The sequence below is a fragment of the Strongylocentrotus purpuratus genome, unplaced genomic scaffold, assembly GCF_000002235.5.
Source record: "Strongylocentrotus purpuratus isolate Spur 01 unplaced genomic scaffold, Spur_5.0 spur5_scaffold_10, whole genome shotgun sequence".
NCBI lineage: Eukaryota > Metazoa > Echinodermata > Echinoidea > Camarodonta > Strongylocentrotidae > Strongylocentrotus > Strongylocentrotus purpuratus.
In genome coordinates this window covers 21,497,331-21,641,509 of record NW_022145595.1, presented here as the reverse complement: position 1 = coordinate 21,641,509, position 144,179 = coordinate 21,497,331, and the positions used below count along the sequence as shown (strand labels likewise).

Sequence of the window (144,179 nt, the reverse complement as noted above, 5' to 3'; positions counted from 1 at the left end):
CTCCACCGAGGTATCATCGCCTGGGTTGTCCCTCCCCCTTGTCCTCTCGCTCCCCCTCTGCCTGCTGCTCCTGTCTTTGATGTATATTCCCTGACTTGGAACGGCGAAAAGCACATAACACACAAGTACTGACAACAGGTATTTTAAAATTGCAGAAGGAGCCGCCATTCTGAGCGTCTAAATCCTAAATTCCTTCCTTCTAAAATCGTTGGTAGTTGCAGAAATTCGTAAAAGCCCCCAAGTTCAAAGGAGACCGCCGCCGGTACTTGGAACTACAAATACCCAGTTGCTCCGGCGAAGCAATGCAGTCGCCTTCTTGTCGACAAGTTGAGCCGAGGTATGGTCCCGTTAAACAATTCTCTTCAAAGCAAAAGCGTTTCTAGTCCGATTGAGTGATGTAGACCAATTTTTCATGGATGACTCTATTAAATGCAGTAAGTCCTCCGAGAACGAAGTAGCAAGGTTGCAGGCTTCTAAACTTTCACCAACCTTTGAACTGGAGAGAGTAAAATTTCAGCGCACCTCTTCGAAAGGTAATTTTACTGCTTCTGAAAAATTTGTTGATAAATCGAACTGCGGAGAGTTGCTAGAGCGCGCGCATGAGTAACTCGTAGTTCATTGAGTAGTATATCGTACGGTGTGTGGGGGAGGAGTGAGTGTCGTCTGCAATACTATCGCTCAATATTTCTATTGTAATCAGTGGCGCACGCACGAAACATTTTCCACCACTCACGGCCCGTTTTAGAACAATCCGGAAGTTCAGCCTTGAATAGGCCCGTTCCGATTCGTCGCTTATTCAAAGTGTTCTCCATTCGACTGTTCAGTGCCAAACTTCTGTTTTGTTTAAAATGGACGGATGGGAACGGATCGATTTAAGAGTCCCTAACCACAACCAATAGCACCAAATATAATCTTGTCACTTTTGACATCTTAACTTTACTGTATATTCGAAGAATGCTTCTCTTTCCTGTCGAGGTATCATTTTTTTCTTTTATCTCCGGTTTTCAAGCTTTATCAACCGTCCACTTTTTTAAAACTTCACGATGACATAGTTACAACTACTTTTAAGCATCAAATCTTTCTAAAAAGCCTTTAATCATGTTAAGTATACAAAAGTCGAAACATTATTACTTTACCTAATTAAGTCTTATATTTTATTTAGCATCTCAAATACAAAAATAAATCGTGATGGTTTCTGTTTAACATGACACCATAACTGAATATACAGGATGCCCCTAAGCGACTAGTGCCCCCCCCCCCCCCACCAAAAAGGGACTGGCATACTTCCAATAATGTGAGTCAAAATTCACAGTAACCAATAGATGGGGAATGTTTTTAGAAAGAAAATTCATACAAAATTTGTCAAAATAGATTTGATTTTTTGTTTCTAGAACTGTAGAAGTAAATTAATAATATGATAACATGCATGACTAATATTATCTTATATAATACGTTCGCTATCTGATTTTCAAAATAGTTTTGCCAAAACCCTTCAATACTATTGTTTTATAGAAATATAATATTGATGTTTATATTCATGTTTGTTTTATAATAAAACATTGTCATTTGATGCATGACATATCTATGTTTGTGTTTGTTTGTGTTTTTTGTTTTGTATGATAGATGTATAATCTATTTATGTATCCGTATACCATGTGAATGCCAAGGATTTCCCTTTTTAAATAGACAATAAATATTAACCTTATTAAATACAAATGGATAAAGGAATCATATAAACCTATCATCGACATGATTTTAGAGATGAAATTGGTAAACATATAAACCTGTATAAAAGAGATGAAATTAATTAACATATAAATCTGTATTAAACTAGCTGATGGTACGTTTAATTCCGGGAATATACGCAGACGGACCTGGACGCTTGAATGATAGCTGCAAAGGACGCCGACAAGCCGATTTTCTTTAGAGGGCTTAATTTTTTCTCACCATTGTGAATAGACTAGAAATAGGATAAAAGACAAGGGTTAGGATTTAGGATCAGTCTTTGTCAAAGGATCTTCATTTTGTTTGTCTGAGGCACAGTTATGTCTCAGAATTTGCTACTGTGTTTGTCTCTTTGAGACTTTGAGTATACCCGTCTTCAAAGGTGCACGCTTCAAAGATAGCGACTTATTGCTAATGCACCTATAGTTCTCATTTGTGTGTAATGTTTATGAACACGTTACAGAGTGTCTATTAAACATTCTATATCTTGTTTTTGAAGAATAAAAATCTTCTTGAGGTATTATTAACCCGAAATAAAAATAGAGTTAAAGGTTTAAGATGTACATGTTACACGGGATGAAAAGGGTGTGGCCTACGCATGGAGATATATAGCTAACTTAAAATTGCCTTTTTTTTTTAGTCCCAACTATACCGATGTTCTCAAATATTTGTTCATGATTTTACTTTGAATAGTGTTCTGCGAATTATTTTAAATGCTTCATTTGTCGCAGTAAAATTTATATTTTTATTTCATCTATTATATTTTTCTACGATGAAGATAATTTGTAAATCAAATAAATTCCTTGACGATACAAAAAAAGGGGGAACTAAAAATAAATAATGTTTGTGTTGAGGATGCATAAGCTATTCTAGGGTTACACAACTGAAGAAGTCCCCTGAATAATAGTGTATTTAATCAAATTACTTCTTTCCCAAAATTAGACCCTGTTTCAGGCATGACGTTTCATTTGTATTTGATACAAATACAAATTTGAAACGTTAGAAATATGACCCACTACAGCATTAATATCATAATTTGATATAAATAATTGAACATGCTGAATGTATACGTTTCAATTCTGGGTCAAGATTATAGTGTGAGAAGATTACGATACCCTATTACAATATATATTTCTGTGTGTTAATTAGTGTTAGTCTTTTCTCTTTGCTGACCTTTGTTGACCTTTACGCTGTGAATCTGTACACGATTGATTTTTTGTTTAAGCATGAATTATTCGTATCTGTTTTTTATCTTTTGGTAATGCCATTTTATGTCGAATAAACACCATGAAAGACAAGAATAAGATTTAGATTGAAATATAAAGGAGTATATATTAATGACATGATAAGAACACATTTAATACGAAAGAGATAATAATCTTATCATGATGCTAGGAACTTTGACCCATTTGAATCGTCCACCATTCATCAACGTTATTCAATGGAATTTCCTCAAGGTATGCAGTGCTGAAATAAATCTGTCATTTTGGGGGAAGAAATAAAAGAAAATAGATGACGCACGTGCTAAGGGCAATATGAGACGCCAATGATAATAATAGCCACCGATCCGCGTTTATCTATGTGAGATTTATGATGTCAAAGGTCAAAGGCCAAATGAGGTCATCTTCGAGGTCGACACAAGGTCAAGATCATTAAAGTGTGAGGTCAATAACCGGCATGCATGTGTATTTGTCACATGACAAAGTGATGTTTATACGTCTTTGAGTTCTTCATGTTCACGTCGAATCTAATTGAAATAAGGACGACATTTGTTTTTATATTTGACAGCATAGTTACGTGAAAGAAGGAATGAAGATAGTGTTTCGTTCAAATGAAGACCATTCATTAACAACTCCTGATTAGTTTGTCGAATCATTTATGCGCTGCTTCATTTTATAAGTACAAGAAAATCAAATCATCCTCTAAAATCCTTTCAAAGAGACGGTCATTAAGCATTAAGACCAATGATGAATAGGATCATAAACATACGTTTATGATAGGATGAATCAAATTCTGCTTTGCAAAAATCGTTATCGAAGAATTGTTTCTTTGCTTTTTCAGAGGGAGGTTTAACAAAATCACCTTCAGCAAAACATTTTGTAATATGTGTAGCAAGTTATTTACTGAAACTAAATTTGAGACAGTGCTCCATAGTACGTGCACTGTCTGATTCCCATAAAATTGAATAATTTTTTTTTACCTCTTTTCATGAAATGATTGTGACAATGTGATTCTTCATGAAAAAGGTTTTAATATATCTCTTCAGAACTTTATTGACCAATCTTTATGACAGTTTAGATCGATAAAGTTCTGAGAAGAATTCAACTTTTTCATATTCTAACAATCACTTCGAAAAATCCATGTGCACTGATAGTGTATATCATGTGCACCGAGTTGGCCTTCTACATTCATTTCCATTCGAAAAACATATCAGAAAGTCGGAAGGTTATTCTAAAAGACGACATACGGGAAGTCTTCAGATTGGTGTTTAACAACAAGGGATTCTAACCTTGTCAAAACGGAATTGATCAAAGAATAGTCCCTGATTGTGTTTCCAAATGTCTCCTTCCGCCAATATAGTGTCATACTATTCCGTAACGAATTGTTGTTCTTTCAAGCCCGGCTCCCCTTTTCAGTCCTTTGTTTACTTCGGAAAATAAGAGAAAACTGCCGACCATTTTGCCATCTTTTTTGTGAATGAAGAGCGGCAACGTGCGTGTTATGTGAGTACACAAACTCCTTTTCTTCTCTCAGCCTTTGATGGGGCCGGGAAGAACGTTTTTAGTTTGAAGGGGCTGTATAGGTAGATGAGTTGAAGGGTTTATCAAAAGGGCGGCGGGGCGGAGATACACGGTGCTGTACCCATCTTCTATTGTTCGACACCTCCCGAAATTGAGAGAACGGATTTTAGGAACAATTGGATTGACAATAGGAGATATAAAGCACCGGAATTTAATGAAGTGCGAACTAAAATACATAGTCGCACCTCTCCACCTCCCCCCAAAAAGCTAATCGTTTCGAGTGGAGGACGTGAAAATTATGGAATAGAGTTTACAGAAGCAACTTTTAGGATCGAACGAGAGAAGCGTGAAGTCAAAAGGGAGATGTCCAAAATGAGGAAGACATGGACAGACAAATAGACAGACAGACAGAGAAGATAGAGAGAGAGAGAGAGAGAGAGAGAAAGAGAGAGAGAGAGAGAGAGAGAGTCGGAGAGAGGGAGAGAAAGAAGAGGGGACATAGACGTAAAGGCGAAAGAAGAAAGATCAGGAACCACAAAATTGGACGAATACCATTTCTAAGTTTCTATCATTGAGTATTGTATTTGACTTAGATATGCTTTTAAGTTTAACTTTTATATAATAATTATGTCGAAAAATCAGTCTAACATATTTTGAGGAGCTATATCATAATATTTCTTTATAATTGATTTTCGAGTTTTGATTTGAAGCGAGGTTTTTTGTCAACGAAATTTAAATTTTTTCAAAACGTTAATTTTATTCCTAAAATTAGAAAAAACGGAATAATATCACTCCCATAAAAAGAATGTATAATATGCACAAAAAGGATAAATTGATTCAAAATTACAATAGAAGATAAGGAATTGGACGTTCTATTATAACAATTTTACAGATGAATGGTAGAAGAATGATTCACTTTTGAATGCTACAGTACTAGGTCATTTTTTCCCCATGATTTCCTTTAAAAAAAAATTGTATAAGCTTTTTTTTTTTTTTTTTGCCGTTCTTTGAAGTGATTTTTAGCGTCTTTTGACGATTCTTTCTCCATTCTTTCATTCAGTGAATTGTTGACCTAAGCTAGCTCACTTGCTTTTCTTAACCATTCTACGATGCATGTTAACCTCCGGCCAACCTCCCCGAAAACGTCCACCATAAAAGCAGGACCGACAAGAGGACATGTTTTTATACCCTTTACTTCCTTTAGCGATTGATTCTTTTCCATATTTTCCCTCTTTCTTTCTTTACTTTTTTTTTCTTTTCTACCCCCTCCCCCTTTTTAATCTCTCTCTCTCTCTCTCTCTCTCTCTCTTTCTCTCTCTCTCTCTCTCTCTCTCTCTCTCTATCGCAGTCTCTCATTCTCTCTATCGCAGTCTCTCATTCTAGCTCTCTCTCTCTCTCTCTCTCTCTCTCTCTCTGTCTGTCTGTCTCTCTCTGTCTCTCTCTCTCTCTCTCTCTCTCTTTCCCTCAATTAATTTTAGCCTTCTTTCTAACACTTTTCTTCAGCATTCTTATCTCCCCTCTGCTTTTCCCTCTCTCTCCTCTCTTCTCCCCCCCCCCCCCCACTCCTCTCTCACCCCCCCCCCACCCTTCTCTCTCTCTCTCTCTCTCTCTCTCTCTTTATCTCTTCCCTTTTCTACCTCTCTCTCTCTAACCTCTCTCTCTTTCTCTCTTTATTATTCTTTTGCCATCTCCTCTCGACGTCGATTCTTTTCAAACGATCAGAGCACAAGTGTTGATTTAAGTCGGCAAAATCTCGAAACTCCTTACATTCAAAGGCAACTGCAGAAGTGGAATTTCCCCGGACTGTCGTATTTGACAAATGCATTATTGCATCTCATTTGGTTTGAAGTTGTAAAAGCTTCGCACAAAGCACACCCTCTTTAAAATTTAAGAGACAAGTCAGAAAAGGCTCAAATATCACGCACGAATAAGAATCATTTATATGCTCATCATTCATATGATTTTCGACTGACATCTTATTCATGTCGATAACAGTTGCAAAAATGTATAAGGATTGTAAATATTCATTTGTCTAATCTTTATCTATTCAATTCATTCTTGCAGCAAACAAACTCTAAGTGGAGTACCGTAACTCCGGAAAATATCTTACAGTAGGGTATTCGACAGAGGGGCAAGGGGGTAATTTTCAATCAAGGAAAGTTCATTCACATAATAAGTCATATATATATATGTATATATATATAGTCATGACAGTCGTAGTTATGGGTCAGTTAATGTGTGCACACGGAAAATTAGACATAAGACAGGCTTTCAAAAATCTGTCAACATTTAGATGTTTGGAATGGTTTATAGAGCCAATTCATTACTTTGTGACGATTTACATTCACCTAAAATGTAATTAAATTGTAATAGTTGGGAGAATTAAGGAATCGATCAGATCAGTTTTCCCTCGTTAATAATGGTCTGTTTTCACTCAAACTTTCATATCATTTTGAATTGTACATCTAGCATTGAAGTCACTACCTTAGCATCATTTTCTCTCATCTGAACAATGTTACCAAGTTCCTTTAATGTATGCATTTTCAATCACTATTTTACAATTTATTTATATATAGAGAGATTTGTTTGTTTAATGTAGTTGTGTATACAAAATAATCAAAAATTATGGATTCCATTTGAGTTTAAATTTGAATTTGTATAATAATGCACCAATGCAGGTCATTGACACATTCACGGAGACTTGCTTTCCAATCCTTTTAGTGCATAGCTTTAACAGGTTTGATTGATCTGTTTATTATAATAAGTAGATGTTATTTCAACGAATTCACATATCAACCAACCCCCCCCCCCCCAACAAAAAAGGGCGCTGTAATGTATATGTTAATCTCTCTTCAGTGTGCAGTGTCATAGGAAAACAACTGCAATTATGGACCTGTATACAGTTATCTTTCAAATTGAATGTTTGCATTGATTTATGTATATGAAAATGAAAAAAACGATAATATATAATTATCATCCTAAATCCATGGGATTTTGATTAATATTACAAACATTCAAAACCTTTCCTCCCTTTTCCGCTCTGTATTTCTCTTTCTCGCCAATTCTACATACTCCCCCCCCCCCCCCTTTTGCATTCGTCATGATAAGGTCTGTAACCTATGGTTTAAGGGGTAATAATATACCGTTTCCGAATTCTCGAATTTCCAGTTGATTTGGCAACACTGCCCCTTCCTGTCCCAACCACGCTGAGAAAATCCATCATTATGCCTAGTCGGTTTAAGCCATTGTGTCCAAATTGTCCAACAACGGTTTAAGGGCAAAAAGCGCAGCTTTTGACACTACCAAGCAAACACCTGGTAACTCGAGACTAACAGGCCCACGAAAAGAAAATGGTGGGCCCTATCCTAATAGAGTGATCCATGTACATGGTGTCTCAAAAGAAGAGACAGAATTTACACTATAATGCTACTCATAAAATTTGATATGACAAAAGGAAGAATGGGTATACATGCCAGCCCAAATTTCCACCCACCCGCACACAAAAGTATTCCGATATGTATACTGATAGATAGCTTGAAAGATAGAGAGAGAGAGATAGGTGTATAATAGAAATATATTTGTATGATAGGTATCTATATTCTATTATAGGTAGGTAGGTAGGTATAGAGTTAGACAGAATGATATATATATATATATATAGGTAAATGGATAGATTGATAGATAGATGGGCAGACAGACAGACAGGCAGGCAGATAGACAGGCAGATAGAATATATAGATATATAAGTTGGTAGACAGATATATGGATACATACATACATGCTGATATAGAAAATTATTTAGCCGACAATGAAAGTCTTTTTACAATAACGAATGCGATAAACGACTTAAAATATCGTATTTCTAAAATGGAAAACTAGTGATGATATCATTCTCAAACGGGTGCACTTTGAATATTATATTTCACGTGATTTTAAATAACTATCATGCGCTAAATATACAGACATCGGATACATACTTCACTCTAAAAAGAGCTGGGTAAAATTTTACCCCCGTTGCAAAATGGAACATCAATGTTTGTTGAATACAATTTAAAACACGTGCAACGTTTTGCCCCATGCATCTCTTTTTTAAAGTCCAACACTTTCAGATTAAAACGCCTTTAATGACGAAAGCATCTTGATATTTTCATAATATAAATTTTATTTCGTTTTTCATGGAACACCTTATACTACACCTGGACCGCACTCTCTCTACACCCGTGCTCTAAGCACCGTCGGCATTAAGCGGGGCAGTTTTGAAGTCGACAATGGTCCCAAATCCTAAATGTACATACGATTTTCGTTCACCAATTATGTCCCAGTTTACCCGAGGTCTTAACAAACACTTTTATCTACTTTCCCCTCTTGAACGTACTTAACGTTCCAGCCCATGTATAGCTCCGGTATACATGGTATACAGCTCCATAGCATAGCTCTCGAGTTAAACATTAAAGGTACAATTCTATAGTAAGGGTAGTGTATTTGAAGATAAATATAGTACATTTCTGTCAGTGCATATATGAGTATTTATGTAATAATCAATATGGACGATGGTACAAATAGATAATATACAAAGATATATCACAAAATAGCAGATATGGTCCGGACAATAGATTTGCCAACTTGACCAAAGCAGGGCACATAATCATAAACATTCAACAAATAGTTGTATAGATACGATACATAGTTCAAATTAGAATGATATACCTGGATTGTATATTGGCACCATCAACTTTTTAAAAAAATATATAAGGGGGTATATTAAAGCTATATATATTGGATACTGTCTTTTATAATCCGAATGAACCAATTGAATCAGTATTTATTGAATTACCGCACTGAAAATATTCAGTATTTTGTTCATTGTTCCCATCTTTATGATAGCAATTCGGCTATACACTGCGGTAACACTTTATATCTGCATTTCATTCATTTCTATCATTATTATAACAACCGAGTCCATGTACGTTTCTTAATTTAAACTAAATTGAAATTGTACTATCTGTGCACCATTTGCGTTTGAAATTACATCTCCCACTATCGATCCAAATATTCTAGGACCATTCGACGACCCCCCCCCCCCCCCCCCTCCTTTACCCCGGCCCGACAACTACTGGTTACCTGCTTTAGAAGAGTACATTATAAACATGGGGGTAGTCACTTAAGAGAGCCGACAGTTATTTGCTTCATGGTTTGTTTTACATGACCTCTAAGAAAGCATGTGTATGCCAGAGCCAAAACAGCCAAGCATCGACTTGGTTTTGAACCCGGGACCTTCCAGTTGCGAGACCACTGCCCTGACCCTGAGCCGTCACTCATCCTTACGGGTATATAAGGTGTCATAAGGGAGTCCAAAGGGTGTCATAATAGTGTCATAAGGGAGTTACAAGGGTGCCATAAAGGTGTATAAGGTTTGATAAGGGTGTGTCAGTGTGTTATAAGGGAGTCACAAGGGTGTATATTAGTGTGTCATAAGGGATTCATAACGGTGTTATAGGGAGTCATAATGGTGTCATAATGGGTATTATAAGGGTTTCATAAGGATGTCATATGGGTGCAGAATTCTGGTGAGGTATATTGTTCTGTCATATTTGGCTAGGAACAAATTTTAATTTTCCTCGGAGGTAAATGTTTTTTTGTTGGTATTTTTACCCATGATACAGGGAACTTTAATTTACATAATTAAACTCACGATTACAACCACACAAATAAAATGAGAGTATTAGCTCACCATATTAGTTTTATGAAAGTATACTAGTTGCTTTTGTCGCAATTATATTTATCGTGTTGGGCAATGTACTGTCGGGCAACGCACTCGTTGTTTGTGGTCGCAAGATAATATTATTTTCTCCTATTTGGCTACAGTACAGGAAGATAAGGTCTGCACACAGGCAAGCGGTAATTAATGGATTTCGGTTTAAACATTTAGCTTGTAGGCATTTCTTCTGTTTCAACTGCCGCATTTCCCCCTAGAAACAATGTCTTTTTAATCATACTGAAATGGAATGTAATTATCTGGTACGGAAAGAGACTACAAATTAATGTTTTTTAAACACCAGGTAAATTGTGGCACTTCAGTTAATTAGTCTAATGATTGGGGTAATACACAATACGACACGACAAATCAAAAAAATAAAACACCACAAACCTTAGACATTTTAGAATAGGGAGATGTTTGATGAGAGAGAGAGAGAGAGAAAGAGATAAAGAAAGAGACAAAGAGAGATAGAGAGACGGAGAGAGAGATATATATACCCTAATACTACTACTACTAATAATAATAATATGGACATTTATATAGCGCAGCTATATACTATACTCTATTATGAAGCTAAGCTGCCATTATAAGGCGCTTAAGCATTCAATGTCTCGCCAAAGGACATTAGTGCCGAAGCGGGAGTCGAACCGCGAACCTTGTGATCCACATTCCGGTGACGTATCCACAAGATCACGACTCCTCTATAGATAGAGGGAGTTCAAAAGTTATGGACGGGAAGATGGTTAGCCAGAAAGAGAGGGGGGGGGGTTAGAGAATATAGGGAGAGAGAAAATAAAAAGAGGGAAAGAAACTGAAAGAAATTGAGGTCACATGACAGTCTCTTAACTTGAAGTATAACCATCGTGGTTTTATAATTTCAAAGTTATCTTGCACGTGCGTGTGAGTCAGAACAAAATTAACATTGCCGTTACTCTTACAATGCTTCTTTTCGTGCAATGTCGGGAAACAATGATCCTATCACTCTTAATTATTTCAAAGAAAGTCTTTCCACAAGAAGAAGACATACCGTCATGTAGCCCGAAGGTACGATTAGCCAACGAATTTATGAACTACGTTTAGGAAATGAGGGATTTATAATTCACTACTATAAAAAAAAATTATCAGGAGCAGGGAACATATTTTAATATGAGACGAGGAAGGTGTGATAAAGCTTCAGCTGATCACGTTGAACAGCACGTCAACAAAAACAAAACTTTTTTGTTTAGATCACGAAGCTATTTGTCCCTGTTCAAGATAACAATATATTTGTATGTATGCAAATAATGGGAATGATAACAATATCGCTTTATTCTTCTGCAAGTAACTTAAAAGCGCGTGGTGATACCATGGACATGGTTCAATTTTGCAAGCGTGTGAAGGGAAGCGGGGTACTGGAATATTTGGAGTAATATTCCTTATTTTGCCCTCTTATAGGTAGACAATTACCTTCTGTCAAATCCTCCCCATCTTCTAACAGTTCATTTTCATTGTGGCCCTCGTATCAATCAAAAAGACGAGGCCTTGATTTGCATTAGTCTAATACTTCAATGAATCAGACTTATTTATCGATTTACCAGTTCCTATTCTTTGAAAATGATCTTTGATATCCATTAAGCCGGTATTATTGATTATATCATTATCATCAAGTGATTCGAATTGAATTGAATTGATATCTTTATTTATACACGGTTAAATAAGACGACACAACTTCATAAAAGAAGAAGACTCCAAATCAACTCACACTGATATTTCGTCTAACTTAAATAGGGTACGCATTCGCATATACATCCGATGTCACAAGAAAGAGAAGGCATACTTTTATTTGGTCTGCTCCAAGATGACAGGCCTTTTGGTCTGAACAAACCTTGTAATACGTCGAGGACAAGGGAAGTAATTAATTGCGAGAACCTTGTTTATCTCACTCTATGATGTACATCCTTATTTCCACATTTAAAGGTACCTTTTAACTTAATTAAAGAAAAATGTGCATTTGGTTAAACAGAATTGTATCAAACTTGAGCTATAATGTTAGAGTTATAATCAAAATGGTAGGACTTGATAACGTATGTTTTTACCGTAGTTCAACCGAAGAGATACATGGCTAAGTACGTATAAGATAATCATTTTCCTTTTGGCCAAGTAGTGTTGATTCCTATTTTCTCGTTCAGATTTTTTTTAAATGAGGAGGAAGGGGTGTCCCATTTTATTTCATTATTTCTTATTAATTAGTGATATACATCGAAGTCTTTGGAGAAAAAAGACTTACAGAAAAAACAAGCAAACAAATATACAAATCCTGTTTAATGAACTGTAGTGATTCAATGTCAAAGCAATTATAGCCACCTACATAATAATTACCATGAAACTCAAAACTATATTTTCATCCTATTTTTGAAATAAATCATGATGCCCGTTCCGTTCCTAACCCGCTGTCAGACACAGACATAAATCATATCTCAGAACCTTATCCCATTGAGGGGATACGATTTTTAGCCGCGGAAAAGGATCAAATATCACTCGCAGGGTATCGAGTTTCGTTCGTTACGAGGTCATTGTTTAATACTCAAGTCAAGAAAGTCACAACCCCCTAACGTGGATGTACCCGTTAATGCATTAAGGCAATTACATTTATTTCCAGTCTCCACTTGACACGTTTATCACAACTACAGGATTAGATAAACATCAACATGATTAAGTAGCAATCAAAGTTATGATCACTTTTTACGTCAGCAGGGGGAATCGTGAGCGATAAAAGCCCGCCATCGGCGATTAATGTTACAAAACTTTGGGGGAAATATCGGAACATGGCAAAAAAGTCATTATGTACTCTTGTTTCATGACTAATACATTATGCTAGGAGCTGCAAGGGTGCTAGCCCCCATGGAATATGGCGAGTAATGTTACCAAACTTTCGGGAACATATCGGAACTCGTATCTTTATACATGATACAAAAATCATATACTCTTTCATGACTACTATGTCCTCTGAGAGCGGTAAATGATGCTATAGTTCCATGGGAAAATGGTAACTGTTTCCGACCTTCTGGCCCTCAGCCGTATAAGCAGGCTGTTGTATAAACACCGGGGGGAAGAACGAGATTTTAAATGTCAATAACCTTGTTCAATTACTGCAGATATCATGACTATAATTGTAGATTTCAACTAAACAAAATTTTAGGCTAGACACGAAAGGTGATGTCACGTGACCCGGATAATTGCATTGTGCAGTAGACCCATCACTTTTATGGCTTTTTGCACGCTTATTGATGAGTTAGTCTGTTGTTGTTGTTGTTATTATGTTTATTATTATTATTATTGTTATTATTATTATCATTATCATCGTCATCATCATCTTCCTTGACTTTGTTGCTTTAGTTTGATTTCGATTTCAAGTTCTTTGTGTTTTTTTAGGGGGAAGGGTTGGTGAATAGGGGTGGGATCCTTGTATTAGGTGAGGTAAGTTCACAAAGAACCCACCCTAAAAACCATGAACATAATAATATAGCTTTTATGTTTTAGTCAGCTTTGAAACTTTTTTTTTTAGTATAGGGCAACCGTATATGAGACAAGAATAAATTGAATTCTCTCTCATACGGCTTCATCAAGAATGGATGAATTAATTCAATTTGTTCAATCAACAGCAACATAGAAATGCAGTGCGCCAAATGCAAAGCCGCGGCGTTAAAAAGCAACGAGCTAAATGTTAAGCGCGTGAGCGCAAAAGTAGCAATCTGCAATGCACATCAAACAATCCTGGACAGTGTAAACATAGATGAACTCTGTGACGAATTCGTGATGAGAGACGAGACAAGGAGAAAGCTTCCGCGCTTCGCGCGGGGGCGGGAAAACTGAATTCAGACAAGGATTAAGAGTCGAGAATGGTACATCGAATCGTCTTCTTTCTTTAATAATCTAAAGAAACGTCAGAGCTTCCGCGCTTCGCACGGAGAAGGGGAACTGAATTCAGACAAGGATTAAAGGTAATACAAAGTTTTGGGAAATGTTAATAATTGGGTGGATAGTGATTCTTTACAATTTTTATATATTTGGATGCCCCTGTGGATGTATTATAAGCACTAGAAAATTTAGCCCCTAAAACACTCCTACTTTCGAGCTTAATTGAATATAAAAATTTACCGGTGCTCCCGGTACATTTTTTATAAATTTCACATAGCACCTACGGCTGTTCAATGGTAGCTAGCTACGACCACGAAAATCTCACAATATGTAGTTGTGATATATAATTTTCAAACGGGAATAGCTAATCGGTCGATTTTAGTCAATAAACATTGTTATATAGCTTAATTAATATCTTGACCTTGAGAGGGAGCTATACAACATAAATTATTTATTATTTACAATTTCATATAGGCGGCTTCTCGGCAAAATTTGTATAATCACGTATTAGTCAAAACATATTCTTTCACATGATTGGTAATAAGAGCTTCTATTTCATTTTTTGAGAGGGGGGCGTTTCCAAAACTGGTCTTTACCTTTAAAACTCTTTAAAACTCCTTGGTAAAACTTGATTTGAACAACAGTACATTGCTACACTCGCAGGTGATTTGTAAAGTGCGGAGGAGACAAATTAAGGTAAGATGGCATTCGAAATGTGGAATTTCATTTCGGCGGGAAACAGATAGGAAACGGTACAAATCAAGAAGTACGGCTGACTCACACAACACGTGAGGCAAGGCGAAGACAATCGCTTGGGGATGTCACAATATATAAATCCTAATTTTTGCTCTGAATCGACATATCTAAGTGGAGATCATCTCTTTCAGAAGTGAAATTCTACTCTAGTGAGATGAAATGTTCTCCTTAATGAACGAAAATCAATTCTTATTGGGTGGAATCCAATAAAATTAACGAGTGAAAATTATTTTAAAAAATAAAGTAAAAATTATTCCTTTTGGAAGTAAAAATCCATTCTTTTAAGCGTGGAAATAATCCCTTTTATAAGTGAAATCCATTCTTTTAGTAGTGGAAATCATCTCTCTTATGGGAGCGGAAATTCACTCTGGGCCGTGTAAATCTAATTTTTTTAAATTCATAAGTCGTATTCGGAATCACTTTATTTTGGAGGAGACATCTAAAAATATAAACTGAAACTACTAGAATTGCATGTTTATAGAAAAAAAATGTTTTAACAAATGGAGGAAATTTGAATTAAACAACAACCCCAAACCCTTTCTCAACTAGTTAGTTTGGCCGGTTTACTAAGACAGCAACCAGGGGACCGACTGCTTCTCCGAGGCACTTGGTAATGAAGAATAATGCCTTACCAAAGGGCACTAGCACATCGAACCCATGACCTCCCGGTTACAAAACCACTGCTCTATCAACGGGCTCCTCTCTAGTCATCTCATTAGCATCAGGGGCGGGGCGCACGCCTCCCCCCCCCCCCCATTTTTTCTTTCCAAAACAAAAAAGAAAGAAATATTCATACAAATGTTCAGTTTATATGTATTTAGAAATGCCTCAGAATGTACAGTGGAGCATCTTTAATAAGGGTTCAAGGGCGACGAGCTCCACGCTCATAATTTGTACATTTCACGCCCCTCCCCCTTTTAGAAAAAATCCTGGATCCACCCCTGAGCATCATGATATATTCTATAAACTTGAATTGGCATAATGTTCAAGTGAACTAAATGTGAGAAATGTATTTTACCGTTTTCTTTTCTTTCTTTTCCATTTTCCTTTGGATAAAATCACAAACAAGCTCAGTGCATGGCGAGGAGGGGTTTTCTTACTCATTAAGCAAACAGTGTCTTTATTCTGAGTCATAAGAAGGAGAAACAAGCAAATATTAACGATTCCACAACGAGCTAACGACCCTCGGCGGATAAATTCATAATGATAACAAGCTGATGAAATGCCTGAATCAGTTTAATAGAGGAGACAATGAGCGAGACAGAGAAATTATGATTGAAATCTGTTATTGCAACGTCCATTTTGTTTAGTTTCCCCTAAAGTGCAGTGACTTATGCGTAATAATTAGGGGACATGTTTAAGTAATACTTACCAATTTCCATTTCTGCATCTGGGCAGAGTTAACAAGAGGAATATGTCATCCTCTCCGAGATAATTTGCTCTGTATATTAGCTATAACTTGTGCGTGATGCGCCTGTTATGCCCATTTATTTACTCCTTTACTTATCTCACTGGACATTATTATTTAATGGACGTGGTTTTCTAAAGAGTAACTCCAAGATACAATACATTTTCATTTCGTTTAAATCAATTGCATTTAAACGGTTTTTAATTGTATTGAACTATCACAAGGCGAAGCCGCGTAGCGGTGCAAGCAATAAAAATTACAAAGTTTAAAATAGACTCACTAAGCCCCCCCCCCCCCTCACTCTCTCTCTCTCTCTCTCTTTCTAACTCTCTCTCTCTCTCTCTCTTTCTCTATAAAGATATATATATCTCTTCAATCTTCCAAGTCAGCAAAGTTCAGTAATCAAGAGATAAACACAGTGATATTGGGTGGAGCCGATGAACCTCCGACCCCTCCCCATAAATTCGTAAGCATGGTATGTTGTTGTCGAATAGAGACCTTTATAATGTTTATTTTACAGGGGAAACAATAATACCACATTATTGAGTGCAAACTACACCATATTAAACAAACAAAATTGAATAGATGTACAAAAAAACTTACTTGGATATGGAATATACAAAACATGATTATACAAGTAATGGAATAGTTCAGGAAAAAGCGAATGGATGACTGTCTATGTATATTTTTCATCAAACTGTACCAGACGGTTTAATGGAAATGCGGACAAATGCATTTGTAAGTTTCCGCCATTACTAATAGTAACAGGGGGCAAGTGCGTTATCAATTATTATTCGTTCAAAGTTACCGTCATCGGACGGCGACAAATAACAGAGGCGGGTTGACAGATCACAAACTGTTTACTTCAAATAGTCCCCAAAACGAAATAGTTCCGGAGTGTAACGGCGATGAGAGATGGCGCAACTGGTTGATTAATCAATCACAGGGGGCAGCGAGTGATGATTGTAACGCTGTTTATGCCGTGTTCAAACCTATATGGTGGGAGGTATATACTATTTAAAGGGGAAGTCCACCCTGATATTAAGTTAGTTTTAATAAAAGCAGAAAAATGAGAGAAACAAACTAGTGAAAATTGTGAAATTTTTAAATTGTGAAACACAAATTTGCAGCATGGAGTGTGACGTATCTTTTGAGATCCTCTCCAATTTGATCTGTACCGAAATTGCATAAACTTTCATTTTCTTAGTTATTGATGACGGAATTCATTTGTTTCATACAAGGGTTGTATAGAAACATATGTGCAATACTTAATTTAGGATGCATGTATGACTGAGCATCTTCTTAGAGGAATATAACAATTTCTGATTTGTTTTAAATCAAGAGCAAATGGGAGCAAACCTTGCAAGATACGTCACAGAGTTGCCAATTTGTGTTTGATTGATCGTAACTTCATGAACTCAAAAATTCATCAAAAATATATAACTTCATCAGATTTAGCTGGCTTTCACTGGCTTGTTCCTCTATTATTTCTACTTTTATTAGAACCAACTTCATACCACGGTGGACTTCCCCTTTGATTAAAGGTGATTCAAGAGTCCGAGGGGATATGAGTTGGGCTAGTGGTACCGTGAGCGCTACTCTCAGCCATTGGCGTATCGGGGGGGGGGCGTTCGGGGGGGCGCAATTTATCTGTGTTTTAACTATCCCCCTCCCCTGGCGAGGGGGTGGATGTTGAGGAAAAGGGGAGTGTTCACCCCCCCCCCCCCGTTGAGCCCCCAAAAATGAATGCTTTATTTCATTTCATTTCCAACAAAATACAAATGTCATAATAATAAATACTAATATACGAATCTTATACAAATCATTATTACATTTGAAATAGAGAAATATTAATACAAAAATAAACAAGTTTAAAAGAGAAAAAGTAGAATATTTGCAAATAAAATTTGATTTATATTTGTAATTGATAACGGTATACTCTTAGTGGCCCGAATTCACAAAGCAAGGTTTGAGCTCAAACCTCCTTTTGTTATTTACAAACCTGGTTTGTAAATAACAAAAGGAGGTTTGGCGGAACAAAAGGAGGTTTGAGCTCAAACCTTGGTCTGAGCTCAAACCTTGCTTTGTGAATTCGGGCCATTGTGTGTCATCATGAATGTGATGAGTTTTCCTAAAGAATATCGTTTTTTGTTTACTGTTCGACCTAATGTGGTGTCCCTTTAAATACAATATGTTGATTGAGTTATGTTTTCTGATTGCATTCATACGGGGCTCTCTTGCAAAGCAGAGGGGATTTTGCCTCTGAAGGGTTTTACTCATTAACAATTATAGCAGCTTTTTGATATATGAATGAGCAACAGTGTCAATTCGCAAACTATACTTTAAAAAGTCAGAATTCAATTGATGGTATTAGAGACAGAATGTGACAATTATTATTATATAATGTACCGTATCTTTAATCCGTATAATTGGATGATTCTATGATTTTCTATTTGAATTTGAAACCATATCTAACCCTTTAAAATGAATAGGGGCATGTTCCACCGAGCACATTTCATCAAACTGCAAATTTCCTATAAATACTCCAGCAATGAGGACCTTCCGACAAATTTAATCTATCGTATCAAGCCATCGATTAGTTAACAGGCAAAACCCCCTGTCAGTGTATATGCGTAACAGTGTCTGCGCTTTGAGACTAAGCTGACAGCATACTGCATAGGCTCTGTCCTTTATCTGCTTCGGACACAGCCAGAGACTGACAGCGCTAGGCTCTGCTCAAGGATTTAGTCACTGTGGAAACGATTATCAAATTAGAGTCTGTACCGGCAGACTAGCCACTGATAAGGTACAATGCAACAGGGCTATTGTAGGTTGTTTCTATTAATATCTCATAATTTGTCTTAATAAAGGACGTACTCGTTTACGCCGCAGACACCCCGCTGATGACATGTTGTGTACATATGCGTGTAATTCTTCAGATTTTAATCCTGTCTGTGTCACGTGTGTCACGAAAATAAAGGTGTACGCTGTCCTCTGACTATAATTATAAACCAAGGTCAGCTGACAAAAAAGTTATAATTATATTGACAAATTCAAATTCAAATTAATTATCATCAACACAAACAACCTTGCAAACGAAATTTCAGAATAACGAACCCTATTTCATTTTCGGAATTATGAATCTTCAGAATGGTGAACCTTCAGGGAAAAGGGGTACCTGTAGCTCCTATGTAACATTTTAATGTCTTCATTCGTTGTTTTTTATTTTCTTCATGTAGTCCTGTAAACATTTTACTCGTAATCCTTTTCTCCTATCACTCTCTATCCTCACCTTCGCCTCCTCATCTTTCACATCCTCTATACAATCATAAGCAATTCCCTTTAAGATTCGTCAACCTTTGTCGACAAGTGAAAGATTCGTGAATTTTTGTTTCTTTCATTGCTAGTTAGAAATCTTTATTGACGCAATGCGGCAAATAAAATTAAAAATCAAAGAACTATTTTTGATAGTATTAGAAAGTTCTTGTCAAACTTAGTGCCAGATTTAGCCCGCCATCCTGGAAATCAAAATGATCTAGCAATAGACCTGCCCGCTTTTCATAACCATCCTCTTTCTTCCCTTCTTTTTTTCTCCGTCTCAATTTCGTCATCACCCATGTTTCACGTCCATTTTCCACATTCATCGCAATGGCTTTAATTATCATCATAGGCATATGGGGAGGGGACTGAGAGGGTAGGGCACCCCCCCCCCCTCCCCGAATTATGAAATCACCAATATTCTGGCAACCACCACCTCTTTTTTCGGCAGCCGCCATCTAATAGATATGAAGGTGCACGGTTTCTCCAATGGTGAATGTAATCGTCTCCGCAATTAGTGTCCACAAAAGTTGCTAGATCGCAGGGTTCGTGGCTAGAAAACGTCAGCCCCCCCCCCCCCTTCTGACAATTTGGCCCTTACACCTACATTATATAAGGGAAGAAAGAAATTTGTATCCAGTCCTATAAATTCTTTAGAAAATCAATGCTAATGATATTGTGGTTTTATCTGTTTATAAAGCGTTTTAATACATCAATAAGCGCTCTGCAGATTACACCGGCCATGGGATTCAGGTTTGTCCACACAAGGTGTATGCACATTCTCCACTTCCTGGTGAGCATTCCAGCCAGGCGCCCTTTAACAGACGCTTTGCTGAGCAAACTACATTAACGTTCGAATCCTATACCGGGTACCCATTACAACTCCCGGTGGAGACTGAGAGAAGCAATTGCTGATTCATGTCGAACCCTCGACCCTTGAAATGAGAGTCAAGAGAACGAACCACTATATCACGACACGAATGCAACCTGTACGTATTATATTAATATAACCAACATCATATTCATTTACACTCTATAGGTAAGTCTTTCCACTACAATTGTTGACGTAGGCCTGGTGAAGGGGAATGCCTGCAATGCTGGCGTGAAAACATTTCGTGCCGCGATTCCAAATTGGTCTGTTCATGAGGCCTCCCGAATCGCACATGCCGATTATTGTTCCAATACGGGTGTCCCATAACAAATTACTAATGTTACGCATAGCACCGCGGGAGATCACCCCCTATTAATGGCCATTGCGACGTCATGAGCTATAAATAGAACCGGACCTTAATTTGAGGTTATTGAGCATGAATGTGGGCTCGTTCCCACGGGCTCGTCTTTAAAATCAGCGCATCGCGTTAGAAAAGTGACGCGCAACCCCTTCTTAGGCAGATGCGCGCAGCACCAACCTCCGGACATACCAAAATCCTCATTTACCCTGCAATGCTTCAGGTGCAGTGCACCACAGTTGCTGGAAGACCAAGGAAAGGGTGAAGCAATGGGAACGGTTCGTCACGGATTCTGCACAGAACCCTGTGCTGCTGCAGTGCTATGTTGCACTCGGATTTCAACAGCTGTTAGCCAGTTAAATGAGGTCAATGCGAAGCATTTGGGCCATACCCTCCATGATCTTGAAAGTGAAGTTGCTCACGGATTCCAAACTGCCCTTCACCTCAAAGGAAATTGTATGATGGGGGGGGGGGGGGGGGGGGGGGTAAGCTACGCATTTTGTTTCCAAAGGCTAAACATGCATGCCAGAGCTAAAGCCAGAGTATTGGGATGTTATATCCTAAGTTTATATGCGCTACACAAGAACGGTTTAATATTCTTACTATGATTAATGTATATCATTTCTTGATTATTACTACTATGAAACTGGCAATTTGAAATTTACCGATGACAAAATAACCATTCTGAAATTTGTTGAAGAATTAAAAAAAAATCGAATTCCTTTCTTAAATGAATCGATCGGCAAACATACTTAATTTTGTACAACTTCATCGCCATGGGAACGGGTATGTATACAGGAAGGAGCCCTTTGACTCACTACAATCTACAACACTCTGGAAGATGCCAACCAGGTGTGTGGAACACCTGAAGATGATGACGTAGATCTATGGAAGAGAAACCAGCTGGGGTAACCTCCTGGAAGCCATTTTGACGAAAGTGTGAAATTGACGAGAGATACGATGAGATATAAAGGGGTGGCGAGTCGAGTGTGTTTTCGTTGTCGAATAATAATGTCCATTACATTTTCAGTTGATTTTCTGACACGTGCTCTCGTTTGCCCCCTCCCCCCCCCCCCCCCCCTCCCCTAGGCTGGTATCCATTAAAATCGTTTTCAGGAGTAAGTCATGCATTACTGTCAAAAGTGCGAACTAAAGTTCGTAACATATTTCTAAGTCATAATGAATTCTGTCATTTTAGTTCCATTGACATCTCGGTCAAGTTTTTGACAGAGAATTTCAGATTGAGCATTTCATAACACACTCCAATGCAGTGAACGCATTTCTCAATGCAATCTGTATAACTTGCAAATCAATGCCACTAGTTTTAACCCTGGCCCGGCGATCTAATAACCAACAAAACAGTTTCTTATTACAAAGTTTACTCTCAAGCGAAGTGAAAATAAATCGTTTACACTATTTGTTACCTTTGAAACAACTTTCACTAGCAGCATACGTCATCATTCTGTATAGCCATAATGCCGACTACCGAAATACAATATTTCTTACTCGCCATTCAGCAAAGAAAACAAGATGCTCGTTTTATTTAGAGAAAATATGCATTTATCCTTTCTTACAAAGTGAGACCTGAGCGATTCGTTGAATAAATCCACGTTCAAAAGAAACTAATCAACTCACCCAGCGGGTCCTTTGATCAAAATATGGCCGACAAAAAAAAACGAACTTAATCCATGGTCTTCCATCACTTGTACGCTCGCGAAAGAAATTGCTTCTTAAATCTGCGTCATATCAAATCGGTGATGAAATTTCACGACGGTCTTATGTTTTTCTTTTTAATTTGCCGCCTTTTTCTCTCTCTCACATCGGGTGTAATTTGAAATGTTGTCTCGTTTGAGTTGGACGTTTGGATTTGGTTGTACACGGTTGGCGCCATGATTTTAAAAGAAAGTGAGAACTCTAGATTTCGTTTGGAATTAAATTTTGATATACATGTATATCAAAAAGGCCGCATACACAATATCAAGTTAATGTCTAATCGTTCCGATGGGCAGGTCTCTATTTCATAAGCTACCGTGGTATAGCCTTCATAGTTACAATGATATGAGTAGGATTATAATAGATATCAAAGCAACGGTTATCTTTAAGCGATGAAAAAGAAATCGATTTAAAGATAACGACTGAGTTGGCAATGCACGCGGTAATGACACTTTAATATCGAAATGATGAATTAACAGAGTGTGGTCCTATTCATCTGTTAAACAGGGGTTAGATATAGAAAATTTCAAAGAAGAAATATACTAGAAATCACTTTACGAATAAACAGTGTTTACAAGACTTTTTTTTTTAAAGAAGACCGTGACGTTGTAAAACTCTTTGTGTAACGATTAGAAGACAAAGCAAAATTGTGAATAACGTACGAAATTACAGAAATTAGACGAGAAAAAAATTAATGAGTTATTATAACTTATGTATGAGGCTTGTCAATTTTTTTTCTTCTAAAATCATAACAAAAGTTTCCATGCATGATGCTTTAATATGATGCTTTAAAATTAAAATCAAAATTAATCAAACGAAAAGTGTTGATGGCTTGTTTAAACCTATACATGAGGCTTTGAATTAAAAACAACAGACAATGTATACGAAAAGTTTGCATGGCTTATAGAGACATCTAATAAGAATAATTGTAAGAGGTCAATTTACATAGCGCAGCTACTATTATGAATACTTAATGCAAAGTATCATATTTTTACCCCGGCGGTAGCCGAACCGCCATAATAAGGCGCTAAGGTTTTTAAGGAATTTCTTCCTCTACCGGGTACCCATTTACTTCACCTTAGTGGAGAGTGGCAAATGTAGAGCAATGTCTTGCCAAAGGACATTAGTGCCGCGGCTGGACTCGAACCGCGAACCTTGTGATCCACCGTCCATTGACCTACCCAATAGACCACTACACGTGACTTAAATCATTAAAAAACGAAAGTGCTTCTAGAATGCAGACAATAGTAAGCACAATAAAACTTACCTGTAGAGTATCAGGCGCGGATCCAGGATTTCTTAGGGGAGGGGGCCCAACTTTTTTTTTTTTTTGCTCCCGAAAATTTGAAAATCGCGCCGGCCGAAAAGTCGCTCAGTGGGGGGGGGGGGGGGGGGGGGGGGGGGGGGGGGGGGGGGGGGGGGGGGGTTACAGAGCACAATTTTTTTTTTTTTTTTTTTTTTTTTGCTCCCGAAAATTTGAAAAACGCGCCGGCCAAAAATTCGCTCAGGGGGGGGGGGGGGGGGGGGGGGTAGTGAGCACATTTTTTTTTTGATCCTCAAAAAATTTTCAATTTGCACCCCCCCCCCCCCCTTGAGCGCCAGGGGGGGGGGGCCCCAACCCCCCAAAAAGGTAAAAATCACGTGATTTTACATAATTTTTTTCTCAAGGGGGGGGGGGCCGGGCCCCCCGGGCCCCCCCTGGATCCGCCACTGTAGAGTATATCATTGTCACTTTAATGTAACGCTTTGTCGCCAGAAAGAAAAAAAATCAGAATTAGCACACACGTGTCTTGGTTTAAATTCTTTATTTTAGAGTACAATGAGCATTCAAAATTCAGTTTCTGTTTCAGTTCCAGTTTAGTTTCTTTTATTTCACATGAAAAAATACAATACATTAACAAAACATAGCATATTTTCAAAATAGATATTTGTGAACAATAAAGACCTCTACACATCATTAGTTTGTATGGCATTTACACTAAATAATTTCGAAATTACATGTGAAAAAAGGAACTTAATAAAAAATCATATAGCTTGTAGAATTTAAGTTCCTCAAAATAATTTTGACACAGTGTCATTCATAATAAGGTAGAAGTTTAATAACTAAAAAGCAAAGTATACAGACAAAAACAATGAAATTATATGGATGATGGATGTAAAAAAAAGAAGAGAAATAGGAAGAGAAGGAAAAGAATGAGGGCCAGAAGAAAAATGAGAAGAGAGAAAGGGAAGTTTTAGAATAGAATGTTAAATTAAAATACAGTTAAATTACTATTCGTAAATACAAGAATAAAAATATTTAGGCCAGTATTCTCATATCACATAGGAATTTTATCCGATGTACATCAAGTATGAAACTAAATTGGAGATAATTGCATGTCGACGAAAAAGATATAATAATGAAGGAAGTAAACTGTCCACTCTCGTTCGTTGCACTCTTGTGAAGACTATTTGTAGACTATTTGCTGAAACGGCGGCGAGATGAAAGAGAAAAATCTGAATATTCAGCTCATACCTCACAGTGCTATATATAATACCTTCTCTTTTGTTCTTCTCCATATAATCATGTCGGTAGAAAGCGTGTCGCTAACACGTCTCCCATTTCTGTTTTGGTCACTGTATTTTTGACTTGCGAAAGAAAATTTAGAACACGATCTCGGGTACGTAGTCTATCTCGAGACGTTCTGTACATTCGACGTCAGTGTATTACAATTCACTTCACTTTAGAATATGATTTATAGTAATAAAATAAAATTTAAAAAACGGTTTAACACACTGCGATTGAATCAATATCTTTCAACCACTACATGCAATAAGGGCAAATATTTAGCACTTTGGCTCGTACATCGTGTACATAGATGGTGGCTGGAGAAAGATAATTTACAGTCATGTACGAGCATTAGTTATTCGACTTGAATTGAATTGATTTGAATTTATTAACAACATAACACAATGTTACAAATATATTAAAATGGGTAACAAAATAACAACAATTAAACAGTTGATGTCGTATGCATATACATGAGTTACAAAGAAAAAGAAAATATCCATAGTTGAACCATATGTACAAATTAAATTAATCATATATCATGTCATATCAACCTGTGAATTAGTCATACGTAGAGGTTTGGTTGGATTCCTTAAATATACATAAACGTGTGGCTGGAATTGAAAATCACAGAGTTCTAATAAATGATTCAAATCAAGGATTTTTTTTAAACTTAAAAACTGAAAATGTTGTTAAATGGAGAACCAAATGTTAGCACGAGTGCTAGTCAGGATTGGTTTTCCGAATTTATAAAAACCGTATGCAAAGTCATATTAAAGTATATGTATTCACACTCAACAATTAAGCAGGAACATTTATTTTGACTTAATATATTATTTGATCCTTATGATTCATCTCTGCTTAAGAGAGTTAGAAGAAATTGTGTCATGAGTGGATTGATGTATGTGAGGCTTATAAGACACTGAGACGATGGGGTTACAATCGCGTCCCCGAATCAAATGAGAAGAAGAACATCAAAAATAACATGAAGGAGAAGAAGGAGAAGAAGAGTAGAAATAGAAGGAAAAGAAGAAGAAGAAAGAGAAGGAGAAGAAGAAGAAGAAGAGGAGAAAAAGATGTTGTACTTCCTGACGGCCCGCCAATTGTTATTAACCCCAGCAATTGCCAGGTTTCCATTTACACCTACCAATTTTAAGACGAGAGTGCCGGGCTGGGATTCGAACCTTCACCCCTTGGATTGAGAGTCAAGTGAATAAACCAGTTTACCAAGACACATCATTATGATGATGTTTGTGGGCTATATACTATGTACATTAGGGACTTTTAGATTTGCGTGGACTGATACGTATGACGTCCATTCAAGGCAGTGCATTAAAAGGACGTCGATCGTAGCAATCCACGTTGTCGTTCGGCAAATCTAAAAGTCCCTATTAAGCTGAGAAGACGAAGAGACGACGGCCAATTACAGATTCAATCCCGAATCAAATACGTGATTCCACCCCCCCCCCCCCGGAAAAAATGTAATAGTAATGGTACGGTGAATTGTTTGGGGCGGGAGACAACCATATATAGTAGGCGTGGCATTCTTCGTAAGTGGGTGTGGTATTTTGATGGCCTAGGTTCCGAGGCACGCTAAATAAACACAGTGTCTTTTTTTTTTTTTTTTTTTTTTAATTCAAGGTGGGTGAGTGGGCGGTTATAACCAATGATCACCACCCCACCCCCACCCCCACCCCCACCCTCCATCGACAGCTCTCTAATACTACTTTGAATTAAATAGTATGGTCAAAAAACGGAATCATGCATAATACAAATTATTTTAAAACATCAATGGCTCGGTGGTTAGTCACCTTTAGCGCGGTTTATCTTGGAGGTTCGAATCCCTCCTGGTTCGAAGTTGCTTGTTCCGTGTGTTTTTCGTTTATTATAATCTATAGACCTCATGCACTGGGAACTATACAGCAAATTCCTATTGTAATTACAAGTATTTATAGTTGACGCCTGAGACCAAGACTAACCTACAATATCATTCGAAAGGCTGTTGATTACTATACACTGCATGAATGTGATTCAGAATTGATTTACCGAAATGAATGAGGACCGAAACCACAGCACGCTGAGGAATTTATGGGTGTAAATATTATTTCTGGCGCGTAATTGACCGTGGAGTTGATTACAAGAAATCGAATGAGGAGAGAAGCCTCTCACATAAGTTCTGTAATGGACCTCAACTTTTTTCTTCTTCTATTTTTGCCATGTTTTGAGACCCACCTCGTCATTATGTTTTCATTCCTAATAATGTTACGTTTTTACATTCGTTCTCTCTCTCTCTGGCCTTCCGCCCTCCCCTCCATCTCTCCTCACTCCCACCGGCCTTCCCTTCCTCCCTCTTTCTCCCTCATCAAACTTGTGTACAACCTGTTTACAATGATTTTTCTCTCCATATCTCCATTCTTTAATGGGGGCTAAGTGTTGGAGTGTCCCCGGTTGAACGTTAGTAATTCATTCGCCTTCACCTTGATCTCAGATGGAATTTACCATTTACGTTTTCTCTCTATCTCTCTCTCTCTCTCTCTCTCTCCCTGGCGGAGCGTATCGACTAATGAAACATTAGGGATGGGGTGGTATGCTCCGATCAGGAAATTTCAAAACAGCATTTCTTTTCTGTTCCCTTTCTCCTCTACTACCTCGAAACATGTCGTTCCTATATACGAGTATTTGGCTACTGGAGACCCCCCCCCCCCCCCCCCCCACTCTGTGTTATTTAGGGTACGCATATGCTCTTCCCCTCTTTTTGAAAGCACACCCTATCTGAGGACTGCCAACATTTCCGAACCCCCCTTTCGAAGGCTTTTTGCGGGCTTTTCCTGCCTTGGAGACCCCCCCTAAATCATGAAAAATGCTCAATGTACCCCCCCCCCTAAATTCGGAATAATTTCTCAGGAGTCCAAAGAAATGAGAGGGAAAAAAAAAAAAAAAAAAACCCCTTTTTAAAGAAATCTCCGGGTGAAAAGTTAATACACCCCTTTTTTTTTTAAACAATTTTCGGGCCGGACTTTGTCGCACGAATAGTACCCCTTTACCGGACATTTTGGTAACGCGCATGGGGTCATTCAGACCCCGGAGTGGGGGGGGGGGGGCGGGCTGGAGACAGCCCAGTGCATGGGCGATATGCAACCAGCGCTGAGATGGGGGAATGGGGTCGGCACGCTCTATTAGAAAATATCTTGAAATAGAAGCCTTCCTTTCTATATGATTCTCGCTCTCTCTCTCTCTCTGCAATATTGCTGTTACTAAAACGTTCTTAAAATTCCTTTGTAAAGGGAATGACTGATTCTTTTGAAATCAAAATAGGCTTTTAAAAGGGGCGGTGTATGTCTGCTTCATAGTTAAATTTGGTTGGATACGCCATGGACAACACTGTCCCTGGATACGCCATGTGCTGTTCTCTGCTTACGATATTATGTATGCCCTACTCTTGGAAAAATTATTTTGATGCATCTGCAAAAACAAGGAGAATCTCGCAATTCTTTATAAAGTATCACTCGCTTGTAAATTCAGTTGTATCAGAGACATGACTGTATACAATGATATAATTCCAATCCCCCTTAAATGAATTCTGACAAATTTGGTAAGCCCTCCCCGGCTGGCTGAATCATTTAACCATGTCGGAAGCTGAAGGATGAAAGTAGGGGTGATTATTGCCAAGAATTGCCTCTGGGTGAAGATTATATTGTACTCTCATTTTTCCCATTTAAATGTAATTGGAACCAGAATAAGACACAATACCTCAATTTGTCGTCTGTCAGAGTTTGAAATGATGATATTTTGGTGGGGAAATTGTTCTCAAATTCGAATCTATCCTCTTGACTGCTCTATCTGTTTTTGGCTCCAAGCATGAGTTTGGCTTACGGTGGTAATGGATGCCAATGGCAGCTGGCTGAATCAGGCTTCCCAGCGGGACGGTGGTGAACTATCCCGCCGAAAGCTCCGGGGAGATGGTCCGTCGATGTGGCTCCACATACGAAGTTGGGATAACAACCATGACAGCCCTGTTGATGCACAATACGGCAATGTGATTCTTCCACTATCCTCCACGCTCCCCCCCCCCCCCTTACCTCCCCCTTCTATGCTCTCTTTGAGCCCCGTTCCATCGTCCTTTATTACGTGGTAAAACAACCCATTGGCATGCTTTGGTAGGCCCGTAGCCACGGAGGGGGGGGGGGGGGGGGGGGGGGGGGGCACGTCCAAAACAAAAAACCAAGATCGGTTGAACTTTTTTAGACCCCTCCCCCAGGACGTCGATCTATTACATGTATGTGCCCCCCCCCCCCCCCCACCAACATCAAACTCTGGCTACGACCCTGTGCTTGGGGTCTAATAAATTTCTAAATGACATGGCGTGGTTGTCAGGTATTGTAGCGTTTAGCTATGATAGGGGCAGGGGTATAGTAATTGGGGGCTGTTACTCTTAATATTGGGATTTGTAGATATTTAGATTCTGTTGGCTCTAAACATTCTGTTGGCAAATCGCGTATAAACATGGTCGGAAGGGCACAATCTCGGTTGTGGTGTAGGTGGTGAAGTATTTTGCCGGAATATCAACTCAGTTCTAAAATTTTGCGAGCGAGCAAAGCGAGCACGCATTGTTACGTGACACTGTTTTGTCAGAATGTTATGAATTTATACGAGATGATATGAAAATTACAAAATGACCACCTGACTGCCCAAAAGTGAGGTGGCTTCTGGGTGCCAGGTTAGGCTCTTATTGTGAATGTAAAACTTCTCGAGGGCTGTGGCCCCTCCTCACCTCCTTTCCAATCATGAGGCACTCACGTTCCTCCCTTTACTGGGGGTCGTATAGGCACGCCAGGAATGCGAGCCAACACAAAGCCCGCGCGCTTCTCGCTGCATTGGTTTTTAATGAGGCGAGACGCGGATTGGCTTTGCGTGACGTCACAACAAAGATGGCCGCCAGGTCGGGATGGGACTTCTCATTTGTGGTGCCGTAAAGACTGGCCAACCTGATGAAAAGATAATCGACTTTCGAAGATTGTCGAGTTTTTCACTTTATTGAGGCTAATCGACTTTAAATGCCAATAATTTATTTCGTGTTTAAAGAAGGATAAAAAGAGAGAGACAAAGTCGTTTCCTTTTATATTTTAAAGAATAGCCCCCCCCCCCCCCCCTCTTTTTTTAACAAGCTTCACAGATTAATAACTCCCAGTACAGGTATTGCTGGAACTATGGATTTGATAATACCAATGACTTAATGAAGAGTTCTAAAAAAAAAATTGGATTGACGAAAACTGATAGTTTGTTTTACATAGGCCTATTCTTTTACGAGGTAAAAATATATCATTAATGTTGATCAATAATATTTTAGGTCAGAATTGCTTTCAATATTTACCTAGCCCTTTCTCCGTCAAAACCAAATGAAGACGCTTTTTTCTATTTGATTTTTTGCCATGCCTACTAATTTATCCCAAAACTCACTAAATGGTTGTGTACGTATACAAATTATAAAGTCATTTTCCCCAAAAAACTTATTGCAAGAATCTGGTTCGAAACTCAACCCTCATTGTTAGTGCTTGGAGAGTGAAACTCCATCACGAGAATGGTGCCAGTGCCTGCACGAATTTTTTCAGGGGGGCACTGGAATCTTCATTTAATCATTTTTTTTTCACCGTGGAGCGCGTTTAATCATTATGCTTACATTGGTTATTTGCGATAGAGCGTAGCGATCGAGCTCAAGTTCTATTTCGACGTTTCAAACTTGAAATGTTGATGCATTGCAAAGCTTTTGCAGTGTTGCCAAGTAGGATTCTGCGAAAGAGCGTATATAGCGACCGAGCTAAAATTCTATTTTGACGTTTTAAAACTGGAAATATGGATGCATTAACAGAGCTTTTGCAGTGTTGCCAAGTAGGATTCTGTGAGAGAGGGTAGCGACCGAGCAAACATTCTATTTTAACGTTTTAAAACTGGAAAATCTGGTGCATTAACAGAGCTTTTGCAGTGTTGCCAAGTAATCATATTGATTTGTTTTGCATAAAGAGAAAACAATAGGTTACCGGAAATTTAAAAACACTTTAGCCCAGGGTACAAATAAGATTATTTGTAGAAACTGTGGATCATCTTATCGAACACATATATACCTTCAATGAAGAAAAAATGATGGAAATTATAGAACTCTAGAATATTGGTCAAAGAAAGGATGTGCACGAAATAAATAGATAGAATGCGATCGTTTTGGGCAATCACCGGAACGCTTATACTGTTTATCTCGGAGAAAAGGGGAAGTGGAATTACGACGAAATAACGCTTCTAATCGACCGCTCAATGTCTGCCAGTTAATCCCCCTCTTTGTCTTATTTTGTTAAACATTCCTCTAGGATGGATAAATCCGTTCTTTTGTTTGAAATAAAAGTCTCTCGATTCGGTGGAGTTGTCAACTAATCATTACTGCCATTGTCGACCCTGATAGGGATCTCTTTAGATTTGAATGGCTCACCGGAAAGACAAGAATAAATGGAAAGTTCGTGTTGTTGCGAGAGAGAGAGAGAGAGAGAGAGAGAGAGGGGGGAGAGGGGGAGAGAGAGAGAGAGAGAGGGGGGGAGAGAGAGAGAGGGAGAGGGAGAGAGAGGGAGAGAGAGGGAGAGGGAGAGAGAGAGGGGGAGAGAGGGAGAGAGAGAGAGAGAGAGGGAGAGAGAGAGAGAGAGAGAGAGAAATAAAAGAAAAAGAGCTAAGGAGACAGAGAAATAGAGAAATAAAAAAAAAAACAGAGCGAAAGAGACAGGGACGGGTTGAGGGTTTTATAAAGGACCTGTGATTATAGATAGCATTATTTTTACATGCAATTACTATAAAATATTAAATTCTACTAAAATTCCTTAAAATATTTTATTCTTATTCGTAGGATCCTACTCACGTGAGTGGTGAAGGAAATAGAGGGAGGGGGAAGAGAGGAGAGATGAGGAAAGTAAAAAGAAGATGATTATATTTTATAATCGTGTTTATACAATTATGTTTTGACTCCCTCTCTCTCTAGCTGCACTCAATGAATTTCAAGTTCAATTTATACCTTCCTAAATCAGTAAAACATAAATAAAATATAAAAAAAATTAAAAAAAAGGAGAGCGTGTCCTCATTTACCCCGAATTCGACGTCCTTGCCCTTCCGTGTTTTCCTTCACCTAGTAAAAAGTGCGACCCCCCCCCCCCCCACTCCGTGACACCCGTGCCCCTCATTCACTGGATCCCTTATGCTTGTATGGAATAAAACAAATTAGAATTTAAGCGGTGTATCTAAGTGAGAGTTATGCTTAATTGAAAACCTAAATTTAAATCTTAAAATTTGAAGAGAAGAAAAACACGTTCGACAAAATCTGTTTCCACCAAAAACGACTTTGTCAAGAAGTTCATTCGTTCAAATCTCCTTTTCCTAGGGACCTCGAACTTTTTTTCCAAGATCCAAGAAATTTAAAGAGTTCTTTGCCCTCGAAATATTTAATTTTATTTTTAGCTCAAATTTGGAGATCAAAATACTATTCAAATTTTACCCGAGGACCCTCGAACCGATTTTTTCATTTATTTTTCTCAACGGGGTCCTTGGCCTGCCCATGGTTCTGCTTATAATAATAATAATAATATTACGCTTTTATATAGCGTCCAATACATCGATACAACAATGTGCCTATAAGCGTTTTATACAGATTATGCCTTTATAGGTATCGCGTGTCTCCAAAATATGTTATAATAATGTTTAATCTTAACACGTGCTCATCCTTCCTCCTATTCCTTGAGTCACTATTATCTTGACTGGTAATAATTACTTTGGCTGTCATGATCAAACATTATGATAAAAAAACAGCGCGTTAAGATTAAAAAAACTTGATCAGGTCTGGTGATTTATCTGGGTGATAATCATTCATTATTCACACAGGGATTCAATTCCCTCTGAACTTTTGCTACAGAGAGAGAGAGAGAGAGAGGGGAGGGGAGAGAGAAAGAGAGAGAGAGAGAGAGAGAGAGAGAGAAGGGGGGATGGGGGGGGGGGGGGTCAACGTTTGTATTATTCCGGGTCGTCGAGTGAAAACTTTAAGTGAGTTCAAAACTCAGAAACTTGCTCTATCCACAAGACTCTGCATAAACTATAATATGACTTCTTTGATTTAACCTCAGAAATAATTTAAATGGGTTCGCTCTTTAGAGTCCTGTAACTTTTAAAACAAGAGAAAAAGTATGAGCAAGCATGCTACCTTATACCCCTGCCCCACCCTCCACGGATAGGTACTATATACTTCCTCATCACATTATGAACCCATGCATTGTTATGAACGATCGCACTATTTTTCTTGCCCCACTACAAACCTTCTGAAAAAATTACTTCATTGACATATTCGATGAAAATATATTTCCGAGTGAAATTTCTCAAAATGACGTTGGAGTTGTTACCAGCGGGAGGGGCGCTGGAGAATGGAATTCCAGCGAAAACTCACCTGCTGTTTCCCCCGAATCTCTCGGGGGCAGACTTTGTGTGATGCCGCCGCCGAGCTGGGCTGTGCTAGCGGGTGACATCAAGGCGATTTTTTCCTCCATCATAATTTTCTTGTTGAAATTAGAGGGTTTTTAACCCAAATAGTCCCCCACCCCCTTCGTTTTTCCGCTCGAGTTTGTTTGTTTTACTCTCAGCCATGGCGACCCCCTAAGAGGGCAATTACTTAGGATATTATACGCTTCGTGGAACGATTTCGATGAAATTAAATGTGGCATAAAATGACAAGGTAAAAGACTGAATTTAGAAACGAAAACCAACATAATATAGATGGGTTAATGGAATCAAAAGAAAAATGATGATTGAGTGATTGACTGATGATTATTTATTGATTAATGGGTTTGACGGATTGATTTAATGATTATTGGATTAATGGGTAGATTAATTTATTGATGGTCGATGGATTGACGGAAGAATCAGAAAGAAAAAAAGACTGGTCGGTTGACGAGTTGTGATAGATTATATTTGATTGATCGATCAATAAATTGACTGATTGACTGCACTTTATTTTTAGGCACACCTGCAAAAAAGTTTTTGTCTGATTAAACTAAGTCATGCTCTTTTTTTTCCTACTTCCTCCATATTGTTCGCGAATTTATATTTCAGTAAGTAACATCTATCTATCTATCTACCTACCTTATCCATCTATATAACTATCTTATATAGGCATATAGGCCTACATTCATCAAAGGGACGGAAGATGCTTTAACTGGATGACCCCCCCCCCCCCCCCCCCCCCCACTTCTCCTGCGTCTGCATGCCCATCATCCCCTTAGTGTTTTCGGTTTCCAGTCACGCGTATACTATAAAGGGGGAGAGGAGTCAGACTGAAAGAAAGAGAGAAAGAAAGAAAAGGGAAAGGAAAAAAGAAAAAGAAGTATAGAGAGAAAGAACTGGAACTTGAACTGTTTTTGTTGTTGAAAACTTAAATCTCATTGTCTCTTCTTGTAATACTGTATAAAATTCACCGATAGATGGCCCTCTTTAAGAATGAATCTAGTGCCATAATAGAAATGCTAATGAAATCCATTGAGCATTATCTGATAGATCTCCAACCATACCTCCGCATTGGTAAAAGCATGGACCTATTACGGATGGACATTCAACGTGATTCTTTCTTTGATCCGATGATAGTTGCCGCCTTCTGATTATGTGCATCTTAATGAGAACATTCAGCTGTTTTAACAATTACGACTGCGTAAGCATTTTCTGCCATTGACAAAGGAGCAGTTTCCCTCTCTTGGGTTTTGTTTGGATGGTGTGCTCTGTAAGAGTGTGTCTTAAATAAAAGCATCCCCAATGGGGAGCAGCAAAGTTGAAAAGCAGGCGATTTTGGTTTATATGAAATGTATTATTACTGATTGGCAAACTGTCGCACACACCTATGACCTTATAAAACAATAATATTGGAAGGCCCATGATCTGTATCAGCCCTGTGCGTTGTAACTCTGGAATATTATGAGGAAATAGGGGGAAATAGGGGGAAACGGGATTTTAAATCACCAACAATTCAACTATAAACTCTATTTAGTATATCAACATATTTTCAAAATAAAATACAGTACACGGAACAACAATTTCCGATTATAAGCCAGAACTGCACATATATTTTCCATGATTTAGGCAAGTAATTATCTTCTGCGCATGTAGATTAACATGTGTAAATTCACTATCTTGATTCTGTCCCGGCTTTTTGGCGGTGACCATGATGAGATCAAAGTGAAGAAACATTTACAGAATGTTATTGAGACGACATTGACGGAGAGAATCACAATGAATTCGTTAAGAAAACGATGAATGTCCATCCGTAATAGGTCCATGGTGAAAGCAAACACGATAATAAAGAGGGAGTGAGAGAGAGAGAGAGAGAGAGAGAGAGAGAGACAAAAGTGTTTTTTTTTTAATAATAATAATAATTATTATAAGGGTGATTGAGCCGGCGTAGTTTTACTTATTAATTTACACTTTTAAACTTAACCAAAATGTTCAAAATAAGAGAAAACTTAGCCCAAGAGGGACTTTATTCTACACTAATTATTAAATGCGGGAGCATCTTATTTAGAGAAATGTCCGTCAGAGGGAAAATAACCATATTTCAATGAGTAGGCATATATTATGCATATACATATATATGAGTAGGCATATAATTCTCTAAATCAGCCCACCAATTAAGTTGGCCACATATTTACCATATTATGCATGAGCATCAGTCACATCTATATAAATTTAATGAGATTTATTGTCAAAGAAGACGACAAAGACAAAAGGAAAAAAAATGGACGAGTGGGACAAAACCCTGAACTTTATATGCTAAAATCATGTGTTTTTTTTTTTAAAAGGTGATTGTCCTAAAGTATTATGTACTTGAGATGTTTAATGGCTTTAAAACGAGAGACTTAACAGTTGCAGAGCAGAGATACAGAGCAGTTTTGTTATTTTGACCTAGATTTCAACGTTATTATTTTCTTCAAAATAACACTGATTCTATGGCATTTAGACCTATAATTTTGTTACACCGTGACCCAACAGGTTTCTTTAAAATACAAGTGTACAAGTATTTTGAATACTTTGTGAAAATTAATTTACTGACATATGTATTATAAATTGCATGCCCATGTATAACGATATAGTTTCATGTAATATGTCTATAGATTATGACTGTTTAGAATTCATGTTCCTGACATACCAAAAATTGAATTGGGTTGAATTGGAACAAATTGTCTAACAGAAAGAAGAAGAAAAAAGCAGATATATATTTTTTCTTTAATTTTCGTCATAAAGGAATATAATTGAAAAGAAATCGGTACCATCAGACCAACTAATTGCATGCATAGTATTTCAAAGCTAAGAAGTTTACTGTTAAATAAAATAAAAACAATTTGGCACTGAACGCTGATGAATAGAAAAGGAAGAAGCTGTCCACAAAAAAAATTGTGACACCAACATGCAAAATCGTGGCCCATAGGCTACAAGACATATTTGTGAACTAGATAAGATTGTTGGATGCAAATAAATTAATCAAAGGTTGAATTCTTTTTCAGTTAGATGACGTGTCCCCGCCTTTACATTCTCCCCGACCGAGTTTAATTCGAATAATTATTATCAGTTGAACTATTACCCCTGAAATGTCCACACCGTTGTTGTGGAGCGCTGAAAAGCGGTACCTGGGAAATGGGGGCACGGGACGCGGATCCTGGTATGTTTTGAATATTTACGTTTCATTTGTACACAGCTCAGGCGGCTACAGCAGCGTACGGACAGGGAGGTGTTTAGAATCAATCGTCCTGTCGTGTTTATCAGAAAGTGAGAGGAAACTTGGTGAAGTCGGTGAGAAATCTCTATATTTTAGGGAGCTCGGCTTTATGAGCTTTTCGTCAATGTGTTTGTTGTCTGGAATAAAAGAATATCTGAAACTGAAGTGAAAGTTCTTTTTTTTTTCTCGACTGTTTGGCTTTCAATTCAGTCCCATGCTTTAATATCTGTGTACCGTATCGGTTCTCTATAGCCCAAACAAACAAAATTTTGCCTGATGATGTTACTGTTATGTTAGTGATATATGATGATGAGTTATTATCGGTTTTACTATTTTTATATTTCAAAGGAAAATATGTTTCTCATGTAAAATGGTAACAGGTCTTGACTTGAGTCTAGAATGAATGAATGAATGACTTTCCTCTTTCCTGACCCAGGCTATCTTTCAAGTTTGAAGTTCAAGTTGAATATCCGGCATCATATTCCTAAATCTAATTCAATACTCGATAGGAAATCTGTTTTTTTACTTTGTAAAATAATTTCTATTTCTAGTCTATAGAAACTTAATAAAATATCTCTTTGATATTCAAAGGCTATGTACTTAATTACTTAATTCCTTTGGCCTTGGCAGCTAAACTGGGATGGTAGGTGAGGCGAGTAACTACAAGGAGTGTCATCAGTGCTGGAATGGTGTGTATGGACAAAGCACTTGTTAGTTCACAGTAAAATGCATATATAATATAAAAGCCTTCAATTCAAGAGAAGGATGTGTCAATCATTCTGTCTTCTGTAAGCTAACTGCAAACAATTAAAAAAATATCAACCTCAATTTGTTTTTACAGCAGTTTCTTGTCAGGAGTATGCAAGACTTTGTATCATGGCGATAGGAATTGGAATAATCGCTTTCATCTTGGTGCTTGTGGCCATCGTGACTGTCCCCTTGCTCAAGTTCATCAGACTGTGGATCATCTTTAACAAGTTTCACGGCCCTCCTGCTATCCCGTTGCTAGGCAACGCTCTTCAGTTCAAGCAGGATCCTAACGGTAAATTGGCTAATCCCAGAATCCTTTGAAGGGGAAGTCCCTCTTGATATTAAATTGGTTTTAATGGAAGCAGAAAATAAGAGGAACAGATCAGCGAAAGTTTGAGCAAATTCTGATTAAAATAAGAAAGTTATGAATTATTTGAAATTGCGATCAAATCAAACACAAATTGGCAACACTGTGACGTATCTTGTAGCACTAACCTCCTCTCCAATTTATTTCTTTAACTTTCATTTTCTTCATTATTGATGATGGAATATATACCGTACATATATACATGTAGAAACATATTTAGGGTGCAAGTATGATTGAAAATTTTCCTGATGGAAAATAAGAATTTCTGATTTAACTTGAGTTTGTAAGCCTTGGACTGTTTTTCATGAATACCTCAGTACTAGTGGACACTTTATTACTATTTTGATATTTATTATCATTATTAGTATTATCATTTTCTTTCTCTCTATGACTCTATCTCTTCTTAATTTGAGTCACAATGAGACAAGTCATGAACTTGCCGAGTCCTGTTCATTATCCAATTGTAACTTTACCTGTGGGCCGTGCATAAGCACTAGTGCACTCACAAACATCAATTATTTGTATATGATGGTGGATTTGAATATAGTTTCAAATATTCATTAAAACATATTTTGTTGATTTTGTTCATCTTAAAGATACTTTCTAAATACACACCTTTCATTAAAAAAGTGTGATTTAATCAGGGCCCTCAACGTTCATAACAAGTTACAATAACTGTTATAAGTCAATGAAATTGTGACATTGGTTTGGCTGAGAGCAAATTTGTCATGGAAATTCAGCTCTTGTTATTGTTAATAATTTTTATGAAACAGGGCGCCGATTAGACAAAGAGAGAGAGAGAGAGAGAGAGAGAGAGAGAGAAAGCGAAAAGGGAAGGGGGAGAGGGATACATTTTGTTGCAATGAGGTTGTGTGGAACTCAGGAGAAGAAAACAAATCTCTTTTTAATATGTGTTCTTTTGTTTTTTATTTTCATTTTATCTTAATCTAGAACTTGTAGAACAAGTCAGTGCTTGGGTGGAGGAGTACCGGACCAAGTCTAAAGGACTCATGCGATTATGGCTCGGTCCTTTCCCCGTTCTTTTTATCTACAACCCACACGAAGTTGAGGTGAGTTAATCTGATTGCAGATTTAATCAACAGAGGACCAGAATATTGTTTAATGCTCAGTGGCTGCTGGGCTCACGATCAATTGGGCAAAAAGAATTTCTGTTTCGGTTTAATAAAATTTGGAGTGGACTATTATTATTATTATTATTATTATATTTGCCTCCTCAGATTGGCAAAATTTCTGTTCTTTTTAAATCCAACATTCTTGAAATCAAATGTGATAAACAAATAGATGTCAATTTTGTATGAATTAAATTTATTTACTCTCTTTTTTTTCTTCAAAGGTTGCTCATATGTACCAAACCTGATTTTACATTTCATTTTGTGTTGCCAATTTACAGATTTAGTGCTTGCTTTGTAGAAATCATGTATGTTCATGAACAACATGATGTAAGGCAATAGAAATTGGTTGCAATTTTTAATTTTGGGTTCTTTTTGCCCATGAACTTTTAGCATTCAACATTAAAAATCATAATACAATGTCACCTTTACATACTAAAAGATAAAATTATATAATGTATTTTAAGGTGAAGAAGGATTGTGAGCTTGATATCTTATTTCTTATTATTAAATATCTTGTATTTTTCTCCAACTTTGCATATTATTTAATGTATTGAATTGCATCAAACTGAAATAATCCACCTCCCCATTAGAAATGTTTATTGTTGAGATTGTCAAATAGATCTTTGATAAAACTTATCTTTCATATATGAAAATAAACAGAAATTAATCCCCTTTTTAAATGCTGTGCAATTTGAATCATACCATGTACAGTATGTATCAGGCACGGATCCAGGATTTCTTAGGGGTGGGGGCCCAAGGGGTGGGGGGGGGGGGGTAGTGAGCACTTTTTTTTTTTTTGGCCTCTCCAAAAAAGGTAAAACTAACGTTAAAAAATGTAAAAGTACACATTTTTTTTTCCCGGGGGGGGGGGGGGGCGAGCCCCCCCCCCCCCATGGATCCGCCACTGGTATGTATGCTTGACTGAGCATAGCCATTTGAAAATAAATGAGTCTCTGAAGGAATATAGCAATATTGAAGCATTTGGCCTTCCAAACGTTGATGAGCAATCCTACATATCCTACGACTGGTCCATGATCTTGAGAGGGTAGGACAGGTATCTTGACCATGCTTGTCAAAACCACTCAGTCCTGAGACTACAGTTGACATCCAGAGCTAAATCATCATTGTTTCTCATTCTTTGTTTTCATGTAGAAAAAAAGATGCACATGTCCATTAATATTTGAATGGCTACTTACCCTATTTTTGAATTTTTCTTAATCAGACTATAACGTTTGACATTTTGAAACTTGATTTTAATAAAAGTTGGTAGAGTATTACTATTAATTTTTTATTTAATTTGATTAATTTTATCATATTTCTTTGATGGTTTATACTTCATATGAAAATTTTGAACAATAAAGAGTGTCCACTTCTTTTTTTCGCTGAGTGTGGATATTGTATGCACATACAATAACATGGTACATGTACTAAGAGGAATGTAGAATGCAAAGTTTAAGTAGGTAGATGCAAATAAAACAATGACAGGTACTCATATTATTTTGTGACCTAGTTATTCTCAGATATCAGTGAAGTGTCCATGTCTTGATAGCAGAGAAGTCCAATGTTTATTGTGCAAAAGGTTAATTGTTGAAACAAAGATAGGAGACACGCTATATCAAACATGTTTAAGACTCATTTTGATTCGATCAGTACATACATGTACTGTGACATAACTCTTTGACTGTCTGTTTCACATTTGAAAGGCAGACCTACATTTTATAATTAGCCTAGAAATGTGATTTTCCAATTTTCTTAAATTATCCTCTAATTTCGGTTAATAGGCCACTTTGTACTGTAGATAGTATCTGCACATGGGCAGATACTTCATAAAAGTCATTTGTACAAAGCTGTAAAAACCCATTGAGATGACTGCTTTATGCCTGTTCATGAAAGTTATGTAATCATTATTGATACACTGTATATGCACCAGAGTTACGTTCTGTGATACAAATGTGGAAATATTGTTGTCAAGAGGTCAAACAAAGGGTATTCATTATCTCTCTCGCTCTCTCTCCCTCTCGCTCTCTTTCTCTTTCTCTCTTCCTCTCTTCCTCTCTCCCTCTTTCTCTCTCCCTCCATCTCTCTCTCTCTCTCCCTCCCTCCCTCCCTTCTTCCCTCCCTCCCTCCCTCCCTCCCTCCCTCCCTTTTTCTCTAGTTTAACTTGGTTTATGTAAATTCATTTTGTTTTGTTTTGTTTTTCACTTGCCAACGTTGTAGCAAATTCTAAGCAGCAGTCGTCACATCAAGAAGGGGTTCGTCTACTCGTTCCTGGAGCCATGGCTTGGCTTGGGCCTTCTTACAAGGTAAAAACAAGAGTCATTATTGATGAACCAGCAGCCCCCCCCCCCCCCCTCTCCCACCCCCAAAGAATTTTGGAGCTAAAGCATATTCTTTAAAAACAAATGTATTTACCGTATTGATTATCAAGATTTCAACTACAAAATATGTATAAAATCACAAATGAGCATAACAAAAAAATTAATTACATGAAATTTGAAATACCAAATATTCAAAAGTATGAAAAAGTGGTTTGAAATTTAACTAACATAATTGCTGTGTTTCTATATTACAATTTTACAAAGCCTGATACTGTAAAAGTAGAAATATTCCGGTACATTAATTTTTGTGGCTTTCGCGCTCAGGGAAAGCGCCAATTATAAAACTCGCGAAAATATAAGCATGACTTCTTAAGTGTGTTTTGAACAGGCTTGATTGCGTGAAATGCGAATTTGATAACCAGCAAATAATTATGTTTTGGGTCGCTCAGCGCGGAAAATTAATCACATAGAAATTACGGCGTTTTCAGTATTCGAGTTAATAATCATACAGAGCTGCCAACCATTCAGTTTTTGCCAGCATTACTCTGTTTTTTCCTACAAATTACGGTATTACGTTTTTTCTTCATAAAATACTTTTTTTTTTTTTTTTTTTACATACTGCCCGTCAAACAACTGCCCTAAAATGGTGATTTGATCACAAATTCAATAAAAGACTAAAGTTAGAACATACTTGAAAAGAAAAATATTCTCAAAAAGAATGAAATGCTGATAATACCAAAATAACCACCAAACAAAATTCCTGCTTGTATGGAAAAAACAGAATGATGAATGAACATTTCTGCATTGGAAGTGTGTCACGCTTGGTCGTAAGTTTCGTTTTTATAAATTCCTTTTTTTTTGCTTGAAATTCCTTTTTTTTTGCCATCATGATTCCTTTTTTTGGTTGCACAAGGTTGCAGCTCTGATCATAATATAAACCTTCACTTCTTGAAGTGAAGATGGAATTTCCCTCCTTTTTTGGCCACATAAGATGTTTTGATTAAAGCGATGTTACCCTCTCTGGAGAGGATGAGGCTGCGATGGTATGAGAACTTTGCGACAGCGAAATAGATTAAGACATGTAAAGAAATGGAAAGCGGAAGACGGTGATGGGCAGAGGAGGAGATGTATTAAAGTTGTGTACCCAGACAGGTTGATTTTAAACAGTACTTCAACCAGGTTAAGATGGAATATTTCATAACTTTTTTAAAACCTATGCTAGCCCATATTATAAATGACATGTATCTATGATAATTAGTGCTATTTGATGCATTTTTTCGTTCAATCCAAAGGCAAATTGATAGCTTTATTTTTTTTAACCAGCCAGGCAAAGAACCCACCCGTCATATATATGAAGAAAGTGAGGGTGAGAGACTAGGACGACAGATGTAGGGAGATATAGAATCATGAGAAATTATATACTTTTGGAGAATAGTAAGCTAAACTAATAAGTAATTTTTGTTTAAATTGTAATTTTCATAATTACATCTCTTTTCGCTTCTGCATATTTACTTAAAGAGAAAAAGAGAGATAGAAAAATTAGGATTATCCACTTTTGGAGAATACTAAGGTAAACTAATTTCCGAGGTTTTTCAAATTGTAATTACATAATTATATAATCATAATTCCATCTCATTTTGCTTCTGCATGTTTACTATCCCCTCAGCACTGGTAAAAAATGGTTTCATCGCCGGAAGATGCTAACCCCAACGTTCCACTTTGCCATCCTGCACAATTTCATTGAGGTTTTCGACGAGCAGAGCAATACCTTGTGCCAAAAGTTTGGCGAGCATGCCCAAAAGCAGGATCTGGTCAACATCTGCCCCTTGTCACTCTATGTGTGCTGGACATCATTAGTGGTAAGTTGCTTTCATACTTGCAGCTTTGAGGGTCAAGAAATCACATTCAAATCGAAAAATTGAATTTTGTGCATTTCATGTTACAGACAGCATTAGTGATTTTCTTTGCGGTTACGGAACATGGTCGTGGCATGGTTGATACTTCAGCCCTTTTTTTTTCTTTCTACTAACCTATCATGAAACATACAGCTCCACTACGAGGAATATTTTGTTCTGGATTGAGAAATTCTGATATGCTTCATATGTGAGATAACCTACTTCCTTGCCCCGCCTCCGGTCTGCCCTCAACCATCTCAACTTGGTTAGAGGAGTCCAGAAGGAGTCCAAAATGCAGAGCAGAGGATATTTCATGTTAATTTGGATCTGGATTAAGTCCAAATTTGACCCACTTTGACAATGAATATGAAAGTAATTGTTGTCATTCCTTCATAGGTTTACCATGATTTACAGCTTTAAATGTGCCCTAGATTTTTTTGTTCTTGCCTTTTTTGTTTTGTTTTTTGGACAAACATAATTATTAGGCTTTCCCAAGTATAGTCTAGGAACAAAGGTTGTGTGTGATGGTATTGTATGAATATGTATGATGCTATTATTAGCCTTATTATCTCAAGTGTATGGTGAACAAACACCCAAAGTGATTGTCATTTGTGTTATGAACTTTATCTTTCCCTCTCTTTTTCCATCTAATCATCCATCCATTCTCTGTCTGTCTGTCTGTCTCTCTTTCACTGTATCTCTCTCTCTCTCTCTCTCTCATTCTTTTTCCCTCCCTCCCTCCCTCCCTCCTTCCCTCCCCCTCTCTCTCTTCTTCTTCCCCCTCCTCCTCTCTACCCTCTCTCCCTCCCTTCTCTCTCTCTCTCTCTCTCTCTCGCTATCTCTTTCTCTCTCTCTCCCCCTCTCTCTCTCTCTCTCTCTCTCTCTCTCTCTCTCTCCCTCCCTCTTTCTCCCCCTCTCTGTTGAATAGAGACTGCTATGGGCAAGCAACTACATGCACAAGATGAGAGCAACAATGACTATGTGAATGCGGTTATGAGGTAAGCAAATCTGAGGTTTTAGTTTACCAGTTATACAACACCACCTCAGTCAGTTTCCTACACTAAAGTCCAAACTTGAACCCTGGATCGGACATCATACTTAAAGGGATAGTTGAGTTCTGTTGCAAAGGGCGCTACACAAAATAATTTTTTTGTTAGATAATGAAAAACTGAGTGTCAAATTTGAAAGAACATACAATTTAAATGACAAAATCATCTTCTTTTGATCAAAATCAGTTCAGAGACGGCTGAAATATCCATAAACATAACCATGGGGCACCACAAATATTTGGTAATTTTGAACCAGCAGTTGAAAAACGAGATTGTGACTTTATACGTTTTATTCCAGCCATTGCCAATATTGGCTTTTTGTTGGCTTTTTCGTGTTCGTCATAATACGCACAACCAGATGGCCCATGTATTGTTATTATTAATTAATTAATTAACGGTCAATATATTTTTTGGGAAAGTGGAACTGAATTGATATGATCGTATTTAATTTAAATTCGAATATTTTGGGATCTAAAATTACCTTCATAGCAATTTTAGGTTCTAAAAGGGCACTAAAAATGTTGTAAATAAGAATAAGATCAATAACCATGCACTTTGAAGGCATTTGCGGTCTTAAACAAGAACTCAACTATTCCGCTTACCCTATCCCTGTCCCTAACCCTAACCTAAAATCAAAGCATTCTTAATTCTTAACCACATACCTTTGGCAAAAAAGAAGCCTGGAGCAGTCGTTGCCGGAATAAAAGTTGGGTCTCCTAGATTTAATACCCAAGTTCAATCTCATTGAAACCACTTCAAAACCAGAGACTTTTTTGCAAATTTTGCGAGTGGTCAAGATTCTCAAAAGTTTCATGCTGCCATTGATACAACACTGAACTTTCGTGCTTCACAAAAGTTTCTTGCAGTGAAACCCGCTGCGGTTTACGATCCAGGAATTTTTCAGGTTACAAAAATTTCTGATTTGACAGTAAAAATCATTGATATGAAAAATTCATTTGGCATGGGACATTAATTTTCTAACTAACTAAATTTGATTATATCGATCAGAAGTTTTCTATTTAATTACGGTCTCCCTAACTCTAAGGTTCATAGTTGTAATTGATATCAAGCTGCAATGGATTTGCATCAATTGCAGTTCTTATAACACCAGTGGTGTAGCGTGAGCTCAGTCATTGAAGGGGGGGGGGGGGGGGGTACCCGACTTTAGTTACTAAATCAGCTTTTATAATTTTGTTATATCGTGTGTCATTTGATTCCCCCCCCCCCCCCCCCCTCCCACTGTAGTGTAGCTATACCACTGTATAAAACAGAGCTCAGAGCTTTTGCATTTTCTGGTTCATATCATAAGCAAAGGGGAGATTGTCATGAAGCTAGATTAAGGATAATATGCACAATAAAAGTGCATTTAGGGAAATATCAATAGTAGCTTAAAAGTAGATATTTTCTTGTTGTCTTTCCCAGAATGAGTGATATTATTCAGCAGAGACAGAAGAAGCCATGGTTTTGGCCAGACCCACTTTTTGACAACACAAAATCAGGCAAGGAGCATGCTCAATGTCTACAAATACTACATAAAATGACAAATACGGTGAGTCAGTGCTTTTCATTCTTACATTCATTCCTTCATTCGCTCACTCATTCATACATTCAATCACTTATTTATTCTCTCAAGTATTCATTCATATTTTAACGTATTCCCTCATTCTTTCATTCATTCATTCTTTCATTCATTCCAAAATACTTACATTCATTTATTCATTCACTCATCGATCCTTTCATCCATTTATCAATCCATCTATCCATGGCATTTATCCATCTATTTAATAATAATAATAATGGTATTCACATATGTATAGCGCTTTTTACTAAGTTTCTAAGCACTTAACATTGTAATTATTATAACCCCGGTCTCGCATAAAACTTGAATGGAAAGACAAAATAATTAGAAGTGGAAGGATTGCTAATTTATATTATACAGAACACTGCAAAAATATAGGAAGCTATGTGTTTGAATTTTGTTACAAAAAGACAGATATATGCTACTTTTAAGGAAATTAAGATTAAGTTAGTGATGTTTGTCGGTTCTCTCTCTCTCTCTCTCTCTCTATGAAAGCTCATTGATGAAAGATCAAAGGAAGAAAATCAGAAAGTGGATAGCAACGACAATGATGGCTCGAAGAGAAGAATCGCCTTCTTAGATCTTCTGTTAAAGATGCAGAGAGATGATCCAAGTTTTACTAAGAGTGATATCCGAGAGGAGGTGGACACATTCATGTTTGAGGTAAGTTGTAGGAGAAAAATGAGGAGGGGCAGAGGAGGAGGGGGAGCAGAAGGAGGAATGAGGGGAAGAAGGAGGAGGAGAGGAGGAGGAGGAGAGGAGGAGGAGGGGGAGATGAAGAATGAGAGTGGGAGGAGGAGGGGGAGCAGAGGGGGAATGAGGGAAGAAGGAGGAGGAGAGGAGGAGGAGGAGAGGAGGAGGAGGGGGAGATGAAAATGAGAGTGGGAGGAGGAGGGGGAGCAGAAGGGGGAATGAGGGGAAGAAGGAGGAGGAGAGGAGGAGGAGGGGGAGGAGAAGGGGAGGGGAGGAGGAGAGGAGGAGGAGGAGAAGAAGAAGGGGAGGAGGAGGGGAGGAGGAGGAGAAGAGGAAGAAGAATGAGGAGAAGGAGAAGAAGAACGAGGATGAAGAGGAGGAGGAGATGGAGATTGAAGAGGAGGGGGTGGAGGAGGGGAGGAGTAGAAGGAAGAGTGGGGGTACAAGGAGGGAATGAGGGGAAGAAGGAGGAGGAGAGGAGGAGGAGAAGAAGAAGGGGAGGAGGAGGGGAGGAGGAGGAGAAGAGGAAGAAGAATGAGGAGAAGGAGAAGAAGAACGAGGATGAAGAGGAGGAGGAGATGGAGATTGAAGAGGAGGGGGTGGAGGAGGGGAGGAGTAGAAGGAAGAGTGGGGGTACAAGGAGGGAATGAGGGGAAGAAGGAGGAGGAGAGGAGGAGGAGGAGGAGAAGAAGAAGGGGAGGAGGAGGGGAGGAGGAGGGGAGGAGGAGGAGAAGAGGAAGAAGAATGAGAAGGAGAAGAAGAACGAGGATGAAGAGGGGATGGAGATTGAAGAGGAGGGGGCGGAGGAGGGGAGGAGTAGAAGGAAGAGTGGGGGGGGGGGTACAAGGAGGGAATGAGGGGAAGAAGGAGAAGGAGAGGGGGAGGGGAAAGAGAAGGAGAGGAATAGGGGGAGGAAGATAGTGATCATGATGGTGTTAATGATCATGATGATAAGGAGGAAGATACCAATGATGATGATAATGGTGGTGCTGCTACTGCTGTTGAAGATTTTATCGGTGGTGGTGATGATAATGTTAGGATGGGGAATCACCTGTCCTCGCCTGTGATAATGACCCAGCCCTTTTATGGTTAATTTAATATCAACAATGGGAAGAGCAAGTGCGTTTACACAACGTAACATTAGTTTCACTTTATAATGTTTATCATTGTTTCATCTTTCATTCCAGGGTCATGACACAACAGCAGCGCTGGCTTCCTGGGCCATGTTTCTTATCGGACATCATACCAGGGTGCAGAAGAAATTGCACCAGGAACTTGATAGCGTCTTTGGTAAGAAAAACATTCATCTTACAACAGAGTCAGTTATCTGATCTGGGGTGTATTTCACAAAGATCCTAAGTTGAACTTATCTGTAAAGCCTCAGTCACAAATGCCATTACGAACTGTTACTAATGATTTTCAGACAATGGAAAAATAGGGAGATTTGTACGAACGATGCGTTCGTACGAACCTTTGTGTCCGTGGCTTAAGTTTGACTTAACAATTATGGAAAGCCGTTTTGCTGTTGAATATATTTTATTTTAAGGCTACAAATGGCTCTCCATAATGTTTAAGTCTAACTTAGAGTTAAGTTCACCTTAGGATCTTTGTGAAACACCCCCCTGATATTCTTTTGCAGTCCAACCCAGGTCACAGAAGCTTCCCTACTTGACATGTGTCTTCAAGGAGATCCTGAGGCTCTTTCCGTCTGCACCTATTGCATTATGCATTCCTGCTGTGTCTTTGTGTGTCACTTCAGTTTCAGTTTTATTTTATTCAATTTTGTTTTACTTCAATTGGCTCAGTTACCTAAATTTGTGTTCACTTTGGTCCCAAATTGTCGAACCCAGATAATAGAAGCTGATCCCTACCTGACATCTGTTCTCGAGGAGACCCTTTGTTTCCATCCATACGTATGGCATTGTTCTTGACGCCTCTTTACAAGCCACCAATGCAGTTTGCTAAGCTATCCCCAAGCCCTATGACCTTTGTCTTCAAGGAGACCCTAAGGCTCTCTTCATCTGTGGCTATCACATTCTGGGGCTTTATGTGCCACTACATTTCGTTAAGTTACCTAAATTTCATTTCACCATCTATCTATTCAATCCAGGTGACGGTGATAGACCAGTAACAGCCGATGATCTTCAGAAGCTCCTCTTCCTTACCTGCATCCTTTAATTGTCTCTTTCCATCAATACCTTTCGCATTGATCCAGACTCCTTATTACAGGCCTGTACATTTTGCTTAGCTATCCCAAAACCCTTGATCTTTGGCCCTAACTTGTTCAACAGTTATAGACCAGTGACAACCAATCATCTTCAAGGAGACACAACACCTCTTTCCATCCTTACCTTTCTCATTATTCCAGACTCCTCATAATCCGTTTGACCCAGGTGACAGTGATAGCCCAGTGACAACCAATCATCTTCAGAAGCTCCCCCACCTGAAATATGTCTTCAAGGAGACACTTCACCTCTTTCGCGATTGATCCATACCTATTGCATCAGACTCCCCATTAATACAAGCCAATACACTATCACAAAACCTTTTCACCTTCGTCCATAATCTTTTTGACCCAGGTGACAGTGATAGACGAGTGACACCTGAGGATCTTCAGAAGCTACCCTACCTGACTTGTGTCCTCGAGGAGACCATGTTTAGTTATCGCAATATGCACTCTAAATGTGTCTATATTTTCCACTACAGTTTGCTAAGCTTTCCCAAAACTCTTTCACCTTTGTCCTTAATCTGTTTAACCAAGGTGACAGTGATCGACCAGTGACGGCCGATGATCTTCAGAAGCTACCCTACCTGACGTGTGTCCTGAAGGAAACCCTGAGGATCTTTCCGTCCGTACCCATCGTAGGACGGGATCTCCAAGAAGACTGTATCATTGGTAAGCAGGATGCCCATGTATGTTTTTCTATTTTGTAGCAAAAGGGAACTTAGAATGTAACTTCATTTTTCCGGCATTCGGTTTCTGCACTCCTGGGGGGTGTTTCACAAAGATCCTATTAGTAGGACTTAACTTTAAGTTGGACTTGAAAATTATGGAAAGCCATTAGCATCTTTGAAATTATTTTGTAAAAGTTATTTTGAAAGGCATTAATTGTTTATTCAAATCATTCATATTTTCTATCATCAAGGAGATTTCATGTTCTGGATGTGGAATTTATAAAAAGTCTAAAATACTTGAATTTCTACTTTGGAATATATTTCATTTTAAGGCCCCAATGGCTGTCCATAATTTTTAAGTCCAACTTAGTGTTAAGTTCTACTTAGAATCTTTGTGAAACACCCCCCAGTTTATTCAATTCCAATAAAAATATACAAAACAGAATAACAGTATGAATCGACCAAGAGTACAAAATGAGGTAAAACGATAAAACAATAAAGCGATACATCAGATAACATCACACGATAGAGCATTATTGGAATTGGGTGGCCATAAAAAAAAAACATGAGGATTTGTTGAGACGACCCTTAATAAAGGTAAGTTTCATTGAACATTCAATATAATATAGAAAATGTAAAAGCTAATAAAGTTGTAGTGACCAAACTCGTTTTTACCTTTTCAAAACTTGGTTTTTCATTTAAGAACACCGTACAGCATATTGGGTGTGTCTAATTTAAAACATACGTGTCAGACCCGAAGCCTTATTACTTTAATGGTCACGTGGGTCTGTGTACTTACGTTAAGGACAAAGTAGTCCCTTGATTATTTATCTATAAATTGTTTGTAGCCGCTGAGGCGTAACTTGAGGTGTCTTTTATACAAACCACGCTACAAAGCTACAACAGACGATGACGTAGTATTATTTCTTACCCGTGTGACATTTAGTCTAGGGGGTTTCCATTTTTTTATTCATTAAAAACGAATAAACTTCATTCAACTTCATCACGACGTCCCATACTCTTCGTTTTTGTTTGGCTATGATTTGAACCGTGGAACACGCGTCCCACAAAGTACTATAAAGGAATAAACAATTACGAATATATGACATATTTTATTTAATAAAATACAAATTACTATTATTCTTATCATTTTGACGACTTCAGAACCTTGCAGTGCACACCAATACTTATATGCTACATGATCAATGTTTTCTGATTGATTCCGCACCAATTCTTTCACAGTGCAATCTCAAATCTGAGATGCATGGCCCTACATGTTATCAGTGTCTGTGATATGGTGTAATATTGAAGCCCTAAAAGAATTGTGCTTCAAAATGATCATGAAGTGCCTCAAGAAAGTAAAATTCTTTGAGTGACCGGTTTTACCATACTCATTTTCCCCGACTGTAGTGTTATAAAAACCATTAGGAAAATGAAAAATGAAATTTTGATTTCCAATCATAACTATCTTGATAATCAGACAGGCGACCGGCTTTTAAAAGTCATGGGGTTCCTGACTGACCCAAAGGTTTATATTTATCATTGCAGCATTAGCTTAATCAAGGATTTTGTTTCAGAATCTGAGACACAGTTACCCAATCCCTTTACCATTAATCTTCTCCTTTATTTGTAGATGGTAAGTTAGCCCCTAGAGGCACGCTTCTCATCATCGCCATAGGATCTCTTCATCGAGATCCCACACAGTTCCCCGAACCGCTCATGTTTGATCCGGATCGGTTTTTGCCGGAGTCTTCTTCAAAGAGACATCCGTTTTCCTATGTGCCTTTCTCCGCAGGACCACGGAATTGTATCGGTAGGTTTCAGTGGATTGATGCTTCATTTTAAAAGGGTTTGCTTGTTAAAGGGATCGTTTAACAATGTTAAATCTGAGATACACGGTCCTACATGTTACCAGTGTCAGCTGTGATATGGTGTAATATTGAAACCCTAAAAAATTGCGCTTCAAAATGATCAAGAAGTGCCTCAAAAAAGTAAAAATCTTTGAGTGACCGGTTTTACCATACTCGTTTTCCCCAATAGACTGTAGTGTTATGAAACCGTTCAGCTAAAAATTTGTAATTCCAATCATTAATATCTTGATAATCAGACAGGCGATCAGCTTGTAAAAGTCATGGAGTTCCTGACTGACCTAAAGGTTTATAATTATCATTGCAGCATGAGCTAAATTAAGGATTATTTCTAAAGGATCTAAGACAAAGTTACCAGATCCCTTTAAGCAAATTGCACTGTACTTTACCATTAGATATGAAGATTCAACCCTTATTCAGATACGAAGGGGTCAACTGCAGCAGTTTTTTGTAATATGATTACCTAAAGTGTAATACACTTCGACTTTCTGTATGTCATACTCAGACCTAAGTGAATATGGGAAAGAAACTTTGGCCGGAAGTTGCTACCGTATTCATTTACACTTTTTTTAATAAAAATAATAATAATAAAGATAGATTTATTTAGCGCATAAAAAAACCAAAGTTTCTCTATGCGCTTTACAAAGTAAAAAACAAGCAAGTACAAGTATATTTAAATAGTTACAAATTAAGAACGAAATATAAAGACCTTCAACTGAATACATGTAGCTAAGAGAATTCATTGCGAGCAAAGTTAATACAAATTATAGCAAATACTTATGACAAATCAATTAGAGTAGCATATTCAATTATAATACATAGATGAAAAGTAATGTCAAAAAGTACAAACGAAACAGGTAAGTTTTAAGAAGGGTTTTGAAAGTCTGTCGCTCTGGTTTACCATATCATATCTGAACAAGCTTTCAGACATATGATTTTTCTTGATTAAGGTACGGTACATCATTTTTTATCAAATAAGAACCCACTGCACTATTTGAATTAGAGTAGGGGAACCCCAGTGTAATGCTCCGTCTGCACATCTCCAATACTGGTAGGAGAGATCCGAGGGTTACAGTGATTCAGTTCGCATAATTTTCCCTTCCCAGGCATAAGTAATGCCAAACACTTTATAATGATAATCATCATCAATAGTGATCTGTCTTTATGACAGGTTCAGTGACCAGAATTCTATATCAAGTGTCTCTCCACGTACCTCGTACATTGCTCCACATTCTGTGATTACATCGTCTAAAAAGCCTTATGAGGTCTTCCTCTCTTCTTCTTTCCATGTATACGACCTTCTATGACTCTGATCATCAAGCCATCATCATGTCGCATTATGTGTCTAAGCCATTTCTTCATAATGATAATAATAATCTAATTTCCATAATGATAATAATAATCAAATTTTCTTTCAGGTCAGCGATTTGCTCTGATGGAAGACAAGGTCTTGTTGGCCAACGTTCTGCGTTGCTTCTCCCTGGAGTCTACCCAGAGTCTCAAAGACACCATGCCTATCGCTGAGTTGATCCTCCGCCCCTCGGAAGGCATCCACATGAAGATCACACGCAGGAAAGGAATATCTAACCTTGATAGCAAACTACTCCAAAGGAAGCAGAACAATCAGAGAAGTAGACTGGTGACAGTATAATAACATCAAACAAAATGAGGAAGATATGATTTGTTAAACTTTGTAATCACTATAAATATAAACACTTCAAATTGGCTGAATTGATAATGTCACTGTGACATAGTGACAGATAACTTTCCTTTGTTTTTACTCACAAAATGTCTAAGATGTCAATTTTCTTAATAATTGACTCAGGAGGGTCTTCATTTTAGAGGACATGTTTTAATATGCTATCCATATTTTGAGTAGTGCTCCAACAGAGATGTTTTGGAGAAAAAGGGGAATTGATGTTTTTTGTACACAAAAACGGGAGAGTTGTCTGTCACTATATCACAATCCACGGACCAAATTGCCAATATGAGATTTTGTAGAGACTTTGCGATGGCATATTTCAAACATGCATAATTCATGTCCGATTTATTGCAAACTGTCGTCAGTCTGTTTCTCTTATTGTGTTGTTCATGGTATTTCCACCGATGGGTCTGACAAGATTTTTAGCCTCAGGGAACATCGTGGCTTGATCCCAAACCACAGATTTTAACTTGTTTGCAGCGAGACAAAATGCAGTCAACCGAGTCGCTCTGCTTTTCCGATTTGAGAAAGAAAAGTCCAGAGCCTGCTTAGACTGCTTGCCCTCATAACTAATTTGGGTTGTTGAGAGTGCAGTCAACAGGCCTGATAAAAACCCGATTTAAATCGGTTTCCCGATTTGTTTATTTTTCCCGATTTTTTCCTGATTTTTTTTTTCTTCCTGATTTGATCCTGATTTTCTCTATTCTTCCATATTGTGACAGATATATGAAAATGATCTTTGTATTTCTACTCTTTCTCTTTCTACTCTCTCTCTTTATATATTCAATACTTGTAAATATTGTGACCATTATAAATATAAAATGTCTTTTACAGTCGTTACTTATTTGTGACATGTTTTTAACGGATTGCTCTGAACGAGCGACTAATAACAAGTAGCATGTGCTCTTGTTGATAAACAATGCTTAATTTATTCCACTATAGATCGATAACTTAATATTCATGTATTATTCATTAGTTTAAGGCACGATCCAAGGTGCGCAGCCAATTAAATGATTGTATATGCGCGTACAGCTTTCTTTTCCATGCGCGACCCAACCAGTATAAATAGTCCGCGCGTGGGTTACTGGGTTACCCAGGTACGTGACTGACAGCTTTTTACAGGCTAGTACGCGACTACAGTTTTATTTGCAGGGTATTACGCGAAAGGTGAATATAAATAGTGACTCATACAATGTTTACTTATGCAAATTTACTAGGATTGTTCTAAAATGATAGAGGGAGAGGGATATTTTATTGTTCTATGGATCAATGCGGTCAGAGTGGTGTATATGAAGAGAGGTTTTGAAATATTTTTTATGGTGATATATTAAGTTGGAAATAGGCATCTATATTTGTTATAGTTTGGATGGGGGGGGGGGGGGAAGCAAGACAGAATGTCCAGTACCGGTAGTGAATGGACGAAACGTCCTTGAACTTGTCTAGGACGGTCGGTGCGTCCTATTTTAGAGGGACGGAACGTCCCATTATCGTTTTAGGGACACAGTGTCTCCCTTAAGTGTATGAATATTGGCATGGGATTATAGTTGAATTATTATAGAGATATCATTATACAAATACATGAAAGATGTTTTTATTATGTGAAATGTCTATTTTTGTGTGATTATCTTCTTCTTTGTGAAGATAATATTGCCATTGTTAAGGAATAAATCTAGAATTGGTCAACCTATTTTGGAAGAGAGAGATTTTGCTCTTTGGTGTCCTAATTGATTAATTTGGACACATAAAATTGAGTGTGATTCAGGTCGTTGGGCAGACTGACAATCTGTCCCAAATGCGGTCATATCTCAAGTCTAGCCATTTCTAGTTTAATTTCTATGGCCAGTTTAACTATGTTTGATAAGAAATATTACATTGTATTGTTGTCTTGATTTTCTCCTAGACTATGAATATTTGGAAAGGAAGGCTTCGGTCCTTTGTGACCTAATTAAGGCCAAAAAGTCACCAGTGCCTCCGTAGTTTAATTTATATCATTTAATATTGTATAACGCTTAAACTTATAACACATGTATTCGCCTATCTAGAGGGCGTGATACTTCGTAGATCTTCTAATGATGTTTTAATTCATATCTTTAATATTGTATAACGCTTAAACTTATAACAAATGTATTCGTCTAGAGGGCGTGATACTCCGTAGATCGTATAATGATGTTTTAATGAACTTGATATTGTATATAGATATTGTATAGAAAGTGTATAAAGGATCGAGAGAGTTGGAGAAACAACTTTGTCGTATATCTATAGTTTATTATCTACATTTATTTAATGCATAAATAACAGTTTATTACAGACATGAGTGTAACTCCCCCCCCCCCCCCCCCCCTTTCTCCTTCTTCGTCCTGTCTTGGAAGGGACAGTGTGTCCTTCAACCTGGAATGGACACAGAACGTTATATGTATAGACAATGCATGGGCTTGTCTTGGAGGACACAGTGTCCTTAGATTTGGACATGGACACAGTGTCTCTCTTCTTCCCCCCCCCCCCCTTCTTACTCATTTGAATTGCACTCATTATTGTATATAGCATGACATGTATATTAATAGAATGACATTGAATAGTGGACAGTTGAATATGTACACTCGTAGTTAATTAATTAAATAGCTGCATTTACGAGCCTATCTAAATCAGGCAATTATTACTTTACTACATAATTAAGAGGTGCGAACTTAAGACAGTAAGGGACGAATTCAATGGAATGCCGGTTATCTTTGAATTTAGAAAGTCAAATCTTATACAAGTATATTCTGGAGTAAGTTATAACTAGGAGATAAATACTCGAGGCTAGTTTATAACGGTGATGATGGATTTATATAGGTACAATGTTTAACCGACAGAGTGTGTTAGCTTGTTACTTAATAAAGGAGTGGAAAGACTTTTGAAATCCTGGTCGGAAGGGTGTATTGGTTTTAATGTTCATTCTTATAGAATGGGGACGATAAAGGGACACATTGGCCAAAAGGTGTCGGGCGCAGGTAGATAGTTGTTTCAAGGGGTAGGAGTACCGAGAATACTAGTAGTCGGTCAGAATAGAGTTACTTGTAATAGGAGTTAGAAAGAAATGCTAACTTTGGTTTGACAGCCATGGTGGTTTGTAAAGTTCGTTAGAAAAGCCTCTATCTAAGTTCAGTAAGTTTATACATGTACATTATTTAAATCGTATGCAGTCTATACTAGTCAATTAAGTGTTGACATCCTGTAAATATAAAGCTAAGAAATACTGTATAAATTATATAAGCAGTAAACATTTATTACAATAATTAATTAATGTATATCTAGGGTCTAGTAGCAATCAGTAAGTTAGTAAGTTCATGGAAGTATTTCTATTCTTGTTGAGAGTTTTACAGTTCTTATATTGTTGAACAGTTGCCTAGAAATGGCTTAGTGAATAATAAATTCATTATTCGACTTTAGATCGATTTCAAGTTACAAATCTTGTTAGTCTGGTTTGCCTAGTAAATTAAGTATGCATTGTTGATGATGATACCGTACAAAATCTATAGTAGATTTAGAACTACTGTAGGATTTATTACTAAACAGGAACACAAAACTTCGTCTGTATATTTCAGACAAACGGACTCAGGTCATCGTGCCTTATATATCGCTCGGAAGTGTGAAAGGGAATAAGATACTATTTTTGTTATTTAGTGAGTGACTGAGTGGAAGACTTGATACACAGAAACGAATGTATGGGACATGATTATGGTCTAAATGGTGTTGTGAGGCTTGTTAGAGAGACAAAAACATGATTAGTTCCTACTTAATGATACTTAATTACGGTATCAGGGGTGAGAATAACACTCACCTATAAAAGGATGGAAGATATTGTGAAGTGGTTTGAGACTCTAGAAGCTAACTTTGAGTGGAAATGGCCAAATCAATACAGGATTTTCCCAGAGTGAGACAGTGCGTCTTGCACGTGACGAGAGACAGATTGGGAAAGGACGAGACAGTGCGTCCCAAAAGGAAGCAATTGCCATACGTCACAATGACTTTAAGCGTATACTAGTAGAAGGACGCATGGTCCGGTTTCTTAGGAATCTGTGTATGTAATGGCCCGGTCCCACTGGCCGATGGACAAAAACGTATGTATAAAGGACACAGCGGACGAGCAAAATTTCGCGGGTGGCTCCATCCGTTTTCATCCGGTCAAGAAATGGACAAAATTTGCGAAAATTTGCGAAAACAGAACGGAAAATAACGGACGTGGGTAGTATGTAGCGGGGATGTTAAACGGATGTTCATCGGAAACCTAGCGGATGAAAGCGGATGGAAGTGGATGACAGCTTTGAATACTTTATATACGAGATGCATACGCTTATATCCTTTCTATTTTCGTGCTACTAACGATGTAAAGACGTTCCATGTACCTTATCTTTACTCCCTCTTTCCGTTTTCAGCTGCAGCGGATGTGAGTTGCGAGGATGCCCAGAGGATGCAGAGAGGATACAGCGGATGTTTAACGGATGATAACGGACATAGAACGTTTGTTGCTCGTATTTGTCGCGGATTTACATCGTACACGGTGGAAGTTCATCCGTTTTAAAAGTTTTGTGCAGCTCAAAACTTTTTGCACGGATGAAATCACAGTGGACGGATGCTCGATGGATATAGCGTATGAAACACGTATGCAATGAGTACGGAACGGATGCATAGCGTTTTCCAACGGATGGCAAGATTTGTTTACGTTTTACATCCTCTTTGCATCCGTAAGTGCAGTGGGACCGGGCCTTAAGTGAGAGTGTATCAGATTACAGAGTGAATGTAAACACACAAACCGTGTTGTTTTGGAGATCCTAGCGCTCCAGATTAAGACACTACGTGGTGGCAGCAACCGTCATGGTAATTCATGGTATAAGGGACTGACATAAAAGTGGTTATTGATGTAGTCTTCTTTCCAGACCTGTTTTACTTGTATTCCCTATATTGATAGAATTCGCTATAATGGTAGCAGGAGAAAGTTTATGTAGCGATGGGGATGATTTTGGGACAATGGTGGAAGCATATTAACCACCCCCCTCGATTCCCCGATTCCCTAGATCCGTCACAATGGTGGCATTTCTATCAACCCCCCCCCCCCCCCCCCCCTTTTCTTCCCTGATTTCACGCCAGAACCGTCACAATGGTGGCAGCGGTGGGATTTCTATCAAACCACCCCCCCCCCCTTCTTCCCGATTTCACGCTAAAACCGTCACAATATTTTGCACTATTTTTACATATTTTGCCCTATTTTTCTCCAATTTTCTTACTCGAAAGGGGGGAATGTTGTTAGATGCCATTTTTTCCCCGCGAATCCTCTTTTCTTTTTTTTTTACTCAAGGGGGGCGTGGTTGAGGGGAAAACAAAAAACCTATTTTTTTTTAATGCTCACTATCACCCCTGAGTCAAGGACATTCATGTATGCTTCTCACTGTTAGATTGGTAAATTCAGTTGTTAAACACATGCTAAAGTAACACTAACCAAATTCTTCACTTAAAGATAAAGTTGAGTTCTGGTCATGCAATTGCATTGTGAAAGAAACTGTGTGGAATCGATCAGAAAAGGTTGATCATCTAGCCAATAAGTATCGGTGTGTACTGCAAGGTTCTGGAATCATCAAAATGATAAGAAATTTTGCCCGATCTTGGTAAAGTTACAAGCACTGTTGTCTGCATGCAGAAATATGTATATTGGGCTACACAAACATGTGGCATAAAAATCTGTCCCAATTTTTATGTTGTTACATGCCATATGTAGAATATGAAAGCATTTGAAGAGCCATGCTTTTCAGGGAACATTTTTTATCTGATGTTCTTCCACACTTGCATAATAACAATGATAATGCTCACAAATTATTTTTCACTTCTTCCCAGAACTAACCTTCTCTTTAAACCCTTGACCCACCACTATACCTAACCCTAACCTGAAGCCATATTGCAACCCTAATCCCTAGACCTTCCTTGAAACAACGCCTGAAGCAAGTGTCGACAGAGTAAATGCTGGGTCCCCATTACATCTTCCTCTCTGTTCTCTGTTCTCTGTTCTTGTATGTGTTATGTGCTTTCTGTTGTAAGAAGATACAAACATGTATTATTATGTGCTATCAGACAAACAAACAAATGCAAGAATGTATGGCGATATATATCATTTACCAATACATGTACAGTCAAACCTGTCTACAGCGACTGCCCAAGGGAAACACAAAAAGTGGCCTTTGTAGACAGGTGGTCTTTGTAGACAGGTTCCTTTAGTACATGATTTAATGAGAAACCATTTTCAAGGGAAACAACAAATGTGGCCTTTGTAGACAGGTGGTCTTTGTAGACAGGTGGTCACTAAAGCAGGTTTGACTGTATTATCAACTTGAGCCTGGTACATTAGCCTATTAATTTATGCCTTGAATTGTGTGTAGATTACGATACTGTACAAATGTGCGATTGTTAAAAACGATATGGAAGAATTACCTGTATATATTCTCCTTTGTACATTTGTAAAACATTTGTTTAATAAAGCTTTGATTGGATATATTTTTTAAGTGGAAATTCTATTCCATCAGTTGGCAATGAAATATATTTTCATGTTTCTTTGATTCAGTTTGATGATGTTAAAGAGAAGAAGAACAAATCTGCTCTCCCATAGCTGCCAATCAATTCTATTTTGGAGGAATGACTCCTATTTTGTTTTGGCCTTAAAAGTTCAAACTAAAGGTGGTACGAATCCTAGATTACTTTACTCTCTCTTTTTATGGAAATTTCTGTGTAAATGCATTCAAAATGCACTGTATTCCCAATTGTGTCTCTAGAGATTCCTATGAATGCTTTTCACTGAAATCTAAATACACATCTTAAAGGAGACGTACTTAAAATACTGTTCCTATCTTTTGCATGCTATTTCATAACTCTTCTTGTAAATATTTGCCTGAAAAGTTGTATAGGGATAACTGAACATCAATAAAATAAAAATAAGGGTTATCATTATACATACACAAGGCCCACCTGAATATCCCCTTCGACAGGAGTGCCTTTTGAAATTCATGTGTTTAGTATTCAAGAAACTGATGTAAAATCAAATGTAATATTTGTTTGTAAGATTTGTAACATTGTCCGATTCTGTGCAATAAATGATTAATATAACATGTAATTCATCTCATCTACGATATTCATTTTATGTTTGGTGCCAATTTCTTGAACTAGGTGTTAGGTGCTGTAAATGCATTTTACTTTTTGACTGATAACAAATCAAACATCACAAATATTATTTAAGGGATAGTCGAGTTCTGTTGCAGAGCTACACAAAATATTTTTTTTGTGAGATAATGAAAAAATGAGTGTCAAATTTGAAAGAACATCCAATTTAAAAGACAAAATCATCTTTGTTTGATCAAAATCGGTTCAGAGACGGCAGAAATATCTATAAATATAACGATTTCTAATACTTGTGTTCCACCACAAATATTAGATAATTTGAAAAAGCCGTTGAAAAAACGAAATAGCGCCTTTTACGTCGTATTTCAGCCTATGTCGATGTTGGCATTTTCGTGTTGGTTATATTACGCACAACCAGCCCGCCCATGTATTGTTATTTTTAATTAATTAATTAACAGTGACCATAAAAGGGCACTAGGAATGTCATAGATAAGAATAAGAGCAATAAACATGCACTTTGAAGGCATTTGCGGTCTGAAAACAGAACCCAACTATCCCTTTAAAGGGCCTATGTCCCATTTGCAGGCCAAAAAAATGAAAAAGTTAAATTCCAACTGCATTTGAAAGATAATACTAATTTAGAACTTCCCTAAAAAAGGTGGGGCTTGAAAATGTCTTTAAGTGGGAAAATAACGACTATTAGTTGTCAAATCGACTTTAGGGCTAGAGAGCCCAAAAGTAATAGTCTTGATTTTCAGACGATTGTACCGAATGGTCATACGTTTTATGCTGCGCAAAGATTCAATCAGTTTAATCTTGGCCATCACAAGAAGTGGGTTATTGCTGTAGAAAAATACTCATGTACCCTTTACAGCTCTTTTCATGTATGTTATTACCAAAGAAGAAAACAATAGTGTCTGACAGTAAAGTCTAGCAAGCAAACGGTTTTCCTTGCATTATTTGAATATGAGGACACTGTTAACGTTTAAATTTCACAGATAGGACATACATGACATATTCATAATTCCTGCAAAGTTCTACAGCATTTGAGGTTGGCTGCAAAAGGGACATAGTACCTTTAAGGTGAACTTTTCACTTTGTCCAGTTGTGGAATTTAATTTTGAGGAAACTGAACTTCTTAAAATATTTGTAGATTAATGCAAAGAACTTTTAATTAGATTTTTCACTTTTTGGCAAACTACGACCAGTACTAGACTCGGATCCCAACAATATCAGTGTGCATGGCCCTTGCCTTGACACATAACATCCTTTGCTATCCAGTTTCTTAAATAATTCACAATGAGATTACCCAAATATCGTGTTGAGGAACGGTAGATGCAGAGCATAATTACAGTAACATGGAAAGACACCCTACATCTCTCAACAAATATACTGTAAATCTAGAAATATTCACAACATCAAAGCAAGTTGGTTGCCATTCATTTATTTTGCAGTATGAAACTGAACCACTCGCACAATTTGCGAATATCGCGTGGAGATTCGGGTTTCCTCTTCAATATTGAGGACTTAATTATAGGGTATATGATATTTGTAATAACAAATATGAAGATTTTATTTGTTTTTGTAAGAAATTTATTCACAACTTCTGAATGATTCACATATGCACAAAGCGCTATATACATAATACTAAAATAACATGTCCTTTTATAGATATCTACATGACATAATGTATCTACAGGGTAACAATGTACAATTGTTTACTGGCAATGATATACACAACAACAAAAATGAAACAAAATAAACAGAAACAACCCCAAAATTAGCTGGGTCTAACAATGTGTGGTGTTTCCATGGTCCATGTATTTAAAAAAAAATGAAGGATCACTCCTGTAAAATTCACAATATCTTAATAAATGTAGTTCATAACAAAACAGATGAAAATTAATAATACCCATGTGGGTACCACTAACCTGATCCTTCAAAAACATAAAAACAAAACAAATGCATGAAAATGGAACACTTGTAAAAGTAAAGAGCGATTCCTAACACTACAGTTATCCTTCTGAATACCAGGTTCCAAATCTTACACTCCAACATGTAGACAAATCAAATAACGCCATGTCCATATCTCATTTCACAAAGTTTTTAAAAATATTAAATTTCAGTTCAATATAAGGATTTAATAAGATTTACATTTTTTTTAGATACAACTGTGTAATGGTTACACGAAGGTAAATGATTGAAATCTTCATGGATATAAATCACTGATATATAATAGGGGTGTTTTAGAATTATTGTCAGAACACACACAAAAATCTATAACGGTAACTTGGGCTACATCATGGCTTTGAAATAATAATAATGGGTTCTTGTATAGCGCTCATATCTGTCAGACTTGACACTTCTGGCGCTCCACATTTATTACCCTGGCTTTAGCATGGCTGCCATTACGGCGCTGTAGCATTTTAAAGAATTAATTCCTGCCAGGTACCCATTTACATCACCTGGGTTGAGTGTGGCAAATGTAGATTAAATGTCTTGCCAAAGGACATTAGGGCTGCGGCGGGACTCGACCCGCGGACCTTGTGATCCACAGTCCGCACGGTGACGTATCCACTAGAACACGACACCTCCACATAATAGAGAGGTCCAAGCTTCAAAAGCAAGTACAGAAATGCACTTGGGTAAGCTATCCCATGGCAAGGACTTGAAACTGTAGGTCCCCTAAGTTGCTTTCCTAATAAGAGTAAATTGGCTTTCTTACAACATGGTACAACATACCATACACCGTAAATCCTCACAAACTGATAGTCGAAAATTAAAAGAGCACACATTAGAATACTGCTTTTGATTTAACAAAATTCCTCTGATTTCACCTTACATAACAGTTTATAAAATTTGGAATTTAACAAGAAAGAGCCTTAATACTTGTACTAATTTACACCGATGAATAAACAAGCATTCTTGTTTTAACCACCATCCATCTTCTGCTATTCAACACAAGAAGATAAATAAGCATTGGTAATCAGTAGAGCTCCTGGACTTTTGGAGTAAGACCAGTTCAGTGTAATGATTGTTAGTCCCCTTCAAACTTAATGTTGATGATCATCCTTAGGTCATCACTTTCTATAGCTCAACTCCGAGGCAAGTGACATTCAACTGGAAAGGAAATGTCAGAATAAGGGTGAATGTACAATAAGGATAGTTCTGTTACTCCTTCAACCACAAAGACACTTCCTGTGGTACTTTAATTAAAAAATGCTTTCTTTCTTGCTCTACAATTCTCTCAGAACTGCCACAGTATCCTTCACAGAAGAATGAATCTCTTGAAAGGTTAAGATGACGACCTTTCAAAGATCCCGCTTCACTTATCCAGAACTGCATTTGACAATGATAGCATCCTTGACAGACAAATGGCATCAATATCTTGAAAGATTACATCAATGATCATGCAGGAAATCTATTTATTTCGAATTTTCTATGATAGTCTTATATCTTTTAAAATTTCCTATCATTCGAGTCAACAGCTCTCTGGTAAAAGCCAGTCTCTTTAACAGACACATGAATCTCCTACATCTCATTCTGAATCAGGTACATCTTACAACTTCATCAGAAGTATCTTTGACAATCACATATCATTAACAGCAACAAATCACTCCTATACTCTTCTTTTCTCTGTGAACACCCAGAGTCCTGTGAACTACCATATATTCCAAAATGTTGTGCAGATTTCTATCCAAAGACACTACAACACTTCTTCAGAAAATACCACAGACAATTAGATATTTTTGGAAAACAACTTCTTCAGAGAAGGACTTGACAATTAGATATCTTTAAAGAATCAATTCTTCTGAAATACCTTTGACAGTTAATAATATCATCTGAGAACAACTTCTTCAGAAAGTACCTTTGAACATTGTCTTGTAAGAGCAACTTCCTATCAATCTATCTCTCATATCATATATGACCATCCGCACTCCTCTTGACAAACATATCTTCCAAAATAGTTTGCAGATTATCGTCTGCAGATACATCACTTCTTCAGAAAATACCTTTGAAAACAAACTCCCTTTGAAGAATAAATTCCCTTCATAGTCTTAGTGACTGACTGATCTTCTAAAAAATCCAGGAACTCCTCTCTCTCTCTCTCTCTCTCTCTCACTTCTTCATCTTCTGTCCTCTTGAGTGGAGCATGGGTTTCTTGGGGGCCTGCCACCGGAGACAGCTGGTGTCCACGGTGAGTCTGGGCCTCTTGTACTGGGCGCTCTTGAGGTGTTCCTCCACCAGCTTGGGGGTGACGCAGATCACGTGCTGCCCCTTCCAGTACTTTATCATATTGAGGGCCTGCAGGGTGCTGATGATGTCGGGTTGCGTGATGCTCGTCATTTGGCTAGAGAGGGAATAAGGGAATGCAGAAAAACAAAATGGTTTAAAGCCCCACTGCACCACTTGTAGCTACTTGCGCCCTCTATAGGGTGCTGATGTCGGGTTGCGTGATGCTCGTCATTTGGCTAGAGAGGGAATAAGGGAATGCAGAAAAACAAAATGGTTTAAAGCCCCACTGCACCACTTGTAGCTACTTGCGCCCTCTATAGGGTGCTGATGATGTCGGGTTGCGTGATGCTCGTCATTTGGCTAGAGAGGGAATAAGGGAATGCAGAAAAACAAAATGGTTTAAAGCCCCACTGCACCACTTGTAGCTACTTGCGCCCTCTATAGGGTGCTGATGATGTCGGGTTGCGTGATGCTCGTCATTTGGCTAGAGAGGGAATAAGGGAATGCAGAAAAACAAAATGGTTTAAAGCCCCACTGCACCACTTGTAGCTACTTGCGCCCTCTACAGGGTGCTGATGATGTCGGGTTGCGTGATGCTCGTCATTTGGCTAGAGAGGGAATAAGGGAATGCAGAAAAACAAAATGGTTTAAAGCCCCACTGCATCACTTGTAGCTACTTGCGCCCTCTATAGGGTGCTGATGATGTCGGGTTGCGTGATGCTCGTCATTTGGCTAGAGAGGGAATAAGGGAATGCAGAAAAACAAAATGGTTTAAAGCCCCACTGCACCACTTGTAGCTACTTGCGCCCTCTATAGGGTGATGATGATGTCGGGTTGCGTGATGCTCGTCATTTGGCTAGAGAGGGAATAAGGGAATACACAAAAACAAAATGGTTTAAAGCCCCACTGCACCACTTGTAGCTACTTGCGCCCTTTATAGGGTGCTGATGATGTCGGGTTGCGTGATGCTCGTCATTTGACTAAAGAGGGAATAAGGGAATGCAGAAAAACAAAATGGTTTAAAGCCCCACTGCACCACTTGTAGCTACTTGCGCCCTTTATAGGGTGCTGATGATGTCGGGTTGCGTGATGCTCGTCATTTGACTAAAGAGGGAATAAGGGAATGCAGAAAAACAAAATGGTTTAAAGCCCCACTGCACCACTTGTAGCTACTTGCGCCCTCTATAGGGTGCTGATGATGTCGGGTTGCGTGATGCTCGTCATTTGGCTAGAGAGGGAATAAGGGAATGCACAAAAACAAAATGGTTTAAAGCCCCACTGCACCACTTGTAGCTACTTGCGCCCTCTATAGGGTGCTGATGATGTCGGGTTGCGTGATGCTCGTCATTTGGCTAGAGAGGGAATAAGGGAATGCAGAAAAACAAAATGGTTTAAAACCCCACTGCACCACTTGTAGCTACTTGCGCCCTCTATAGGGTGCTGATGATGTCGGGTTGCGTGATGCTCGTCATTTGGCTAGAGAGGGAATAAGGGAATGCAGAAAAACAAAATGGTTTAAAGCCCCACTGCACCACTTGTAGCTCCTTGCGCCCTCTATACAACCAACAATGCCTAGGCAGTACCCGTTGATCCCCCATGACGCCCTTTTTCTTACGTTAATTGAGAGCTGATTTGATGAGATAACCACCTGCCAGTGACATTGCAAGGAAGTTTAATCCCTCTATGCCGAACTAGTGCAGAGGGGGCTCAATAAAGCATGTTTATCATTATTATGACAGAAATATATAAGTAGAGGAACAGAGAAGCTGAATAGATGAGAGAAAGAGAGAATAATAAAATACAGAAGACATGTACATGCATGAATATCTTACAGATGCAAGGATGTATTGTCTCGTGTATCATAGTCAACGCTTGCATGTCTAAAGCAAGAATTTTGCTAAAGAAACAATTCATCTTCTGTTGAAAGCCAGAGAGGCATTCACTAATATACTTTCACATAAAGTTAACGCCCTTCTGGCTCCAAATAGACAATATGAGATCTCTCTTGCTCTTGGGTGTGAGTAAGGCATTGATTCTCTAGTCCTTCTGGATGAACTGTTGTTGTTAACCTGCCTGCTTTATTAGCAGTCTCCCCAGAATGACAGACCCAAATGACAAATCAAATCATCTAAGCATATTCCTTGCAAATAAGGTCAACATGTCATTATCTTCAGAATATCAATTTTGTCTATATCACTATTAAATATGATTTTTTTTTTTTTTAATAATTTTTTTTTAACAGAAGTTTTAATACCTCAAGACAAACCTACTATTTCAACATTGCCTCAGTAAAGTACTATCTATCCTCACATCCAAGTATTTCTTGGGTATCAGACAGGGATAACTAAAGCATCATTGGCAAGTATCTTTCTTTAGTGTTGGCTACATTTTTGAGCAGTAGGACCAGCATGACGATTACTGTATACAGTGCAAGTTTTCTATATGTGAAAACTTATAATCTGAGTAGTTATAGTACAAATGATAGTGCGTTCTTGTATAGTGCCCATGCCTGGCACATTTGCCACCTGTGGCGCTCCAGTATTAATGTCCTGGTAATCACTGTAGTTGTTGTCATAGAGGTGTCATAGTCGAGTGGATACGCCGACGGACTGTCGATCTTAAGGTCTGCGGCACTAATGTCCTTTGGCAAGACATTGATCTACATTTGCCACACTCAACCCTGGTGATGTAAATGGGTACCTGGCAGGAATTAAATCCTTGAAATACAAGAGTGCCGCAGTGGCTGCCTTGCAAAAGCCAGGGTAATAATCGGGGCAGCGCCAGGAGGGTCACAACGTGTCGGACGTGTGCTATATAAGAAGCCACTATTATTATTATTATTGTTATAGTCATCATTGTTCACCCTTGGTTATTTCCTTTTGAAAACTGTCATGCTTTGTAGGAGCGCAAAGGGTGTTGTGCACTGGCAAAAAAAAGTACCTGCAGGCTTCATTACTTTACAGACATACTAAAGAAGCCCAACTCTTGCTCTATTACTGATTTCACTTACCTTAGGTCTCTGATGGACAATGTTCCTTTGAAGTCCCTCAGAATCTCCAAGAGAACCCAAGACCAGTAGCTGCGATAGCTCAGCTTCCCAAGATCAGATAGGGGTTTCTCTGGTGACCCAACACAGTTCTCTAACTTCGACAACTCATAACCTAACAATGGAAAGAGAAACGCAATTAAACATTGACTTAAAGATATATTTCCTAATTAATTACTCACGAGCCAACAAATTTCTCTAGCTTGTACAGCTCATAACCTAAGAGAGGAAGAGACAAACTACATTGCCTTTTGCTTAAAATAAAGAAATTCCTTATTATTTCTCAATGCCATTACAAAATTCCTTTAGTCTTAATCTACATATGTATTAATGTAAAGTTTCCCAAAACAAGGAAAATAATTTAACCTTCTTAGTCATCTCTTTGCCTCAGAAAAGTATTATCTCTCCTCAGATCCAAGTGGTACTTGGGTTTCAGACAGGGATAACTAAAGCATCATAGGCAAGAAAGGTCAAGTAGTTAGAAGTAGATAGTTTGATTTATTTTTCACCCAAATACAAATACTGCCCTTTGCTTAAAGAATTCTTTATAACTTTATTAAGCACTGACACACTCCTCTAGCTTTGAAAGACCATCTAATCGGAAGAGAGTGCTTTAGAGACCGAATTCCTTCCGACTTTGTTAGGTTCTATTATGATAACAGTACATTAATTAAATAGATGCAGTTAAAGAACTATCCAGACCTGAGCTCATTACCATATTTTTGAAGCATGGAAATAGGAATCAATAACATGCACCAAAATGAAGATTTTCACTTATGAAGGACTTTAGATTACCAAACATGAAAAGGTTTGACACAGTTCTTGGCATAATAAAGTCCTGTTCCTTTAAGCCTGTCTGCACTAATTTGGCCAGGGCGGATTAGACCTCCTTGCGTGGTCAATGACAAGTGGTTATCTCATCAATTCAGCTCTCAATTAACATAAGAAAAAGGGGATCATGGGGGACAAACAGGTATCGCTAAGGCATTGTTTGCTATATAGAGGGCGCAAGTAGCTATAAATTGTGCAGTCCCGCTAGAATGAATTTTAGCAGATATCAGGGGAAAGTTGGTGATAGAAGGGGAAGGATTTCAAACTTACTGAATGCGATGAGGAATTTGCCATATCCTTTCCTCTGGAATGGAGGTAAGATGAGAATGCAAGCTACGTTGTTACCGTCAGGCGATTCCTTCTCCTGAAAATCATCAGAAAAAAGACAAATTAATCAGTAACAGTCAAACCTGCTGTAGCGACCACCAGTATAAAGACCACATTTTAATTTCCCTTGAGTATCAGTTCTCATTGAAACCTGTACTTAAGGAACCTGTACATAAAGACCACCTGCCTATAAGGAGCATTATTCTGGTCTCCCTCGAGCTATTTTTATATACAAACTTCAGTGTATCAAATGACCATTGAACTACACTTTGTTTACTACAATTGCCTTAGTGGACTTGTGCATGTCCCCTGTGATCTTTCCCATAAAGATCTTCCTTCACAGAAAGGGACCCTTTTCTGCAGGCCTCTCTACATGGAGGCTGCTTCACCATTTCTCAAATGACCACTGAACTACACATAAATATTTACAATGACCATTTTACAACCACCCAACAAAAATACAGCTTTTTAATAACTGGTCGTAATCTACAAAGACACATTGATTTAAAGTACCTAAAAACATGAAGAATGCAGGAACTTTACCATTTAAAAATCATATACATGAATCTACACAAATATAATCATGAAAAATTCCTAAACATGTAAAGAGCGCAATGCCATCAAAATATTTCTTTACTTAGTCTTAATCTAAATAGATATATTGATGTAAATGTAAAGTTCCTAAAAACAAGGAAAATAATTCAACCTTCAAAGGGTTTTAGTCATCTCTTTGCCTCAGAAAAGTACAATATATCCTCAGATCCAAGTAGTACTTGGGGTTTCAGACAGGGATAACTAAAGCATCATTGGCAAGAACGGTCAAGTATTTGAAAGTAAATATTTTGGTGACCTTAATCGACAGGTTTGACCTTACAATGAGACCATTCTATCACTATGAACATGACGGACAAAGAAAGCGGACAAAATATACAGTTCCTCATTCTACCCTCAACAATTGCTATGGTAGACAAAGGAAACATCCCTTCACTGCTGGTATGTAACAATGTGTAGAACAGGTGAATATGCATGTGACACCTGTTCTACAGATTTTTACATAATAGCAGTGAAGGGATGTTCTTTTGTCTACCATGTAGCAATTGTTGAGGGTAGAATGAGGAACTGTATATTTTGTCCGCTTTCTTAGTACGTCATGTTCATAGTGTATGTTACCTTTGAGAAGAATCCAACGAGATGGGCGCCGTGTCTGTCGACCTCTGTCAGGATGTAGAAGAGGAATGGCTCCACATCAAAGTAGAGCGTCTTGTGATCCAGGAAGAGCTTGGCAAGTAGACACATGTTTTGGCAGTACAGCTGTGAGTGAAAAAAGTATCAATAATAATAATATTGAATATTTAGGAGCACTAAAAACAATAAGTACCATAGCGCTTACAAATACAAATATACGAAGAAAAAAATGAACAGTCATACATGAAGTATATCACATAGATCAATGGGGAAAAAGGGAAGTTTTGAGGGATCTTTTGAAGGTGGCAAGACAGGTAGTTATGGGAAGAGGGATGCTGTTCCAAGTCTTCGATGCAGGTACAGCAAAACGTTTTTCAGCTGCTGAGAGTCTAGATTTGGGAGTGATAAGTTTACATGTGTCGGTTGCTGAGCAAAGATTACGAGTTGATGTATATATATTTGGAGGGTGTCATTCAGATATTCAGGTGTCAAATGATTGAGTATTTTGAAATAAACCCTGCAGTTATTGCACTAAACTGCCTTCCCAGGGAATAATTTTCCTGGTATCGCATCGCAATTTGCTATGCATTTTTGCATGACTGCTATACAAAATATCTTTTGTGTAGCAGTTTTCTTCCATAGAAATGTACAGAATTTCATTTGAAATATTTATCCATCGCCTGAAATTGCTAATCAAAAAATTTGAGGAAAATTATTCCCTGCTTCCTCTAAAACACATATCTGCTTGAGAGTCATCAAGCATGTTCTCTTTGCCTCAGAAAAGTATTATCTCTCCTCAGATCCAAGTGGTACTTGGGTTTCAGACAGGGATAACTAAAGCATCATTGGCAAGAAAGGTCAAGTAGTTAGAAGTAGATAGTTTGATTTTATTTTCACCCAAACACTGTTACACTCTTTTCTAATATCATTGTGACCACTCTCGTTAGGAATGTACATGGCTTGAATTCATTCTGGGTTGAATTTTTACAGGGGTGGATTGATCAGCTCACAAATTGGCAACACTAGTATTATTCTTTTATAGCAACACTTTTAATATCAAAATCATAAACACAAAACGTCCGTGCTGCAATGTTTCGTTTTTTAAAATTTTATTGTACATTTTCTAAAGCTCTGAATAAAAAGGTTTTATTAAGTACTTTGCACTCTAAATCAAGTTTAATTTTCAGGTTTAAATGGTTTTTAAAGTATTCGATTTGACTAAGTGGGCAAGAATCCCAAATGTGTATACCTGATAGTGGTTTACACGTTTTAACCCCTGTGAATCACCGTGACCCAGGGTCACTACGATGCACATTATTCGACCCTGAGCGAACACCTTTCTTGCTCAATCACTAGACCACTTATCAGATACTGTGCAAGGAATATTTGTATTTACCTTGTGGTCTTTTCCGTTGACTTCGTACACTGAGATGGAGCCTCTCCTGTAGATCTCTATACCTGAAGGCTGCTTCAATAAGCAATCACCCTGGAACAAATAAAATACAACAGTTAACATTTATCAATAATTTATTTTACCTGCGTTACTGTTGTGTAGCAGGCAAATGCTATTTGATTCCTTAAAGCTGATACTCTAAGACAATCCCAAATACTGAGATAATTACATAAATAGAAAGCTTTTAACCCCCATAATAACACCAAATGGTGTCCACCCGACAAAACAAGTTTAGAATAATGAATTTATTCGAGTAAACTCTACCAAAATATCTAAGTCTGAAACCCGGAAGTGCACGTAGAGTCGGGCCTCTATCCGTGACGTCACGAACGGGAGTCATGGGCTCAGTGAGAGTGAATGGCAGTGATATCCCTACGTAAATGCTATCCTGTCAGAGCTTAGATTTGTTGTTGTTAATGAGTATATTTGATGGATTTTCTGTTTTCATTTGAATGAAGAATAACGAAGCAACATTTTCCAGTCGCTGATTTCTTTTTATATCCTCATATTCACCTATTTGGTAGAGATTTAAGACGAGTTTACTGCTTAGGAATTAAAGTTAAATCGTGCACTTATGAATAGGCGGATGCATTATAAATTATTGTCATCAGATGTACATGAGCAGTTTTGTAAAACGAATAGGTCTAGAACTATGATAGTACTTATCATAGATGTGTGTGACTGCCTCAAAAAAGGATACAGTACCAGTTAAACATTTTATGTTGTAAAATATCAAACTTGAACGAGATCATGCAAGCGCGCTTCCTCTATAATATTTTGGCGAGTGATGCGGCTCTTGCATGAACGTTCGTGGAGCTAGCAGAATCGGGAGGTAAGACCAAGCCGCTGCTCTAGGCGCTGCTTGCTTGTGATGGAACGTACGTGCGCTAGTTATATGTTTATCGGCAATTGCAAGAGAATGAAAGTGACGTTGCCAGCTAAGAAAAACAACTAACAAAGACTTGCTCCTGACTACCGGTGTCAGAATTGATAGATGAAGGATGTTCAGGGCAAAGGAAGGCGAAAGACATGGGAAAAAGGAAGAAGAAACCATCGGGAGATCGCTGCAGTGTATGGTAATGAACTGTGCATGGGTAGACAGCTACTGTTCACTCCGTGCCTGGGCCGATTTCAACCCCAAAACAAAAATTACATGGTGAAAATATCGACTAATAGCACATCGTTGGCATGTATATGTCATAATTTTTAAAAGGGGAATTGATATTAATACTATGAAGTACTAGGGGAAGGTAAAGAATTGTACATAGAATTATGATTTATTAGACTTTTCAGCTAGCTTTGAAACAAAAATATGCAGAAAATCGTATCACTCTGCACATGTTTGCTATGGAACATCCGGGTACGTGAATATACTCTCTCCCGGACGTGAGGTCATAAATAGTAGACCAGCGTCGTGACTGATTTTCTATGCAAAGAGAGGCGGATATTTTAGACATTTCAATTGAGGATTTCGAGTAGACAGAATTTTTTTGTGATATACTAAGTAATTGAAAAACTTAAAAATAACATATACTTGCCGTAGGTAACAAATTAAGGGACATTTATTTGCTTAGAGTATCAACTTTAAATGTATGCATACTTATGTTGTGTAAGGGCTGCTGTCTAAGAGTAAGAAGTAATTATGCATAGAATTAGGAATAATTTGCAGGTGTTGTAGAGTAGGGTGTGGTAGTGGAGGTTTGTGGAGTCATTCCAACTTGGGCCTTCGTCAAGACAAAGTTCCAATTTGTGTGTTATCTGTGTAAATGTTACGTAATGTTCCGTATTTCGTCCTTGGGCTTTCTCTACCCTTGCGCTCTTCCAATTACAAATGGTGTAGGTGCCTCAGAAAAGTACTAGCTGTCCTCACATCCAAGTGTTTCTCAGAATTTCAGACAGGGATAACTAAAGCATCATTGGCAAGTTCCCCTGTGTGATTAAACAAATGTCCTACAGCATTACAATGCATTGACAGATTTTTATTTTTTACAAGCATTCTACTTTCTTTGAAAGAGGGTTGTAGGCTATGATGAGCTATAGGGTGTGGTAGTGGAGGTTTATGGAGTCATTCTAGCTTGCACCTTCATCAAGACAAAGCTCAAATGTGTGTGTAATGTTCATTTTGCAAAGGATGTGAAGGTTTTTCCAGAGTATTTCTAGAGAATCTAGACTCTGCTCACCAGGTGCTTCCTAAAGGTCTTCTCAAATCTCATGTACTTTAGGCAGTATTCACAGATCCAGAGCTTGGCTTGCTTGCCGTAGTCGTCGGGGAAAGGCGAGAAGTACCAAGCATCGATCTCGTACTTGCCTATCTGAACCCTGTTGACGTACTTGACTTTGGTAATCTGGGCATAAGAAAATGACAGAGATTAAAACCTAATCAAGATAAGATTTTATTTTAATGCTGGTAATTTCAACATCAACAATGGTGCAGAGATGCCATCCTCTTGACACAAAAAAATAGACTTGAGTATCCTAAAAATAAAAAAAATATATCAGATTTTGGAGAGGAAAATTAGATTTTCACGAAAACTCGACACTACCATTGGCGCGTTGGCCCTGGGCCAGTAAAATTTCAGGAAAATGTTATACTGGTAAGAACGGTCAAGTAAAATGTTTGCTCTTTCATTAAAATTTAATGAGAAAATTGTAAGGCAAATTTTGTTGAGTTGGGGTTGCGGGTTTACTTGTACATCTTTCTATGCGATTCCACGGTTTTTATGGGGATTTTATCTTTTCTTTTTCTTTTTTTATGAAAAATGAAAAATCGTATTTTAAGAGGTGATATCGTATTATCGTATTTCACTCTAATAATCGTACTGGTTGGCATCTCTGATGGTACTATCATGTACAGTGCTCATGTCTGTCATGCTGTGATGTTTCTGGCACTCCAACATGAATACCTTGGTAATAACCACCTGGACAAAAATGTAGCACTCTGGCATGTCAGGTATTTATCTTGGAAACTGAACAATTTTCACCTATTCTTCACAAAATTTGTTTGTGACTACTTTTTTTAATGGGACCATGCATATATACTGTATATATATATATATATATATATGAACGTCATATTCCTGTACACACAAAGCAAGGAGATGAGAATTTGAGTTAACCTCCCATCTCCTTGCACCAACTTTATAATATATACCATGTGATCATCATAAATCTAAAGTTATAAGATTCTAAATGAATATGAGTTGATGTATATGAGATACACAAACATTAAATTAAATCAAAATAATTGGTTGGCTGCCTCAGAAAAAGTACAATCTGTCCTCACATCCAAGTAGTACTTGGGTTTCAGACAGGGATAACTAAAGCATCATTGGCAAGTGCCACTGGATGATTGCCGAAGACATACTGGAAGCCTTTCAAGTCTGAAGCTAACATCCTGACAATGTTAGTTTTATCAGCAAGGTCTGAGGTTTTCTGTCATTTTACTGTCCCATTGTTACCAAGGATTAAGAAGAATTGGCAGATATTAACACCGCAAGTGTCACTTTCCTTTTTACTTGGTCCGATCCACTAGTAGCACACGTAGAACTAGCAGAATCATTGGGTATAAGAAAACCTTGATGATGCTGGTATCGTAAGGGAGATAATACCTTGGACTTGACCAGAAATAATCATTTAAAATTCATAGCGGTTTGATAAAATAGTGTGCATCATAAAAATATCTCAGATAGAGAGCATTATAGTTATCTGAAAAATCTATTAGGAGCTGATTCTAATAATTTTTCTGAAACACTAAAGTTGTATTATCTGTAATCTTGAGAAGTCGTCAAGATAAACCAGCCATTTTAGATTTGAAATGTATGAATCAAAATTAGGAAATGAAAATAAAGTACAGATTTCCACACTCACAGCTTCATGCTCTCTTTCCAATGCAGCTGTCGTTGGATCCATTTCTGCAAAGCTCTGCGAACACAAAGGGGAAGACAGGAATAATATTTGTTATGATGCAATAACAGACAAAATAAGCTGGAGACACAACCTCACAACATTAAAATTTTGATAATGGTGAATAAAATACATCACATGTGTGTCTATGTAACTTCCACTGAACGTACGTAATTTCTAGTTATACCAATGGCAGAGCTGCCAACCTTGTGCGACCAAAAAAAGGAATCATGATGGCAAAAATAAGAAACTTCCAATGCAGAAATGTTCATTCATCATGCTGTTTTTTCCATACAAGCAGGAATTTTTTTGGTGGTTATTTTGGTATTATCGGCATTTCATTCTTTTTGAGAATATTTTTCTTTTCAAGTATGTTTTAAATTTAGTTTTCTGTTGAATTTGTGATAAAACCACCATGTTAGGGCAATTGTTTGACGTGTGGTATGTAAAAAATTTAAAAAAGAAGAAAAAACGTAATACCGTAATTTGGAGGAAAAACGGAGTAATTCCGGCAAAAACGGAATGGTTGGCAGCTCTGCAATGGTTGAAGAAACAAGTCGCACAGAATTCAAGGAAATTTTTTATCATCAGTCACAAGATGCAACCATAAATTACATTGTCCCACATGTGTATATCCGTGCTGGCACTATTCAGTGCGTTGTAATTCATGAACTGGTTTCACAGGTAAATTTTACGTTATCATACACAAGGACACTTAAGAGCAATCAATACCGGTATCAATAACTTTTGGACAGTTTTTCTTAAAGTACAATTTAATTACCAGAACTCAAGTTTACTTAAAGAAATGCCTCAGTAAAAGTACAAATGTCTACAAATCCAAGCTGTGCTTGGTTTCAGACAGGGATAACTAATCATCACTGGCAAAAATGTCAAGATGCAAGAACCTGGTAATTCTGATACTGTAATACTCACATGCCAAACTGTAACAGCAACATATGACGTTAACATTTTAAAGAAAAGTATACTGCAAGGATCTCAAATATTCATAACATCCCGAGCAAAATATTGCTTTTGTGATCCGTCCCATATAAGGATTCCCTTTCAATTTTCTTGTAGACCACAACCATCAAGTTGAAGTGACTTTCTTGCATCATTTTTTGATCCAGGATGTTATTGCAAATAATACATCAGCAATATGAGGAAAATCAGTACACAGAGAATTTTGAATCCCTTTCTCTTGTGCATTGTCCCGACCGAGAAGAAACAAGGCTTTTATCAAAAATAATCGGTGGCGCACAAAGTGGAATATACAAAATCAGTATTTTCATGAACATAATGGTCTGTTTATTTTTTTGTTCATTTTGTAATTTAATTCACATTTGGGTCCTTTAATATATATTTTGATTAGTTGATTTGTCTTCAACTATGTAAAAATTAAAAAAAAAATAATAATAACAAATGCCAATTTGAGGAGGCAAAGCCAATTCATTTGGACATTTAGAAAACTCTGTACTCTGAGGTGACCTACTCACTGACCTTCTGAACATGGTTGATCTCGTCGTGTTTTCTCTTCTGGTTCCTGGTGATCTTTCTGTCCGAGTCGTCCAGCGAGTCTCCGGTCTCGGACTTCTGCCTCTCCTGGGGGGGCTGTTGGACGTTCACCTTCTCTTTCCCGACCCACTCGTCCATGCGCCGATTGACTGCATAGGGTACAGGCAAATACAACCAACAAGATAAGTTGTGATTGATATGGTGCAAGGAGGCACGCTCTAGCGAAGATTGCTCGGCGGTCACTTCCCCTACAATTGCCAAAGTCCTTAAAGGTAAAGACCAGTTTTGGAAATGCCCCCCTCTCAAAAAATGAAATGGAAGCTTTTATTACCAATCATGTGAAAGAATATGTTTTGACTAATACGTAATGATACAAATTTTGCAGAGAAACCGCCTACTAATTGATACATTTGGTAAAATATTATATATATTTGGACCAGATAGATATAACGCATGTGTCGCGCACGTGTCATGTAGTCCCATATTCATCTTTCTGTGTACAGTGCTTGTAACTTTACCAAGATTGGGTCAAATTTCTTATCATTTTGATGATTCTAGAACCTTGCAGTACACACCAATACTTATATGCTAGATGATCAACCTTTTCTGATCGATTCCATAACGTTTCTTTCACAATGCAATCGCATGGCCATAACTGGTTTTTATCTTTAACTAAACTCAGGACTGAAAGAATACCTTTTAGCCGAATCCTACATGCCTATTTTACATCAAACTTGATACCCGATATGGCATTCAAACATCCAAAGGATAACAATTCCTATTCCCACTAAGGATTAATTTTTATCCCCCAAGCATTTACATCATACATACTGCATGAAGGTTAAAATGGGGCTGTTCTTTTGAAAAAAAGCTGGGCAAAAAGATCAACAATGATTTCCAAAGTCCCTTTTGTCCTGTGCTTTCTCTACTCATGCATTCTTTCAATTACAAATTGTGTGTTTGCCTCAGTCAAGTATTATCTGTCCTCACATCCAAGTATTTCTTGGGTTTCAGACAGGGATAACTAAAGCATCATTGGCAAGTGGTTCCATGTTAAGCAAGTGTCCTTTACCGTTACGATGCATTGACAGTTGACCAAGTTTTTTTTAAATAACAGTCTGCTTTCTTTAATAGAGGATTAAGAGAATTGTTACACAAGGAGGGGGGGGGGGGGGTGTAAGGGATGGTAGTGGAATTTGCCCCAGTTACCCACTGATTTTGTAACAGACTGGAATAGACTAGATCTTCAAACGCACTGAATATACAACTGCATTACTTAAAGGGATTGGGTAACTTTGCCTTAGATTCTAAAATAAATCCTGGATTTAGCTCATGCTGTAATTACAATTATAAACCTATAGGTCATCAATGAATCCCATTACTTTTACAAGCCAATCACCTGTCTGATTATCATGATATCTACGATTGGAATTAGAAATTTCAGAATTCGTTTTCCAACGGTTTTTATAACACTAGTCTATTAGGAAAATGAGTATGGTGAAACCGGTCACTCAAAGATTTTTACTTTGATCCTTTTAAACCGCAACTTGTTTAGGGCTACAATATCACACCATATAACAGACACTGATAACATGTAGGGCCATGCAGCTCAGATTTAACATCGTTAAACGATGCCTTTAATAAAGTACAAAGATAAACCAAAATGGCCTGCACTATACTCCCAAGTTCTACAGAAGAAAAGAAGAAGAATTAAGATAATTCCTCCTTTAAAACTTATCTGCCGTAGTTTAAAGGAGGGATTAGACTGCCCTGCAAGGTTACTGGACAGGTGGTTATCTCATCAACTCAGCTCTCAGTTAACATAAGAAAAAGAGGATCATGGGGACCAATGGTCACCGATTAGGTATTGTTTGTTATACAGAGGGCGCAAGTAGCTACAAGTTGTGCAGTGGGTCTTTAATACTTACGTCCTTTGTAGTGTACATAATACTCCTTCTTGTTGCTATCCTGTTCATTCTTTCTGGTCTGCACAATCTCGGCATTGTCTGAAGAAGAAAAAAAAAAATATTGTTAAAGGTAAAGACCAGTATTGGAAACGCCCCAATTTCAAAAAATGAAATGGAAGCTCTTATTACCAATCATGTGAAAGAATATGTTTAGACTAATACATGATAAAAATTTTGCCAGGAAACCGCCTACTAATCAATATATTTGGTAAATTAGTTTATCTATTGGACTGTGAGATATAAACGCATGTGTCGCTCACGTGTGCGTAGTCCCATATACATCTTTCTGTGTACAGTGCTTGTAACTTTACGAAGACTGGGCCAAATTTCTTATCGTTTTGATGATTCCAGAACCTTGCAGTACACACCAATACTTATATGCTAGATGATCAACCTTTTCTGATCGATTCCACAACGTTTCTTTCACAATGCAATCGCATGACCATAACTGGTCTTTATCTTTTATCCTTTGCAGGCCACTAGTTAATTGTAGTATTGTACAATCCTCTCATACCACATGAGTATGTGTGCACAATGTGAACTAGCTTGCCAAGGAGTCAAAACTGAAATTCTTCTCTTTTTTTTTAACAATGTTACAATCTAAAACAAATATTAGTTGAGTATTCGAAGGTGCACGTGTTGAGGGTCACTTAAGAATTAAACTCCCTGTGCAAGCACCTTTTTACACTAATGAGTAATGACTAAGTATTATTCTTGAGTAAGTATCAAATTAGCAGTTTTATGTGTGTAAACAGCATCTCTTTGCATTTCAGCGACAGCCATACAGACAATAGGCCGGGGTAAAGCTTAGCGACTGTTATCTCAGATCCTCATTAAATTCATGAAAGTACTAAATTCACTTAAATGAATTGATGACAATCATTACGGTCATTAAAATTAAGGTTCACGTCTTCGTTTTTAGGAAAAATAATTAAAATACACCAAAAAAGATAAGAAAATTAATAAAACAGGTAAGAAAGATACCAACTCTTAGATCATGACCTTTATTTGAATAAGATTTTTGATGTGTTATCAACTTATCATGGTAGTGAGCAGTAGGGGCGCTGGTCCAAGAATAAGGATCGTCTTCGTAAATGCTGACCGATGCGTCCTCAAAAATAAGGATCGTTCAGATTTTGATAGAGACGTTTCATATTTTTGATCGACACGTTGTCGTTGAATAAAAACAGATTCCGCGATGATTTTCTTGAAGTATTTTACATCTACTTTGTACAGAGACTTTCACATTATGAGCGATAAATCCTCAGGAGGACGGACAACCCATAAAAGTAGACAGTGAACTAGATCTAGAGTTATTTTCTTATGCGGAATCCATTTTTCACATCGCCGATGCCAGTGGGCGGTTTGGTAACCCGAAGGCCGAAACCTGCAGAGCTCTGATGAAAAAAAATGTCTGTGAAAATGTAGACGATCCCTAATTGTTGAGGACGCATTTTGTCTGCATTTACGAGGATATCCTTGTTTATGAGGACGATCCTCATTCTCAGACCAGCGCCCCTACTGGTTAGGTACGTATCGATCTCCACGCTAGAGTCACGATCCAAATGGTCACACTACACTCACACTTATGAACAGAATAATGAGCCTTAACCATGTTTATTGTTCACTTAAACTTAACTTCTTAACTTTCAGAATAATCCACAAGGCCTACGTAGATCTATCCATAAGTAAGTAATTCTGAACCACGCATCAACTCAAAACACAACACTAGAGTCTACAAGTAGACTTCTACAACGTCAAGAACAATCACTCACACACAGCAGAGCTGCGCCAGACTTCAAGCGCGGCTCATCAGTTCTTTTAAATTTAGATTGACTTTGTACACGATTCGTCATCCATACTTACGCCACGTGTTGTCGTGCCGCTGTATCAAGTAAGTATCACCGATTTTCAACGAGTTTTCATCATTTTCATTGTCTGAATCATTGGTGCTACCATTCTGTGGCGATGTCACTTTGGAATCCGTGTCTTTCAGTGAAGAATTCATGTTGTTTTCTTGTGCTTTTGTGGAGCCCTTCGCCGAGGGTTTGTCCGCATTCTCGGCCATTTTGCATTGAGGACCGGAAGTGATAGGTAAAACGCTCTGTACGTACATGTTACTTCAACACAAAAGTGGATAGACAACAACGAAAACGAAACAAACTTTGGATGACAACGACGACTAAAAGTAAAAGGGTGGGAAATGAAAGAGATGAAATTCCAAAGAGGAGTTGATAGCCCTAGGACTATGGGGAAGGATATTTAGTAAAATTTATTTCGAAATATTTTGCCCTCAATTGTTGGCGGGGACGGGGTCAAAACCCGGGGGGGGGGGGGTATTCAAAATTTAAGACAGTCGGGGGTGTGCATGCCGCTCTATTATGGGCAACTTTTTCACACAAAAACCCTTAAAAAAAGGGTGACGGATCCCATTTTAAACAAAAAATCCCCCTATATATGGGTCTGCCTTTTCAAAATTGTAAGAGTTTTTGCCAGAGGTGGCGTAGCCGGATGAGGGGGCAGTGCCCCCATATTTTGAGGTAACCCTAAAGTGCCCCTTTTACTTAGGAAAAGTGCCCCCTTTTACTTCAGATAAGTGCCCCTTTTTATTTATTACAGTTGTCCATTCCACATTATAATAAGTGCCTCTTATACCACCTTTGATAATTAAGTGCCCCCTTCACCTAGTATAATTGCCCGTATTCACATCTGAGAGATGCTCATTTTACTTTAAAGGTATAATACAAATTTTTGGTATGCATGGGGTCATGAGTTTGGTTCAAATGAACATATTGGAAGCATAATTATGCGATCCTACAATTATATTCAGTGATCGTTGTTGTGGCTGAAATCGAGTCTAAATTGATGAAATTGTAAATAATAAACTATTCGTGTTGTATAGCGCCCTCTCAAGATCAAGATTTAATTTAGCTATAAAACAATGTTATTTGACTAAATCGACCGATTTGCTATTACCGTTTGGAATATATATATCACAACTGCATATTCTGAGATTGTCATGATCGTATAGCTACCATCGTTTGGCCGTAAGCGCTATTTGAAAATGTTATATCCAATTTTTCTCAAAAGCAGAATTGTTTTAGGGGATAAATTTGTTAGTGCTTATAATACATCCATAGGGGCATCCAAATATATAAAAATTGTAAAGAATCACTATCCAGCCAATTTTCAAAATGTACCGGGGGGGGGGGGTTGCTTTCAATAGACTCGAATATGAAAGACCCATGATCACCTCGATCGTGCAAGTTTAGGGCGCCTTTATATGAGAAATATATAAAACCCTTTCCATCATTGTTGTCATGTTGCAAAGTTGTTTACAGACTGGAAAAGGATAAAATGTGACTGATGTAGAGAGTGAATTAATAAACTCAGGAAAGTAAAATTGAAAATGTAAAAAACCTTAAAAAACATGGCAAGAAATAAATCAAATCAAATCAAGTTTTAAATTGGACATGGCTTTGTGGCTAACGCTACCGGTCGCAGGCTACGGCGCAGCCATAGCTGATCGACCTGACGACGGCAGGTTCCCCCCCCCCCAAGGGCCCTTTTGAAGAATGGCCACTCCCTAGGCTCCCCGATAGTTTTTTCTACGCTGCTCCCCCCCCCCCGCAATAGGTCCCTTTTTGTTATTTTTATAGGAATCCATTGACATATAATTGTGCAATGGAACCCTTCTCCTTACACAAACAAAAATTGTTATTATATAACTCCAAAATTTTACAAAATGATTTGTTCTTTATTCGATTTTATCACCATCTTCAACAATTTTTACATATCATATGCAATCACAAAAATATTTGAATTATTTGTAAATATGTGGATTGAGATTCTCAGACTTTATTTGATTATAGGGTGAATTGGATTTCTCTTCACTTGTCTCTTGCTGTCTCTCTTTCTTTCTCTTTCTCTCTCTCTCTCTCTCTCTCTCTCTCTCTCTCTCTCATTCGGACTGAAAAAGTATTGAATGTAATGTTTGATGGATAAAACAGAATACTGTCCTTCGTGTACTTCGTAAAATACTTTACTTTGTTTACAAGTTCATTTTATCGATCACATAAAAGATTGTCCATTAATATGTACTTTGGGTGAGATAAAAATGGGTTAAACTTTGGGTTTTTTTCACTTATGATAATGGAAAAGGGTGCTTAGTTATAAAGGAAAAAGGGCACGTATCAAAATGAAAAGGGCACTCATCAGGGGTGAACAGGAACACTCATCAAGAAATAAAGGAGCAGTTATCAGAAGGGGAAGGGGGCAATTATTACAAAGGAAATGGGGCACTTGTCAAAATAAAACGTGTACCTCTCAGATATGAAAAGGGGCAATTATCAGAGGTGAAGGGGGCACTTCTCAGACTTAGTAATGTGTATTTCTCGTACCTGAAAAAGGGGCCTAATTACCAGTGATGAAAAGGGGCGCTTATCAGTTATGAGAAAGGAAAAGAGGCAGTTGTCGAAGTAAAATGGGGCTCTAATCGGATTTTAATAGGGGCATTAATCAGAGGTGAAAAGGGACAATGATGAGGGAGTGAAGGGGATCTTATGAACAAAATCGGGAGGGGGTGCACTTATCAAAAGGAAAAGGGGCACTGTTTCTATGCAAAGGGACATTTAGGGGGTACCTTAAAAAGTTGGGCATTGAACCCCTGCCGGAGTGCCCCCCCCCCCCCCGAGGGCTGCCTCTGCATATTTCCTTACCCCCTCTTCTGTCAGTCATAGAAACCTGGATCCGTTAACCCCTTCCTCCCTGCTTTCACTCCATCTCTATTTATCTACCGTTTCTCGTGTGTACGAAAGCTTCTTAACATGCTCTTTTCCACGATAACCCTTTATATTTTTGCTCTCCTGGATCCGCTCCCCTGCTTTCCCTCCCTCTCTATTTATCTACCGGTTTCTCTTTATCTATGTAAGCTTCCAACTGTGCTATCTTTTCCTTCACACGTGTATCCTCTTTTCCACTCTCTCCCGGTCCCTCTGTTCTCTCTTTCTCATCTTCTTTCTTGACTTATCTCATCATTTCTTATTCTCTTCATTGTATGTATGTATGTATGTATGTGTGTTTGTATGTACGTACGTGTCTAGTATGTCTGTATTCTTCAGATAATTGATGTGCAAATGTTGTACGTCTTAATATTAGTTTACAGATACAATCTGCGCATGGGCAGATAAAGGTCATTTGTACCAAAATGGTATTACCCACAGAGATGAATAGTGGATATGCGCTCATAAAAGTTATATAACATTATTCATTTATGCACCAACAGTACATTCTATGATACGCAGGTGGAAGTATTCTTTTCAAGAGGTCAAACAAAAGGTATTCATGAAGCACATCTAGGACTTTGGCAGTTATTATTCTAAGGTGTTCAAAGTGGAACTTCTCCATGTGTAAAAGATCTGTGGATATTTGGGGTCATGTGTACCATGTGCTATCTGTAAACTCCCTTTATTCTTATAATTTTGTTAAACACACATGTACCCCGATTCTATGTCATATTGTTAATTATCATTTTGTAAATCTGGGACTCTACCCACAAGCAATTTGCTTCTAAAATCTAGGTGTATCCCACCATTTTCAGAATTTTATTTTATTGCTTTTTTTTGCTTCTGTGTTCACATCGTTTCAAAATGGGAAATAATACGAGTTGAATTTTTTTTAAATTCTTGCTGTCTTGGTATATGTAATCTCCTTCTCATCCCCAAAATAACGTCAGTAAATTTGTCCATGGCTGAACAAGACCCAGAAAATGTAAAGTGCACCTCGCCTTTGTCCCATTTTTTCTGCAACAGATTATTTGAGATGATTTCCAATGTTATCATACCTGCCAACATTTGAAAATAAATATGAATTTCTAGCACTGTATGCCTTCGAAAATAACAAATTTATACCTTTAATAGGCGTTCGCACATGCAGCGGAACTGCATACATGCCAACATTTGAAAATCAGAAATCTGTACAAATTATACTATTTAAAAAAAAAAAAAGGAACAATCCTAACTCTCCTATTCAGTACTACAGACAAATTTGTACAGGAAGAGGAACACCTGCATTAAAATGATAATTATCTTTTCCCAAAAAGAGGAATGTTCCTCTTTAATCTGAACAGTTGGCATGTATGGAACTGGCAATAAAGCGTCAATCTGTACAAAAAAAGGCAATACAAATTTGATGCTCGATCATGCAGCCGTTCAGCACCTGAGTATGTGAACTCTCAAATCGCAGCATATGATAAAAAAAATTAAAAAATTGAAAAATTGAAAAATCGAAATATTACAAGTTTTTAGGTCCTGATAATCCACACCAAAAAAAAATCAGAATATTCCTGATTTTTCTGAAGGGTTGGCAGGTATGTGTTATTTGTGTTTAAAGCTTTATATGGAAACAAAGCCTCACGTCTGAAAGGTAGACAGCGAATAACAGAAAATAAAAACATCGATTTCCAGACCGAATATGATTTTATTGTCTACTACTTGGGAGATACAGAAAAAATATTGATTTTTCACTACGTCAACAAAGACAATCTGCATGCTAATACAAAAAAATACAAAAAAATACAAATACAATTTGTTTAAAACATTTTAAGGGAAAACAGCTTCAGGTATTGTTTTCAAAGATCATGATCGATTTCACAATATTCTGGTTGAACCATATGAATAAAAGGGGCTCACATTCCCACTGACTTGCTATGCTGTCAAAGTGTCAAACCAAATCTTTATCCAAATTATACAAATAAGAATCTCAGAAAATAAACATGAACTGCTTATGAATTATGAGCAGAACTTGCGTTTCACAACTCACATGAATGATTGTCGCTGGGTAAACAGATGCCCCACCACCTCAGCAATTAAAAAACAAAAAATGCTCTGTATTTACACTCACCTTCACAGAAGGCAAATGACCCCCCTCCCCAAAACAGGAAATTCAAGTATTCTCCATTTAATATAATGGAATATATATTCTACACAACATGAAATTCTGCTCCATACTAGGTAACGCACAGATACACGTCTACGCTGCACAAAGATGCTCTATTTCTTATCCGTTATTTGATTTTGGAATTGGTCCAGATCTTGATTTCGAAACATTATCTTTCATTTCACACAACTACAGTACTTCCAGTCAATCAAAGAAAGGTGACAGAATGAACCCATCTCTCTTTGAAGAGCAGAAGGGCCAGGATTTTTGTTGTAATGAGAAGAGTGCAGGACAATGAAAAAGTGGCTTAAGACCAATGTAGAAGTTCTTACCATTATAGATACATGTATTTATAATATGTACGAAGTATAAAAAGCACGTAGTGAAGAATTGCTTGATTGTTTTAATGTGCTGCCTTGAATAGAAATGGGAACTCGGTGACATTAATGTGGCGGTCAAAAAAAGCATATCACTATGCGATCTCAAAAACCATCTGCTTCCTCATCATTTCTTATCAAAATTACATTGGCACCAAGGATTATTTTAAACCATATGAAATAGTACTTCTATATCTATCTGATGTAACCAGTCTATTTTGAAATACAAATTTTCACTCAGTTTAACAAGTTATTCAACACATCTACACAATTAAAAAAAAAAATAAGAAAAGAACTGTCTTGTACAAAACGAGTATATTCAACATCACATGCTGCTACTACATGATGGGATAAAACTTAACAAATAGGTCTGATGATATTAGACAAGACCAATATTTTGAATTTCGTTGATTTACAGCTGGCCACAGTCAGCAATAACTATCTTCTTGGAGGTTTTGCCACTTTCGCTCCCGTAACTCTCAACCTTCTTAATGACGTCGGAACCTTGAGCCACTTTGCCAAAGACTACATGCTTTCCATCGAGCCTGTAAGAGAATTAAGATGGTGATGATGATGAAAATAATAATAAATAGTCCGTTCTTGTATAGTGCATAATACTTGGTCTCTATGCGCTTCCAAAGAGCTTTGGAAATTACCCTAGCCTTAGCTCCGGCTACGGATATCGGCGCACAGTGCATTTCAAGGAATAATCCTACCAGGTACCCAAGTGTAGATCAATGTTTTGCCAAAGGACATTAGTGCCGCGGCGGGACTTGAACCGCGGACCTTGTGATCCACAGTCCGGTGACATATCCACTCGACCACGACACCTCTACAGGGTAATGCTCCCAGAGATTCGACATCATCATGCACACTAACAGCAGAGCAGCCAAATAGGATGTAGTACACAGCTGGATTAAAAAAAAACTATTCCTGTGACTTTTAATCTAAATCTAACCTATATCCCAATTGCATCCTGAACAATGTATCTGTGAATTTGTTATTATCAGGGATACCAGTTAGAATTGAACAGAGGGCCTGAAAATCACCTAGAATGAGCTAGTTTGTACACAAAAAGCCTAAACTATGATATGAAAATAACTTGCCAGGGCCTGAACTCAGGCGACTGCCTGAAAACTGGCATCCCTGTACTAAATAAATGATATCACCGATCAATAGCAAACTACAGAATTATCACTATAATGGGCTTTAATTCATTTTCTGTACCAATTTTGAGATACAGATATACAGCACTACTACATGTGTAGTGTAAAGTCATCTAATGTCTACATTTGTCCATCACCCTCCCAAGTTAATTGCTGAACACAAATTAAAGACTTCCTCAGAATTTTAAAAGTCCCAATTTGGAGGAAATAATCTTATCATCATAGACAGAGTTTATTTGATTTTGACCATTGTTTAACGACTTTTAAAACTATAAGTTACAACTGGATCTAATGATCGAATTGTCGAGTTGGCTCCCAGTATCGGTATTGGATTAGGAATCAGGAGGGATATCTGATGAAAGTCGTTTGAACATGTGCCTCTTGATTCAACGTCCAAACAGTTTACCAAATGGTAGACCCGGGAAAACGTGAACACGCCTTCACGATGCCATGGTTGACAGTGTGAACAGAGAGTAGCAAACAAGTCATAGTTGACTGGTTTAACCTAATCTAGCACGGGCTATTTTGAAACTGCATAGCCCATCCCGGGGGTGGGGGGCTTCTAAGCACCCGACTTGTAGTGCAAAGGTCATGGGTTTGATCCCGACACAGCATCAATTTCCTTTGGCAAGGCATTAATCTACATTTGCCACTCCACCTACCCCTTACCCAGGAGAGAAATGGGGACCTAGAAAGATGACCAAAGCCTTTGTGTTAATAATTTTGATATGCCCTCATGGTGACCATATAAAAGGAACACCCCCTGGGAGTGGAGATGGTGAACGTTGTGCGTGAATGAATCTGATGGCTGAGATGGTGTTACGTATTAACAATAATACAATTTATTGACGGTTCATGCCAAATCTGGTAGTAATCACCCAAGCATGACTTGAGGAAGTACACCCAGTTTTCTCATATCCTTATCTGAGTAATATCTTATACTTACCACGAGGTCACTGCTGTGCAGATGAAAAACTGTGATCCATTGGTGTTGGGTCCAGCATTAGCCATTGACAGGGTTCCTGTAGAATATAAAAACAATCCCCAATAAATGTGATGGATGCGACTGCATTTCTAATGCGACCCTGTCTACGGAACGCAACTGCGTCTCTAATATGCCTCGGCCTGTAATATTGTATGTTCATTGATCAATAACATCTGACCTCATGAACTTAAAGGTAATACAAAGTTTTGGTATGGGGTAATGAATTTGGTTCAAATGAACAAATTGGAAGCATATGCGGTCCTACAATATTCAGTGATCGTTGTCACGGTTGAAATAGAGTCTAAAGTGATGAAATTGTAAATAATAAACTCTTTAAGTTGTATAGCGCCCTCTCAAGGTCAAAATAATAATTTAGCTATCAAACAATACTATTTGACTAAAATCGACCGATTTGCTATTACCGTTTGGAATATATTATATCGGATCTGCATATTCTGAGATTTTTATGGTCGCAGCTACCATCGTCTGGTCGTAGGCGCTATTTCAAATTTATCAAAATTTACAGGGAGCACCGGTAAATTTTTATATTCAATTTTTCTCAAAAGCAGAAGAGTTTTAGGGGCTAATATTTTTAGTGCTTATAATACATCGATAGGGGCATCCAAATATATCAAAATTGTAAAGAATCACTATCCAGCCAATTTTTAAAATTTACCAAAACTTTGTAATACCTTTTAACTACCCCATTTAGTCTTTCCATGTCGTGTATTAAACCTATATACGGTTAATCTTTCAAGTTTGCTACAATATCAAATTATCCTATTTCTATGATGCTAGTCTCTTTCCTTCCTCTCCCTGTCCCCTCTCTTGCTCTGCCTCTCTCTCTCTCTCTTCTTCTTATGCTGTCTCTGCCTCTCCCTAGCATACCACCTCATTAGTCATTCATGTGACAAATTCATCGTTTATAATGAAACCCTCCCCGAGAATCATCAAATCCATGTCAAATATCTTTGTGTAATAGCCATTTCCATGCACCAATGCACAACATGTAAGAAAGTATCATGCGTGCACAGTCATTTGGAATTGTCTGCCAAGCTGACATCTTGCAGTAACAAGTTGGGCTGTGTGTCAGGAATTCGCCCCCCTTGTGCGTTATATGGTGGTTTTTAGCTCTTTACGTTCAAATTCAATCACTGTACAATCACAAGTTCAATCTTGAGCTAACAACCATTCTCACTCCCCCCCCCCCCCCCCCCCCCCCCCTCCACCTCATCCTTTTCCAAGAGTGACAAGATGCAGGGAAAAAATTAATAAAAACATTTCGGGAGCTACTTTTCAAGCTTGCTTGCTTGAATATGAAAATAACACTCTTTAATTTGTTTTGCTTTGAACTTGGGGGCTCTTTTTTTTTTACTTTCGGGGGCTACTTCGCCCCAAGCCCCTGTATATTTTTTCCCTGACAAGATGCACAAACCTGGCTCAGTGTGCTTCAGAGTGAAGTTCTCATCGGCAAACTTCTCTCCGTAGATGCTCTTTCCACCAGTGCCGTTGCCCTTAGTGAAGTCCCCACCTTGGCACATGAACTTTGGGATGACACGATGGAAACTGGATCCCTTGTAGCCGAAGCCCTTCTCCCCAGTGCACAGGACACGGAAGTTCTCTATACAGCAATAAAAAGGTGCAAAGAAATCTTGTAAAGACATGTTAACTTGGGTTGTGATAGCAGGGAAAAAATTAATATTTTTGGGGGCTACTTTTCAACCTTGCCTGCATGAAAATAACATTCTAAAATTTGTTTTGCATTGAATTCTTTTCTGATTTTCGGGGGCTCTTTTTGGGCATTTCAGGGGCTATTTGATTTCGCCCTGAGCCCCGTGCATTTTTTCACTGATTTGTGGACAGACATTACATAATGCACCCACCCACCACTGTGAGAGGAATGGTAAAGGAAGCTTATACATATCCCTTACACGGGACGGACTGATGCATTCCAAGTCCAGAAGGCAAGCTCCGTTAATGTTCTTCGGGTCATCGAATTTCACCATTTGCATTATCAAGATTTGTATACACATCAGCTTCACCAAGTCCCGTATAAGCAAATCATGATGAAATGGCAAGGAAGAATGTACAATGTATGCAAGTGAACAATCATTTCACTGCCCACGTCATCACAAACATTATTTTCCAAGTTATTATCACAGATCATGTCTTTGTTTTCAATGTTAAAACGGGCATAAAATACCTTTCACGTGATTTAACTTCAGAATACATGCATCTGTCTCTATTTCAGAAAAATTACCCTTAGCATTCTTAGTCCGATTGCACTGTACGTACCGGTAAAATGTTACAATATTTTGGTGGGATTCGCAGCACTAAAAAGGGAGGGTGTACTTACACGCAAACAAGATTTAATCAGTTCAAAGAATTAATATACATAAATCAGCATTTCTTCCTCAAATTGGCAACATTAACTTGTATGTACTTGCATTGTACTGAAATAGTCAAAGTAACTTACCAGCTGTCTTGGGAACTACATCGGACCTCAGCTGTAAAAGGTAAAAAATAAAATTAATCAACAGTTGCTCATCAATACTGTCGATTAAATAAAAACAGGCTATTTGTCGTACATTCATATTGCCCTGCAGTTGACTGCAGATAGACTAAACATATATGTGGGCCTTCGGTCACATTATTTTTACCTCTCTGCAAGCCTACATTGTAATCCAAGATGGCGGCCCGCATGTTTTGCCTCTTCTCTAAGACCAATATTATTAATTTCAAAGTCATGAAAAGGCACTAAATATCAACAAACGTGGTCTACAACAACTCCAAATGACAAAATAATCCCAGCCATAATTTTTTTTTGAGCATTTGAAAGCCAAAAACTTGAAAATTTTGGGCATTAAATTTTTTTTTTAATTCTGCTGATTTTTTTTGCCGATACCGATCACAGGTGCGAGAGCGTTGCTCCGATCTTCCGATCCGATCAAAGCCTGAACTTACAGGGTTAGTTCATAGTGCCTAATTTTTTTTCTTCTTCATCATCATAATCTTGGGCAAGTCATTATTTTGTGGATAATGTGACAAGGAGTGCGTACTACCTGTCCATTGTAATATCAATAGACTGGATCAGCATTTTTGTCTTGCCTATCGTAACTTGCTCGGTAGACGGTGAGCCATATTTGACTTCCACTTTTTTTGACACAATCGGAACGGCAATGGTGCAGTGCACAGTTTAGACGACTATTTTACACATCAAATGACAAGAACTAGTACTAGAGTAGATTCACGCATGTAAACCATCCCCGAGTCTTGGATACTTACTTCACATTAACCTTTTCCATGCTGTGGGTAGCAAATTCTGCCTAAATTAATTTTTTAATGACAATTTCTTTAATTTATTTCCCCTTCTATTCTTGTGTTAACCACCTTTGTAAGAATTTCTGTACTGCACTATTTGACTTTGCATGTGTTTTTTTTAATGAAAAGGGTGAATAATTAATTAATTCAATTCAATTCTATTATCCACTATAATCCAAAGAGTCATGAGTTGGACATGACATCCCTTACTAGCTTGCATACTGGAAAATAAGGCCTCCAATATACCAGACTACTTACTACTGTTCATGCATGTACATGTATGTTTATCACACACACTGCAAGCTATTGACAACAGTGTTATTGATCAGGCCCAGTCCCCCGCATTTCATGTATTACTAAGTACATTCCAACCTGCATGTACTCATGAAACTCAATACATTGTCCTTGTCATTAAAAAAAGCCATCGAGAGGCGTTGTAAAGCTCAACAATTACAAGGTCATGAATAGTATTGGTAACAAAACAGACATTTTGAATGACAAAGCACATATTCATTATCAAATAAGAGTCTTCTATTGTTTCCTTGTGTCATAAGTGAGACGTGTGCAAAAGAAATCAAACAAAACCTTTTTTGAGAGCTTACCAAAACTACACAAGACCCGTAAGTGTCTTATTAAAAGCATTATTTTCAATTTAACATTCAAGAAGTCTTGACGCATGTGCATCCCATAGCATCATGCAACAGAAACTAACACTTGACTTAGCTCTGAAATTCGGTATATTTTTCCCAAAAATGTTAACACCACTGAAGATCAGTACTTTTCTGTAGCTCTGCAAGGCAGTGCTAGAAGGCGCTGCTTACTTTTACATGTACTTCATATAAAGAGCCAGTCACATCACATATCACACGTACGATGCGGTTCTTGGTGTAGCCTATGCATAATCATGCCCTATGAAATTATGTGCATTACACAGGGGTGACAGTGAGCACAAAAAAAAAAGGTCCCCCCCCCCCCCTCCAGCCCCTCAACCACGCCCCGCTTAAGTAAAAAAAAAAAAACAAGGATTCGGAGGGGAAAATGGCATCTTAACAACATTCCCCCCTTTTGAGTAAGAAAATTGGGAAAAAAATAGGGAAAATTGAGAAGAATAGAGAAAATAAGGGGAAAATCAGGATAAAATGAGGAAGAAAAAAAAAAAAACATCTGGTAAAAAAAAATATTTATATAAAAAAAAAAATCGGGGAAACCGGTTTAAATCAGGTTTTTATCAGGCCTGATTACATGAACTAAGAATGCATCAAGATGTGACATGCGTGGAAACGTGAATCAAGATGCTGCACACAACTCGCATCACTGCTACACAAAAATTGCCGGGCGAGGTAGAAAAAATTAAAGCATAAACACGTGACTTGAATACGGGCTTGCCATTGGGTAAATTCCTCACCCCGTCTTCGAATAAAAGTATAAGCCAACTATGTCAGCCAATATGTTTGTTTCTATCGCATAAATAGTTTTAACCAGAAATTTTCACCTCTGGCATTTCTGCATCAAACCAATTCCCTTATGGGTGCATCGCTACATTAACTTCCTGAGATGGTTTGGATAGTAGGTCTATAATTAAAGCTAGACTTTGTGTTGGAATCAAATGTACACTTGACACTTGGCAACAGAACAGTATAAAACCCTTTGGAGCAGGTGTTTTATAGTAAGGGAAGGTGTTAAACAGGAATATAAAATCCTTTTTGGATACTCGCTAGAGGCCTAGAGCACCTTTTTTCCATTCGTATCAATACTTGGCTACCTAACAGCTCACTCATGATTGCACTATTACATTGTACTTTGTTTGCAATGCCATGGGTGTAAACCCATCGTTTAGTGATGTAGCCAGCTTAGTTTAAAGAGAAGGTTGAGTTCTGGAAATAGGTGAAAAATAATTTGTGAGCGTTATCATTGTATTATGCAAGTGTGGAAGAAGTTAGAACATCAGATAAAAAATGTTCCCTGAAAAGCATGGCTCTTCAAATGCCTTAATATTCGCAAAATGGCATGTAACTTGTAACATCATAAAAATCGGAACAGGTTATTATGCACATGTAACTTTACCAAGACTCGGCCAAATTTTTGATCACTTTTATGATTCCAGAACCTTGCAGTACACACCAATACTTATATGCTAGATAATCCACCTTTTCTGATCGATTCCACGTTTCTTTCACAATGTAATCGCATGGTCGGTGGACCAGAACTTTTTTCTTCCAGTTGATACGACAGCATACATGAGACAAATTTAGCACTTTGGTCTTAAATCACCAATTTTGGCGCATTTGTGAAGTATAGTATAGAGGTCTAGAGCACTCCAGCAAAGCATAGAGTCAATGCTAATGTGTATTGACCTCTAGCACTGCATGCTTGCTGAGAGAAAGGAAGGTAGTATTATTAGACCTATACACAAATATACACACCACACAATATTGCATAGACTGCACAGTCATGTCGATGCAGCTGTAAGCAAAGTTTGACACTAGACTTACAATTTGAATTTTTAAATTATTCTTTTTAACATCAGCAAGTTAAAACTAGAAATGCAATCGTCTCAGAACGATGTGCGTGCAATGACGCCATGTTTCTACGTATCAAACAAAAGAGCGTCTCTCTGACTATCAAGAGCAATTTGTACGAAGTCTGTAGCTTCTGTGATATTGGAGATAGGTAGGGCGAAAGAAAGGCCTCGACAGTGACCTTGATGGGATGGTAGTGACTATGTCTACGCAGTTTGAAAGAAATTGGGATAGGGGAAAGAACCTAGAAAGGACTCGCAAGCACTGCGTGCAAAAGCCAAACGGATTTGGTGCATGTTCGTCATTGCAATAAAGATCGTTCTGGGGGTCAAAAGCGTGAACCCGATATGCCCCATAGACAATGCGTGTAATGCATGGGCGAAAAACGTACAGGATCTGTATTGTGACCGAAGTTAATTTTTTTTTCTTCTCTCTCTTTATGTCTCTTTATTGGCCGTATTTGGTATCATTAGAGAGAGAATTCCATGGTTGTTATTGTAAACCACTCCTTTTTTTTTCCTATGATAATTCCATCCAAACACGTGATGCAAAAAAGATTTATAGGACAAAATGGCGTCTTAAATGACCCCATTGACCAATTTTAAAAATCCGGCTTTGAGGTGCCCTGCGTATAGCAACTCGGAATGTCACTGCAAAATTTCAAGGAAAAAAAGGGACGTTTAGGGGGCGAAAAGCAGTCTGAAAAAATGACGCCATAGCCGATACGTGTTATAATATTGGGCGGAAACTCGGCGGAATTTGTATAATGACCCTTGTTCAAATGTGATTTACTCAAAAATTTTCTGTGTGAACATATACCATACTTGGTATCATTCCAAAGGGCACTTCATTGCGGTCAGTTTGACACCACTGTCATCTGCGCGCAAAGTACTGCACGCATTAAAGGCGCTATTACGTAATGCATAGCACATTCATCATTTTTGGTGATAACTTTGCGCTGACGTTATAAAAATTTACCAAACTTGGCAGACAGTTGTCACGTATATTGATATATGTGTCTGCTAAGTTTCATTGTTGTAGGTATAATGATCGCAATTTAAGAGCAAGTTGAAGTTATTTTGCAATTTTCTTGAAAATGGCGAATTTGGAGGGCAATTTTCTCAAATTTGGTCAGTGTTAGGGTATTTAATTTTGTATATGGCTGGAAAGGGCATATCTTCAAGTATCTAAATCCAAAAAAGGGTACGGGTCTGCCAAGCCATAATGGAGATACAGCCACAGAAAGAAAGCCAATTCCCAGAATTTTAGAGGGCGCTATTTATGTTTTGCAAAGCCATTGGAGCGTAAAATTTGGCATGGCTATGCGCAATTATAAAATAAAGATACTGCGAGAAGATGAGACGAAAAGGAATTGGTTAAAGAAAGTTATAGCAATTTTTAGATTTGTAGGGGTCCATTTTTCAAGAATTTGAGAGATTGCTGACGGAGTCGGTTTCAGATTTGAATTTTGAGTATGAAGATGGCATTTTGAAGGGCAGGTTATACGTCGCAGATTAAAGACCATCTCTTAGACTATCTAGAGAAATTTGTTAGAAGTTTGTAGGATTTAGCAGAGTGGAGATAGGAAGGAAGATAGAAAGGCCTTAAAATGGACCAGAAACGGACAAAATGGCGCCTGGACGTTTACGCATGAGTGATTTCAGAAAACGAAAAAGTAGGTGACCTACATTGGATATCAGAGATTACGCCTACGAAGTTTGAAAGGAATCGAGCAAGAGAAAAGGACCTGTATAGGAATAACAAGCACTACGTGCAAAACGAATGGGATTCCGGACGACAAGAAGAAGAAGAGGAAGAAGAAGTAAGAATATTAATAATGTGAACGAAAACAAGGCAATGACGAAGGTCGTCATTGCAAAAAATGTACTCTACTGCTATATAGGTGTCATCAATTGTCACTAAAGTACCGATTTTGAGTGAAATCAGTGGAGTTTTGTACAGTGGTGTTTGAAATGTTGAGAATCAAAAGCACAGCTTTTACTACACAGCCAGGATAGTGATGCTCCTATGTGTGGTCTAGAGGTCTACTGATCAATATCAGATATGCAAGTACTTCCAAAAATGGCTTTTTATAGGTAGTAATTTTCCATAAGACATTGTCATGTTATTATTGTATATCTTTTTCTCTCTGGCTCCCTTTATCTTCCCGGGGGCCGTTTCTCGAAACCGTCATGACTACAAGATCAACGACATCTCGCCACTGTCACGCAACTTGTCAGCTAAGTGTTTCACAAAGCCGTCTTTGCCAAGATGAGCGACAACTTCCGCGACAATGAGTTGTCACTGCTCCGAACCCGTCATATCTTTTTAATTGCTGTAAAGCGCCATCACAAGTCAGTTTGTTGCCATTCCAGGGGCCGCGTAATGTACGATTAGTTTCACTATCAATTTGAGAAAAATATAGACGAGTTCGGTACGTAATTCTCTGGGATGCGAAATGCAAATGTAAAGAAGTGACAATACAAATTATACAGACATTTTAAAAAGCTGAATTTAAAAATTAAATCACAAATCATTAAAATATAACATATAAATAAGAGAGGTAAGAATGTTACACACCGTTGTCCATAGTCGATCCATAGTCTTTTCTTAGGATACCGTGATACAGGCCTCGAATTACATCAAATTTGGGTCAAGGCCACTTTTTTGAGAGGGCACAAATCCACTGAAAGGGGCACAAATCTATCCTAAGGGGCACTAAGGCCAACGTGGAAAGTGCGCGTAAAATCACCTCACGCCGTTGTTTTCAAGGTAGGGGGGGGGGGGGGGATATGTGCACCCAGGGGCGGATCCAGAATTTCTTCCTTGGGGGGGGGGGGGGGGCCCACTTTTTTTTTTGTCCTAAAAAAAAAAATCGCAACTACTCAGCCAGCCGCTGAATAAGCGGGGGGGGGGGGGGGGGGGGGGGATTTGACATTTTGTTCCCTTTGAGGTGGGGGGGGGGGGGTGAGGTCACCTTTTTTAGATCAGCCATTGGCATAATTTTTTTTTTTTTGTGTGTTTCATTTTAAAAAAAAAGGGGGGGGGGGGGTTTGCTCCAAAATACAGACATAAAAAAAAAAACGCCCCCAAACCCCCCCCTCCCCTGCGTACGTGCCTGCTCGTCTGAATACAGTGCCCCTCCCTCCGCGCAAAGCGCGGAAGCTTTTACGTTTCATTAAATCATTAGAGAAAGAAGAGGATTCGTTGTCCCGTTTTTTACTCTTAATCCTCGTCTAAATTCATCCCCCCCCCTCCCCGCAAAGCTCGGAAGCTTTTACGTTTCATTAAATCATTAGAGAAAGAAGACGATTCGTTGTCCCGTTTTTTACTCTTAATCCTCGTCTAAATTCATCCCCCCCCCCTCCTCCGCAAAGCTCAGAAGCTTTTACGTTTCATTAAATCATTAGAGAAAGAAGACGATTCGTTGTCCCGTTCTCGACTCTTAATCCTCGTCTGAATTCATCCCCCCCCCCTCCCCCGCAAAGCTCGGAAGCTTTTACGTTTCATTAAATCATTAGAGAAAGAAGACGATTCGTTGTCCCGTTCTCGACTCTTAATCCTCGTCTGAATTCAGTCCCCCCCCCCCCATCCGCGCGCGCAAAGCGCGAAAGCTTTTACGTTTCATTAAATCATTAGAGAAAGAACACAATTCGTTGTATCGTTCTCGACTCTTAATCCTTGTCTAAATTCAGTTACCCCACCTCCTGCGCGATCGAAGCGCGGAAGCTTTGACATTTAATTTAATTATTAGAGAAACAAGACGATTCGTTGTACCGTTCTCGAAAATAATCTTCGCCTGCATGAATACATTTTTCCCCTTTCCGCGCAAAGCGCGGAAGCTTTTATGTTTCATTAACCCTTACTGTACTGGGCTATTTTGAGCACCCACTGACTGGGGGGGGGGCCTGGGAGGCCCCCCCCTATGATCTCGGCCGTCGATTGTCCGATGAACACGAAAATTTGCACGTTTGTAGATATTTACGTAAGGAACAAGATGGTATAATTAGTTTTTTCCGAATATGCAAATTTTTGTCGTTAGCCTAATTAATTATGCAAAAATGCTAATTTTATGCATATTACAGAAAACGTGTCAAACTCCACTTTTTGAATGTTGAAACTCATTATTCATATGAAACTTCTTTTTTAACTCAAAAAAGTTAATTTAATGTAATTAATAATGATAATTTATGCAAATTTTGATGCAATTTTTTTTTTTTTTTTTTTTTGATGACATGCGCATACTAATTATGTAACGCCTTACAGGTATATCCGATTTCGACGAAAATGGTATCAAAATGTGCGTGAGACTTCAGGGAAAAAAGTCATGAAACGACAGTTCAAAATTCCAAGCGGTTGCGGCGCAAACTCCGAAAATGTCGAGGGGGGGCCTCCCAGGCCCCCCCCCCCCAGTACAGTAAGGGTTAAATCATTAGAGAAAGAAGATGATGCGTTGTACCGTTCTCGACTCTTAATCCTTGTCTGAATTTCAAAAATGTTTTTTGTCTGCTCCTTTTTCTTCATACGTCCTCTTCCTTTTCTCTCCTCTCTTTTTTTGGCTTTTTTTTTTTTGGGGGGGGGGGCCCACTGCCCCAGAAGATCAAGGGTTTTAGGCACTAAATTGCAGTCAGACGAGTATCAAGAGACCTGCCAAAGGGCCCTTGGTTGGGTCCCGGGGCAGAGCCCACGGAAGCTCAGGGGTTTTAGGCGTTTAATTACGATCAGATGAGCAATTTTTGATACCTTATTTTGTTGAGAAACTGGTAGTTAACTATTTTTTCTTTCTTGCTCTCTTTCTTTCTATTTCTCTTTAAAATGCTTTTCAAAAAAAAATTGGGGGGGGGGGAGCTGGAGGGGGGGGGTTTCCCCCTTTGACGTTTCATTGAATTATTAGAGAAAGAAGATGATTCGTTGTACCGTTCTTGACTCATTATCCTTTTCTGAATTCCAAGGGAAGCGCGGAAGCTTAGACGTTTTTAATAAATTATTAGGGAAAGAAGACGATTCGTCTCGATCTCGACTACCGGTATTATCCTTTTCTGAACTCAATTCACGCCCCTCCCGCGCGATGGGCGGAAGCTATGACGTTTTAATTAAAACGTATGGGAAAGAAGACGATTCTTTGTACCATTATCTCGACTCTTAATCCTTTTCTGATTTAATTCCAGACCCTCCTCCCGAGAAAAATCCAAGTTTTTCACTGATTAAAATCTGTGAAAACGCACCAAAAAAGGTCACAACGCGAAGTAAAGATGTTGTACCAACGATGGGTAAACAAAACTTCCCGATATTGATTGGTTCAAATAAAAAGGATGGATTGAAAAACTAAGCCTGAGTCATTACAGTTTTTGTGCCAAAAGTTTCAGTCATTTGGATGAAGACATTCTTTCATATCTCCGTATCGGCAATTAAGCCGGGCAATTAAGTCCCGCCAATTAATTTAGGAGTTCCATAGTGGAAATTAAGTCTCGCCAATAATTATTGTTTTAGATCTCCGTAGGGGCAACAAAGTCTTGCCGATTATCATTGTTTTAGATCTCCGTAGGGGCAACAAAGCCTTGCTGATAATTATTGTTTTTAGAGCTCCGTAGGGGCAACAAAAGCTTCCAGTAATTATTGTTTTTAGAGCTCCGGAGGGGCAACAAAACCTTCCGGTAATTATTGTTTTTAGAGCTCCGTAGGGGCAACAAAACCTTGCCGACTATTATTGTTTTTAAAGCTCCGGAGGGGCAACAAAACCTTGCCAACTATTATTGTTTTTAGAGCTCCGTAGGGGCAACAAAACCTTCCGGTAATTATTGTTTTTAGAGCTCCGGAGGGGCAACATAACCTTGCCGACTATCTTTGTTTTTAGAGCTCCGGAGGGGCAACAAAACCTTCCGGTAATTATTGTTTTTAGAGCTCCGGAAGGGCAACAAAACCTTGCCGACTATAATTGTTTTTAGAGCTCCGTAGGGGCAACAAAACCTTCCGGTAATTATTGTTTTTAGAGCTCCGGAGGGGCAACAAAACCTTGCCGATAAATATTGTTTTTAGAGCTCCGGAGGGGCAACAAAACCTTCCGGTAATTATTGTTTTTAGAGCTCCGGAGGGGCAACAAAACCTTGCCGATTATTATTGTTTTTAGAGCTCCGTAGGGGCAACAAAACCTTCCGGTAATTATTGTTTTTAGAGCTCCAGAGGGGCAACAAAACCTTGCCGATTATTATTATTTTTAGAGGTCCGTAGGGGCAACAAAACCTTCCGGTAATTATTGTTTTTAGAGCTCCGGAGGGGCAACAAAACCTTGCCGACTATAATTGTTTTTAGAGCTCCGTAGGGGCAACAAAACCTTCTGGTATTTATTGTTTTTAGAGCTCCGGAGGGGCAACAAAACCTTCCGATAATTATTGTTTTTAGAGCATCGGAGGGGCAACAAAACCTTGCCGACTATCATTGTTTTTAGAGCTCCAGAGGGGCAACAAAACCTTCCGATAATTATTGTTTTTAGAGCCTCGGAGGGGCAACAAAACCTTGCCGACTATCATTGTTTTTAGAGCTCCTGAGGGGCAACAAAACCTTCCGGTAATTATTGTTTTTAGAGCTCCAGAGGGGCAACAAAAACTTGCCGATAAATATTGTTTTTAGAGCTCCGGAGGGGCAACAAAACCTTGCCGACTATTATTGTTTTTAGAGCTCTGGAGGGGCAACAAAACCTTGCCGATAAATATTGTTTTTAGAGCTCCGGAGGGGCAACAAAACCTTGCCGACTATCATTGTTTTTAGAGCTCCGGAGGGGCAACAAAACCTTCCGATAATTATTGTTTTTAGAGCCTCGGAGGGGCAACAAAACCTTGCCGAATATCATTGTTTTTAGAGCTCCTGAGGGGCAATAAAACCTTCCGGTAATTATTGTTTTTAGAGCTCCGGAGGGGCAACAAAAACTTGCCGACTATAATTGTTTTTAGAGCTCCGGAGGGGCAACAAAACCTTGCCGACTATTATTGTTTTTAGAGCTCCGTAGGGGCAACAAAACCTTCCGGTAATTATTGTTTTTAGAGCTCCGGAGGGGCAACAAAACCTTGCCGACTATTATTGTTTTTAGAGCTCCGGAGGGGCAACAAAACCTTCCGGTAATTATTGTTTTTAGAGCTCCGGAAGGGCAACAAACCCTTGCCGACTATAATTGTTTTTAGAGCTCCGTAGGGGCAACAAAACCTTCCGGTAATTATTGTTTTTAGAGCCCTGGAGGGGCAACAAAACCTTGCCGATAAATATTGTTTTTAGAGCTCCGGAGGGGCAACAAAACCTTGCCGATAAATATTGTTTTTAGAGCTCCGGAGGGGCAACAAAACCTTGCCGACTATTATTGTTTTTAGAGCTCCGTAGGGGCAACAAAACCTTCCGGTAATTATTGTTTTTAGAGCTCCGGAGGGGCAACAAAACTTTGCCGACTATTATTGTTTTTAGAGCTCCGGAGGGGCAACAAAACCTTCCGGTAATTATTGTTTTTAGAGCTCCGAAGGGGCAACAAAACCTTGCCGACTATCATTGTTTTTAGAGCTCCGGAGGGGCAACAAAACCTTGCCGACTATCATTGTTTTTAGAGCTCCGTATGGGCAACAAAACCTTTTTGAACATTACAAGTCGGGTTGGCTTACGATGACTATAATGTCGGCAAAACTTTTGTGGATTAAAATATTGTGGCCGTAAACGGTTTGATTTTGAAAAGGGCATTCCGGCCAGTGAGAGGGGCATGGCGGCAAATTGCCGATTGCCGGTGGGTAATTCGAGCCCTGGTGATACCTTTGGGGCCTATGTGCATTATTATTCCCTCTTTAATTACTTCTTCCAAATTATATTTTCAATATCAAATCAATTATATAACGAGTATTTATGAGACTCTAGAATAAAAACTGGCTGAGAAAAGGTATTTTGCCTAAAATTCCTCGTCCCAATAAACAAAAAAGTACCAGGGAATAATTTTCCTGGTATCGCATCGCAATTTGCTATGCATTTTTGCATGACTGCTATACAAAATATCTTTTGTGTAGCAGTTTTCTTCCATAGAAATGTACAGAATTTCATTTGAAATATTCATCCATCGCCTGAAATTGCTAATCAAAAAATTTGAGGAAAATTATTCCCTGAGTACGTATTGATAATAAACTATCACATTACGGTATCCTTAGACTAACTTTTCATTCGACTGTCAAAAAAAAAACACTCACCGGTTTTTCTTCAAAATAAGAATCTTTACAGAAATATGCAAATCGTTTGATGATCTACATTTGATGATGACACTATTTATTTTAGGAGAATTTATATATTTCTTTTTGAACAATTTTAGCCCCAAAACTTGTTTTGGGTTATTCTTGATAAATCAATTGGATTGTGACAAAGACTATGTTCTTGAGCTGCTAGTATCGCGATATATCGATATAATGTCTGTCATGGCTTTGTGAAATGGTTTATCCGCTTCAAGACATCTCCGTAGGTCGCCGACAAAGATATGACCGTCATGGAGTTGGTTTCGAGAAACGGCCCCCAGGGGGTGGCTCTTGTGCAGATTTTTTTTTTCAATTAAGGAAGGGGGGGGGGGGGTGGTGGGGGTGGTGGGGGTGGTGGGGAGGGCACATTTTAAAACATTTGAACTAATTACTTAAGGGGATATTTGAAGTCTGTTTTCAGACCGCAAAGGCGCAAATGCCTTCAAAGTGCATGGTTATTGCTCTTATTTCTATTTATGACATTTCTAGTGCCCTTTAAGGACCTAAAATTGCTATGAAGGTAATTTTAGACCCCAAAATGTGTGAAACGGGTCAAATTTTGGATACCCGGTAGGTTTCTGAACAAGCGCCGCCTAGACTAGGGTCTAGTTGTTCTATTCAACTAGGCGTTGTGGCGTGCGCCTGTAATCCAGCTAAAAAGTGGAAGTTACAAACTTATTCAGCCAAAGACGCAGGTTCGAAACTGAGTCACGTATTTTGGATGGTGACGTTTAAAGGTCGGTCTCCAGACGTAAATATTAGGGACTTTTCGATTTGCACGTTCATAAGTGGACTGTGACGTATGCGGTCATTTTTAAGCAGGGTTGACGTAGCCTTAAGGGCTCTCTCGAAATGTTTTTTTAATGATATTATTCGAGAGAGCCTTAACTTGCTCCCATACCCCTGCACGGAGAGGCATGTAAACAAAACTCAAAAGTGGTCCAAAATCACACTTTCGCGCACCCGACCAATATTGGACAGTGGCTTTGATAAATTTTGTCGTAGTTTTGGTCTTAATTACCGCCTTAATTTCAAAATCGGATCTGAAAATAACAAAATAAGAGCAATTTTCTTACCAGACCGATACAGCTCAGCTCCCTTTTCATGTGTACCGTGTGAATTCACGATGTCTACACAATGGTGATGACCTCTGACTGGCACTTCCGTAATTGTGCTGCTTCCGTATAATGCGCTGTATGAGTGTTATTCAGCGCATTATACGGAAGCAGCACATTTACGAAGTGCCAGTCAGAGGTCATCACCATTGTGTAGACATCGTGAATTCACACGGTACACGTGAAAAGCGAGCTGAGCTGTATCGGTCTGGTAAGAAAATTGCTCGTATTTTGTTATTTTCAGATCCGATTTTCAGATCCGATTTTGAAATTAAGGCGGTAATTAAGACCAAAACTACGACAAAATTTATCAAAGCCACTGTCCAATATTGGTCGGGTGCGCGAAAGTGTGATTTTGGACCACTTTTGAGTTTTGTTTATATGCCTCTCCGTGCAGGGGTATGGGAGCAAGTTAAGGCTCTCTCGAATAATATCATTAAAAAAACATTTCGAGAGAGCCCTTAAGGCTAGGTTGACGAGGCACGCTGACTATTGTTCGTTACCTTTTCGATTTTACACAACTACGACGCTCGCTTAGTGAGCGCGAAACTCGATCGAATAGCTAAAGATATAACACCAAATTCGGTGCATGGCACTGTTTTAAAAAATTATGCTGCAACAGATTAGCGTTGAATAAATAAAATGTGTTCATTTTATGAATTATTCTGCTTAGATCTAGTGAGCCCGAAATTCGATCGAAAAGCTTAAGATTCAACACACCAAATTCGGCGAATGGGACTGATCTCAAAATTTATGCGGCAACAGATTGGCGATGCACAAATAGGCCTAAAATGTGTTCATTTTATGAATTATTCTGCAACAATTTTGATTTAAGGGAAATTACACACACGAAAATGTGTTAATTTAAGAGAATTCACGGCTTCCACCACTCTACGGTTCTAGAATTAGGACAATTGGGTTCATTATGTGACTTCTATGAGATGTTTCGTGCCTACAAAAGATGCTTACGAACATGTATCGTCACAGTTTGCGAACGACGGCAAAACAAGGGCGAACAATGGCAAAACAAGGGCCAACGCGTTCGAGAATTCTGCTACGAACGATGAGCTCGTTGAGGCGCATGCGCACTGGTTCAAAACTTGACCGCATAGAGTCTACGTCGCAGTCCATTAGATCTAGTGAACGTGCTAATCGAAAAGTCCCTAATTAGGCCTAGACCCTATCTGATTGATACACGTCTGTAAAAACCCAGGCCTACACAGACACACACATATTCTATTTCTAGCTTGTCCGTAGCCTACTTGACCTCAGACTGAGTCAGACTCAGAGTGACCCTAGACCCTAGGCCTAGAATCTACTCCCGAGAACCTAGCCTAGAATAGATCTAACTGTTAGATCTAGATCTAGGCTACTTTTATTTTTAATTTTAATTTTAATTTATTTCGAGTCGAAAGTCAAAAGAGACTGTATTCAAAAGACATCTTAGTTCTTACCTCCATAACTATTCTTCCAACGGCCTGGCCATCGGCTTGAATGTCGAAGAAAACTTTAGGTAAAGCCATACTGACAGTTGCAAACTGACGTCGAGAAACAGCAAAAAGAGCAATTTTGACCCACGTGTTGTTAGCTGACTGCAGCGTAGATTGTACTCAAGACGGAAAGACGGTACGGCGGTTCGGCGCGGCGCGTGTGAGCTGTGTGGAAATCATTCGTGTGCAGAATGAATGCGATAGTCCTAGCAGTATTGGTCTAAAAATAGCGCCGCATTTCCTTAGCCTAGCTCAAGTCGCTACCATTTGTTTGAGAATGTGAGAGCGTAGGGTAGCATTCAAAGAGAATTTATTAAAATTAAGAATAGCACTTTGTTAGTTCAATCATTAACTTGTTAAGTCACTTCCCTCTCGTAAGTGCCAAATCGTAAGCAATTTTAAGAGCGATGCCAATGGCCATGTCGTCGATCATGTGGTGCAATAATATGAAATAGTTAATATCGTCAAAAATTGAGCTGGATATTTGTTTGAAAGGCCATATGCACTATATATTCTTCTGGGGGAGGGGGTCTGAATTTCTTTCTTGTCAAAGAATTATGTTTATTATTTAGCTTCTATTTTAAACCGAAGCTTTCAAATATTTGATTGAGGGGCTTTCGATTCCATCTTCATTTTGAGGGAGACGGTGCAAGAATCTTCAGGATCTGGAGGAGGCAGATTATAACGAAGAAGAAGAAGAAGCTTAAGCTTGAATCTTTAAAAACCTGTAAAAAGGCTCAAAATGATCTCTAAAAGGCTCCCTATGCTTGGCCTTCATGATCATCATTCAGTGACGCCTCTTCTTATATCATAAATCCATTGCTTTAAAATTAACACAGGATCGTGCATCCATCCTATATAGATCTGGGCCCTGTGTTTCATAAAACTTGATATCAATAACAAGCTACAAGCTAGATTTATAAGCTACTGAAATCATGGCATCTGATTGGCTGAGAGCAAATTTGTCCGAAAGAAATTTAGCATTTGTTATTGATAAAAGGTTTTATGAAACGGGCTGGCCGGGTCGGGTCAGGTCGGAGCTAAAGCAGTGCTTACACATTTTTCTCCTTCATAAATGAGACGTTGTTACCTGGGGTTGTTACTTGTTACTGAATTGCCAACTCCCCAAGCCCCCCCCCCCCCCCCAAAAAAAAGGGAAAAAAAAGAAAATGGTCTAGGAACTTTTATATATATATATATATATATATATATATATATATATATATATATCAATAAATCGATAAATCGAAATTGTCAAGAGGGGCAGAAAACAGGTGGTCCGCCCCCCCCCCTCCCCCCTCCCCCCACACACACACACGATTCGCTCCTTGGTAAAGAATTTAATAAAGTAGCAGATTTGTCCTGAACAAAAAATTCTTATCATCGGTTGCCTTGATGGAGACTAATACTCTGAGGAGTCTTGATATCCCTTCGCGTGGTGATTCCCTCCGCAAGACCGTCCGACATTCCCGCGCATGTGCAGTTGTAACACGCGGTTATAGTCTGCACTTCAAAGACTCTTTGTCCCTCCAACTCGAAGAGCTGAACTGAAACGCCCAAAAGCTAGAAAAACTAAATGAATGATAAATAAATATATAAAAATAAATTATATTTGAGCTCGAACCTGTCCGTTACCTCATCTTACCCACAAGACTTGACCCCTCAAATTATTCAGACCATGTGTCAGCCTCGGACCGTGCGGCCGTCGAGCACTCGCCCCAACTGGCCGCCCCCCGCCGAACCAGACCCCGGCCCCTCCCCCACTCCGGGGTCGGAATGACCGCATGCATGTTACCAAAATGTCCGGTAAAGGGGTACTTTTCAAGCACCAATGTCCGGCTCGTAGTACACAAAAATCTAACCCGTATTGACTTTACACTCCGGAATTTGGGGGTCAGTTTTCAAAAGGAGGGAACACGCATATGCGTACCCTAAATAACACTGATAACACGATTTTACCCTATCTAACCCGTGAACCAAATTTTGTAAGTATAGAAAATATTATGACTAGATATGTTGTATATAATTGTCAGGATTCTCACCCCCGATCACATGTGTGGAAAAACGTACATTTGCAATAGGCTCGCCCTATTTGAAATTAACGCATTGAAGAAAAATCCAAACCTATGATCTTTTCTTCCATTCCATTCCATTCCCTTCCCTTCACTTCAAGCGCGTAGCCTTAGGGGGGGTGGTATAGTGAGCACGCGAATCACTTACAGAGCGCGCGTAGCGCGTTCCCGGTAGGGGGTGGGTGCAGGGAGGGGGTAATTCCCCCCCCCCCCCCCCCCCCCCCCCCCCCCCTCTCGCGCGCGAAGCGCGAAAGCTTTGACGTTTCATTAGATTACTAGAGAAAGAAGGCGATTCGTTGTACCGTCGGACTCTTAATCCTTGTCTAAATTCAGTTTCTATTGACGTTTCATTAAATTATTAGAAGACGAATCGTTGTACCGTTCTCGACTCTTAATCCTTGTTTGAATCGAGTTCCCCTTCCTCCGCGCGTAGCGCGAAAGTTCTGACGTTTCATTAAATTAAGTTAAAGAAAGAAGACGGATTCGTTGTACGATTCTCGACTCTTAATCATTGTCTGAATAGAGATACCCCCCTCCCGCACGAAGCACGGAACCCTTGACGTTTCATTAAATTATTAGAGAAAGAAGACGTTTCTTTGTACCTTGACTCTTAATCCTTATCTGAATTCAGTTTTCCCCCGCCCCTCCCTCGCAAAGCTAGGAAGCCTTGACGTTTCATCAAATTATTAGAGAAAGATTGAAGACGATTCGTTGTACCGTTCTCGAATCTTAATCCTTTTTCTTCCTACGTCCTCTTCCTTTCTTCTTTCTCTCTCTTTTTTTTTTTTTTTTTTTGGCCGGCGATTTAGTGGGGCGACCGCCACCACCGCTCCACCCCCCCCCCCCCCCCTGGCTTCGCGCCTGCTTCCCTTTCTTTCCTTTTCTTTTCTTTTCTTTTGGTTCTGTTTGGTTTTGTACATATATTTTCAGCAATGTCCGTCATTGTAACGCGGGCATCTTATTTTGTCATTGTATATTAAATTATAAAATATGTTGGTAAGCTGAGCTGTGTTTCCTTATAACGCCTTATTTTATTCATCACGTAGACTAGTCATGCTATTACGCCCAAAGAATTTCAGATCATACGCGATAACATGTAGTTCCAAATGCTGCATAATAAATTATTTAATGTGCGGGTAATTATGCCGAATAAGGACAACGGGGTGGGGGTAGGTCTATGTTTAATTTTGTTAAGTGCTCTGACTTCTCTTTCTCATAAAATGCCTGTGTTTTTCTTTCATGACAGTGCGAAAGGTAATAACTGTGTCTTGTAAAAATAAAAGAAATATACACTTCCGGGTTTCCCTCGTATGGCTGCGCTATTCTAGTGAAGCTTTTCTTCACACACCTGATCGGAGATGAAGGTAGCCCATCCAATGTGTAAAAATTGCCAATTTGATAAGTGTAAGGATCGCATTGTACACGTACATCCGCTATACTACACACACGCAATATATTCTTTGTGTATTGTATCCATCAGGCATGATCAGTGCAACGATGGCTGGCTACCAATTAAAATAGGCATGGTGGTAGGATATAATGAGATTAGATGATGGAGGGGGGGGGGGGGGTAAAGCGCAGTACTTAGGGGCAAATCAAAGAATTATACTAAGACCTCACCTCATTTATGTTAGAAATTAAAACGTTATTATCTTCTTTCGAATTGCAATATATCCCGCACCATAATTATAAGCATGTCATGCATATATATTTATTTATGCATGTTAACAATTTCACAATTCATTGAAGTTAACATCACATGAAAATTAATATAAGATGACAAATCATTTTCAATTTTACAATACATTTGAATTAACTTCACGTGAAAAAGAATATATCATTGTTTTATCAAAGACAAGTTGCAACTTATATACAGTTTGAAGAATGAACACACAAAGGTGATGAAACATAAGCAAATAGAGCTTGAATAGAGCTTGAATATATATGCCTTTTCTCTGGGAAAGGGGGCATTGACTCTTTAAATACCAAATCACATAAACTATTCACCATTATGTCACCGTCATGTACATATTTTCTATGGATATAATTTTTCACGATCTCAACTTTTCACCACCCTAGCGTCATGTAAATTGTCAATTATGGATAAAGTGGAATATTAACTCTTCACCACCCTACGCTAACTTTTCACCACCCTTCCGTTATGTACATTGTCTATTGATTATTAACTCTTCACCACCCTACGCTAACTTTTCACCACCCTTCCGTTATGTACATTGTCTATGGATAAGCTGGCATATTAACTCTTCACCACCCTACGCTAACTTTTCACCACCCTTCCGTCATGTACATTGTCTATGGATTATTAACTCTTCACCACCCTACGCTAACTTTTCACCACCCTTCCGTTATGTACATTGTCTATGGATTATTAACTCTTCACCACCCTACGCTAACTTTTCACCACCCTTCCGTTATGTACATTGTCTATGGATTATTAACTCTTCACCACCCTACGCTAACTTTTCACCACCCTTCCGTTATGTACATTGTCTATGGATAAGCTGGCATATTAACTCTTCACCACCCTACGCTAACTTTTCACCACCCTTCCGTTATGTACATTGTCTATGGATTATTGACTCTTCACCACCCTACGCTAACTTTTCACCACCCTAGCGTCATGTACATTATCTATGGATAAGCTGGAATAATAACTCTTCACCACCCTACGCTAACTTTTCACCACCCTACCGTCATGTGCATTGTCTATGGATAAGCTGAAATATTAACTCTTCACCACCCTACGCTAACTTTTCACCACCCTAGCGTCATGTACATTGTCTATGGACAAATGGTAATATTAACTCTTCACCACCCTACGCTAACTTTTCACCACCCTAGCGTCATGTACATTATCTATGGATAAGCTGGAATAATAACTCTTCACCACCCTACGCTAACTTTTCACCACCCTACCGTCATGTGCATTGTCTATGGATAAGCTGAAATATTAACTCTTCACCACCCTACGCTAACTTTTCACCACCCTAGCGCCATGTACAGTGTCTATGGATAAACTGGAATATTAATTTTTCACCACCCTACACTAACTTTTCACCACCCTAGCACCATGTGCATTAATTGTCTATGGATACACTGGAATATTAATTTTTCACCACCCTACGCTAACTTTTCACCACCCTAGCGCCATGTACAGTGTCTATGGATAAACTGGAATATTTGATTTTAGATTTAAATTTAGTACATGTAGAGAGGCGCGGATCCAGGGGGGGGGGCGAGGGCCTTGCCCCCCCCCCCCCCCGAAAAAAAGGAGAGAAAGAAGAGGAAAAGAAGGGAAAGGGAAAGAGGAGAAAAAGGGAAAAAAAGAGGAAGAAGAAAAAAAAAGAGGGAAGAAGGAGATCGGGGGGGGGGCAAAATGAATTGCCTCCCAGGCTGCTGCCCCCTCCCCCAATCAAAAAATAAAAGAGAAGGAAGGAAAGGGAAAGAAAAAAGGAAAAGATGAGATAAAGGGAAGGAAAAAAGAGGAAGAAGAAAAGAAAAGAAGGGGGATATCAGTTGCAATTTTCCCGACCGGGGGGGTGGAGGCAAAAGGCCCTTGCCTCCGCCCCCCCCCCCCCCGTCCCCGCGTTAAAAAAAGAGAAGGAAGGAAAAGGAAAAGAGGAGAGCTAAAAGGGAACAAAAAAGAGGAAGAAGAAAAGAAAAGGGAGAAAAGAAGGGGAGATCAGTCGACAATGTGTGGAGCGGACTGGGGGCCAAAATGACCTTGCCCCGACCCCCCCCCCCCCCAGGCAAACTTAAAAGAGAGAGAAGGGAAGGGAAAGGGAAAGAGGAGAGAAAGGGAAAGAGCAAATAGAGAATGAAGAAAGGTAAGGGATATCAGTTGTAATTTTCTCGTCAACAAGGTGTAAATCGGGGGGGGGGGGGAACTGGCGTACTGATAGGGGAGGGGGGGGGGCTTTGGGGAAATAAAATTCAAACGTGGTTTATTTCTAATTCCATAACGGTGGTTTACAAATAATGCTGAAATGACATAATTTTCCGAGATTTTTCATCACTTTTAAGTAAATTGTACTTTTGTATGCTTTTGTTGGAAAATGACAAATTCCTAAATTTACAGCCAGGCAAGAAAATGCTTCTTGAGATGCCTACATGTCAGGGCCCGCGGAACGGCGGGGATCGGGATCCTCGAGCCCCCCCCCCCCCCCCCCCCCCCCCCACTTTTTTGAAAAAGTATATTAAAGAGAAATAGAAAGAAAGAGAGCAAGAAAGAAAAAATAGTTAACTGCCAGTGTCACATTACAATGATGTATCAAAATATGCTCATCTGACCATGATTAAATTAAATGCCTGAAACCACGAGGGCTCAGCCCCCGGATTCCACCTAGGGCCCTAAGGCGGGCCCCTTGATACTCATCTGACTGTAATTGAGTGCCTAAAACCCTTGAGTTTCCGGGGGCTCCGCCCCCTGAACCCCACGCCAATTAGTGACCTGCAAATGTCACAATTAGGTATCAAAATAATGCTCATCTGACCGTAATTAAATGCCTAAAACCCCTGAACTTCCGGGGGCAGACAATGTATCAACATAAGTTCATCTGACTGCAGGCGCGTAGCCAGGGGGGGGGGGGGGGCGGTGGGGTGGTCCCCAAAAAGGGGGAGGGGGGAAACTGAATTCAGACGAAGAATATTTTCGAGAGCGGTACAACGAATCGTCTTCTTTCTCTAAAAATTAAATGAAACGTCGAAGCTTCCGCGCTTCGCACGGGAGGGGGGAACTGAATTTAGACAAGGATTATCTTCGAGAGCGGTACAACGAATCGTCTTCTTTCTTTAATAATTTAATGAAACGTCGAAGCTTCCGCGCTTTGCGCGGGAGGAGGGGGAGGGGACTGAATTTAGACAAGGATTAAGAGTCGAGAACGGTACAACGAATCGTCTTCTTTCTCTAATGATTTAATGAAACGTAAAAGCTTCCGCGCTTCGCACGAGGGGGGGGGAACTGAAGTTAGACAAGGATTAAGAGTCAAGAACGATACAACGAATCGTCTTCTTTCTCTAATGATTTAATGAAACGTAAAAGCTTCCGCGCTTCGCGCGGGAGGGGGGGGGGGAAACTGAATTTAGACGAAGATTAAGAGTCGATAACGGTACAACGAATCGTCTTCTTTCTCTAATAATTTTTTGAAATGTCAAAGCTTCCGCGCTTCGAAGAGGAGGGAGGGGTAAACTCGCCCCTACTTGCACCCACCCCCCTCCCAATTACGTCACTGCTGGTCACCATAACGTACCAATATTTGGCTCGCATGATTTCAAATTTGCCCCCCCCCCCCCTAAGAAATCCTGGATCCGTGCCTGCATGTAATGCTCATGTACCCCTTACAGCTCTATTTATTACCAAAGCAAGTCAATCATTCATTTAATAGCGTCTGACGGTCAAGTCTTAAAAGTAAACAGGTTTCCTTGCATGATTTGAATTCTATAGGACACTGCTGACAGATAGGACATACGTGACATATTCACAATTCCTGCAAAGTTCTTCAGACTGTCATGTTGGCTGAAAAAGAGATCATGGGGTTCAAATAAAACCTGTAAGAGATTTATTATTTCCGATCGGTGGGTTTATGTATAAGCAATTGCTTCACGAGGATGAACTAAAATAAACAGTTGCGATCCCCTTCTGTCGCCTATATAAATTTTTAAAAAATATATAGTGCTTGATATGTAGACGGGTGAGATGCTTTAACAATGAAACAGTCCTCTTTATTTAACAGACTATCAAACAAATTATAAAACTTGCACTCTCCAAAATATTATCGTCAAGAATTTAAAATTCTATTGTACTAGCCTGTATATCTTTTTCTAATACAACTGTAGAGAAAACATATATTGTAACATTCTGTAATATGTGGAATATATTTTACAAATGAACCTCAATATACCTGGCAAATGCGCAATTACACCTTGTTCCCGAAATATTTTGCGGTATCGCAAGACCTTATGCAGGTACATGCAACTGGGAAACTGTTGATTCGTCGGAAGTTTGCAACTTGAATGGATCTTATTTCAGTCGTTATGAATTCAAGAGAATCGGAAATGAACGGCGAAATTGTTGTGCTGTTTATGTAGGACCTCCACACAATTCCACATTGATTCCAAAGGGATGACAACATAATGAAGCACGAAGGCAAAGCTGGTCTCGTAAATGATTTTAATAATATGTGGTTCTCATTGTGACTTGGTTGCCATGTCTAATGTTTTAAATATGTGCACAGCTGCATTTGAGATGTAAACTGACTGTACAACATTGAATTTATATCCCATATAATATAGAGAATGTGAATAACAACGAATCTGTTAACAAGTTTGTGTTGTCTTGGTCTACAGAATACTATATTAAATGTCTGCAAGGATGGTGGTAAAACATGAGATGGAGAGGGAGGAGTTAATTGTGATAAATCGTTATTGAACGGATTAATTAACATTTTGAATATACTAGTAAGAAAAATAAACTCGTATGAGAGTTTAAAAGCGTACATGCATGATTGTGTATATAAACGTAAACAGACATACAATAAAATAGAGTTAATATAATCCCTTTTCCATAACCAACAGGCACATTTGACACATGCTATAGCATGTAAGGAAGCTCCTTCTGTTGATGTTGTTTGTTTGAAACATTGTCTTATCTTATTTGTGTCGTGTATAATTATGGGAAAAGTGTTTGTACTTTAACATGTTAATACGTTTCCTGATCATGTACTTGATAGTACGTCATATATGCAGGCCGATTTGCAATGGTAAAAAGGCTGTTTGTGTCGGCTAACAATCATCATTATGATCTCTTTAAAACTGAAATTAATGTACAATCTTGTACAGTATCTGAATGTAATACTTTCCCAGTTGCTAACTATGAATGTCATAGTCACAAGGGAGACTGGTAAATGAGCAAAGAGACGCACTTTCGTTGCAACTTTCTTCTCTAATAGATAAGTTTGATATTACCATCTATATCAAAACGCATTTTTGCCCCCCCCCCCACAAAAAACGCCCCCCTCCCCCCCAAAAAACAAAACAAAACAGTAAAGGAGTAAACATGGTTTGTATTTTTAACCCAAAAGAACATAACAATAATAAAATCCTGAATTAAATCACATATACAATTCCATTCAAAGAAAAGAAACGTTCACAGGAATTAAATTTCATAAACATTGCGCATGCCACCTAAACGGTATTTATCAACGGAGGTATTTATAATAGCGCATATCATGGACATATTGTGCGAGAATGGGAAAGCGTGTCTGTTTTTTTGTTATAGGGGTGAGAAGACATGAGCCCCCGAACGCTGGCGTACTGATGGGGGTGTATTTCTTATTCGATACCAGTGATTTACAAATGTTGTTGTTATGACATGATTTTCTGGTATTTTTTCTCCATTTTTTTTTGTAAGTCTTACCTTTTTATACGTTTGTTGGACGATAAGAAATTCCCAAATTACAGTCGAGCGAAAAATACGCTTATTTAGAAGCCTTTATGTCATGGTCTGCAAAGTGGCTGGGCTCGAGCCTCCCCCCCCCCCCCACCTCACTTTTTGAAAAAGTATGTTAAAGAGAAAAAGAAAGAAAGACGGAGAGAAAAAATAAGTGACCTGCCAATGTCACAAATAAGGTATAAAAAATGCTCATCTGACCGTAATTAAATGCCTTAACCACAGAGCTTAAGGGGGCTCCGCCCCGAACCCCACCAAGGGCCTTAAGGCGGCCCCCTTGATGCTCATCTGACCGTAATATACCTAAAACCCCTGAGCTTCCGGGGGCTCTTTCCTTTGGATGCTCATCTGACCGTAATTAAATACCTAAAAACCCCGAGCTTTCGGGGGTTATGCCCCCTAGACCCCACCAATGTCCCTAAGGCGGGCTCCTGGATGCTCATCTGACCGTAATTAAATACCTAAGCCCCTGAGCTTCCGGGGGCTCTGCCCCCTGGACCCACTATAGGGCGGGCCCCTGGATGCTCATCTGACTGTAGTTAAATATTAAAACCTCTGGGCTTCTGGGGGCTCCCCACCTGGAACACGTCAATGGCCTTAAAGAGGGCCCCTGGATGCTCATCTAACCGTAATTTAATACCTAAAACCCCTGAGCTTCCGGGGACTCAGCCCCTTGATCCCCCTACCGAGACTCATGCCCTGGACCCTACGCCAATTTACGCTCTACCTGATCGTTAATACTCCACTTTGAAAAACGTTCCGCGGGAGCTGCATGTAACATGTAAGACTGGTGGTGATGCAGATTTTTTCGTCTGCCCCCCCCCCCCCTTCCGAACGTTTTTTTTACTCATTACGTCACTGCCCCTGGAAAGCGAGCCCCCTGGAATGTTTGCCACCCCCAACCCCCCCCCCCCCCCCCCCCCATCCCAAACTGTTTCCGGCGCGCCTGATCTATATAGTACTAGTACTGATTCTTTATTCTAATGTTGCCACGTATTACCGTAGAGGCTATGTCTACGAGAACGAAGAAGAGAAAATAGAATTGAAAGGAAAAAAATGTCATGTATGCATTGGCATTTCCTGTAATTTCTCAATAAATGTTTATTAGTTTTCGAAATATTCTGGTGTCCGCTGTCTTAATATTGTTTTCAAACTTCAGATGTGTATCATTGTGAGAATTTCATGAGAGCTTGTCCCCGTCTTATAGAGTTACGATTGATCCAAATCAATCGTAAGTCCTCCAATCAATCGCAAGTTTGTAGTCTCCACTCACTGGGGAAAAGGGGCGGCCGAGCGACTTCGAAAGTGGGGGGGGGGCGGGGCACCAAGAAAAAAGGACACTTTCTGAAGAAAAAAAGGCACCTAGGCTACAAAGGGAAATCTCAAAGAGAAAATAGACACTGTTTAGACTTCGGTATATACCCCTACATTGTGTTTACATTATCAGGGATGATTTCAATATTTGTTTCACTTTATACACCATACAAGATATTGCATAATGCATCATGCTTTGCAGTTGGGTGTGATGGTCTGAACATTTATTTGCGAGCGAGGAAAAGTGTTAAGATTTGTGAGGTCGCAGTGCGAAAAATTACATCTTATAAAGAGGAAAAACCCAATCCTGATAGGGTTATAAGTACATTTTCATAACGGAAGACTGAAAAGACCTTAGATAATTAACATAAGTATATTTTGATTTGATTATATTTTCTTCTGCATTCGTGTAATCATACAGTTTTTCGATAACAATAATAATATAAAGTACAATAAGTATTTTTCTGACAATGAATCATAAATTAGCAAATACACACACATATATATATATATATATATATATATATATATATATATATAAAATGTCATAAATACTAAGTTTCCTCAAACATTATAAAACATTAAACAATTATTTGCGGAAGAAGGACTGTCATTGTAAGCAGATTGCTTGATAAAACGACAACCCCAGACAAAAACTCATGAATATATTAACACATATTAAGCAGATACGGATAGGTAATTGAAAATACAAATTTCGATGATGGTGATATTGACAATGCAGATGAGGATGATGATGATGATGAAGATGATGATGATGATGATGATTATGATTCGAATGAAAGAAGAGATGACATGATAAACAATAAAGAATTGACACAGAAATTCTACCTTGAGTATTCTGATAATAACATCGTTTTAACTTTGGCCTTAAATGAGCAGAGTGAGCAGGCCCGTAGCCACGGAGGGGGGGGGGGGGGGGGGGGGCACGTGCCCCCCAAAAATTGAAATTGTTTAGACCCCTCCCCAGAACGTCGATCAATTACATGTATGTGTCCCCCCCCCCCCCCCCCCTAAACATCAAACTCTGGCTACGGCCCTGAGAGGGAGCAACATGATTTAATAGATTCTGGGAGAAAGTTCCATAGGTCAGGACCATGGTGTCTTATGGATTTATTTCGGGTATACTAGATGAAAATTTGAGGAATTACGAGTAGGGTAAGAGTGAATAGCTTTATTCATAGTGTAAAAGTTTTGAAATGAAAGAGGGAGCATATTTTTTAAATACTTAAACATTATCAGTAAACATTGTAGCGAAATTATGTCGAATACTGTAAGGGTTTTCAGTTTGTAAAATATTGGACTTGTGTGAGATAAATAATGGTGAACCAGTACATAATACGAAGGGCTTTCTTTTGCAATAAATAAATAGAGTTGATTTTGATTTTGGCGCTGGTTGCCCATACTAAATTGCAATATGTTATATACTGTAATATCAATGAATTATAAAGCATAACAAGCGGATAACATGGAATTAATTTCTTCTTTCAAAATCGTTTCAAAATTACAGTAAGTTCATTGGCTGCATGTATCTCTTTCAAAAAGTGTTTGAACTAACTATAACAATCCCATTTTTGTCTTGATGTCTTGATTTGAAATGTCTTGATTTGTAACTGTCCCTTATTACCTACGCATGTTGGTAATGAGAGACCTTTGGTGATGACGTCATAAATTATTTTTATCTTATTAATCAGTTACATCATGACCACAATTTTGTTTCCCAATAAAGAGAAGAAGTTACTAAAGAGAAAACAAAACTTTCTGTATGTGTAACATTTTTCATGTTTATGTAAATTATGAAAATGTGCTTAAGGGTCTCCAATTCCCCACACCTACCCAAATACTAGAGATTAAAGAGGGCACTTACGAGAATGGAAAATGGACACTTATTGTAATGGAAAATGGGAACTTGTCGAAGGAAAAGGGGCACGTGTCAAAATAAAAGGGGCACTTATCAGAGTAAAAGGAGCACTATTCCTATGTAAAAAGGGGCACTTTTCGGGTGCTTGAAAAAGTGGGGGGGGGGGCACGTGCCCCTACTCCCCCCCCCCCCCAGGAGGGCGGCCTCTGCTGGGGAGTATTCCTACCATATGGTCACCGTGAAGGCATAGGCATAACTAACACAAACTAACACGGTAAAGAGTTAATATTCCGGTTTATAGACAATGTACATGGCGCTATAGGGTGGTGAAAAGTTAGCGTAGGGTGGTGAAAAATTAATAGTGCAGTTTATCCATCGACAATGTACATGACGGTAGGGTGGTGAAAAGTTAGCGTAGGGTGGTGAAGAGTTAATATTCCAGCTTATTCATAGACAATGTACATAATGGAAGGGTGGTGAAAAGTTAGCGTAGGGTGGTGAAGAGTTAATATTCCACTTTATCCATAGACAATGTACATGACGCTATATAGGGTGGTGAAAAGTTAGCGTAGGGTGGTGAAGAGTTAATATTCCAGCTTATCCATAGAAAATGCACATGACGGTAGGGTGGTGAAAAGTTAGCGTAGGGTGGTGAAGAGTTAATATTCCAGCTTATTCATAGACAATGTACATAACGGAAGGGTGGTGAAAAGTTAGCGTAGGGTGGTGAAGATTTAATATTCCACTTTATCCATAGACAATGTACATGACGCTATATAGGGTGGTGAAAAGTTAGCGTAGGGTGGTGAAGAGTTAATATTCCAGCTTATCCATAGAAAATGCACATGACGGTAGGGTGGTGAAAAGTTAGCGTAGGGTGGTGAAAAATTAATATTCCAGCTTATCCATAGACAATGTACATGACGCTAGGGTGGTGAAAAGATAGCGTAGGGTGGTGAAGAGTTAATATTCCAGCTTATCCATAGACACTGTACATGGCGCTAGGGTGGTGAAAAGTTAGCGTAGCCGGTGGTGAAGAGTTCATATTCCAGTTTATCCATAGACAATGTACATGGCGCTAGGGTGGTGAAAAGTTATCGTAGGGTGGTGAAGAATTAATATTCCAGTTTATCCATAGACACTGTACATATGGCGCTAGGGTGGTGAAAAGTTATCGTAGGGTGGTGAAGAGTTACTTTATCCATAGACAATGTACATGACGCTAGGGTGGTGAAAAGTTAGCGTAGGGTGGTGAAGAATACTCCAGGTTGGTTATCCATAGATAATGTACATGACGCTAGGGTGGTGAAAAGTTATCGTATAGGGTGGTGAAGAATAAATATTCCACTTTATCCATCGACAATGTACATGACGCTGATTTGGTAAAGAGTTGAGATCGTGAAAAATTATATCCATAGAAAATATGTACATGACAGTGACATAATGGTGAATAGTTTCTGCGTGTACCACCTTTCAAATATATAACATATGACAAATAACATTCATGCATGACTTATAATTATGGTGCGGGGATATATTGCAATTCAAAAGAAGATAATAACTTTTTAATTTCTAACATACATGAGGTGAGGTCTTAGTATAATTCTTTGATTTGCCCCTAAGTACTGCGCTTTACCCCCCCCCCCCCCCCCCCCCCCCCCCCCCCCTCCATCATCTACTCTCATTATATCCGATCACCATGCCTATTTTAATTGGTAGCCAGCCATCGTTGCACTGATCATGCCTGGCGGATACAATACACAAAGAATATATTGCGTGTGTGTAGTATAGCGGTTGTATGTGTACAATGCGATCCTTACACTTATCAAATTGGCATTTTTTACACATTGGATGGGCTACCTTCATCTCCGATTAGGTGTGTGAAGAAAAGCTTTGCGCTATTCTATCCTGCACGGTCAATTAAGTTGAGGGTCAAGAGCTAGAGGGCGACAATGCTGATACTCAATAATTTTTGTTACACTATAAACACTAAAAAAGTATAATTGATTGTTGTTATATTTTTTTTAAATTGTGAATGATTCTATTTGTTTGGATTATAATCAGTAAAATTTGAATTGAATTGTGACACCGTCCTATAATAATGTCCCGAACCGTTGGACTCCAAGGGTCGTCTGGGTAGGGACATGTGGGCGAGGTGGAAGCAGGGGCGGATCTAGCTTTTTGCTAAGGGGGGGGTTTGACCAAAATAATGACGATGCAGAGCATCGTCCACGAGCCGCGAAGCGGCGAGCCGATTTTTTTTGGGGTGTTTATTTGAACCCCGTAAGTGATGTTTTCCTGGCATCTATTAACACAATGGAGACCATAAAAAGCAGTGCATGATAACGTCTTTTTAAATCAAGTAACAGTTTAATACAGTTATATCCAGAGTTATCATGTGTTTGGTTAAGTTACCAGATGAGTTGAATATCTTCTCACAATATTTGCATTTGAAAGGGTTTCTCTCCAGCGTCCGTTCTTTTTTCTTTTTCTTTTTTTCTTTTTTTCCTTTTTTTTTCTTCCTTTTAAATTTTTTTGGGGGGGCCGCCCAAGGGGGGGGGGGTTTAAACCCCCTAAACCCCCCCCCCGTAGATCCGCGCCTGGGAAGGGATCTATAGGATGCTCCTTTTACAGACGTTATTATCATCAACATCATTATCATCATTGTCAGTATTATTATAATTATTAATATCGTTATCATTATCATTTATTATTATTACATTTATCATTGTTATTTTTATCATCATCATCCAAAGTTTAGGGTTCGAATCCCAACGTCTATTTTAAAGACATTGATCTACTTTGCCTTGCACTCTCTACCCCGCCTCCACCCTGGTCCCCGTCGCATAAAACTTACCATTGATGGTAACTTTGCCATCAATGGCAACTTCCATATAACTTCAAAATCACTCCATGGTAGTAACCATCAACGGTAAGTTTTTTGGCAACGGAACCCAGTTTGTAAATGGCAATTATTAATTACAGGGCCTGCAGGAACAACGGTATTCTGATGTGGCTCAGAGGAGGCTATCCCGGGGGGCAAGGGCACAGCGTCCCCTCCCTAAGTATCCCCAAAGTGCCCCTTTTTACATAGGCAAGGGTCCCTTAGATTAAAAAAGTACTACCCCTTATTCTTATAGTCCAAAAAGGTGCCCGTTTGACATATAAGCGCCTCTCACCGACACTGATAATATTGTCCCCTATTCAAATCTGAGAGATGCCCCTTTTAATTTGACACGGTGCCCCGTTTCCTCGGTAAGACTGCCCTTTACCCTTCTTAAGTGACCGTTTACACCTCTGATAAGTGCCTCATTTATTTTTACACGTGCCCCTTTTCTTCCAAATAAGCGCCCTTCTTTCTTCTGATAAGTGCCAATTTTCCCGTCCCTTTTTCATTAATACCCTTTTTCACCTATAGTATGAGAAAATGCCCACATTAAAATTTGATATATGTCCCTTTTCTTTCGACAGCGACAATTCTTTTTCGTTCTAATGAGTGCCTTTTTCTCCATCTCTGGTGAATAGCTCTTTTAAGGTCCAAAGACTCCGAAAAATCCCCCCTTTTCACATCTGATATTTGCCCTTTTCACCTTTTACATGTGCCCCTAATTTAAAACTTAGAGCAATTTTTTCTTTAATTTTCTCAAATCCTGCTCGCAACGCTTACTCGCATTGATAGTTGATATGTTTATTAAGGTCTGTTTAGTATGTTATGATTAGGCTCCTTAATGGGTAAGTCCACTCCAAAAATAATTTACTTTCAATAGAAGCAGAAAAATCAGACAAACCAATCAAAAAAAGTTTGAGCAAAATCGGATAACTAATAATAAAGTTATGAATTTTTGAAAAAGTATATGTAAAACTATGGAACAATGAGAATCAGTACACAAATTGCCAATTTAGTTATCAGTTTGTGACGTCATGTCCTCACAACTTATCAATTGCATTATATAGTTTAATCCCATTAATTTACCTTTTTATCCCCCAAAAAACTTGATTTCCACATGCCTTTGCTCAGGTTATATGATTTGTATCATATTGCGTGCATGACAATTCCCAAAACCTTTTATGAATTTTGAAGAATTGATACTATTTCCTGAATATTATATTTCATAATTATTGATTTTTATATAAATAGTTTATCGAAATTAAATGTTCATGATTTAACTGAAAAAAACGTCTTTATTTGTGCATCCACACAAATTACTAACAATCTAACTTGGATGCTGGAGTGAAGAAATAAGATTATTAGGGTGAAAATAGGAAATTTCTTTTATCAATATAAAGAAAATAATTAGTGGATAGTGAGGACCATACGTCACAGACTCATGAGTGAGTTGCCAATTTGTGTAGTGATTTTCAAAGTTTTTAAAGTCATTAAAAAATCATAACTTTTTTTATTAGTAACCCGATTTTGCTCAAACTATTTTTGATTGGTTTGTCTAATTTTTCTGGTTATATTGAAAGTAAGTTATTTTTGGAGTGGACCTTTTTTTGTTTTTGTTTCCTTCTTTTATAAGATATAAGTTTTTCCCCTGCAACTTCACAATTCTTAATTTTTTTTTGATCGCTCGCTTTGCTCACTCGTAAATAAATATTCAGACCATCACACCCAACTGCAAGGTTAGATGCTTAAGTAGTATCTTGGACCATGTAAAGAGAGAAACAAATTTTGAAGTCATCCGTCATAATTTAATCATAAAGGGATATTAGGAAAGTCTAAAAATGATAGATTTTCGCTTTGAGGTTTCCTTTTGTATAGGAGCCCCTTTTTTCTAGAAAGTGCTCTTTTTTTGGTGCCCTCGAACAAAATGATAGACTTTCCCATGTAAGAGCCCACATTTTTTTCTCCAGAAAGTGCCCCTTTTTTCTTGGTCCCCCCAAATAGAATGGTAGATTTTCGCATTGAGTTTTCCCTCAGTGTAGGAGCCCCTTTTCAGAAAGTGCCTCTTTTTATGTTGCCCCACCCCGGCTTGCTTTGGAAGACGCTTTGCCGCCCCTGCAACCATTTAATTAAATATATACCTATTTGATATAATTATATTTAATTAATTTCAACAAAATTGAATTAGGCCGTTAGTTGTAGGAATCAATGAGGGCAAGGAGAAGGGTGCCCAACGCTTTCCAAGGATACTCGCAAAATGCCCATGCATCCCTACTGATCGAGCGCCCCCATATTTTTTTGTTTATAATTCTTAATGCCAATTTCTCCTCTTGAACAGTAGTTTTCATAGATTCTGCATAGGTGCCCCCCCCCCCCCCCAGTGGTAGGATCGTTGTTTAATCATATTTACGTTCCGTTTCAATATCAAATTGTAACCTACTGCATTATCTTCAATGTTTCAACCTAACAACGTGGTTCACTCATAATTCAACAAGGCAGTCATCGATTTTACGGTTCTATAGGAAAATTTCCCATGGACATCCACCCCCGGATAACCACCATAACTCAACTTCCCCCTAGGACAACTATAGTACCCCCAGGACAACTATAGTACCCCTAGGGCAACCACCCTCTAGGACGACGACCCCGGACAACTCTTCTAGGGGGTAATTATCCGGGGGTAGTTGTCCGGGGCTAGTTGTCCTAGGGGATAGTGGTCTGCGTAATGGGGGTAGTTGTCCAGGGGGTAATTGTCCTAGGGGGTAGTTGTCCTTGGATTAGTTGTCAAGGGGTTAGTTGTCCGCAGGCACGTAGCAACAGGGGGGGGGGGGCATGTGGGGGGGGGGGGGGCACGTGCCCCCTAAAAATTTCCAAGATAGGTTGAATTTTTGTAGACCCCTTTTTGACCTCGATCGATTACATGTATGTGCCCCCCCCCCCCAAAAAAAAAACCCCATCAAACTCTGGCTACGTGCCTGGTTGTCCGGGGGAAGTTGTCTTGGGGGAGTCGTCCTAGAGGGTGGTTGCCCTAGGGGGTATCTGTCCTAGGGGGTAGTTGACTGGGGGTGGTTATCCGGGGGTGGATGTCCAGGGGTAGTTGTCCGGATACGCGAATTTACATGTGGTCAATCCTCACACTACATTAGCCCAGAAATCAATCAGACATAGGGGTCCATGCAGTGATGCAGATTTATGGAATTATCTACCTAACTAATATAAAATCACCAAACTCCTTTAAAAGAGCACTCAAATGATTTTAAATTTCGCAGATGTAAGATATTACTTACATATAAACAAAATCTATATATCAGTTCTCATTATATCAAACATAAATCTAATTATTTTATGATCTAAAAGACTTTTTACATTTTAATATATTTCTTCTTTTTTCTTGTTCTTTGTAAATAGTGTAAATAGTTCACAACCCTTAAGGAATTTTGTTTGTCGTATATCATATATTTGAAAGGTGTTGTAACAATTGAAGCTTTATTTGCTTTTGTTTCATCACCTTTGTATATGTTCATTCTTTAAACTGTATAATAGTTGCAACTTGTCTTTGATAAAACATTGATATATTCTTTTTCATGTGAAGTCAATTCAAATGTATTGTACAATTGGAAAGGATTTTTAACATATTATATTCTTTTTCATGTAATGTTAACTCCAATGAATTATGAAATTGTGAATATGCATAAATAAATAAATAAATAAATATACTAGTAGTATCATCGTACGTACGTATGACCCGCGTTACCAATGGTGACGTACGTCACTAATGAACTGAAAATATCGCTTAGTTTCTTTTTTCGATTTTTTTTTTTTTCCATCTAAGAACCGCAATGAAAAAGAGATTAAGAGATGCATTGTTTTTATATTCAATGTGTCTGGTGTATTTTCTTTTTTCGATATATTATCTCGAGCATGCGACTCAATATCTATGTTGCTTTCGGTATCAAACACCAAATATTAGCAAATTATCGTTTGCTTTTGTTACAAATGATGTCCATTCATCCATTAAAAATGGTCGCTAACTTCAGAGCATACCACACTCTTGCTGTGCAATCCGGGTGCGCTGAGCTAGCTCGCTAGCTAGAGACGTTTGTTTGTGTGCACCTGCCCCCCGGGGCGCGCGTTTCCGTTTTACACCCTGCCCTAGGCTTTTCGGCAAGAAATTACACGAAACATGCTGTATCCGAAGTCTAAGTTTGTTTATATCGACGTCAAGAATAGCGAAGCCAAAGCTTATACAATTTCAATTGGGGATGCGAGGGTCTTCTTGTTCAAGACGGTTTTCCCGATATATTATTGTTTTGTTATCGCTGGGCTAAATTTTGCGAGCTGATCACGCATCCTCACGCTCTTAGAGTATTGCGTATTAATGGATAAAAATAAATGATACGACTAGGAAGATCAACTAGTTAGTATAGAGAGTTAGCTAGCGCTACGTGACGTTTTCAGAGTTCTGGTGGTGTGTGCAGAGCGCCGAGGCAAGATGTGGACGACTAGACTCCGAATACCAGTCGGTTTGTAAAATTTTATTGGAGAAAAGCCTAGGGCAGGGTGTAAAACGGAAACGCGCCCCCGGTTACAGCGGTGTGTGTGCCGATTCCCGATCCGCTTGTACCGTACCGTACTGCTTGGAATTGTACGTACGTACGAAGTACGTGCGCATATTATCGTACGTGCAGAAATAATGGGGAAAAAGAAATTATTAAAAGGAAACAACAAGTCCGCAGTACTAATATCGCATTCAATTGTATTTTACCGACTTCGTAGGCAAATAGCTCACGAAAAATCAGGTTTGACAAGTTAGTGGACCAAATTCAACTTCAAGTCTTTGAAATATCCAACAAATACAGGCACAATGGCGTGATTTTATGGAGACATCAGCAACTGCTACAGACAGTGCTAGCTACGTAGAAAAGTCAAACATTCCAACTCCAAGCCGGTTTACCTTCGCCAAGATGAGAATCGAAATGGTGGATCAAAAGTGATTTGAGTTTTACAAGGAAAGGTGGTGAACCCTTAGTTGTTTCCAGATGGAGAGCAACCTGCAGGAAGACACCATGGAGTACATTGATTATCCAGAATATGCTGATATTATGGAATTATTCATTGAGACTTTGACAGGAACTGTGTTCGAGCTGCGAGTGTCGCCGTTCGAAACTGTGATTTCTGTCAAGGCCAAAATACAGAGATTGGAAGGTGCGAAGTTACTCACTGAAATTAGTGGAAAATATATAGTCTAGAGAATCTAGGGGGGATAATGGGTGGAAATATATATATTTTTTTTCTGTGTCACTACTAATACTTTTAAGTACTAATATAGGGTGTTGAGATTGATATGAAATATGAATTGTTCAGTAGTTAACTGCTCAAGCCCTCCGGCTCCATTTTAATCGGAGACCGAATGCCTAGATCTAGTCCCGACCTAGACCGAAAGCTTCAGTCTCTATAATCGTCGGTTGTTCCACTGAGACTACGTCTGGCTCCACTAGACCTCCGGTTATAGAGACTGAACGATCGCCTATACCATCGTATGTTGAAGATATCACGGCTAGATTTTAGCCACAAACATGACAAACTTGCCACGGCCGTATTGTTATGCCCCCAAAATCCCCCAAAATGTCATTTTACCTTGTCCATATCCAATTTTAAATTAGGCCTAGGCTATAATACATCGGTTCCACTTACTAACTTGATTGAAATAATCCGTTTAATGGTCCCTTTTAAGGAAATTATGGGTCAAAATCGACATCCATGTTGCAAATCTTGCAAGCCGTGTTAAACTCTCGCTGCCGTCAATCTCATCCCTTCTAGTCTACGCCGAAGGCAAAATGATTATGAAGGAAAAAACTGTGATAACGCCATTACGAACGTGTAGATGGCGCACAGATTTTTTTGATTTTTTTTTCTTACTCAACAACCCCCCCCCCCCTTCCCTGTTGAGCCCAAAAAAAGTTGCATACGATCTCCCTCGAAGCAGTTCCCCAAAGTTGACAGCCCTGTTTTAACCTAGCATAAGGCCAAGCCACCAAGGGCCTTAATTTTGAAATGGCAAACATCTTATTTATCTTCTCATGTCTTAACTTGTCATACCAAAGTAAAAAAAAATTAATTAAAACTTAGACTCTGATTGAATGTTGAATGTTCTATATCTACACAGTTGGAACTTCTGAATCAATCAAGGCCCCATCTTATAAAAAGTTGTGATTGATTTAAATCAATCGCAACTCGTCTTAAGGCCCCCCGCCCCCATGTATGTATGTGCATATAACAACAAAATTGATAAATTGTATTGTCTTTGATTGTTAATTATTTGCAGGTATCCCCATCTCCCAGCAACATCTCATTTGGAGGTCTGTAGAGCTTGAGGATGATTACTGTTTGCAGGACTATGGGTAAGACTTTGATTGTTTGATCAAGTAACGGGACAGCAGTCCAAGTCATTTCAATGTATTTACAAAAAAGAGTTTGTATCGTCCTTGTTTTCACGAAGTGACGGTAGTGAAAAAAATTGCATTCACTTTGCGTTACGATTTTCCTCACTACCGTCACTTCGTGAAAACAAGGACGATATGTACAGTTAACTCGGCATCACTCAAAGATGCACAACTCAAATTTTCCCTAAAAGGCCCAAGTCAAACATATTCTTTTTTTAAACCAAACTATGCAAAACGTATTTTATTCACATTGACTATGTCTAATTTTGCCATAATCAAACTAATTATGCTGTCCCAACAGATTCAACTACATGTATTTACATGAAGCTCTATGCAGAGTTAATGTCAAGAAAAGTGTTCAATTTCTTTCTTTCTTTTTTTTCCCCATCAGAATTCCACCATCGGCATCTCTGAAGTTGGTCTTGGCAATGAGGGGAGGTCCTATCAATACTCGAAGAAGTGAGTCTTTTTGTTGTCAAGTTACATAAACAATGTTACTTTTAAAATAAGGATCAGGGCCATACTGTACTTCATAAACAGGCTCTGAATGGTGGGGGGGGGGGGGGGGGGGGGCTAACTCAACAATGGGACAATCTCTGCATCATATTGCATTTCTAGAGTTTAAATGCCAGTTACTCACAACTTGTGTAGTAGATTGTGTTGTACACTGTAGCTTGTGTGACAAAAGGGCCTCTAAATCGCCATTAATTTTGCTGAACTTTTCACCTTTAGAAATTTGTATTCACTTTTCACTATTCACTATCTGAAATGTTCATATCAAGTATTCTTTAATGTGGTGTTCAACATGTACACAACATATCTAATGCAATAAATCAACACAAGTATTTTTGATCTATTAAGCTTTTGTGGATAACTTGGCTATGATCTTCTTCAGAGCCCAAGTTGTCTCTTGTGCTGAGTATTAATGGTGGTCTGCTCTGACAACAATACACCAGTTTACGGTTATGGGCGCCATTTTAATGTACGAGTAAACAAATCGTTGACCTCTAGAGGTCAGTGGTTAACGCGTAAATTAAGATAGCGCCCATGCAATATGATGTGAGCGCACAGCACAGGCAGTTAAAATGGCGCCCATGTCTGCGCATGCGCACTGTCGTAACCCTAAACCGGTGAATTGCTACCATTCTGTAACAAATTTGCTCACAGGCAATCAAATTCTATAGTTTCAGTAGCTTGTGGTTTAATTTATTAAACTGAAATAGTTTTAGTTTCATTAGAAATAAAAATACAAATAATAGGTGGCAGTTTTCAAGGCAAAAGCCTGAATTCAGGCCCTATCAATTCAGTTTCAATATCTAGGCTTTTTGTGTACAAACTAAACAATTTTCAAAGATTTTCAAACCCACTCTTGAATTCTCACTGGTAACCCTAAAAAAAATGGGCTATACAATGGGAAAATACTTGTACAGGGCTCCATACCAACTTTTATGGAAGGGATCGTTTTGAAGATATTCCATTCTAATCTTTACTTCAATTCAATCAATTCAATTTTGTTTAATTCAGTTATAAAGAAACAATCGGGTATATAACATACAATACACACTAAGAACATATTTGACAAGGACATAAAATAAACTGAATAGGTTGCAACCAGAAAGAAAACATAATCCTTATAAAAATGTTGACCCTATTTTGATAATAAAAAATATGAAATATATATTCGTTACTAAACATTATTAAAACAATACACAAATCAAGACAACATCTACATGTACATTACATGTGCCTAAGGGTTTGGCTACAATCACATTGAAACAATTTGGGTTATTTGTCTGATCGTAGCTACATGTATGGCACTTCACAGTACATGTTCATGCTTTTGAACAGTATACAGTCATACTGTACATGTCTATATGGGAAATAAATGTTATTAACTAATTATTCTTTGACAGTTCCGATGGAAGATCCTGCTATCCGGGAGATGGCGGAATACATGGAGGCCAACAAAGAGGAGATTTGGGAGAAGTTGCCAGGCAACCGCCAGGTCACCCTCCTCGTCTTCCGGGAAGGAGACCAGCTCAATTTCTTCCGTGTCGTGGACCGGGGAGACGGGACGCTGACCCCGCTCTCGGAGTCACTAAGGTGAGGACTGATGATAAGTAAAGGAGGAAGGTTATGGACAGAGAGAAAGAGAGAGAGAGGGAAAGCAAGAGAGAGAAAGAGAGAGAGAGAAAGCAAATTAATCTTGTGAGCACAAGACAGAGAAAGGGAAGAACAGATTGAAAATCAAGAATTATTGCATTGTTGGGGGAAACAGACAGGTAGCAAGGAAAGAATTTAGGCCAAATAACAAAAATACAGTGTTTCTCGTCCAGGTGTTTTAAACAAAAGGTGACAAGGCAGGGGTTTTTTTTTTTCTTTTTTTTTCTTCTTCTGATAGTAAATAGTAAAAAAAGAAAAAAGAGGAGGCTGGCAGGGACAAGAAACACTTAATTTTTCTTATTTGGCCTTCCGTAGATGAAGATGAAAACAGAAAACTAGAAAAACATGTTTGTAAAACATTAATGTGTCAGTTTATTTGCTAGTCAGTGCCCTGTTTCACAATAACTTGATATCAATAACAAATGCTAAATTTCTATGACAAATTGGCTCTCAGCCAATCGATTGCCACAATTTCAGTATTGAATTGAAATTTATTTCCAGACCATCATCATGACAATATATACAAAGATAAAATAACAGTAATTGTGTCTTTTTTTCTAACACAAACTTTATGAGACAGAGACCTGAGACCCGTTCTCAAAGCCTTTTCTCTGTGACAAATCTGCTGAAAACCAATCAGAAGCAAGGATTTCGCTAGCTTTTAACAAAAACTGTCATTTGTCACTGATGACAAGCTCTGTGAAATGGGGCCCAGATATCACAACAATTAGCAGGACTTCACTCTTTATTGTGTTTTACTGTACAGTGTACATTATACCAGCATTTGTTATTGCTGTCAAAGGCAAAGCATGTGATCACCCATTACAAATGGATTGATAAACAAATAATCTACACTGTACAGTAGTTGTACACTGCCTAGTCTTACATTTCCAGAAGAAGATCCTCTTGCACAATGGGAAACATAAAAACATCAAACTTTTAACACCTTTAGTGTACTATGTAAATTGTACATGTACTTTATGTAGCAAAAACAAATAATGAATTTAGATACATGTAGATCCCCTTTTGCCTCCACTTTGTAAATCTGTCAAAAAGCTAGCATAAAATTTTTAGTCAGAAATTTGTTAAAACAAATTTCATATCTCCAAAATGGAACGGTTTGACCTCAAATTATAAGCTCCTTATGAAAACATGTACCGGTATACATTTTTGTCCAACCCCCAATATTGCAGTCTGTATGTACAATGTACATTACATGTACACATTGTAGGTCTACTTGGGTACATGTACCTGTTTGCAAATGTAGGCCTTCTTGGTATTGTTATTGTAGAAATTAAAATTGAACATGAATGGACATTGTATATACATGTACATGTTGTGTACAGTACCTGTATTTCCATGTACACTGTACATTTCATTTGTACATGTATTTTCATAGACATTCCACACTACACTTGTATGAGGGATGGATAAATCTCGCTCCCATCTCCTAGCATGGAACCTCCATAAATTATAGACACGTGTTGTCAATAAATGTGTATTGCCTATTGGCACACATTGCGAGTCTGGATAGATAGACTAATTCCAACCACTGTATGTGTTGACCGAGCCTTCCCTTTGACCACTTGCTTCTCATTATAGACCGTTAATAGACCCCCTGGCCATTGTATTCACACAATAGCCACCCTTACCTGCTTGTCAATAGTCTGTGGGATAACACTGGTTACCAAGGGGGTTTCCAATGTACACAATAGACCCCTTACCTGGCCTGGCTCACCTCCAAGATGTTCCCACCTTACGCACCTTGCAGGGGGGGGGGGGGGGGGGGGGGGGAGGAGGTTTCATCCCTAGATATGTGTAGGACTCGTTGATGTGGATAGTTTGTTGACCCTTTCCTACCCACATAATTGTATACATTTTTAGCTCATTTGCAGAGTTGCAAGCTTTTCCATAGCAACCATTTAGTAAAAGGACAAACACATGACCCATCCCTTTTAAGCCATTTTGTAAATACTATCTGCACATGGGCAGATAAAGGTCATTTGTGATAAAATTGTAAAATGAATACGTGCTTATGTTATGTACATGTAATCATTATTCATGTGTGCACCTACGGTACATTCTATGATACAAGAGGGCAAACAAAAGCTTTTCATGAAGCACATACATGTACATGTACATGACTTAGGCATTGATTATTCTAAAATACACAAAGTGGGACTTCTCCATGAGTAAAAGATCTGTGGATATTTTCGGGTCATTTGACACATGTGCTAACTACAAAATGGTCCTTTCTAAACGGTGTCTTTCTTTCTTCTTCTTCTTATACGCATAAACGTCTCCCTTTAAGTTTAACTGTTCAAGGAAACATTTCATCATTTTGGAGCAATGTAATATAATATTCATGTACTATACATGTCTGAATGACAGGCGCTTCATGTAGATAGGCCTACAAAGTACAATAATGTTGAGCATCGTTGAGTATTGAATTCATCCAAGCTTTGTAAATCTATGAAATGCTCTCCCTCGTGCGTTAGTTGAGATGCAATCATTCAACGTAACAGCGAGCGAGGGATGTTTGAAAATCAATGGCAAGTGGAGGAGCTGGGTCTCTTGGGAGTATGAATTACATTATAAGCATCTAGTCGTGAAGGCCAGGTGCTAGATCAATAAGATCTTCTATTGATGTGTTTTTGTTTGATACCAGTCACACTCCTGCAATATCCTGAGGCTATAATTTTGTTTTGTTTGGCTTTGATTAGAAATGAGGATGTGGTGTTGATTAATTTTTTATTTCTGGTTCCAGAGATGTTTATTTTTTTGTATGATGCAGAATACAGTCAAACCTGCTTTAGCAATCACCTGTATAGAAAGACCACTTGTCTATAAAGACCACATTTTTAATTTCCCTACTATTGTTTCTTATTTAAACCTGTACTAATGGAACCTGTACATACTTGTACATGTACATGTACTTGTACAAACTGTACATTTTAAGACCACCTGCATAAAGACCACAGTTATAATTTAACTCATTTGTCTTCTAGTGCTCATGTATTTTATCATACATGTATGCATACAGCATGTACAAATATGTACTTATAGTCTTCTCTTCTTATGGGCTTTCCTGTACTTTACCGGCACATAGTTCATGCAGGTACATACTTCAAGATTGATTTCACTTCATTGTTTTGTTCACTGGTTTCATTGACCAAGATCACAACCAAGAGAAAGGAAACTATGTATTACTCACAAGTCGACCCACAACCCACCCTTAACGTCAAAAGTTGAAGTGGGATAGATTCCCAAGTTTGCATGTCACTCATAAATTTACACAGTGCTGATGTAATCTAGAATGTTATTATGACATAACGTCAACCTGAGGATACATCAAACATTCATAGATGTTGTGTACTTGTAGTATGAATTTCATGTACCGGTATGTAAACTGTATTGAGTTACTTAATATGTTTAAATGCCCTTAGAACATACTGTACCCCCCCCCCTTTGCCCAAGAGAGAGAGAGAGAGAGAGAGAGAGAGAGAGAGAGAGAGAGAGAGAGAAAGGGGGAAATCCCATATAAACAAGGAAGAGAATACATGTATATGACGAAGCTTGTCACAGTATGGAACTATAATAGATAGTATAACAAATATGTCCAAAAATTATTAATATGGTGTAACCGTGTATAACATTCACAGGTAATATTTTCATACATTTACCTGTACATTATCAAATTGAAATGCTTGAAATCGACCTTAGTGGTTGTTCCCAGAACATTTCTTCCCCCCCCCCCCTCGCCATTCATTACAAAGCAGGAAAGCCAGAGAAGCTTGCAACGGTGTTTCCTGCTCTCAAATGTAGATTGAACTTGAATTTACATGTACTCATGTTTTTTTAATGAAATAAAGAAAATTAAACAGAATTGAGTGCATACTGTGGAGTTGGGCATAATACATGAAGAGAAAAAAATGAATCATTTAACATGCTGATATATACATTAAATTGTATTTGACAAGTATTTTCTCATTGACATGTTCATGAAAAAGGTTGTCCTTGTCAGGTACAAATAGGTGATTTTATCATTCCTTTTTAATATTACATGATAGGCACAATCTCATGAAGAATTATGCATTTAAATGAATTACTCCACAAACATAACATTTCTCTCTCTCTCTCTCAATCCCCTACCATCTCTCTCTCCCTCTCTCTCTCCCTCTCTCTCCCTCTCTCTCCCTCTCTCTCCCTCTCTCTCCCTCTCTCTCCCTCTCTCTCCCTCTCTCTCCCTCTTTATATGTACAGTGGTGCTTCTGTGTACAACGTTGGAGAGGAGGAGGATGAGGAGAAGAAGAACCCGAACCCGAACCCGCCACCGGAATATCCAACGGAGGAGAACGACCTCACCATGGGAAAGATGAAACTTCTTAGAGCGAAGATGGAAAATTTATCCGTTGGCAAAAAGGTAAATTGAGATTTCAAAGCCAACTTGATGAGAATTAATTTTAAAAATCTGCTATATATTCTGTTTACAACATTAGATTACAGATCAACTATGATTTTACTTTGAAAAAAGGAGATTCAAAGAAAGATATTTCAAATATGTAAAAAGTTTGAAATTCATGTACAGTAAAACGATCAGGAAGGCAGGGCAATGTATTCACATGATACAATTTATAAACCTTGTGTTAAAAGGAACATTTATGATAGTAATGATGAACTTTTGAATTATGAACCAGTAACATGTTAGGTGATTTTTCATTTGTGTAAATCTCAAGAAAACATGTCATTGATATTCACTTATTACATGTGTGAAGACATATTATGTTCAGAGAGAACTAATGCATTATCTAGTCTGTTGAGAGCCAGACGGACTAAACCTCATATACTCTTACACAGATCTATCTCTCTTCTGGCTCTCGGTGTTGATGAATTGCTCTATCGCTCCATTATTACCATGCATTTTTTTATTCTTTTATAGAAAACAACAAAGACAGCAAGACCACCAAGCAGTAGTAGACCCAAGAGTTCAGGACAGAGGAGAATCTTCTCAGCTAAGAAAGGAAGCAAGTCCCTCAACAAGACCAGCCCCCTTCCACCCGTAGGAACTACAATACTACCACCTGTAGGGGGCGCTATGGTTTCTACCGGTGACAGTCATGAGAAATTGCCTAGCACCCGGACACCTCGCATTGGATCGTCCGCCAAGGGTCTAGGCATGAGGACACGGACAAAACCTGAAATTGTGCCCAAAGCGAGGGCAGCAGACATTACGCAAATTGGTGCTACGACAAACCCAGTGGCTATGTCGGCCGGTATGAGCAGCCGCAGCAAGAGCCGAACATTGAGACTCAGTAGTAGCAAAGAAAGCAGGCATAGCCCCGTCCCACCGCCGTCATCGTCGCAACGTGCCCTTGAGAACCTCACCGGTGCCAATTTGCATCACTCCTTCCGAAGTCGGACAAACGCATACCCACACCCCCCTTCCACGCAGAGTTCCTTCATCCAGGACCTCCGGCCGACCACTTCCTCCAATCTTGCCGAAGCAGCCCAGGTCGCGGCCGACGCCAGCCGCGGCCCGGAACGCATGAACCTAAAGACTGCCGATGCCCGCATGGTGACCCAACTCGTAAATCAAGCTAATCGCGAAGGCAAGATTAACAATATTGTGAGGTCGGGACACCGCGAGAGCTCGCATACGGGGAAGCGCAGCGGACATTCACGAGTTACTTCGGGTAGCATGACGCTATCTCAAGCTCTCAATTCCAGCAATGGACTCACAAATGCTATTAGTGAAGACAGGATAAGAACGCCAGATGCCAGGAAAGCTCTGATTGTAAGTTAACTCTGCCTTGAGGAAATACGATAAGCAATAAGGAAATGTACCAAATTTTACCTCTCTAAAAGGAACTACACTGTATGTATATTTATTCAGTGGTAAGCTTCTTGTTTCTCACTTTAGAAATGCAGATTTTCAGGATCCGATTTTTAAACTCTGCACAACTGGGAATAATAGCCAAAATGAAGAGAAACAATGACAAATATGGTCAAACTTGTTCTAGTTTTGTCACTTGAAATATATATTTTTTATGTAACAATGTTTTATCCTTTCTATATATGTACACTGTAGGAGTATTCAATTTAAAAAACAATTTTGCATCTAAATTTTAAATCTTCTGCCTACATGTATATTCACATTGCATGGTTGGGCTGTTCCGGTAGCCTTTCTAGCATGTACACTACAAATGCTTGCAAGGCACATGTTGGTTGGAGGAAAAAAAGACTGAACATCATATAGTTGCTCCGAATAATGATGCCATAAGAAACATAGACAAGTGATTGTTTAGTTGCTTGGGTATTCTAATTATGCTTCACATATGATGTTAATATGTAGGGGTTGAAAACTATAGAAGTTTTATTGGTTTTATGAACAATATATTTTGCACATTGTGTGGTTTAGAGAAGAGTGGGAACTGGGGCATGTTTCATCTTGCTTTGTTTCAGAGGAATCGCAACCTCGTTAATGAACAATTTAGTTTCAAACGTCAGGAAAGGAACCAAGGCTTTTAAAATGCATAAAAAGACTACGAAAAAGGAAGTTGCTTTGAGGGTTTCCTGATGTTGTACACAGAAACAAACAAAGTCTTGGCAGTAGGCCTAGTATCTACAGTACATGCACATACATGTATGTAGTTAAAAAGACATCTGTGGAAGCACCTATGAATCGAATATTCCCTGATTTTCTAGTTGTAATGACAGTTAACCTATCTCTTTTTAACAAAAAACGTCATATAGTGTTTTAGAATACTTCCCCTACATTATATATTTCATTGATTAATGCCCATACACTGTAATATGAGAATATTCATTTTATGATTTTCAATTGTGTTTTTATGTTATAGTCTGCTCACAGTATACGAGGGAGGTTATCCGGCAGCAAGGAAGGCAGATTATGTGAGTATCTTCCACAAATAATTAATTTTTATATTTTAAGAAATCAATATTTCATTTGAGATGTCATTAGACTCGTGAATGGAGTACGTTTTTTTCAAATCCATGAAACATCTAAAAAAGACATTTCGTGATTTTAGTAATCATAATGGCTCCAAGTATAACAAATTCCAGCTTACCGGTATCTATCTAATTTACAGTTTGCAGACATTAGCATTATCTCATTATAAACCAGTCGCGACAATATTTTCTTTGTTCACCCTGTCGTAAGATTGCTGGTTTATTGCTAGTTTTTACATATTTAGCCATTTCTTGTTTCTAATTTCTAATTTTTAAATTCACTCTTTACTCACACCTCCAGCTCAGATATCATTTGCTGATTTGTTCATTCTTTTGTATCTTCTCTTCAGCATAAACATTCATGTATTCCTTATTTATTCCTTCACCACGCATTAACATATCCAGCTCTTTTTATTCACATGCACTTCACTTGCTAGTTTGTACAGCACCTCTTACCAGAACAAACCATTATTGAACTCTTGTTTTTCTTTGTTCACCCTGTAGTAACATCTCCAGCTCATCGCCTGCCTCCAGTCACCAAGCCAGCTATCGGCTCCAAGAAGAAGGCGAGTAAGAGATGCTTCATGTGCAACAAGAAAACCGGCCTTGCCACCAGTTATGCATGCAGGTAAGACCATTTCCATTGCATGTTTCCACCAGGACTGCCTTTCTTTTTCCTTAAAGATTAAAGTTTGAGTTCTGGTAATGATACAAAATATATTCTTACATAATCCAACAAAACATGAACTGAATGTTCAAGATTAGGAATAAATGATATGCGACAAACAATTTTGATTGAAAATGTATTGGGGCTGATTAATGAGCATAGAAAGATGAGGAAATCTAGGGAAGTTGGCCCAACACCATGTGCTTAAAACACAGGTTACTGTGTGCAAATGAGAGCTGTGGTTTGTATTGAATGATGATTTTCTGGAAGTTTTTTTGAGATTGTTCCTTATTTTCCTGGTTTAAACGATCAATCTACTGCAGGATAAACAATCCAGAATGAATTATAGCCATGTTCTCTCGACATACAATGCCCATACCAGAGCTCAAGATTAATATTAAGTCTTACTGTGCCGAGTGGCTTTGCTTGTTCCAGGATTTTACCAAAACATGAACAATTCTTTCATATGCCTGTACTTCTTTCACCATAACTTACAAGGTACAGTTAGTTCTGCATGACTCAAAATGGCATAAGCCGAATTTTTTGGGGACAACACTTTGCAATACATGTGCCAATTAAATGTCCTAAGTTGAATTTTGTATAGGTGGAACTATTTTGGGGTCTCAACAGATTTGACTTACAATGTAGGCAGAATTAGCTTTTGCATGCATGAAAATGTTTGCAAATTTCACCAGAGATTTGTGAACGTTTCATGCCATGAACTTATTAAATCACAACTGGTTTAAGACTGATTGATTGCAATGCAAGAAAGTCAAAATTCATAACTATTAACAAGTTTCAATCTCCCAATTCTTCTTACTACCTGACCGATATTTGACCCCAGCTTTTACAAAAAACCAAACATAGACTTTTCGTCTTCTCGAGCTTACAATAACGCCACTCTTTTCTTCCTCTTCCCATCTCCCCTTCCTGTTGACAGGTGCAATCACAACTTCTGTGCCAGCCATCGCTACGCCGAAGCCCACAACTGCGAGTACGATTACAAGACGGAGGGCAGGAAACTCCTGGAGCAGAGCAACCCTCTCGTCAGTGCACCAAAGCTACCCAAGATTTAACATTAAGCCATGTATTTTCAAACGTAATGTGTGTTATTACCTCGTGTTAAACAATATGACGATTCTTTCTGAAGAGAGACTATGTAAGGTACAAGCATTTCGAATCATTTACGATGGAAAGAAAACAGCATTAATTGTGTACACTGCAAATAAGATTGCTATTTCTAAAATAACGTTAATTATTAACTTCAAGCATTGTTAATCACTAGGATCAGATGGATACAGCATGAATTGTGCACATAGTGCATTCAGAAGTATTGGGAATAACTTTAATCCTGTGTGTGTTCACACTCGTACACTCTTACAAATTTATCACTTAAAGCAGAAAGCATGAGTAGTTAACATGGAATGGATATGAGCTTATCTTATTCTGAACATTAATATACATACTACATGTGTATAATCATATACATATCCAGTTTATGTCGTCATCAATGACGGTCATTCACATTGCATGCTAAAATGCACCTATTAACCTTTCACTCTGAGTCCTGTTCTAAGGACTTTATCGATTTATACAAAGTATACTATTTATCATACTGATGGAGTAGATCAAAAAGTACTACCAGTATATCGTTGTACCTCTTATATATATTATCTGGGATTTTTAAATATCAGTTCAAGCCCTATGCTTAATTATGCATAGTCAAAGCATTTTGATGAACAAAGTGAACTACATGTTCAATACGTTCAGCTATTTTGAATTAACATTGTTTTAATTCTTATAAATCTACATTATGCATTTAATGTAGTGATTGAATACTAGAAATACATGTGCACAATTTTGTGTCTGCATTCATGAAAGATAACCTTTGAAAACACAAATTGTATTGACATCGGAGCTTTCTGAAGTGTTTGAATGCTGCAAATGTCGGCCTTTATACCAATATTGGACATTGCTGAGTTTTATGATGTTTACGTTAAAAAAAGAATAACAGGATATTACTGCATTTGCTACATACCAATGAAAAAGGTTCACTAATAATAAGAAACACACGCTTATTAAAGAGTTTACTTAAAGTGGGATAATTTACAAGATATGAAAACAAAACTTACTAAAGAAAGTTAGTTTAAGATATTGTACATTATTCTGACAAAAGGAAAAGTACTTTAATAAAAAATATATGTGAATTATATATAAAAGTGAATCTTAAAAAAATATGTATAGTTCAAAAGGATTGCAACTGCTCTATTCTGTGCTACTTGGGGTTTTGTGTTGTTCATTGTTTGTTTTTGCCTCTACTTTGGTGAAAAAGAAATGCAAACTTGCAGATGAGCAATTTGTAGGCAAAGTGAAAAAAATGGGTGAGAATGTGGTGTTTGGAAACGTTCCTTCCAAGTCTCGCTTCTTTTCTGTCCATACATCTGAGCTTGAATTTATTATGACTATTCATGAAGTACGGGGCACAACCTCTTTTACAATCCATTATATATTTCATCCCTTTTGAAAATTAGACCCTATTTTCTTTAGGAAATTGATGCCACACCATAATGTTCATCTGTACTAAAAGTTAATGAAATATTACTGAACAGACTTTCAGATCACCTTATATATACAGGTTGAATTGAATGACTCTTACCATTAAAATATTTCTAAAATTTATTTAGAATTTATGATTAGCCTGAAATATAGCCCTTAGTCTTACCTGTTAACATGATTATATTGAAATTTATTGAAGATAGCGCATTTACTAAAGCTTTGTTGCATTACGATTTCCTTCCAATTTTTTTGGAATTGCAGTAATTCTAAATACATGGAATGAAACAGATGTTAGCAATTTCCGCGTAACGTATTAGAATTATCATAACAGTTATTAGCCATGCTGTCAGGAAATCTTTAACCTAGAATTCCAGGTTCATTTGTTTTCTTTGTAAAAATAAATTCTTCCATTAACGTATGACAATGATGTCTCATAAAAACGTATAGGCAAAGTCATAACATAATAATATTATGTTATTATGTTATTATTCTGTTTCAGTAAAGTACTAGCTTTTCCGATTGTTCTAAGATGTGATCTTGCTGAGCGTCAAAATGTAGCATGTGCCTTTTTTGTGTGTATTTGTTGTGTTTTTGTTTTTTTAAACCCTTGAGTGGGAAGTAACTGTGTTAGCAGCTTGTGCATTTAGTTGCAGTGTAATCTGGAGCTGAAGTTGCATGTTCCTTCCTATGATATTATCTTTTAAAGGTTCCAATTAACTTGATTATTTTCGAGAAAATGAAATGTAAATGTTTGCACTGATGTTGGCAAACTAGACCTTTAAGCAAAGTCATAGTCCACCCTGCTGTTACATGTTTGTTCATGATCAATGTATGTAAACTTCAACCACAGGAAAAAAACAAAAAAACTTTCAAACATCACATAGTACCTCTAAGAAAAATGCTTATATTTAACCATTTAAGGAGATATTTTCATGCAGCTTTAAATCGTATCATATACTTTATTTAAGAGAATGCAGCTATGATGATTTGTAAGCAAGATAAATATTTTCTGTCTGAAGTGGAGCCCTTTCCCATTGTTACAAAAATCTAAACTTATTTGGTGTTGTTTCAGATGTATCAAAGGAATATTGTATAAACAATTGATTTGACATGCAAAAAGGAAACACAGGTCCTGCATGCAGTACACAATTTATAGGGGTTGTGCATATTTATATCACTTATGTATGCAAATCAGAGGCAATGGGAACATATATGTCTAGCAGTCAGTAAGCCTCTCTCTATGAATGTATGCTTCATATATTTCTTTTGTGATTAGTTCATTTGCTATGATGGCAAAAGGAAATGTAAATGAAAAATTAAGTGCAATACGAAAAAAAGAAATTTGAGATATTATCTCAAAGTAGATGAAATAATGTACTGAAAATCTATCAGTACAATTTGGGTGTGAGATGTGATATACAATCATGTAAAATAGAGAATTTATTATTTCTATTTTTCTCTTCAATCCGATAATTTTGTTTTATCTGGTTTGATTTTTTTTCTCTTGACTGTGTGGGATAACTTTAGCTCAGTTGAAAACACAAAAATAGTTTGTGACCATTTTTTGCCTTATGCATTTTTCCTGGTTTTCAACTATGCAGACTATTAAAAAGAAGTGGCGTGTCTTAAGTCAAGACATTTTGTGCAAGTATTATTCATTGTGTTGTATCATGGAGAATTGTGAGTGAAGTGTTTGGTGAAGAGACTAGAGAGAACTTTTGAAAGAGAGAGAGAAAAAGGGTGGAGGTGGAAAAGGAAAGGAGAAGAGGAAATGAAGAAGCAAGTGGACTTGGATTGACAAAAGAAGGTCAAGAGAAGGAAAGAGATTATGAGCGTTTATCCAAAAGAACTCGATATGTACTCAGAATTTATGCTAGATGGATTTATTAGGCCGAAGGAAGGAAATAAAATAACGAATTAGGAGAAGTAGACAAGAAGAGGAGGAGGAGGAGGAGGAGAAGATGACGATGAAGAACGGGAAGAAGAAGTGGAAAAAAAGAAGGAGAAGAATAATATAAGATGGACATTAAAAAGGAGAAGAGAGAAAGGAGAAGGAGAAGAGAGAAAGGAGAAGGAGAAGGAGAAGGAAAAGGAGAAGTCTGTTGATTGGAGTAGGTATAACCCGAACGCATGAAAAAAAAAAAATGGAAACAGTGGGCGGTTTTCCTTTTGCAATTCTGTTTCACTCCTAGCCAATAATTTCTGATTCACGTACATGCTTCTTTCAGATTCTAAACCCCGCCCGTGACCTTCCCTGCCCCTTCCCTTCCCCTCCCCTGCATGTGTGGTGACTCGATCTTTGTGTATGATTCAGCTTCATAGTGACATCATTTACAGAAATACTTTATTGCAATACCCAGTATTGGTGTATACGCCTTTTTTTAAATAAAAAATACAGATATTTTTCCTGTATGCAGCTGGTGACATTTAAAGTCCATTTGAAGGCAGTCATGGATGATTATGCCCCATCCCGTTATACTGAATGGCTAAAAAGAAAAGAAGAAAAAAAGTGAGCGATATAAAGCAGAACAAGAAAAGGATAGGGCGGAAAGGGCTATGTCGAAAAGAAGTTAGGACCCTCTCATACTATTATTCATACTATATCTCCCGTACTATTATATCGGTACTAGTATATCCCCCTAAAGATGATCTTGTACATTATCATTTCATCTACCTAAGACTGGTGCCCCCACGGCCCCACCAGCTAATGACCCCCCCCCCCCCCCCCCAATGACTTGAGCCACACCAAAGATTTTCTTACGACAACATTATGAAACGCTCATAATTAAACAGACGCCTCCACACATTCACATCACCATGCACTGTAGACATGCTTTCTGGAAACTGGTAAAAAGGGGGCGGAACTATAGGGTAAAAAAGCACCAACCTTTCTCAGGCTCTTTAAACATGCTGGTGTTTTCCCGGCACCCATGTAGGCACAAACAGGCGCACTGGAAGCAGTTTGGGATGGGGGGGGGGGGGACATTTCAGGGGCAGTGGCGTAATGAGCAAAAATGTTTGGGGGCAGAAAAAAAAATCTGCATCACCACCACTCTCATATGTAACATGCAGGCCCCAGGGAACGTTTATCAAAGTGGAGTAATAACGATCAGGTATAGCGTAGGGAGCGAAGTGAGTGTGGGGTCCAGGGGTTTTGCCCCGGCGGGGATCAGGGAGCCCCACAAAACTTAGGGGATTTAGGCAATCAATAATAGTCAGATAAGCGTATTTAGATAACTTATTTGCGATACTGGTAGTTCACTAATTGGCGTGGGGTCCAGGGGGCTGAGCCACATGAAGCTCCGAGGGGGTTATGCCATTTAAAGGGGGGGGGGGGGTGTAGCATGGGAAATACTTGTTAACGCCATCTACGCTGAAATTTCATGAGTTTTTCCCTCATGTCTCCCACACATTTTGATACCAAATTGGATATGGGCGGATCTATGGTTCGGGTGTTAGGCGACAAAATATTATCACATGTCTATCAAAATATGTAATTCTCACAAATGTGAGTGTGTAAGAATATTTCCCCCCAAAATGTGCATATTGTCATAAAAAATTAATTAAAAAAAAAAAACATAAAAGAAAATAAACATTACCATCTTATTCAATATACTTCAATCTATCACCATCCTAATTTTCAAATTAATTGAACCTTCCTAGGCCGAGATCTTGGAGGGGCATAATGCCCCCACCCCGGCCGTATTAAGACCTCAAATTGTCCGCCCTTTTTAGGGTTAAGGCCCTTGAGAAAAAAAAACACGCTTTACCATCCTCTAACAATATTTCCACGATACATGAATGCGCGTAGGGCAATTATCAAATTCTCTATTGATTAATGTAGGGGTATGCGGAATGTTTAGAAAATTTAATTACTGATTGGTTGTGATTCAATTCATGTTTGTTATTACTTTTTATTTTATTTTTGGTTAAATAATACAAATATTTAATCCTTTACCGCTGATTTTTTTCAGGGGGCGGGGGCAAAGATACGTTTTGCCCCCCCCCCCCCCAACTTCCGACGCCCCTGGGCGCAAAGATGCTGCCAAAAAGTGCCAAATAACAATTAGCAACAACAATGTAATCTTACATGCTGAGCTCAGCAAATTACAATAGTAATGTCCCCCTTCGCTGTTTCCGTCATTCAAAATATGTCAGCTGTTTAATTAGACAATGCTTTTACCTTCTTGCTGGGTAACATAGCTCACAGTCGTTCTCGACAGGAATCACAGGATATGTAGATTATAAGAGCATCCAGCGAACGCATTGTTTCACGAAACCGACGTCATAATTCATTGATACAAGTTCACGGACATCCTACTGAAACGCGTGTTAATTTTTGCTACGCTCGCTTTTAATGGGCGAACTATAGACAACTTCACTAGTTTAACGCTGCCCGTATTATTCCAAAGGTCGAGACAGTCAGAGCATGTTTGTTCAATAATACCGAGGATACTCGACGTAAGCACTCTTCTGCTGATCAGCTAGAGAGCGAGAACAACAATTAGCAAAAATGCATCGTCTGGCAATATTAATCACCGTTGTCGTCTGCGTTTACGGCCAAGGTCCAACAGCACGCTACAGCACGAAGACCGGCTACGAAACAAGCTTCGAACCTGGGACCGACGAAAAGAACCAGCGGTTGAGGGACTGGCAGACCATAGCCAGCGATGTCGGGGAGAGCGCCTCGGTAACGGGCTGCAAGCCCGTAGGAGTGTACGCCGTCAACCGCCACGGGATGCGGTACGCGAGTGATGGCGACATCGAGGATTACAATGCCATCTTGGCGAGGATGAAAATGACCGGCGTCAGCGAGGAGTTCGCCTACCTGCTCAACATCACCGACAACCTCTACCCGATAGCGCTCGAAAGTTCGCTCCACCCTGCCGGTTTC

At 38.4% G+C, this 144,179-nt stretch overlaps 5 protein-coding genes, 1 long non-coding RNA gene and 3 other non-coding genes across 9 annotated transcripts in view; 4 read left to right on the top strand and 5 right to left on the bottom strand.

Annotated features, from left to right (window-relative positions):
- The first annotated feature begins 36,856 nt into the window (after positions 1-36,856).
- Positions 36,857-53,467, top strand: LOC115918464 (cytochrome P450 4V2-like). The gene is given in 13 exon segments (XM_030979766.1): positions 36,857-36,937; positions 37,705-37,905; positions 38,932-39,050; positions 41,331-41,416; positions 43,098-43,221; positions 43,224-43,290; positions 44,255-44,324; positions 45,798-45,924; positions 46,450-46,617; positions 47,835-47,937; positions 49,409-49,543; positions 51,176-51,355; positions 52,829-53,467. Coding segments are annotated over 12 exon segments (1,578 nt in total). The 5' UTR covers positions 36,857-36,937; positions 37,705-37,739; the 3' UTR covers positions 53,062-53,467.
- Positions 53,468-54,124: 657 nt separating this feature from the next.
- LOC115921726 lies at positions 54,125-56,560 on the top strand. Its single transcript, XR_004063070.1, has 2 exons — positions 54,125-54,279; positions 55,013-56,560. It is a non-coding gene; the product is annotated as an uncharacterized LOC115921726 (long non-coding RNA).
- A 5,267-nt stretch (positions 56,561-61,827) lies between these two features.
- Positions 61,828-80,810, bottom strand: LOC115918463 (histone acetyltransferase KAT8-like). Its single transcript, XM_030979764.1, has 10 exons — positions 80,579-80,810; positions 78,674-78,751; positions 76,731-76,894; positions 75,198-75,251; positions 73,511-73,675; positions 71,274-71,363; positions 69,863-70,003; positions 68,636-68,729; positions 67,499-67,649; positions 61,828-64,603 (listed from the first exon to the last, which is right to left on the bottom strand). Exons 1-10 carry the CDS (start codon positions 80,778-80,780, stop codon positions 64,372-64,374), a joined length of 1,371 nt encoding a protein of 456 aa, XP_030835624.1. The 5' UTR covers positions 80,781-80,810; the 3' UTR covers positions 61,828-64,371.
- LOC115922028 lies at positions 67,915-68,000 on the bottom strand. Its single transcript, XR_004063288.1, has one exon. It is a non-coding gene; the product is annotated as a small nucleolar RNA R38 (small nucleolar RNA).
- Positions 69,421-69,507, bottom strand: LOC115922024. Its single transcript, XR_004063284.1, has one exon. It is a non-coding gene; the product is annotated as a small nucleolar RNA R38 (small nucleolar RNA).
- Positions 70,646-70,731, bottom strand: LOC115922027. The gene has a single exon (XR_004063287.1). It is a non-coding gene; the product is annotated as a small nucleolar RNA R38 (small nucleolar RNA).
- A 4,359-nt stretch (positions 80,811-85,169) lies between the features above and the next one.
- On the bottom strand, positions 85,170-105,058 carry LOC585216 (peptidyl-prolyl cis-trans isomerase). The gene is made up of 5 exons (XM_785050.5): positions 104,835-105,058; positions 90,653-90,683; positions 89,612-89,797; positions 88,138-88,213; positions 85,170-86,570 (listed from the first exon to the last, which is right to left on the bottom strand). The coding sequence occupies exons 1-5, from the start codon at positions 104,901-104,903 to the stop codon at positions 86,438-86,440; spliced, it is 495 nt and encodes a 164-aa protein (XP_790143.3). The 5' UTR covers positions 104,904-105,058; the 3' UTR covers positions 85,170-86,437.
- A 20,014-nt stretch (positions 105,059-125,072) lies between these two features.
- Positions 125,073-140,919, top strand: LOC115918462 (AN1-type zinc finger protein 4-like). The gene is made up of 9 exons (XM_030979763.1): positions 125,073-125,692; positions 126,813-126,888; positions 127,322-127,389; positions 128,844-129,033; positions 133,357-133,516; positions 134,033-134,887; positions 135,954-136,005; positions 136,567-136,690; positions 137,670-140,919. The coding sequence occupies exons 1-9, from the start codon at positions 125,527-125,529 to the stop codon at positions 137,803-137,805; spliced, it is 1,827 nt and encodes a 608-aa protein (XP_030835623.1). The 5' UTR covers positions 125,073-125,526; the 3' UTR covers positions 137,806-140,919.
- A 2,556-nt stretch (positions 140,920-143,475) lies between these two features.
- Positions 143,476-144,179, top strand: part of LOC100891283 (multiple inositol polyphosphate phosphatase 1) — a 6,493-nt gene continuing 5,789 nt past the window's right edge. The window contains exon 1 of the mRNA XM_030979762.1: positions 143,476-144,179. This exon is cut by the window's right edge and continues 189 nt beyond it. Coding sequence (XP_030835622.1) covers positions 143,799-144,179 — 381 coding nt within the window. The 5' untranslated portion in view covers positions 143,476-143,798.

Coding starts and splice junctions, on each gene's coding strand:
- LOC115918463 (XM_030979764.1), bottom strand. CDS start 80,780: ATGGCCGAGAATGCGGACAAACCCTCGGCGAAGGGCTCCACAAAAGCA. Junction 78,752..80,578: donor GCGGCACGACAACACGTGGC/GTAAGTATGGAT, acceptor TTTCTTCTTCAG/ACAATGCCGAGATTGTGCAG. Junction 70,004..71,273: donor TCAACGGAAAAGACCACAAG/GTAAATACAAAT, acceptor TTTCACTCACAG/CTGTACTGCCAAAACATGTG.
- LOC585216 (XM_785050.5), bottom strand. CDS start 104,903: ATGGCTTTACCTAAAGTTTTCTTCGACATTCAAGCCGATGGCCAGGCC. Junction 89,798..90,652: donor TGTAGTTCCCAAGACAGCTG/GTAAGTTACTTT, acceptor ATTGCTGTATAG/AGAACTTCCGTGTCCTGTGC. Junction 88,214..89,611: donor TCTGAAGCACACTGAGCCAG/GTTTGTGCATCT, acceptor TATATTCTACAG/GAACCCTGTCAATGGCTAAT.
- LOC115918462 (XM_030979763.1), top strand. CDS start 125,527: ATGGAGAGCAACCTGCAGGAAGACACCATGGAGTACATTGATTATCCA. Junction 127,390..128,843: donor TCCTATCAATACTCGAAGAA/GTGAGTCTTTTT, acceptor ATTCTTTGACAG/TTCCGATGGAAGATCCTGCT. Junction 136,006..136,566: donor CAGCAAGGAAGGCAGATTAT/GTGAGTATCTTC, acceptor TTCACCCTGTAG/TAACATCTCCAGCTCATCGC.